Source organism: Marmota monax, unplaced genomic scaffold (genome assembly GCF_021218885.2).
Source record: "Marmota monax isolate L192 unplaced genomic scaffold, Marmota_monax_Labrador192_F-V1.1 WCK01_AAM20220418_F8-fsc00021, whole genome shotgun sequence".
Classification (NCBI taxonomy): domain Eukaryota; kingdom Metazoa; phylum Chordata; class Mammalia; order Rodentia; family Sciuridae; genus Marmota; species Marmota monax.
The window spans coordinates 12,284,365-12,411,421 of NW_026695228.1; the positions used below are offsets into that span (position 1 = coordinate 12,284,365).

General features: G+C 44.5%; 4 protein-coding genes across 15 annotated transcripts; 2 read left to right on the forward strand and 2 right to left on the reverse strand.

Annotated features, from left to right (window-relative positions):
- Window positions 1-16,945: 16,945 nt before the first annotated feature.
- On the forward strand, window positions 16,946-61,340 carry Wdr48 (WD repeat domain 48). Of its 4 annotated transcripts, none has more exons than XM_058576749.1 (20): window positions 16,946-17,018; window positions 30,469-30,609; window positions 32,565-32,643; window positions 33,247-33,329; window positions 33,443-33,572; window positions 33,654-33,767; window positions 35,464-35,552; window positions 35,909-36,010; window positions 40,490-40,714; window positions 42,818-42,892; window positions 43,833-43,935; window positions 45,487-45,584; window positions 50,249-50,356; window positions 50,656-50,752; window positions 51,418-51,513; window positions 53,741-53,846; window positions 54,735-54,822; window positions 57,113-57,189; window positions 58,591-58,783; window positions 59,385-61,340. In XM_058576749.1, the coding sequence occupies exons 1-20, from the start codon at window positions 16,971-16,973 to the stop codon at window positions 59,478-59,480; spliced, it is 2,148 nt and encodes a 715-aa protein (XP_058432732.1). In that variant the 5' UTR covers window positions 16,946-16,970; the 3' UTR covers window positions 59,481-61,340. The 4 variants fall into 4 exon arrangements, with proteins under 4 accessions (XP_058432732.1, XP_046293527.1, XP_046293528.1 ...); XM_046437571.2 differs by lacking the exon at window positions 33,654-33,767 and adding an exon at window positions 55,481-55,516; XM_046437572.2 differs by lacking the exon at window positions 33,654-33,767.
- On the reverse strand, window positions 61,279-71,816 carry Gorasp1 (golgi reassembly stacking protein 1). Of its 6 annotated transcripts, XM_058576751.1 has the most exons (10): window positions 71,690-71,816; window positions 67,921-68,001; window positions 67,310-67,513; window positions 66,038-66,124; window positions 65,768-65,898; window positions 65,329-65,534; window positions 65,189-65,298; window positions 64,252-64,402; window positions 63,629-63,781; window positions 61,279-63,379 (listed from the first exon to the last, which is right to left on the reverse strand). In XM_058576751.1, the coding sequence occupies exons 1-10, from the start codon at window positions 71,750-71,752 to the stop codon at window positions 63,111-63,113; spliced, it is 1,455 nt and encodes a 484-aa protein (XP_058432734.1). In that variant the 5' UTR covers window positions 71,753-71,816; the 3' UTR covers window positions 61,279-63,110. The 6 variants fall into 6 exon arrangements, with proteins under 6 accessions (XP_058432734.1, XP_046293529.1, XP_046293534.1 ...); XM_046437573.2 differs by having other exon boundaries at window positions 65,189-65,534; XM_046437578.2 differs by lacking the exon at window positions 71,690-71,816 and adding an exon at window positions 71,277-71,494 and having other exon boundaries at window positions 65,189-65,534.
- A 12-nt stretch (window positions 71,817-71,828) lies between these two features.
- Window positions 71,829-107,476, forward strand: Ttc21a (tetratricopeptide repeat domain 21A). Of its 3 annotated transcripts, XM_046437568.2 has the most exons (29): window positions 71,829-72,075; window positions 73,213-73,342; window positions 74,158-74,268; window positions 75,019-75,185; window positions 76,314-76,436; window positions 78,534-78,691; window positions 82,229-82,313; window positions 83,865-83,963; window positions 84,902-85,094; window positions 88,160-88,257; window positions 88,427-88,627; window positions 89,322-89,451; window positions 91,248-91,405; window positions 91,634-91,849; window positions 94,896-95,134; window positions 96,245-96,317; window positions 96,415-96,525; window positions 96,885-97,023; window positions 97,165-97,268; window positions 99,579-99,767; window positions 101,091-101,201; window positions 101,797-101,878; window positions 103,072-103,222; window positions 103,429-103,590; window positions 103,699-103,891; window positions 103,979-104,203; window positions 104,792-104,912; window positions 105,077-105,144; window positions 105,225-107,476. In XM_046437568.2, the coding sequence occupies exons 1-29, from the start codon at window positions 72,049-72,051 to the stop codon at window positions 105,300-105,302; spliced, it is 3,942 nt and encodes a 1,313-aa protein (XP_046293524.1). In that variant the 5' UTR covers window positions 71,829-72,048; the 3' UTR covers window positions 105,303-107,476. The 3 variants fall into 3 exon arrangements, with proteins under 3 accessions (XP_046293524.1, XP_046293525.1, XP_046293526.1); XM_046437569.2 differs by lacking the exon at window positions 73,213-73,342; XM_046437570.2 differs by lacking the exons at window positions 103,979-104,203; window positions 104,792-104,912; window positions 105,077-105,144; window positions 105,225-107,476 and having other exon boundaries at window positions 103,790-103,891.
- A 1,344-nt stretch (window positions 107,477-108,820) lies between these two features.
- On the reverse strand, window positions 108,821-121,528 carry Csrnp1 (cysteine and serine rich nuclear protein 1). 2 transcript variants are annotated; one of them, XM_046437095.1, is made up of 5 exons: window positions 121,423-121,528; window positions 113,575-113,801; window positions 111,786-112,045; window positions 111,021-111,335; window positions 108,821-110,926 (listed from the first exon to the last, which is right to left on the reverse strand). In XM_046437095.1, the coding sequence occupies exons 2-5, from the start codon at window positions 113,762-113,764 to the stop codon at window positions 109,946-109,948; spliced, it is 1,746 nt and encodes a 581-aa protein (XP_046293051.1). In that variant the 5' UTR covers window positions 113,765-113,801; window positions 121,423-121,528; the 3' UTR covers window positions 108,821-109,945. The 2 variants fall into 2 exon arrangements, with proteins under 2 accessions (XP_046293051.1, XP_046293050.1); XM_046437094.1 differs by lacking the exon at window positions 121,423-121,528 and adding an exon at window positions 120,285-120,433.
- Between the last annotated feature and the right edge of the window lie 5,529 nt (window positions 121,529-127,057).

Here is a 127,057-nt window from a genome sequence, read left to right on the forward strand (position 1 = left end):
TTTGAGACCCTATACTCTAATAAAATAGAAGATAGTGAAGGCATCGATAAATTCCTTAAGACATATGAACTACCCAGATTGAGTCAGGATGATATAAACAACCTAAACAGACCAATATCAAGTGAGGAAATAGAAGAAGCCGTCAAAAGACTACCAACCAAGAAAAGCCCAGGACTGGATGGATATACAGCAGAGTTTTACAAGAACTTTAAACAATACTCTACAATCTATTTCAGGAGATAGAAAAAGAGGGAGAACTTCCAAATTCATTCTATGAGGCCAATATCACCCTGATTCCCAAACCAGATAAAGACACCTCAGAAAGAAAACTACAGACCAATATCCCTAATGAATTTAGATGCAAAAATCCTCAATAAAATTCTGGCAAATGGGATACAAAAACATGCAATAGTAACAAAAACAGCATGGTACTGGTACCAAAACAGGCAGGTGGACCAATGGTACAGAATAGAGGACACAGAAACCAATCCACAAAACTACAACTTTCTTATATTCGATAAAGGGGCTAAAAGCGTGCAATGGAGGAAGGATAGCATCTTCAAAAAATGGTGCTGGGAAAACTGGAAATCCATATGCAACAAAATGAAACTGAATCCCCTCCTCTCGCCATGCACAAAAGTTAACTCAAAATGGATCAAGGAGCTTGATATCAAATCAGAGACTCTGCGCCTGATAGAAGAAATGTTGGCTCTGATCTACATATTGTGGGGTCGGGCTCCAAATTCCTTAATAGGACACCCATAGCACAAGAGTTAAAAACAAAAATCAACAAATGGGACTTACTCAAACTAAAAAGTTTTTTCTCAGCAAGAGAAACAATAAGAGAGGTAAATAGGGAGCCTACATCCTGGGAACAAATTTTTACTCCTCACACTTCAGATAGAGCCCTAATATCCAGAGTATACAAAGAACTCAAAAAATTAGACAATAAGATAACAAACAACCCAATCAACAAAGGGGCCAAGGACCTGAACAGACACTTCTCAGAGGAGGATATACAATCAATCAACAAGTACATGAAAAAATACTCACCATCTCTAGCAGTCAGAGAAATGCAAATCAAAACCACCCTAAGATACCATCTCACTCCAGTAAGATTGGCAGCCATTATGAAGTCAAACAACAACAAGTGCTGGCGAGGATGTGGGGAAAAGGGTACACTTGTACATTGCTGGTGGGACTGCAAATTGGTGTGGCCAATTTGGAAAGCAGTATGGAGATTCCTGGGAAAGCTGGGAATGGAACCACCATTTGACCCAGCTATTCCCCTTCTCGGACTATTCCGTGAAGACCTTAAAAGAGCGTACTACAGGGATACTGCCACATCGATGTTCATAGCAGCACAATTCACAATAGCTAGACTGTGGAACCAACCCAGATGCCCTTCAATAGATGAATGGATAAAAAAAATGTGGCATTTATACACCATGGAGTATTACGCAGCACTAAAAAATGACAAAATCATGGAATTTGCAGGGAAATGGATGGCACTAGAGCAGATTATGCTAAGTGAAGCTAGCCAATCCCTAAAAAACAAATGCCAAATGTCTTCTTTGATATAATGAGAGCAACAAAGAACAGAGCAGGGAGGAAGAGCAGGAGGAAAAGATTAATATTTAACAGAGACATGAGGTGGGAGGGAAAGGGAGAGAAAAGGGAAATTGCATGGAAATGGAAGGAGACCCTCATGGTTATACAAAATTACATACAAGAGGAAGTGAGGGGAAAGGGAAAAAAAAACAAGGGGGAGAAATGAATTACAGTAGATGGGGTAGAGAGAGAAGATGGGAGGGGAGGGGAGGGGGGATAGTAGAGGATAGGAAAGGCAGCAGAATACAACAGACACTAGTATGGCAATATGTAAAAACATGGATGTCTAACCGATGTGATTCTGCAATCTGTATATGGGGTAAAAATGGGAGTTCATAACCCACTTGAATCAAATGTATGAAATATGATATGTCAAGAGATTTGTAATGTTTTGAACAACCAATAAAAAATGGCAAAAAAAAAAAGAACAAACAAAACTTTAAAAGAGAAAAAAAGCCAGTGAGGACTTGACACAATAACTTTAACACAATTGACCTACCACCAAATGGCTGGCTGGTTCCCCAAGGGAATGATGACCTAAGAGTGGCTCAGCACTGGCCTTTGCTGTTGGGCTATTGTGCACTCAACAGCTGCAGTAATCAGTCCTAGTGTGGGAAAGTCCATGTAGCTAAACTCAAGCCTGTCCACATTCATGGTGAACATTATATACATGAAGCCATTGAGAAAGTAACAGAGTAGATGAGAAAAAGGAGACAGACGCATACCCACAGGATAGCACATTATTTGCCTGATTATTATGAGGCTCCACTAACTTGGACTCCTTCTGGTGAAGATTTACTTTGGACATACATGTCCTTGTTATGGGTTGGATATGAGTTATTTCCCAGAAGTTCATGTTAGATAATGCAGGAATGATCAGAGGTGAAATTTTAGATTATGAGAGCTGTAACCTTATCAGTGGATTAATCCATTTGATGAGTTAATTATTTGAAGACTACTGCACTGGGCTGTAACTGTGCACAGGAAGCGGAGGAAGTTTATGGAGGGCGGGGGGCATGCCCTTGTCCCTGGCCTCTTGCTCTCTGAAAGGAAATGAAAGACAACACAAAAAAGAAAAAGAGATAGAAAAACTCAATGGATCAGCAACGCTTTATTAAGCAGCAGAGGGGCACATTTTCAAGAGGAAAAATGGGGACTGGCTGCAAAGAGGGTCTGAGTTGTATAAGGTTAGCAGGGCCGCATCATGAGAGGAGTTTGTCAGTTTCTTTTTGACAGCCTTACTTTTGGTGGGCAGGGGAATTTTGGCCGGTAGAGAAATTGCAAAAGGTCAGAGTGCTTAGTTTCCTTTTTCCCTGAGGGATTTTAAGTTTCCACCTCCTTTACTCTCTACTTTCTGACTTCCATGAGCTGGGCATCTTTCCTCTGCTTGTGCCCTTCTGCCATAATGTTCTGCCACCTTGGGCCCAGAGCAATGGAGTTGGTCGACCATGGATGGAGACCTCTGAAACTGTGAGCTCAAAATAAACTTTTCCTCCCCTAAGTAGTTCTTGGGTATTATGGTCACAGTAATGCAAAGCTGACTAACATGGTCCTGATACTCTGCAACCCTCTTAGGTTCAATATACACGTTTGTTTGTTGTTTGTTTGTTTTTGGTACTGGGGATTGAACCCAGGGGCTTTATCATGGAGCTGCATCCCTAGTCCTTTTCATTTTTTATTTTGAGTCAGGATCTAACTAAGTGGCTTGGGGCCTAGCTAGGCTGCTGAGACTGGCTCAGGCTCCCATCCTCCTCCTCAGAGTTGCTGGGACTACAGGTATATGCCACAGTGCCCAGCTCAAGGTTTACTTTTAAAGCACTCTCAGGAGAAATTGGTAAAGGAGTGAGGGAAACAGGGTAGAGAAGAGAAAGGAGCTAAGCAAGAATGTGGTTTCAGGTAAAATCTAGCTTCATCCAGATCCCACTGGGAGCTCTAAAGTGTTCTTTGTGATGCAGAACCTGTCCCTCTTGAGTCAAGGGCCTTTGTGTCCCCATTATAATCAGTCATTGGCCATGGACTACCAGGGTAGGGAAAGCAGCATAATTCTCAGGTACCTGTAAGCAAAACAGCATCCGTTGTTCAGGGATAATCCCCTGGAGTAAGTCACAAGTCTGAGGCATTGCCTGGAGCACAGGAATCAGCTCAGAGACATACACAGACAGAAGCTTCAGAAAGGATTTCGTTTCTGGTCATCTTTACTCTTTGTGTAAATCCAGATTCTGTCTGATATCATTTTCCTTCCGCCTGAAGAGCACCCTTTTCTATTCCTTGTAGTGTGCATTGTATGATGAATTCTCTTCAGACTTTGTTAAGTCTGAAATGTCATTATTTTTGCCATCCTTTTTGAAAGGTACTTTTCCTGTGTATAAAATTCTAGGTTCACAGTATTTTTTTTTCTTTCAGTTCTTTAAAGATGTTGTTCCACTAATGCTGTGGAATGAATGTTTATGTTCCCACATCCAAATTTATATGTTGAATTCCTGACACCCAATGTGATGATATTCGGAAGTGGGACTTTGGGGGGAGGGGGTGACTAGACCATGAGGGCAGAGCCCTCCTACATGGGATGAGTGATTTTAAAATTACAGGAGAGGTAATCCCAGTGATTTGGGAAGCTGAGGCAGGAGGATTACAAATTCAAAGCTAGCCTCAGCAATTTAGTGAGGCCCTGAGCAACTCAGTGAGACCCTGTCTCAAAATAAAAAGGTCTGGGATGTGGCTTGGTGATAAAGCCCCTGGGTTCACTCCTTCATACCGAAACTGAGAGAGAGAGAGAGGAGGGAGGGGGAGGGGAGAGGGAGGGGGAAGGGGAGAGGGAGGGGGAAGGGAGGAGAGGAGAGGGAGAGAGAGCATGCTGAGCGCTTGCTGCTTCTCTCTCTGCTAAGTATGGGTACAAGGAGAATATGGCCATTTGCAAACCAGAAAGCAGGTTCTTATCAGACACCATATCTTCCTGGGTTTTGAACTTCCCAACCTCCAGAACTATGAGAACTGAATTGTCATTAAAGATTATAGGGAAGCCTACCCCACAGGGGTTAATAGTTTGAAATCTTAAGTAAGAAAGTTGAGCTTTATATCCCTGCTCTGTCTTTTCCTAGCTATAGGATCTTGGGCAGTGTATTTAACCTCAGTTCAATTTCTTCATCTGTAAAACTGAGATAATAAACACCTACCTCAGATGGTTGCCCTGAGAGTTTAATGAAGATGATATATGTAAAGCCTTCAGCATAGAGTAAACATGCAACAGATTTTAGTTAGTTTTTTTTTCTATTTGAGGGAAATCATGAGATTTCTCTATGGTCGACTTTTGCTATTCAATTAGCATTTGAAAGAAAGAAAAGGATATTCTCAGTAAGTGAAAAGTTTGGCCAGGCATGCTGGCAAACCACCTGTAATCCCAGCAACTCCAGAGGCTGAGGCAGGAGAATGGCAAGTTAGAGGTCAGCCTTGGCAGTTTAGTGAGACCTTTTTTCCAAATAAAATTTTAGAAGGGCTGATGGTATAGCTCAGTGGTAGAGTAACCCTGGGTTAAATCCCCAATACCTCAAAATAAATAAATAGGTGCAAGTTTCAGTGTTGCAGCAGGTGCTACATGCTGTGCTTTGGATCTTAAATGTCCCCAAAGACCCACGTGTTAAAAGCTTGGTTGCTAATATCGCCATTTTGATGACGTTAGTTCTGCCTATCCATGAACAGGGTATATTTTTCCATCTTCTAAGATCTTCTTCTATTTCTCTCTTTAGGGTTCTGTAGTTTTCATTGTATAAGTCTTTCACCTCTTTTGTTAGGTTGATTCCCAAGTATTTTATTTTTTTTGAAGATATTTTGAATGGAGTGGTTGTCCTCATTTCCATTTCAGAGGATTTGTCGCTGATATACAGGAATGCCTTTGATTTATGCCTGTTGATTTTAAATCCTGCCACTTTGCTGAATTCATTTATTAGCTCTAATAGTTTCTTTGTAGAGCCTTTTGGGTCTGCTAGGTATAGAATCATATCATCTGCAAATAGTGATAATTTAAGTTCTCTATAGGTTTAATGCAATGCCAATCAAAATCCCAACGGCATTTCTTATAGAAATAGAGAAAGCAATCATGAAATTCATATGGAAAAATAAAAGACCCAGAATAGCAAAAACAATGCTAAGCAGGAAATGTGAATCAGGCGGTATAGCGATACCAGACTTCAAACTATACTACAGAGCAATAGTAACAAAAACAGCATGGTACTGGTACCAAAACAGGCGGGTGGACCAATGGTACAGAATAGAGGACACAGAAACCAATCCACAAAACTACAACTATCTTATATTTGATAAAGGGGCTAAAAGCATGCAATGGAGGAAGGATAGCATCTTCAACAAATGGTGCTGGGAAAACTGGAAATCCATATGCAACAAAATGAAACTGAATCCCTTTCTCTCGCCATGCACAAAAGTTAATTCAAAATGGATCAAGGAGCTTGATATCAAATCAGAGACGCGCCGTCTGATAGAAGAAAAAGTTGGCTACGATCTACATATTGTGGGGTCGGGCTCCAAATTCCTCAATAGGACACCCATAGCACAAAAGTTAATAACTAGAATCAACAAATGGGACTTACTCAAACTAAAAAGTTTTTTCTCAGCAAAAGAAACAATAAGAGAGGTAAATAGGGAGCCTACACCCTGGGAACAAATCTTTACTCCTCACACTTCAGATAGAGCCCTAATATCCAGAGTATACAAAGAACTCAAAAAATTAGACAATAAGAGAACAAACAACCCAATCAACAAATGGGCCAAGGACCTGAACAGACACTTCTCAGAGGAGGACATACAGTCAATCAACAAGTACATGAAAAAATGCTCAACATCTCTAGCTGTCAGAGAAATGCAAATCAAAACCACCCTAAGATACCATCTCACTCCAGTAAGATTGGCAGCCATTATGAAGTCAAACAACAACAAGTGCTGGCGAGGATGTGGGGAAAAGGGTACACTTGTACATTGCTGGTGGGACTGCAGATTGGTGCAGCCAATTTGGAAAGCAGTATGGAGATTTCTTGGAAAGCTGGGAATGGAGCCACCATTTGACCCAGCTATTCCCCTTCTTGGTCTATTCCCTAAAGACCTAAAAAGAGCATGCTACAGGGACACTGCTACATCGATGTTCATAGCAGCGCAGTTCACAATAGCAAGACTGTGGAACCAACCTAGATGCCCTTCAATAGATGAATGGATAAAAAAAATGTGGCATTTATACACAATGGAGTATTACTCTGCATTAAAAAATGACAAAATCATAGAATTTACAGGGAAATGGATGGCATTAGAGCAGATTATGCTAAGTGAAGCTAGCCAATCCCTAAAAAACAAATGCCAAATGTCTTCTTTGATATAAGGAAAGTAACTAAGAACAGAGTAGGGACGAAGAGCAGGAGAAGAAGATTAACATTTAACAGGGATGAGAGGTGGGAGGGAAAGGGAGAGAGAAGGGAAATTGCACGGTAATGGAAGGAGACCCTCAGGGTTATACAGTGGAGGGGGTAGAGAGAGAGGAGGGGAGGGGAGGGGAGAGGTGGGGAGGGGGAGGGTGGAGGATGGGAAAGGCAGCAGAGCACAACAGACACTAGTATGGCAATTTGTAAATCAATGGATGTGTAACTGATGTGATTCTGCAATCTGTGTATGGGGTGAAGGTGGGAGTTCATAACCCACTTGAATCAAAGTGTGGAATATGATATGTCAAGAAATTTGTAATGTTTTGAACAACCCACAATAAAAAATTAAAAAAAAAAAAAAAAAAAAAGCTTGGTTGCCACTCCTAGGAGATGGTAGAACCTTTAGGAGGTGGGGCTTGATAGAAGTTAGGTCATTGGGGGTGTGCCCTTGAAGGGGACATTGGGACCCCCAGTACTTCCTCCCTCCCTCCTTGTGCTTCCCAGCCATAATGAGATAAACAGCTTCCTCTGCTGCTCACATCTCTTCCTTCCCAGACCTGAAGGAAATGGGAGCAAGCAACCCTCAACAGAAACCTTCAAAGTCCATGAAGTTTTCATGAAACTGTGAGCCAAATAAATCTTTCCTCATTTTAAGCTGGTTTTCTTGGGTATCTTATCACAGTGACAGAAACCTGACTTGCACACTTTTGATCCCAAACTCCACGTCCCTGTGACCCACTGGCATGTCTTCTGTAGCCTCTGTGCATCTTTCTGTTTCTCTGCCTGAAAGTGCCCTGAGGAGCGACCAGTAGTGTTTGGGATTCAAGACCATCAGAAATAATTCTCAACCAGTGAGGCAGGAAATAAAGGTTACATAACCCAGCTTGGCTATCTCTTAAGAAATCAACTCTAAGGTGCATTCTGCAGGTTGCTCAGAAAATCCCCTGGGAGGACTGAGTTTCAGTCACACCCAGGAGGAATCCCCTCTGTGCATCCCAGACGGGATTTTCCCTCTTCCTGTCTTATTCCTGTTGCTCTTCCTCTTGAGCTTCCTGACATTCCCTCCTAAATAAACCACCATGATCTCATCTCAGAATCCGCTTTCTGGAGAAACACAAACGAACACATATATAAGTGTATTAGATTACTCTAGTAATTATATTGTTCACATCCTCTAAGCCATGGTTCTCAAATCTCATTTCATATTATAATCAGCTGGAGAAGAATACATCACATTTCCTGGAAATTGTGAAATTAAAAAAAAAAAAAACCTCCAGATTTAATAGAGAGAAACTATTCAAAAGGATTATTGTAAGGGGTGTGGAGAGGGACAACTGAAATAGTGAGAATAGGGCTATGACAACAGGAAGAACCCTCTGACCGAAAGATCTGCTAAAAGATGAACTTAGGCTCCCTTTGGAATGCAACAAGATAAGTGGAGATTTAAGGCCACAGAGCAGGGTGAGGGTCAGTGACCAGGAGAAAACATCTGGGATAAGGGAGATTCTAAACTGACCCAGAAGGACTTTTATTAAGGCTTCCAGTGTGATAAGATATTGAAGGTGGGGATGAGGAACTTGATCAGATATCCAGGGTGGTCAGATACCAAGGGTGTGGCGAAACTGACTTGGTAGGATTCTTGCTAAAAAGGAAACAAAGCAACAGAGAATGAGCAGGTCAAAGACAGAGTCCAAGGTGAGAGCCATGTAGACTTACAAGAGCCTGAATACAGTTAGGTCAAGGAGAGAGTTTTTCACACCCAGATACCCCTCTAATCTCCAGAAGTAAGACAGCTGATTTTTCTAAACAATACTCGAGAACTGGCATCCCAAATCTAGATTGCCCAATATCATCTACTGCCATGAACGTCACTTCTGGGGGTGGTCCAAGCCACGAGGACAGAAATGAAGAACAGAAGCCCTGGCCCTAGCAACGCCTCTCCACAGGAAGATGGGAAGATGGGGAACATTGACAATCTCTGTCTTGCTTACCCTGGCCTGGGCTCAATTAGGTCTATTTCTCAATCAATGCTTGCAACATGGCAGCAACCAAAAGGGAACCCATCTGGCAGGACAGAATCTCCTTTAACTTTATTAACCACCAGATTTGCCAAAGGATTGTTATTTGGTCTTTGGGGGCCATTTGCTTTCCAAAGTTGACACCAACTTTTCAAAAAATCCCTGTTTTTTGCCCAGGGGTTAGTGCACTTGAGATTCAGAACATGTCTTCTTTCATAAAGTTTTTGGAAGAAAATTGAGCTTTAAAGGGTGGACGGGAAAGAGAAAACAGCACTGGCAATCTGCCGCAGACTGTTTTCATCAGCTTTTTCACCACTGTGACTTAAGGACCTGACCAGAAAAACTGTAGAGGAGGAAAAGTTTATTTGAGGGCTCATAGTTTCAGAGGTCTCCGTCCGCAATAGGCTGGTTCCATTCCTTGGGGGTCAAGATGAGGCAGGACTTCATGGCAGAAGAGTGTAGCAGAGGGAAGCAGCTCACATAACATCAGGAAAACAGAGAGAGAGAGGAGAGAGAGAGAGAGAGAGAGAGAGAGAGGTCTCCACTTGCCAGATATATTATGTACCCCAAAGCCATGCCCCCAATGCCCACCTCTTCCAGCCACACTCTACTGCTTCAGTTAGGGATTAATTACTCAGTTAATCCCTATCAGGGAATTAATTCAAGGATTGTGTTAAGATTCTCACAACCTACTCATTTCTCCTCTGAACCTTCTTGCACCATCTCACCCATGAGCTGTTGGAGGACACCTCACATCCAAACCATAACACAGACCCATATCTCAGGCATATATATTTGGGGGTGGGGGGATTGGTCTCTTAAAATTTAGTCCTGATGGGCACTGTGGCATATGCTTGTAATCCCAGTGGCTCAGGAGGCTGAGGCAGGAGGATCGTGAGTTCAAAGCCTGCCTCAGCAAAAGCTAGACACTAAGCAACTCAGTGAGACCCTGTCTCTAAATAAAACACAAAATAGGGCTGGGAGTGTTGCTCAGTGGTCAAGTGCCCCTGAGTTCAATCCCTGGTACCCCCTCTCCCAAGAAAATTTAGTCCCTTGAAACTACTCTGAAATATCTCATTAAAAACAAAACAACTCAACTTGAATCCCTGAAATATCTCATTAAAAACAAAACAACTCAACCCCAACCAGGGCTCCCCTACTCCCAGCAGCGGCTTCAGATCCTACTAAGGTTGGAAAAGTAAGGACATAGAGCAGTTTTTCCTTGTCTGGTGGCTTTGCACCCTCTGGAGCTGGCGGGTGAATGAACCTAGCATTTATCTTCTAGGTTTTTCTTGGGTTCTTTTGGAAGCGCCATGTCTCTGTAATTCTTCTGAAGAACATGATGCTTTCTGCTCCTTGGCCCAATTGCATCCCTCTCAGCTCTAGGTCATGATGTTGCATCAAAACAGTCTGATAACTGAGGATCCTTCACCCTCCCAGGAGGTTCTCTTGAATGGCACTTAATACAGATCCAGTCTGGATCTTTCCCCTATGTGCTTCATATCCATCTGGTCTACAGAAGAGCTTCACCAAACCCTTATTTGTCCCCCCTAAAAAAAAAAAAAAACTGTAGGAGTACAGTCTGTTCCCAGTACTTTCACGGTTCCACCACCAAAGCAATTATTGTGGTTAGGCATTTCCCACCCTCTAGGTTTGCAATCCACCCAACTGTTCATTTATTCAGCTCTCAGAATGGTCTCACTAAAAACCTTCCTCATTATGTTTGGATAAGAGGACAAAATCCCTTCGAGGGAGAAGAGATGGGGGCTCATGGCACAAATTATTTCCAGAGAAATCATTTTATCTTTCAACCCACGCTTTGATGTTGTTAATGTTCCTGAGTCTGCTAGATGAGCTGGAATCAGTCCTCAGGAATATTCCCTTTTTTGATCTGTCCATGGGATCTTCTTATACTTATTTATTTCTTACACTTATTTGGGATTGTGTATTAATCCTATTTCTACCTCAGATCAAACTAAGACAGGAAAAGCTCCCTTTCATGCAACTCCTTTAACCACATATTTATGTATGCATCTCTGTGGATCTCTTAGTAACTTCTTTAATTTGTCCTAGTTATTTACTTTAACAGTATGTCAATAGAATAGTCTTTCCCTGTTTGTTTGTTTTGCAGTGCTGGGGTTTGAACCCAGGGCCTCAAGCATATTAGACAAACGTTCTAGCACTGAGCTATTTTCCCAGTCCTGTGGATTTTTTTTTTTTTTTTTTTTTGGTGGGGAGTGGGGGTTACTGAGAATTGAATCCAGGAGCACTTTACTATAGAGTTACATCCCCAGACCTTTTTATTTTTTTATTTTGAGACAGGGTCTTACTAAGTTGCTCAGGCTCTTGCCAAATTGTCGAGGCTAACCTGGAACTTGTGATCCTCTCTTCTCAACTTCCCAATGTGCTGGGATTACAGGTGTATGCCACCACACCCAGATTCCTGTGTTTTTAAGTCAACTCTAAGTACACCTGTAAGATGAATTTCTAGAAAAGGAACTGCTCAGTCACTCTACAAAGAGTTTACATTAATTTACCCTCCTACTTAGTATATAAAATGATTTTTCCATATCATCTGAGCATAGAACTTTAGTAAATTTTCAGATCTTTTCCAATCTGTAGATGAAAATTATATTCATTTAAGCACATTTTCTTTGTTATGAATGAAGTTAAGCATAATTTTGTATAATTCAAGCTTTTTATCTTCTTTTCTAGTAAGATGCCTGTTCATGATTTAGCTTAATTTTTCGATTATGTTTTCTGGTATTTTTCATATGAGCTTGCAAGCACTTTTTGTATTATGAAGGAAAATGGCCCTTTGTCGTGTCTGTTGCAAACATATTTTCCCCTAGTGGGAAGGGGCAACCAGGAAGAGGGGGTTCAAGAAGAGCCAGTGCAGTACAACTCAGTGGGTTCAGCGTGTAGCTGCCTTTAGAACCACAACTCACATCTCCTCCTGCCTTCCAGATGTGATTGAGTCCTTACCTTCTCATTCATAGCAACTCACCAATGAAGATCTAATTGAAGTGCAGGAAAAAGGGTGCATTGGACAGTCACCATGGAAACTGCCCCTCCCACCGCATTTATCATTCAAAGGCTTCTGCAGGCATTCATGTACAACAAATTAGCGAAGAAAGATTTCCAGACTCGTTTGAAGGTGTTTAAAGACATAAAGGATGCCTGTGGTTTCTAGTGGGGGATGACTAGGAAAAGAATTGTCTTCAGTTCCAGTTTCTGTGGCAGAATAATCTGTTGAGACATTATAGTGTATTTTGTTTTTGCTGTAATTTTCCTTCCTTCCCCCATCTTCTGCTAATGATTGCCAGTTCACAGTGCTTGCTAGTCACAGAAGTGACTATATTGCTGGGCATAAAGTGGAATCTTCTCAAAGATCATCGCCCCTCTCATTTTTTAGTGAAAGCTCAAGTTTACTGAAAAAATAAAATAAAAATTAAGCTACAAATCTGGGTGGGATAGGGAAGCAGGAAACCAATTCTTTAGAGGTCAGATAGATCAGTGAAAGCTGGAAAGTTTCCGTAAAGGAGTCAAGACCTGTGGCTACCACTGAAAGAATTCATGTTAAAAACTGATCAGTAGTAGCTGGTGCTCTTAGGAATTCAGGGCCTGAGACACTGGGATTTCTAGCACTAATAAATAACCTCACTTCCAATGGAAGAAAAGGCTAGTGGCCTGTCACTTCCAAGAGACCATATTTCAGAGACACTGGTATCTCTGCCCTAAGGATTGTCAGTGCCTTCTGATATATGATCCTGGAATCAATGAGTGACTGTATAGAAGGTTAGGATGACTAGGCAAACATTGACAATTTTCCATCATTTTCATTAGCTAGAAATTCAAGTTATATTTAATTGTAATCATCTAATATGACATTTAATTTTATTCATCAAAGTTTGTGAAGTAAAATTCATACCCACTGCACTTTTTTTGAAACAGGTATTTTACGAAGCCTCAGTCAGTTGAACTAAAAATCCCACCACAAAAAAAAAGGGTACATTTGTGACATATTTTTTTATATTGTTCTTATTTTGTTCACTTAATAAACATGATTGTCCCTCAGTATCTGTGGGGGATTAGTTCCAGGACTCCCTCAGATAACAAAATCTTTGGATGTTCCAGTCCTTTATATAAAATGGCATAGTAGGGGGCTTGGGTAGTGGCTCAGTGGTAGAGCCTAGGATGTGTGAGGCACTGGGTTCTATTCTCAGCACAGCATACATAAATAAATAAAATAAAGGGCCATTGAAAACTAAAAACCATTTATAAACAAATAAATAAGATAAAATGGCATAGTATCTGCTTATAATCTATGCACAACCTTTCATATACTTTAAATCATCTCTGTTACTCATACCTAATAAACTGTGATATGTAAATAGTAGTTATACTGAAGTTGTGCAAGAAATACTGACCAAAAAGAGTCTGTATATATTTAGTACAGGTGCAATTTTTTTTAAATATTTTTGATCTGAGATTGGCTGATTCCACTGATGTGTAACCCATTGATACAGATGGCTATACTTAAAAATGCAAGAATTTCACTTATTTTGTGATAAATAAGTGTCGTAAATCTGACTTGTCACATTAAAGCCTATGCATTCCAAAATCAGGGGTGGCCTGAATGGTTCTGTACTGCCCTCCAGTGGGAAAACTAGACAGAAGCATTTCTAGAATGGAAAATGGACTGGTTTGTTTCTAATGTTGGCATGTAAAAAATAGAGATAAAAGAACTGAAGGCTATTTTCCTCCCAGTGTGTTCAGAAATAAGTGTACTGTTGAATGATGAGTCATTCGGCACCATGACTTCTTATTACTTGGAAAGGAAATTTTATGAAATAGTATTTAAAACAGATTTTTCTGACAAGTCAAAAAAAGACATCCAACTTTTGACATAAACATCTTCAGCATTCTGAGTCTCTACATTTCCTTCTACAATCTTGCTTTTCTTCTACATAATTATTTAATGATGATCTTATAGTCTGTGTCATAATACCACATTTATTACCAGAAGATCATTAAAAATCTATAAGGAAATTATGCAGATTATCAATCTTTCCAAGAATCTGATTGATATCCATGATAAGCTTACATTAAAAGGTTTACTTGGTTCTTATTTACTATCTAAATAAGTATTTAAATGCTGTTTTCTATAAAATTTAATTTTAGAGCTGGGATTGTAGCTCAGCCGTAGAGCACTGGCCTAGCACGTGTGAGACACTGGGTCTGATTTTCACAACCACATATAAAAAAAATAAATTAAAGGTCCATTGACAACTAAAAAAAATTTTTTTAAAAATAAAAATATAGGGCTGGAGATATAGCTCAGTTGATAGGGTGCCCGCACAAGGCCCTGAGTTCAATCCCCAGCACCACCACCACCACACACACACACACACACACACACACACAAATATATATGTATATTTTATAATAAATGCATATTTAAAATAAATATATATTAAAATATAATGTATATTAAAATCCAACTTTAAAATATCCAAATTAACATATTACCAGCAGACAGTTGTGATTACAAATTAAGGCGCTACATGATTTCATGTTTTTAAACAAATTTCAAAATATATTAATTCTTTTTAAAAAATAAAAGCAAACAAAATCATGAAAATATTCATGTTTCCTCTTTGGTGAACCAAAAGATAAGCCTATAGTATGGTACTTAAATATAGCGGACTTTTCCACTTTGTTCAACAAATCAATAGGTACTAAAATATCAAAATTGTCTATGAAAAAAGGCTTTTCCACTTCATGAATCTTCTTCCAGGCTCTAAAAGCAAGAGAGGTAAAACATAATAGGAAGTTTAGCCTGATGCAGTGGCACATGCATGTAATCCCAGTGGCTAAGGAAGCTGGGGCAGGAAGATTGCAAGTTTGAGGCCAGCCTCAGCTAAAATTTAGTTAGGCCCTGAGCATCTTAGTGAGAACCTGACTCAAAGTTAAAAATAAAAAAAGAGCTGGGAATATGGCTCAGTGGTTAAACACCCCTGGGTTCAATTGCCCTTGAACACAACCACTACAAGAAGGAGATGCCTGCTGAAGATCTGGAGAGTGAATGTCTCTCAAATTAACTAACAGATCCTAACAAGCTATCAGGGTGCACTGGGGCCTCCTACCGGAGCACACCTGGAATATAAAGCTGGAAGTTCCTTTAACCCCCCCCCCCCCCAATCGGGCAAGTCACAGCCTTTGGGACAGGAGTTTGTTTCCTGTGTTTCTCCTTTTATAGTAAAACAATAAACCTTTTTCCTTTTTCTCAAAACCATGTCCTCATTATTAAATTGGTATCGATTGGCAATGGGGACAGGGACCCAGCTTTTGGTTACACCAGGAGGAAGAAGGGGGTCATAGCTGGTATCCTGGCATCCCAAGAAGTGAGGGTGTTTTGCCTTTTTATAGGTCCTAGGTTTCCTTTGTTCTCCTGCTCTCTTCCCCTTATCTCTCTCCTTCCTGTATAAATGAGTAGGCCCAGAAGATGCTCAGTGGGATGGCCAAAAGGTGAGAAGCAGATGGGCTGGAGGGGCCAAGTTGGAGTGCTCTGGGCAGGAATGGGGCATGACTAACAACTTCCAGTAGGGAGGGACAATCCCTGAGGCAGGTTACCTTAGCAACAGGTTGGAGCAGGGGCAGGTTATCTCCATAGGGAGGAAGAAGGGTTCTGAAGGTATTAATATTCAGATCCTCCATTCTCTGGATCTGACCTTGCCCATCTGCCTAATTCTGGTTTCAATAGAGTCTATCCTAGTAAATTACAACACTTTGGTCATATTTCAAAATAATACCTAAAATATAGCAAACATTTCCTGCATACCAGATACAGCACACACTATCTCACTTAACTTCCTAAGACCCATGTGAGACAGGTACCATTTTTCTTCTCATTTTACAGGTAAAGAAACTGAAGAGTTCATTAACTTGCCTAAGAAAGATGGACTCTGGTGCAAGATTTAACAATGACATGGTTTATTTGAAAGGAAAAGCCTTCTAGAATTCCTACTTATTTTTTAAATTTTCTATTTAATATGCACGTGGGTTGTTTTTTTTCCCCCCCAAAGATGTCAAAACTTTACATTTTGCTCAGAAATCCCTAAGTTTCTGAGCTACCATGTGTCCCTGTTTTGTAAGAAAAGCATTGTTATTTCTGTCTTACAGAAATCAACTTAGTGAGTTGGGGTGTCAGAGAAATGATGTGATTTACCAAGGGCAAAGGCTGACCTAGGACTTCAACCCTTTGCACGTTTTTTGTTTTTGTGTTGCTGGGATTGAACCCAGGGCCTTATGCATGCAAGGAAAGCACTCTACCAATTGAGCCGTATCCCCAACCTTTTCATGTCAACAACTTCAGGTATGGGAGGTTGACTGGAGAGTATTCTAAAGATCATGGCTCATTACCACCACAGGACACTGACAAGGAGCCAGAAATTTTATTTTACAACAGATATGCAAATGAGAACAGGAATCAGCAGCAAAGATGTCACGCTTTTCATGTTGCCTAGGAGTTCTGGCGTAGGCCTCAAAAGCTGAAGAAGTGTTACCCATTCTTTCGGTGCTGTCCCTCAGCCCACTGGGGCCTCTGGGAGAGGAACTAGGAAAATGGCGCAAAGCAAGGCCAGGTTTAGGCACACCCACATGAAGCCAGTTTAGAACTGCTCCCTCTGCTCTAACGAGTGGCTCTACCTCCATCTGCATATTCCCGCTCTACCGTTTTGTTCTCAGGCGCATCTAGAGCACCAAAGGGCCATAGGCCACACCAACGCCCAGTACCCGGGAAGCCTACCACTAGCACACCTTCGGCCCCACCAACCGCCCTTGGCCAAAGGGAAAGGGGTGGGATATCCGCCCGGTCCGAGCCTCTTCCGGAAGTTACGTAGGAGTGTCAACATGCAAGATGGCGGCTCATCACCGGCAGAACACGGCCGGGCGGAGGAAAGTGCAGGTATGGGAGCCCGGCTCCTCGGCCTTCTGAACGCGGCCAGCCGGTCCGGACCCACCTCCAGCGGGCAAATACCCCACGCCGTGGCCAGCTGGGGTGGTGGCTTGGGATGAGCGGGGCGGGACGCGGCCCGCGACGAGGGGTGGGGCCGTGGCGCTAACGGCTAAAGGAAGGGGAGGGGGGCTGCCGCTTGGCCGCGAGGCCAGTTCCCAGATCCTCGCTGCAAGGGTTCTGAGCCCGGGATTGCTGGTGTCGTCTGCCCTATAGGAGTGTGTGTGCGGGGTCGGGAGGTGCTAGTTCCCCGCCCACTTGCCTCCCGGTCCCCTGCTTTTCTCCGAAGCGTCTGCTTTCGCGGGCAGGTCCCCTGGAGGAGGTCCCCTGGCGCTTCTCGGCAGGTGGGCGGCAGAGGAGTTAGAGTTACCCGGTCAGTGCGGGGGCGTGGCGAGGTAGTGGATGGCCTTGCGGGGTTTCTGCGAAGGATTCCGCACGTGGGAGCTTTCCCCAGGGGTGAGGTGGGAACGCCGTGCGAGTCTGCTAGTGTTCTTGAGGAAATTACAACATTCGTTGTTTTGGAATTGAATTTCTTACTTAGCATCTTCCTGTCAGTATGCATCCTCGAATCGTTTTTTCTTGTTTCTATAATTTATTAGTGAAGAGTGCGCATTGTGTCCTCACGAATTCACTTTTGTTTGAACTATGTTTAGGAGTTTTTGTTACCTTGCATTTTCAGCAATACAGGCAGTAAAAGCCCTGTTACAGATGAATGCCTGTAGGTATATTGTATATAATGGCGATAAGGTGCATTTATGTACTAAACACTTATAGGGCACTTAGATTGGCCCCAAAGAGGGAAAAGAATTGAGAGGGTATAGGAATCAGTAGCACCCAAGCTTTCTGTATAAAACAGAGCAGTATGTGTTGTTCTACAAGTTGAAATCAGTGAGTCTTTAGTAGATAGTGAGGACTAAAGGATCCTTCAATAAAATAATCCGAGCAAAATGTTATAGGCCATAAAGTCTTCTGAATAGGTGATGTGTCTTATTGATCCTATTGCTTAGTACAGTGTCCTAAGCACTCAGATTTTGTTTGGGTGAAATTAACAATCGAATATAGCTTACCCTGTTAGTTGAATTTTATGTGCATTAATGACAGGATTTAAGTAATCCAACATCCAAGCCAAGTGGTGAAATTGTCTCATCCCGACTACAATGTAACTCAAAATTGTAGTTTGATAGTATTCAGAGCCTAGGGGAGTATGCTCTGAGAAAGAAGGATAATCAGGTCTCTCAGTTTCTTGCGTTGAGATTTGCAAAAAGACAACTGTAATAGAGCAGCATGGGGAAGATGAAAAGTAACTGCAGCAGGTGTGGAAAAACAGTGTTTTAATAACCTGAATGTGAGCCAGTGCATGTATAATGAGGGAGGTGACAATTCTACTCTTCACTGATCAGAGTGTTCATCGCTTTGTTCTTAAGTAGCAACAGCAATTAAATTGGTGAAGTGACTTGAAACCATTTCCTATCAAGAGCATTTAAAGAGCTAAGATTAGCCTACTTAAAAGATTCAGGGAGCTTTCAGAATTTGTCCCCAAAGTATAAAAGCAGTGTTAGAAGCCACAGAGATTGATTTCATCTCAAACTTCATTTTGCATGGAAGTGTTTTTTGAACTAGTGCATGTTCATTGCAATAAAAACCCACAAACAGTTCAAAAGTATAAATTGTAGTTGGCCTCCACTCATCAAAGAAAGCTACTGTGGGCTGTGTAATCTATAATCTTAGACCAGTTTCTGAACCTGTGCCCTATTGACTTTTTAGGCTGGCTCTTTCTTTTTTGTATAGGGGTAAGGGGAGCTGTTCTATTCACTGTAAGTTGTTTAGTATCACCTCTGGCTTCTACCCACTAGATGTAGCAGCACCTCACCAGTTATGGCAGTCAGAAATGTCTCATTTTCGAACATCCCTTTGCAGACAAAATTGCTGCTAATTGAGAATCACTGTCTGTTACCTCTTCCTGTTTATGTACCTGGCTTTTGTGGTTTTTTACTATAAATGGACCCATAGTGTTTACTGCTATCTTGCTTTGTCAAGATTTTAAATAAACATTTCCTTTGACCCACAATTTCTTATTTAAAAATTCTTTTATTCTACATTAGTACATATGTTTAATCTGTCTGTAATTAGGCAAGAGTGTGTATTGTAGAACATTGTCATTGTAAAAAACAAAACTAAATATCCATCATTGGAAGCTAAATGTCTGCAGTTGTCAAATTATGACATGAATATAGAGAATTGATTTGCAGTTGTTAAAAAGATCAGCCAGAGCTATATAATTAAAATATGTCCAGAAGTCAAATGAGCAAGTCAACATAGTATGATCCCATTTCCACAAAGGAAATAATGGCATTTTTAGAATCAGGAAGGTTATCAACAGTGATTATTTCTTTGGGGTTAGCCTATGTTATTATGAATAAGACAGGACATGGGATAGTTTTTATTTTATGCATCTTTACGTATTTTTCAACTTAAGAGATCTTTGTTTTGTGAAAAGTATATGGGTACTTGGAAATGTAAATTTATTTTGCCCCTTCGCTATCTGTGTCTTGGACCAAGAGAGAGTAGCCCAGAACTCCATTGTTGAGTTACAGGCCAAAAAGAACCCTTGAGACTTATAGTATTGCTAAAGAATCAGTGGAGAGGAATCCAAACATACTGCTTATTAATTATAGACAAAATTAAAAATGAGTACATGCCCTGCCATCTTCAACTGCTAAAGAAATTGAAGGTATTTGAGAGGAGGGATGGAAATGTGATTGCTAGAAACATGATCAATCAAATATGTGAATTCAGATATCTGATGGAAGATACCAAAAGCAGGTCTCCCTCTAGTGCCTTACTGTTATGGTTTTCCAGCAATCCAGTCTGTTGATTAGCCCTCTTTGTCTCCATTTTTCCTCCTATTATGGCCTCTTCCTTCACTTGCTTCAGAATTCTTGGGGAAAAAATTAGACTGGATCACTAATATTCCTGAGTTAGGAGCAACAACCATACCCTAGCACTCCAAGATGATTCAAGAATATGAGTACTTAGCCTTTTGTAACAGAAGGATTCTTTTGGTTGGAAATGACTCCAAATCTATCTTAACTGAGCTCACATAATAAAGGATATGTATTAAGAGGTAGTGCTAGTTTCATGCAAACCCTGATCCAGTAGGCCAACTGTGACTGTACCCTAAGAAGTGATGTAAAGTCGTCACCATTGGGCTCTATGCAAGTTTTCCTCTCCTATTCTCAAACTCTTTAGCTTTAGCCCTTCCCTCTTGTGGCATGGTGGGTGCAACCATTTCAGATCTCACGTCCTTTCACATTATCCAGTATAACAAGAGTCTCTTAGATAGACCCTATACAAGATCTTTCAGGATTTGCTTGCTTTGAGGGAAATACTGGAGGCAGAAGTGTGTAATGGATAAGTGTGTAATGGATAAGCAGTGAACAAATGTCTGTTTCACCAGTATTTGTTTAGAGCTCAGTGTGGCCTTCACTCCTCATTCTCAGTCCCAGCTCTGGGTTGGTTGTTTAGTCTTGGAGACTTTTTTTTCAAGGAAGTAGAATGATGCCAAATCCTGGCTTTTCGAGGAGAAGCCCTTCCAAATATCTAAAGTGAAATGCTTTTTTGGCACTGGGAATTGTAAAGGGGGGGGGTACTTTACCACTGAGCTACATCCCCAGGCCTTTATGTTTTGAGACAGAGGTTCACTAAGTTATTAAGGCTAGCCTGGAATTTGTGATCCTCCTGCCTCAGCCTTCCTAGTCACTGGGATTACAGGTGTGTGCCACCTCACTGGACTGAAGTTGAATTACTTTTTATTTAGGATGGTTAATAAAAATTTGATAGTGATATGACGCCTTAGAACAGGAATCCACAAACTTTCTGAAAGGATCCAGATGGTAAATGATTTGTTTTCGTTATTTTGGTACTAGGGGTTGAACCCTAGGGTGCTTTACAACTGAACTACATTCCCCCATCCCCCCCACCCCTGTCCCTGCGTTTTATTTGTTGATTTGAGACTGGGTCTTACTTAGTAGTTAGGGCCTCACTAAGTTGCTGAGGCTGGCCTTGAACTTGCAATCCTTCTGCCTCAGGCTCCAAAATCACTGGCAGAAAGTAAATGTTTTAGGCCTTGCAGGCTAATCATATTTTAACGAGTCAACTCTATGTCATAAATGTTCAACTGTGCCATTATAATTTGAAACCAGCATAGATGGTACCAAAATGAATAGGCATAGCTGTGTTCCAATAAGGCTAGTTTACAAAAATAGGACTTGGGCTGGGTTTGTCCAACAGGCAGGTTTTACCTAACCCCTGGTTTAGAAGAAATCATGTTAGAAGGTGTCCTATTATATTTGCAAGATTACTTTTTAAAATACTTTAAAAAAATCAACTGAAATATAGGTACAAGCAGAAGGTCATGGCCCATAAGATTGGACAGGAAAAACACATGGGAATTATTTATATTTGGCCAGTTTTTCTTGGAATGGGCTAAATAAACCTGATAGCCAGAAGTAGCCTTAAATGAGAGCTGTGCAATTCCATTAATAAGACATTGTAAGAACAGGCAAAACTAGTCTGTGATGAAAATAGATCTAGATTGCCTGGGAATGGAGTATGCAGATTGGGAAGAAAATGAAGGAACTTTTTTTCGTGATAATGTTGTATGTGTCTTTGAAAGGGCTTATATAGGTGTGTTCATATGTCATAACTATCTATGGCACATTTCACTCTGTGTAATTTTACCTTAAAAATGATAAGCAATGCTGGGCGTGGTGGCACACACCTGTAATCCCAGCAGCTGGGGAGACTGAAGCAGTAGGATTTCGAGTTCAAGGCCAGTCTCAGCAAAAGCAAGGCACAGGGCAACTCAGTCAGACCCTGTCTCTAAATAATCGGGCTGGGGATGTGGCTTAGTGGTCAAGTGCCCCTTAACCGCCCTCAAAAAATGATTTGCATGTGCTAGAGTCTTAAGTGTTGTTGATGATGTACAGCTTATTTTCAAAGCCATCAAAAATATGATGAATCAAATGGATGAATGTGTTAAAACAAATGTAGACTGTTAATTGAAGAATATGTGTGGTGGATATATATGCTAAATTTAATTGTGTGATTCTTTCTATTTTTGTGTTTTAAATTTTTCACAATAAAATACTGGAAGGAAGTTGGCTTTAAAGATTTGAAAATGGTTAGATAGTGATTAGCAGTGGAAGAGGGGGAAATGAAATTTTTATTTATGGTGGGGAGAAAAGGCCTTGCTTGAGAAGCCAACTTTTCAGTAAGGGTCTGAAGGAAAGGAGAAAAGTGAGAGAATGATATAGCAACACCACCTTCTGGGAGAAGAGCATTCCAGTGAGATTATCAAATGCAAAAGTCCTGAGGTGAATGCTGGCCTGTTTCTGATCAGTAGAGACACGTTGTGGTTGGCCTGGGGCAAGTGAAACAAGAGAAGCAGAAAATGAAATTCCGAGAGGTGGTTGGAGGTCAGATCTTGTAGGGCCCTACACTTTGCAGTGAGCCCTGAGTGAGATGAGAAGCAGTTGTTGGATTTTGAGCAAATGAATAATGTGATATATGGTAATGCCCGCCTCCCATATCTGCAGTTCATTTTCCACTGTCAGCTGTGCTAAAGTGCAGTCTGAAAATACTAAATGGAAAATACCAGGAATAAACAATTGTAAGTTTTAAATTATCTGCTATTTCAGGTAGCATGATGAAATCTCATGCCAGCCCAGCCACCCAAGAGGTGGCTTTGTTCAAGGTATTCATGCCATTAGTAACTACCCATTAGTCATTTGTTAGTCATCTAGGTTATCAGTATCTTGGTCATCAAATCTCCTCTCATGTTATTGTAATACTTATGTTCAAATAACCCTTATTTTGTGTTAGTTAAATAATCCATTATTTCATAATGACCCCAGAGGACCAGAGTAGTGATGCTGCATAGTGCTTCCTTTAAGTGAAAAATTGAAAGTACAACCTTATAGATACATATAGGGAAAAACAACATGGTATGTATAGGATTTAATACCACTTGTGGTTTTAGGTATCCACTGGTGGTCTTGGAATGTATCTGCCATGGATAAAGGGGACTACTGTAATGTGTTTTAATAGGCTTAGCAGGACTTTTTAAAAATCCAGATGCCATGAGATAGTGATTCCAGCCAGTGATGAGAAGGAATTGAACTCTGGATAAGTCTCAAAGGTAGAGCTAGCAAGTCTTGCTGACAGGTTTTGAGATAAAAGAGAAGTGAGGATGACATCAAGGTGTTTTGAACTTGAGCAACTTGTTGGAGTAATCATGAACTGAGATGGAGGAGACTTCAGGAATGGTAGTTTGGAGAGAACTCTCAGGAACTTGATTTGGGGCAAATTCCAATTAAGGTATCATTAGAGATCCAAGTGAAGTAAAGTACACCCTAGAGGAGCCTAGGGGAATCACCCAGAGCATCTCATTTCCGAGCCTGAAATGGTTTTAAGTCTCTCCCTTTTTTAAAATGAACTTTTTTGTTTATTCCATAGTATATGAAGCGTGTTTGTTTTTGTATTGTTTAGTTGCTATGGTAGAAAGAATGGGCTCCTAATCCCTGGAACTTATACATACATTAGTTACATGATCAAAAGGACTTTGCATGTGTAATAAGGTTCCAAACCTTAAAATAGAAGGAGTATCCTGTGAGCCCTTAAAAGCAGAGGACTTCCTCCAGCTGGAGGCAGAAGGCAGTGAGATGTGGCATAAGATAGCTTTGAGTTGTGAGTTGGATTCCACCCTCCACCGCCACGTGGAAAGGATGAGAAGGAATGCGGACAATTGCTAGGAACAAAGATGAACAGATCCTTAAATGACAGCAAGGAAACAAAACAGGGACCTTAGGCCTGCAGTCCTAAGGAACTGATTTCAACCAACCAGGATGAGCTTGGAAGCAGGCTCTTTACTAGAGCCTCTAGTCAAAAGCATAGATTGCTGGCCCTGATCAGTTTGGGCCTCTGAGACCCTTGACAGAGGACCCACTTATGCTCAGCCTTGACTTTTTGACCCTCAGAACTGAAATAATAAATGGGTATGTGTAAAGTCACTGCATTTGTGGTGATTTGTTACAATAATGATAGAAAATCAGTCTGATTACCTCTAAGTAAAATGGTGAGGAAAGAGATATGTTTTTTCTCATGACTGTTTCTACCCTCTGGCAGGTTGCCAATAACTCTAGGGTATTTAAGTTTGAGATGCTTAGACAGATCACATGAAGTTCAATGGATCACCCATCTGATTTCTTTGTTTTAGGTCCTAGATAATTGTTGAAGAAATTAGTCAAAGAGTGCTTACCCAGGCTGGGGTAGTAGCTCAGTGGTAGAGTACTTGCCTAGCATGGGTGAGGCACTGGATTCAATCCTCAGCACCACATAAAAAGCAAATAAATAAAAAATAAAGGTTAAAAAAATTTGCTTACTGAGCCAGATACAAATATTTACATTTTTGTAACTTAACTGGATACTTGTTACCTGGGGGCTAATCAATTATTTTTTTCCCTGTCAGTCCCTTTAACTGGTTCTTCCAAATGTATATTTCCTACTGATGACCTGGCTTCCCATCCCATTGCAAAGCTCACTTAGTACACTTCCCCATTTTTTTAAGTAAATCATGATGGTTGGATATAAGTTCTTATCTCTGCTTTAAGCTGTGCCCTTGGGGCAGGGGTGGGGCAGTGCCTCCCAGCTATCAATATTTGTTTATTTGCTACTTTGTTTAAAGTATTAAAGTGCACTATTAAAATGTACTCTTTTTAAAAAGAAATTAGAGTTTTATAGTTACATGTGATAGTTGGGTTCATCCCAACAAACTCATACATGCATGGAAATTGATTTCAGTTGATGACCCCCCACACACTTTTTCTTCCTGTCCTCCCTCTCATCTCCCATTCTTCTGCTCTACTAGACTTCTTTTGCTTGTCTATTAATTTGTATTCAATTGCTAACCTACACTCTTGACTTTGTCTAAATGAAGCTTTTCTATGACCTTGTTCACCAAGTTATTGTTTCTCAGACCGATTCTACTTTTGTTTTATTTATTTACTTATTTACTTATTTATTTATTTATTTATTTATTTATTGCTTTCATCCCTTCTGCTTGCAAAAGCTTGCCTGTATCTGGGGAGAAAAATTTCACTTGACTTGCTGTCATTTCTAGTTCGATCTTTCCCTCATTAGAACACACTGTAGGGCTGGGGATGTGGCTCAAGCGGTAGCGCGCTTGCCTGGCATGCGTGCGGCCCGGGTTCGATCTTCAACACCACATACGAACAAAGATTTTGTGTCCGCCGAAAACTAAAAAATAAATATTAAAATTCTCTCTCTCTCTCTCTCTTAAAAAAAAAATAGAATTGTTAAAAAAAAAAAAAAAAAAGAACACACTGTATTCTCAGCTTTTAAAATAGTGCCTGACAACTAGGGAGCACTTAATCAATATTAGTTGAAAAAATTAAATTATGTTTTTCCTCTTTCTATATCCAGACTTTTTAAATGAGTTTTTAATGTGAAATGTCTTGGAATATATCAGTGTATATAATTTGTCTTCATTCTTTAATAACCACATGAGGTAATTTATATAACTATTTCCTTATCAGATATATTGTTTCTATTTTTACCATACTACATTAAAAATAGTAGTTATAAAATGATAGAGAAAGTCTTATAAAAGTAAATAAAGGACAAAGATAGATAATATAGAATGCATAAAAGATGGAGGATCAGTTTGAAAGTTTTAGCATACAACTGATGGGATTTCAAGAAAGAACAAAGAAAGCAGACCGGACATGAAGTACTACAAGCTTCCACGTTGAAAGGGCTTTCTAATTACATAGCAAAATTAGTGATAAAAAGACTAAATGAAGAAATATAACAGGAATAAAAGGGAAGAGCCTAAAAGTTTAGGGAGAGGGTATCCAGAAGAGACTGAAAATGAGGTCATATTAAAGTTGAATGAAACAAAATGGCATTGAATTCATTGGCAGTAGTGGATGCTAGAGGAAGTTAGAGCAACATCTTCAAAATCTGAGGGAATGTTTTGTTTTGTTTTGTTTTGTTGGCAATGCTAAGGATTAAATCCAGGACCTCACACAGGGTAGGAGAGCATTCTACCACTGAGCTACAGCCCCAGTTCTTTTTATCTTATTTGTTTGTTTTTGAAGAATAAAATGTTTTATTACATAAAAAATTTTGTTTTATCATCTAAACAGAAACATTCTCAAATTATAATGGAGAACTCTTAAACCACCAAACATATAAATGTCTTCATTTTAAGAGGCAATGATATTAACAAGATCTTTTTTTCTTAATTTTTAAATTTGTTTTAATTAGTTATATATGACAGTAGAATGCATTTATGCACTTTGAAATATCATACATAGATGGGATATAATTTCTCATTTTTCTAAGTGTACATGTTGTTTTATTTTGAGACAGAATCTCAGGTTGCCCAGGCTGACCTCAAACTTGGATCCTCCTGCCATAGCTTCCCAAACAGCTGTTCTTATAGGCCTGAGCCACTGTGCCTGACCTTTCATGTTATTTTCATAAGATCCTAAGGAAGTACTTCAGCAAAACTGGGGAATGAACAAGATAAATCAAAATTCTGGAACTTGTGACTATACCCCAGAAAAGCAGTATAAGAAAGCAGCAAAGGTGGCACATACTGTGCCAGCAACCCGCAGGGTAACCACCCCAGAGTACATTGAGGAGACGGAGGACTGAGGGAGCCTTATGAGAACAAAGGGGTAGGTGAGTTCCATGGTGCAGCAGTTGAAGAAAATCGAATTTAAAGTAGAAGTAAACATTGAAGGAGGAAAATAAAGAACTTTAGGGAAAACAAAAGGATCTTTGAGGAAGGAAGTTATTCATAATGTAGTACTTGGTTATAACTGACAGCCTGATGAAGTTACAACAATGTAGTACTGATTATTCAACCAATAATAATGTATCTATATAAGAAGAATAGACAAGAAATATCAAAGGTGGTTTTATATCCTAATCTATAATAAAATGAGTAAATTGGGAATGTCTAAAATGAATGTGCTGGAGTTGTAGCATAATATTTAGGGAAATGCTGTAACCCTCTAGTAGAAACAACCAAGAGTTAAAATTGGTTCCATTTAGGGATGAAGACTGGGTACTCTCAGGCAGTAGAGAGATTATTTTTCATTGCAATGTTTTGATAGTGTTTGACTTTCTAAATACAGGCAAGAATTACTTTGATAATAGATTATAAATTTTTAAAATAAAGTAATGTGTGTCCATTATAAAACATTTAAGCCACATAAATAGTCATGACTGAGTGGGGGAAAAAAATCACCATAATCCTATCACTCAGGAATAACTGCTAGTATTTATTTCAAAATATATTATGTGTTTAATATTTTGAAACACTTTCACAATAATGATTATTATACACGATGTGTTGAATCATGCATAATTCACTGAAAATATACTATTTTCCTGTGTCAGTCTAGATCTTATCAACATTTTAAACAATTGAATAACACTATTTTATAGGTATGTGTGCCAAAATTTTTTCAACTAGGATACTTCTAATTCGTTTACATTTTTAATAACACTCCCATTGTAGATACATGAAGATGTCATCCCAGACTTTGCTTTGCTAAGAATTACTCTCCACCTGAAATGACAGCCCCAATAATTATGTTATCCTCCAACCCTTGCCTACTGGTTCAGTCAGATAATCTCCTAGAAATCAGAAAATTAAGATTCATATATACTACATAGTCTCAGTTAAAGGAAATGTGCTCCAGACAAGAGGGCTTCGTGTTCCAGAGAAAGAGAGTCAGAGGGACTGAATTTGACATGGTGCGCAGAGAAGGATTAAGAGGCAGAACTTGACATTGAAGTCACCTTGGTTCCTAGTGGCTTTCCAACAGATTTCCAGTATATTTGCCTATTGTATGCCAGGCACAGTGGAGATAGAGTGGTAGGAGGAGCAAGGCAGACAAGGTCCTTGCCACTCAGAGCTTATTCTAATATAGGAAGAGATAATAAAAAGATAAATAACCGGAGTGTGCTAAAAACTGTGAAATAAGTAGGATATTGGTGTCAAGGGAAATGAGATCAGGGAAGGCTTTTCAGAGGTGATCTAAGACAGAAAGGGTGAAGGCAAACCAGAGGAGATAAAAACTGGGTATCCCAGTGGGGTTGGAAAGTTGAGGAATCTTCAGTAAATGAGAAGGTCCTGAGGAGGATGAGTTCAGAGCTGATGTGTTTGAGGAACATAAAAGAGTTTAGGGTCACTAACGTGAAAGAAACTGAGAGGTTAGTCTGAGGTGAGTATAAGGGATGCAGGGTTAGAACCAAAGCATTGAAGGAGTTTGGACTTTAAATCTGTGGAAAATTGTTAAAAGGTTTCAACAGAGAAGTGCTACGATTTTATTTTAAAAATGCCTCCAGTGATGGCTGTATTTTCTGCCTTTCAGTTCTGTTAGATATCCTTGTATTCTTATGTTAAATTTTCTAAAAAATGAGAAAATAATGACTTACATTTGTGTCTTTTTGTTGTTGTTGATGTTAAATTATCAAGAATTTGAGTAGATTTCAGTTGCAGTTGCTTGTTTCCAAAAGACCAAGTTAAGAAAATATCTTAGTAATTATTTGGGTATGCAATCTTAGCCCTTCCAAAGGATAAATTCCATTTTGTTTATCCATTTGTCAATTAATGGTCACTTGGGTTGTTTTCACTTTTTGGCCATTGTGAATACTGCTTTAAACATTCTTATACTTACAAAAGGTTTGACTTGTATTTAGTCAAATAATTAACATCTTTTCATGTTGGAAGAGCCTTCTATATCTACAGACTATGTAAATATTCACCTGCCTTTAAAATTACTTGAATGACTATGTTATTAAATTTCAACTTTTTGTTTAATATTAAAAAATGCATTTTAGTGAAAATGGTAAATTCAAAAAAATGAATTTTTGGTTTAAGATATGGAAAAGGAATACATAATTTTCCCCCAAAAGACTCATGCACTCTTAAAATAAATTGTTAAATTAATTATGTCCTCCTTGATTTGAAACACTATGTTTATATCAAAATAGAAAATTTATGATAGAAAATTATTCCAAATTTTTTATTCATTTATCCTGTTATATATTCCAATTATGGTACACTATTGTAATTCCAGTAGCTTTATAATACCTTTTAAGATCTTTAAAGTAAGAACTGGTGTTGTGGCTCAGTGTTAGAGCACTTCTAGAAAGAATTTAATACTATTCTAACCAACGTTGGGTTAAATTTACAAATTTAGGCATGAATTGCCAATTTTGAATCTTTCTGTTCTGTAGTATTACATGTTTTCTCTATTTGATTTTTCTCTTTTGTACCATTTCCTATCAGTTATGTGTTTTCTTGTAAAATGTATTTCTAGGGGGCTGGGGTTGTGGCTGAGCAGTAGAGCGCTTGCCTCGCACATGCGAGACCCTGGGTTCGATACTCAGCACCACATAAAAAATAAATAAGTGAAATAAAGGTATTGTGTCCAACTATGACTAAAAAATAAATATTTTTAAAAAATGTATTTATAGGTATTTATCTTGTTGCTTTTATAATTAGGTCTCTCCCTCCCCCGCCTTTGTATTTTGAAATAGTTATCTTATTACATTGGAAAAGTTTTGCTTTGGACTACCAGTCAGTGTATTGACTTTTTCTTAGTTATAATTCTTTTGGGTTGATTCTCACATGTTTTCCCAAGAAATAGAGGTCATCAAGAGAAAATGAAGTAGAAAAAAGTATCCTGGAGGAAAAGTTGAGTTTATTATAGGAACTCAGAACTTGAGATGGCATTCTGCTTGTCAAATTATGAAAGGCTTTTTTGAGGAAGCATATCATTTAAAGAGAAACCCGAAGACTGTAATAGGAGATAGCCTGACAAGTAGGAGGGAGAACTTCCAAATGGGGCCAGCATGTGCAGTAGTCTGGAGGCCTTGTGTGCACAAGGACCTAGAACAAAAATGAGAGCAGGAAAGGCGAACAAGGCTCTTGAGGCTATGGTAAGGATTTACATCAAATCACGAGTTCAGCAGTAAGCAGCTGGATGGTTTTTGAACTGAGATGGGTTGCATTCCAATTTACATTTCCAAAAGATTACCCTATCTGCTTTGTGAAAATGAATTAAAGGCAAAGGAGTAGAAGGAGAGTCCAATTAGGAAGCAGTAGTTTAGGGCAAACTTAATCATCTTGGTCTAGGTTAACTTCTCTTTTTAGCCCTTTAATCTTTAGAGTAAAATAAAAATAAAAATTTTATTGGCTTGAAAAAAAGTTTTATTATTAATTGACTACTTGTAGACTACATCTTTTTATTGCATGGCTTATAACATCATAAAAAGCATCTGTTGATGTATTTATCAGGTTTCCTATGTTATTCGGGATGAAGTAGAGAAGTACAATCGGAATGGAGTCAATGCCCTACAGTTGGATCCAGCACTAAATAGACTTTTCACAGCTGGGCGAGACTCCATCATAAGAATATGGAGTGTCAATCAGCACAAGGTAAGGCAAAGATTAAGTTTACATTTAAAAATCTATAAATTTGTAAATTTTGGTTGCTTTTCCCTGTCTTATGTGATGCCTTTTTCAGTTTCTGATTTAATCTCTAAGCACTGAGTTTTTTAGTATACTCTATATTAAGACATTGAAACCAGAATTCTGTAAGCCTCTGAGAAAAATTACCCCCACAAGAATTTCACAAGTGTTTTAGCTAAGGCAAGGACTCCATAAACCAGGTTTTCTTTAAGAGCTCTTTACCACAAAGGACCAGTGATATTGACTGATAGGGAGTGATTACTTTCAGCGGTTTTTCTGCTTTAGAATATGACCCCCAAAAGTCTCCTTGCAACCATACTTTTTAAAAAAATTAAAAAGAAAGGATTAGGTATGCTTTCACATTATTTATAAGCAATTTTGAACAAGTATTTGATTTTCTTCATTTGAAGTGAACAGGGTTCCCACAAAACCTGCAGCGCCCTATTACATTATATAAGGTTGGTATGAAACTATGAGGACAGCATAGTTTAAAACTCTTCAGGAGTTTTAAAGTCTGCTTTCTTAAACAGGGAACAGAATTTAAATATATGGAAAAATAAATCCCACATCAAACAGGATGGAACTCTTTGGTATTTTATTTAAATATCCGTATTGTGAATGACATAGAAAAGAAGATCAAGGAAGGAAAAGGAACATTTCCTGAGTTCTTAACTATGTGCCAGACACTCTTGGCACTTATATCTACCATGATTTTAATTCTCACAGCAATCTCTCATGTCAGCTCTTAGGATTCATCTTTATAGGTGAGAAAACAGTGTCAGAAAAAGCCATGGTTAAATGGCTAGTAAGTGGCAGAGAATGAGAACCCAGCCTTACTTCAAAACCCTGATTCTAGACCTCGTATTTTTAAAAGTCTGTATCTTTCGCAAGCTCTACAGGTCTGATATTCAGTGTTGAAAAAGATCTACTACTTAGTAGAGTTGCTAGATGAGGTCTCTCTAAATGGACTTCAGTCCAGCAGGCTCTGAATTCTTTAGCCAGTGGAAGCAGTGGTGACCCTGTGTCAAAAGTCAGAAAACTATTTATGTTTAGCTTTTAAATGCACTTATATTTAAATTGAGATGTCTCCTTTCTGGGAATTCACAGTATTTCAAACAAAGTAAGGAAAACTAATGTGGAATAATCTGGAAATCCTCTTGACTTGCCCTCAAACATCTTTTTCTAGTCATCCTTTTATGACATTTTTTCATATATGAAGAGAGTGGGGTTTTTGTTGTTGTTGTTTTGTTTTGGTTTTGCCCATGAAATGTCTCAAAGTTGCCTGTTTTGGGTATAGGATGTAACTAAATACTGGTCTTTAGAAGTCCTCTCCTGGTAATTAAGCCAGATGAGGGGAACAAGAGAGTCTCCAGTTACTGAACTGGAATGGTGACATGAACTTGCTCAGTCTTTCTTCTGTGAAGGACTGTAGAAAACATTTAAAACTCAAAAGATAAAAACAGCAGGAGGAGAAAGCAGAAAGCAGAGAAGTGTTTGTCTCCCTTTGCCAGAAGACCAGACTCCTCACCATGCTCCTCACACTCATTCTGTCCCTGCTGACTGCTGTGAGCCTTCACCACCAGAGTTAAGATTTCCCCAGCCTTCAGAAGCAAACCCCTTCCTGCAACACTTTGCATCACGCACAGTGCCTAGCCCAGAGCATGGCCTTCACCATCATAAGGCATAACAATTAAGTATTTATGCTGGAAATGTACCTTTTGTTACTGGTAAATGTCCTAAAACAAAAGTGTTTTCATCTGTTTCTGAAAGCATCGCCTGTTTGTAAAATTTTATTCTGAATTCAGTTGTCAGTTTGAAGACCTTAGAGCAGTGTTACATTAATTGAAAAATCTGAACAGATCTAGAATTTTTAATTATTTCATTCTCTAATATAAACTCTTACAATTTTTCTTTTAATTCAGCAAGATCCATATATAGCATCTATGGAACACCATACAGATTGGGTAAACGACATTGTACTCTGTTGTAATGGGAAAACATGTAAGTATTTCTTTGGATTATTGAGCTTTCAAAAGTTTTTAATTCAATTTGATATATTTTTATATAAACTATTTTATTAAAGTCTAAAATACATACAAAAAAGTATACATACCTTGAGATTACAACTTAATATAATTCAAGAAACAGAAAATTGCCAGGAAGCCTGTTTGTGTCACCCTTTCAGTCATTGTGTCTTGCCCCAAGGTAAACTCTCTCCTGTCTTCTGAACACCATACATTAGTTTTACTTGCATCTGAGCTGTATAGCAGTAGATTCATACAATACACACGTTTTTTTCCCTTTTAGTCTTTTTGATACTTCTTTTGGTTTTTATTTTGGTAGGATCCATTTCTTGGTTTTGCAGTCTGAGAGAAATTTTTCTCTGTCGAATTAGTTGGGTGTTCACCTGGAACATTAGGAAAGTTTGCCCTATTAAAAATTTGGATGTGTATGTAACAATATCTAATAGGTTCTAGAGAGATCTTTGAAGAGTATATGAGTGTGAACATTAGTTTGAAATAATGTTACTTTGTTTTAAGATAAGTTTTAAAGTTATTATAAATCATACTACTAAGGGTTTTGCTAATTCTTTGGCTCTTCTAGTAATATCTGCGTCTTCTGACACGACAGTAAAAGTATGGAACGCACATAAGGGATTTTGCATGTCAACATTAAGAACGCATAAGGTAAAACAGCTAACAGTTCTCAGTATCTTCAGTGTAATATTGAAATCTTAGCACTTTGGCTCATTTTTTAATTGATCTACAGAGTAGATCATAGTATGTCTGTTCTGTTACAGGATTATGTAAAGGCATTAGCATATGCCAAGGATAAGGAACTGGTAGCATCAGCTGGGTTGGACAGACAAATATTCCTTTGGGATGTGAATACTCTAACAGCATTGACTGCCTCAAATAACACTGTCACAAGTAAGGTGTTTGAAAAAAATTTCTTTGAAAGTGATCTGAGTTGACATAAATAAAGAATGGTTTATAAAACATCTTTGATAGGTTTGCATCGAGACAGTGGTTCATATTTTGAGAGTGCTTCTACCTACAGCGTTCTAGCCCCCAAGAGTATGATTGAGCAACAAGGAGATAGTTCCTCACTGCAATCTAAACATGGTAACTTCTCCAGGTGTAACCTGGTTATTTTTTGTACATGTGCATGTCTTAGCTCCCTAGCTAAAGTATAAGTCCCTGCGGGGTAGAAAAATCTGTCTTATCACTACTTTGTATCCCACAGGATTGCCTGGCTTAGACCCACAGGTATTTTTGAAGGAGATGGTGATTTCCTGACAAAATAGTCAGTTTTCTGATTTAAAAGTATTACCATATATTAAGAGCTTTTGAGTTAATGGCCAAAATGGAAAGTACAGGGGGAAAGAAACAGAAAAAAAAAAAAAAAAAAATGTTTCCAGTGCCAGTCGAGAAGACCAAGTAGCCCTAAAGAATCTAGCCTATTTCAGAAGAGCCCAGGGAGGATAGGATTGTTTTAGAAGTAATTCAGAGATATTCACAACAGTTTAATAGTGCCGCAATTTAATCAAATAATAGATCTCAGGCTGTCACCTTAGACTTATGCAAATCTGGATTTGAAATTCAACATCACACTTGACCCAACCTCCTAGAGTCCTCTAGGGCAGATGTCAGAGGGGACTTGTAGGAGCACATTTTTAACATAGCTTGGACTGGAAGAACTATGTTCAAGACATGGACTTGGACTATCTGGAACTCCATATTACAGGTCCAACTTGTCATGAATCAGTGGAGTGCTCACAGTGACTTAGCCAAAATTGTTCTAATGTAACCTAGTATGTGCCAAGAAGGGCAAGTTGGGAGATTGGTACATATAATTCCTTGAATATTGTTTTACCAACCAGGAAATATATAAACTCTATGTTTCTCTTATTACCCTTGATTTTTTTCATCTGTATACCTTCTCAGTGATTGAGCAGCTAGTCCCTGCTGGGGGCTGTCCTGTCATTGGGCTCTGTCCGTATGTGAGGCCTTCCTCAAAGAGACACTAAAGAGGAGGGAACAAAGCAATAGAAAGAAGATTGTTACTAGGTCAGAGACTAGGCTTAGTGGATACAGCTTCTGCTATTGTTGATATGTCTTGCTTAGAACTCTATAGAGATGATATCACAAGTTTTTTTAAGATTATAGAAATAATACTAACACTAGTTAACATTTATTGAATACTTACAAGTAGGCATTTTTCTAAACACTTCACATGTACTAACTCCATTACTGATCACTTCTCAGTATGTTTATTTATTGAAGGATTATGATCATACTGTATAGATAATTTTATATGCAGCTGTTTTCACTTTGGTATTATTGAGTTCTGGATCAAAGGGCATTTAACATATGAGTCTTGCCATTAAGCACTACCTTTGTTTTTTGTCTGAATTGGTATATGAAAATGGTATTTTGTTTTGATTTGCATTTCCTTGAATAATAGTGAGTTTGGGCATTTTTTCCATATACTGGCACGTGTATATCTTTGAAAATGCATTATCTATGTGGATGGTTTTTAAATAATAGTGCAATTCAATTTAGCCAATATTTATTGAGCTAAATATTTATTGAGTGCTAATTGAGCACTTATGTACATTCAAATCTGGGAAAGATATGAACTTTGATAATAATACTATATGGTTTAGAATTATCTCCATTGTTGGTAGATTTCTTTTCCTTAAAGTACTCATAAAGATAAGATTCTCTAAACTGAATAATCAGACTTATAATTTTGCTGACTAATAACTAAACAGCTGATGATTTTTTGTTAACATTTAATTCCATTTGTCCTCAATAGCTTCTTCTTTAAGTGGGAACAAAGATTCCATTTATAGCCTTGCCATGAATCAACTGGGAACAATCATTGTATCGGGGTCCACAGAGAAGGTAAGGGGAGCTTAAAGAGTATGTTTGAACATAAGAAAACAAATCAAAATATTTTGATCTATGTAATTATTAAATATTTGGTTAGTGGTTTTTGCCTTGAGGATACTAAAAGAAAGGTGTTATTTGAATAAATGAGTATATAACTGTATGACTACTATGTACGTGGTAAAGTGGGTGGGGAGGTTGTGTAATTTCTGACATAAGAAAGTCTTTCCTAAGGTTAAGAACCTTAGCAATTATTGGCTAAAGCAGTATTTCCTTCTCAGAATTTAAAGGTCATATTTAAAAAGTCATCAATTATTTAAATTTGATTATGTATATACTCAATTTGTGTAATATTCTCTTAAAATTCACAGGTTTTAAGGGTATGGGATCCAAGAACATGTGCAAAACTAATGAAGCTTAAAGGGCACACAGACAATGTAAAAGCATTGCTGTTGAACAGAGATGGCACACAGGTATGTAGTTTCTCCTTACTAATGACCTTGTTAGAAATTTCCTTTCTATACTATTGCATAGGTTGATTTGAACCAAAATCCACACATAAATTGTGGCCTAATTTTTAAAGTTCTTTATTGCACATATAATAATCTTCATTTAAAACTCTTCTATTTGGAATCACTTTTAATAAAGGCAAAACAAGAATTTCTTTAGAAAAGATCTACTGCTGACAAGTGTATATAATTATGGTTCATACAAGCTAAAATAGCTAAAAAATGTTACCTGCATAAAGCAGAAGGAAGGTTTGGTATTGAATGTTTTATACCATTATATAAAGTAGGAAACCTCACAATAGTCTGACTCGGGCAGATTTCATCAATTGACTATGTAGTCTGTAAATTTAATTTTCTAACAATGTTTAGAGTTAACATTTTAAAGAAAAACACATTAGTAATGGAACATTAGCTCTGTTGGCTATATACTTTGCAAATTAGAAATCTGAATTAAAGATTAGAGATGAAACTAATGAAATAGAGAGTAAAAAAAAATAATACAAAGGATCAATATATTGACAAGTTGGTTCTTGAAAAGATAAAGATTGATAAATACTTAACCAAGCAAACCAAAAGAAAGAAAGAAAGAAGACCCAAATTAATAAAATCAGAGATGACTTCCAGATATACTGAAATCCAGATCATCATTAGGGACTACTTTGAAAATTTACACTCCAATAAATTAGAAAATCCAACAGTGGACAAATTTCTAGACAAAAGTGACCTACCAAAATAGAACCACAGGATATAGAAAACCTAAACAGACAAGTGACAAGCATTGAGACTGAAGCAGTAATAGAAAGCTTTCCAACCAGTAATGGACTCTAAGCTGAATTCTCCCAGACTTTTAAAGAAGTTCTATTGCCATTGCTCCTCAAATTATTCCATGAAATAGAAAGGAGTGGGGAACACTTCCAAATGCATTCTATGAAGCCAGTATCATCTTGAGACCTAAATCAGATAAAGACATATCAAGGAAAGAAAACTACAGACCAATATTCTTTTGGGGGTTATGGGTAACTGGGGATAAACCCGGGCACTCTACATTGAGCCACATCCCCAGCCCTATTTTGCATTTTATTTAGAGACACGGTCTCATTCAGTTGCTTAGTGCCTTGCTTTTGCTGAGACTGGCTTTGAACTCACAGTCCTCTTGTCTCAGCCTCCCAAGCTTCTGGGATTACAAGCATGTGCCACCATGCTCAGCCAGACCAATATTCTTGATGAATATAAATGCAGAAATCCTTAATAAAATGTTAGCAAATGCTATTCAACAACACATTAAGAAGCTTGTACATCATGAAGTTGGTTTTATTTCAGGGATGCAAAGATGGTTCGATATAGCAAATCAATAAATGTAACATCACATAAGTAGAATCAAAGATAAATATCACATGATTATCTCAATAGATGAACAAAAAAGACAGAATTCAGTACCTGTTCATGATAAAAAACAGTGAAGAAACTAGGGATAGAAGTAACTTACCTCTACATTGTAAAGGGTGTATATGACAAACTCAACATCAAAGTGAATGGGGAAAACTAAAAGCATTTCCTCTTCAGGAACTGGACAAAGATGTCCAGTCTCCTCACTCCTATTTAACATAGTACTTGAAATTTTAGCCAGAGCAATTAGGCAAGGTATGAGGATAATGGATACAAATAAAAGAAGAAGTCATATTATCTCTGCCTGTTGATGACAGTCTTATATCTAGAAGATCCGAAAAGCTTCACCAGAGACTCCTAAAATTAATTAATAAGTTCAGCAAAGTAGCAGGACATAAAATTAGCATACAAAAATCGGTAGCTTTTCTGCATACCAGTAGTGAGTCTGCTGAAAAAGAAATTAGGAAAACAAATCATATAGAGAATAAAATACCCAGAATGGCCAAAGCAATTCCAAGGATAAAACAATGCTAGAGACATCATGATACCTAGTTTTAAGTTATAATATGTACCACGGAGCCATGTAACTAAAACAGCATGGTTCTGGATTAAAAGTTGTTTTTTGTAATCCTGGTCGCTCGCTCTGGGAGGCTGAGGTAGGAGGATTGCGAGTTCAAGACCTGCCAGGGCAACCCAATGAGACCCTATCTCAAAATAAAATAAAAAGTGCTGGAGATGCATCTCAGTGGTTGCGCATCCATGGGTTCAATCTCCAGTACTCCCCACCCTGCCCCCAATAAAAAAGAAGAAAAAGTGGTTGCTCTCAGGGAGCCTTCTCTTTTTTGTCTTAGAATACTTCTGACCATCAGAAATTATTTTGTGTTTTCTACCAGGATTGATAGAACTCTTGTGTTTTCTCTTCTGCTTCCAGCTGCACACTCAGGGTTTAGACCATATCACTTTTCTGTTGCAAATTGCTGAGGCACCAGGACTTTAAGCCATCTCGTTTGTCTTTCTTTGCCTCTCTGAGTTGTTAGACTTTACTTTCTGTAGATGTGTAGTCTAGGATCAAAGGTCTGAGGGATCAAAGCTTTACTGATTGCATTGCTGCCTCAGAGCAGCACTTTCTCCTGGAATGGGGAGCCCCTCTTTGGCTCCCATCCCATAGAATGCCACAGTTCTCCCACACACAGGTTGAAGGTCTGCTCGTAAACTTTCCCCTGACAGTTTGTTGGTTAGTTTCTCAGTTCCCTTGTAAAGTAGTTAAAGTAGGAGAGAACTCTGATACTCCTTAGCAATTTGTGGATTCTCCTAGTATATTCATTTAATTAAGCTTGCCCAGAGTGCTAAAGTTACAAGTCAGGCCAGTAAATCTTTAACATTCCCTAAAACCTCATCTATTCAAGCACCTTCTAAATCATGAAGGCCCTAATTATCTTTTCTTTGAAGCTCTTTTCTTGCTTAATTTCATACTCCAGCAACAGGAGTTGCTTGCTCCTTAGGGCCATTCTTTTTCCCAAGGAAATGAAGTTTTTATCCTCTTTGCAAGTCTCCACGGTAACTGGTCCAGAACACTAAGCATGCTGAATGTGAATGTGGGGTGGCTAATTCTGCCTGTTTCTGTTAGACTCACAGTGTGCTTGGTCCTAATTTGTGTGCTACCAACCTCTATGTCGTTGACTCTTCTGAACTTTCAGAAATTGTTAGAATTACTAATGTTAATTCACTTGGCTCATATGGAAAGTGTCCAAGGTCACAGAGAGTGAGTGATAAGCCTGGAACTAGATCTTGCTTCTACTGGACGTTAAGAATCTGGAGCCATGAGAGAAGGAATAAGATGTGGCTCCAGGACTCCAAAAGGCATGCTGGCCTAATGCAGTGTTTGTCAAGCTTAGGGTACATTGGAATTACCTGTATAGTCTGTTAAACCCTACTGTTCCTCATTAGGTCTGGATGGGACTCAAGAATTTACTTTTTTTTTTTTTGCATTCAAAGCTCAAGGCTAGAGAAGGAACTTAAAAGATTGTACAGAACTCTTAAGAGATCTGTTCAATCTTTTTTCTTCTTTTTTAAAAATATTTATTTTTTAGTTATAGGTGGACACAATATCTTTATTTTTTATGTGGTGCTGAGGGTTGAACCCAGTGCCTCACACATGCTAGGTAAGCACTCCACCTCTGAGCCACAATCCCAGCTGCACCCCTTTTTTATTGTTCTGTTTATATATTAGTGAAGTAGATAAAGTGGAATGAAGGAAAGGGAGGAGGTATGGGTTAGGGAAAGACAGTGGGATGAATCTGACCTAACTTCCCTATGTACATACATGAGTATTTCACAGCGAATCTCACTATTATCACCATCCACAAGACCCTAATTAAAAAAATAATAATAATAACTATAAGTAAATAGCAGAAAGATCAATAGGGTAGAGGGAAGGGAACAGACAGGGTGGGAGAAAGGGAGAGAAGAGGAATGTACTGAGGACTGAATTAGAACAAATTATATTGCATGCTTTTATATAATTATGTCAAAATAAAGAATTTACATTTTTAACAAGTTGCCAGGGAGACTAATGCTTCTCAGACCACTGCCATTTATCTTCAGCTGTTTTTAAAATCCATCTCCCTGCTGGATGTGGTGTTGTACACCTATAACCCATGCTATTTAGGAGACTGGGGCAGGGGTTTGGCAAGTTCAAGTCCAGCCTGGGCAACTTAGCAAAACCTTATCTCAAAACAAACAAACAAAAACCATCTTCCTCCCTTAGTAATAGAGCTTCAGAACAGGACTCACCTGTAGGATTTACAGGTAATCAACAGATGGCCAGGTAGAGAGAACAAAGGCAGTTTTGCTGAGAGTATCCCTTCCTTGATCATGCACTGTTGGCCTTTGGTCATTTCAGACTAGTAGATGCCTGTCAGAAGCCTTTATCAGAGAGAAATGCAAGTTACTAAATATGTGCACTTGACTATGTAGAGTCAGTAGAAAACCATACACAAGGTACAGGAAAGCAAGAGCTTCTTAGTTATGTCTCACCTTTCTTTTATTTGTTTGCAGTGCCTCTCTGGTAGTTCTGATGGAACAATTCGTCTTTGGTCTCTTGGCCAACAGAGATGTATAGCAACATACCGAGTCCATGATGAAGGTGTTTGGGCTCTGCAGGTCAATGATGCCTTCACACATGTATATTCTGGAGGAAGGGACAGGAAGATTTATTGTACTGACTTAAGAAACCCTGATATTCGAGTGCTAATTTGTGAAGAAAAAGCACCAGTACTCAAGGTATGTCATATATTATAGTTTTACAATTAAGGTTGTTGAACTTATCAGCCAAGTATACCAAAGTCTGTGTTAAAACATGAATCAACTGTGGGATTGAACAAAAGATCTTTTATCATAGGTAGAACTTGACAGGGCAAAGAAGAGTAGGCACCTGTTTGGATGGAAGAGTGTTGTATAGATACCTGGGCGGGTGGCATGTTAGTGCTGGAACAGTTTTGTAAGTTACCTGTGACTTCTCAGGTTTGTCAGTGATGCACAGCCCTCCCACTAGTGAATTCTAGTGTGGTTATCCCTTACTTCCTGACGGTTCTGACTGTCTGACCTGTCCTTAGGTGGAGTGTGAGCAGTTAAGGTTACTGTGAGCAGACAATAAAATAGGGGAGGTCTGGGAAATGTGTCCACAGTCTTAGGAGTAAGGAGGTAGACAAAGTATTCCTGAAGAAGAAGAGAGAGCAGGCTTCTTCGTACTCCACAGAGCAGTTCTGATAATCAGGATCTGTGATATGAGCAAAAGGGGACCCAAAGTAGATGGTAACTGTAATGGACCAGTAATCCTTTATAGAAGCAAAGAGTTGAGTCTGAACTGGTAATAATACATAGCATGTGGACAGGCAGCAGATTGATGGATAGAGACAAGCCTGGAAGAGAAATACTCTGCCAGAATCTCTTGACCATGAAGAAGAGACTAAAAGAATTTGGGACAGACATAACCATATATTTTAAAGAGCATTACTTTGAACTAAGATGGATTCCTGGCTACCAGCCCTGTTTCCACTGCTCCCGACCTATACTTTCTAGTATTGGAAGAATAGTGGATAAATGTAAAGTGATTGCACTTATGTAATATACATGCATGCATATAAGGTTATTTATATGTGTGCAGCATTTTAAAAATACAGAAGTATATATGGTAATCTATTCCTGATGTTCCATTCTTAAGTGAGGGTACTCTTCACTTTTGCTGTGTTCTTACTATGTTTTTTTTAATTATATTTTCAAAGAAAAAAGAAATATATTTCCTTGTTATTAAGAAAGAGCATAAGGGCTGGGGATAAAGCTCAATCGGTAGAGTGCTTACCTTGTATGCACAAGACCCTGGGTTCAATCCCCAGTACTAGTACCACAAAAAAAAAAAAAAAAAAAAAGGAAGAACGTAAAAACTAGAGTAGCAAAAACAAAATTATAAAACATCTTCATTCTTTCGACTATATCCATTTAGGTCCCTCAAATTAACCACACTTAAAACTTTCATTCCTAATTAGAATAAATTATATTCTATATATATATGATTTTTCAGAATATATTATACTGTCATGTATAACCAAAATAAATAAATTGAAAAAAAAAGAGATGATAGGCATCTATATTAGAAAGGGAGAAGTAAAATTATCTCTCTTCACAGATGATAGCATCTAATATGTTGAAAACCCTAAAGATTCTATCACCAAAACAAAAAGAAAAAATCATTGGGACTAATAAGTGGAGCAAAGTCACAGGATATAAAATCAATGCATAAGCTGGGCATGGTGGCGCATGCCTGTAATCCCAGTGGCTTGGGACCTGATACAGGAGGATCACAAGTTCAAAGTCAGCCTCAGCAATGGCAAGGCACTAAGCAACTCAGTGAGACCCTGTCTCTCAATAAAAAAATACAAAGTAGGGCTGGGGATGTGGCTCAGTAGTCAAATGCCCCTGAGTTCAATCCCTGTTACCCACCACCACCCCCAGGAAAAAAAATCAATGCAAAAAAATCAGTTGAGTATCTATACAGTAACAGTGAACAATCTGAAAAGGAAATTCTGAAAACAAATCCATTTACAATTGTGCCAAAAGAATAAAATACTTAGAAATAAACCTAAAAAAAAAATTCTTTCAGCCACTGTTTTCCTGAGAAGTTCCTCCTACTACACTTTTATAGGACTATGAATTCCTTTAGCAAAGAGACTCCTTATTCTGGTCATCTGAGCTTTTAATATGTCCCGTATGTAGTGAACTTCCAATTGTTAGAACAAATGAGTTGATATTTAATAATGTGTTAGCTGAGCCTGGCAGTTCATGACAGTTGACTTTCCTTGAAGCAATATTTTTGTGCCTTGTTTTCAGATGGAGCTTGATAGATCAGCTGATCCCCCTCCTGCAATCTGGGTTGCAACAACTAAGTCTACAGTAAATAAATGGGTAAGTGAGCCACTGAATTCCTAGCAAAGGTTTGCAAATATTTGGTTTATTAACATGGACCTTCTAGATACCAGTAGCAAGTGCTTAGTATGAACCTGACTTTTAGTATGTCTCTGAGTAGCGGCAAAAACCTGAAAGCCCTTATGAATGTAGGTGTGATCCTGAGGGTCATTCTAAAGTTAGTAGTCTAATCAAAACCATGATACCCTTGTCATGAGCCAGCATAAATGTCTGATGTGCTTAGAACAGGCTCTGTTGCCTGATAAAGCCAGCTTCCAGCCTCATAAAGCTGCATTGGAAAATAGGCCATCCAGGTACCAGCAAGGCAGATCCTCATCAAGATACTTATCCTTATGTATTACCATAAAGCTCTAATAAAAAATTACAAAAAAAAAAAAAAGATACTTATCTTTCTATATCTTAAGAGAAAGCATAAAATTGTGCTTTCACATTTATGTCCTTTTTCTTCCTAGCATGAAGAACAGGTATAAAAATAGAATAACAGGGATAGAAGTCATCTAAAGTACTGTTATTTTGAAATCTTAAAGAAGATTTAAGTTTTCTTACATACCAGACTATTTGGAGATTACAAAGGAAAGGTTGTTTGTGTTTATTCCTGTTTATATTCAGGTCAAATTCCCTTTCAGAATACTTATAAAAATTGTTATTTATCTTGTCTAACTTTCCTTGTACCAATTTGTAATCAACATAATTTTACCTGGAAGAGTATTCCTGCTTTCATGCCTAGTTTTTTCTCCGATAAGATGATATTCCCTCTTTAATATTTATTTTTTAATAATGGTACTGTGACTAAATATTTTTTGGTAGCTGTTCTAGTTGTTGAAGTTTTCTAATTTGCTTGTTCTTTAGATTTATTTTTCTTAGACTGGCAAAGCATGTAAAACAGAAAATGATTAAACAACAAATTTTGTTCCTTTAGACGTTGAAGGGAATTCATAATTTTAGAGCCTCAGGAGATTATGACAACGACTGTACAAATCCTATAACTCCCCTTTGTACACAGCCTGACCAGGTTATTAAAGGTGAGTAGGAAACTGAAAGGTATTATACTTTTTATTGAAGTTAATGATAGTTACTAAAAGTTGACAAGAACAAAGGTAATGATCTTTCTTTTTTTTTTTTTTAAATGAGCCAAGAATTTATACAGACATTTCTCCAAAGAAGAAACAGATGGCCAATAAGCACATGAAAAGATGCTCAACATCATTAGGGAAATGCAAATCCAATCCACAGTGAAATATTATTTCATATCTCCTAGAATAGATATAATAAAAAAAGACATATGTGGGGCATAGTGGCACATGCTTGTAATCTCAGCTACTTGGAAAGCTGAGGCAGGAGGATCTCAAGTTTTTTTTGTTTTTTTTTTTTAATTGGTTGTTCAAAACATTACAACCATACCACCCTGAATGCGCCCGATCTCATCTGGTAATGATCTTTCTATAAATTTAATTTTGATGAACACAAAAGACTATTAATGTATGGGTTTATTTTTGAGTTATTTTTAAAAATGCTACTTAGTGACTAAAAATGGGTGTTTTGAATTTATTAACATGTATTAATAGTACATATTAATGGGGCTTAGTGTGGTAATACATGAATACAGCAACACTAATCAAATCCAGCTTCCCTTTATCCACTATCATTTGCCCCTTCCCAGGCTCTAGTAATCACTATTTTATATTTGGGGTCACCTTTTTTTTTAAACTTCCATATGTAAGAGAGAACATGAAATAGTTGTACCTTTGTCTGAATTACTTCATTTACCCTAACGTCCTCCAGTTCCATTAATTTTGCTACAAATAATAGAATTTCATTCTTTATGACTGAATGATATTCCATTGTATATGTGTGTGTGTGTGTGTGTGTACATCTACAGTATACCAGAGAGATAACCTGAATGCCCATGTTTATGGCAGCACTATTCTTGAGTTAATTTTTAGGTCCAGCAGCAGAATAGCTCGGGTAAAACAGAAGCCTCTTTGTAAAGTGTATAGGGTTTAATGTTTTCTTTTGGCACAAGTCAGAAAAGACATATGTAGCCCTCAAATTCTACATACTTCATCTAGTTGTGGCAAAAAGCAAAATATGTTTAATGTGTTAGAGCTTGGGATTAGAATCCTAGGCAACACATTTCTCTTTTGTTTCTAGATGTTTGAGCTTCTGCCTTTAGAGTAGGGTATCCCTGCAGGAAGTGAAAGAGAGAAGGAGATGGGGACCAATTCAGAGATGACCTCTCATTATTTGAACTTTACTTGTGAATAAAACTGTTGGCTCTCAAAATTCTACACTGGTAGTAAATAGCCCCGTGAAGTGAAGAGCTCTTTAATCTGTATTCTATTATTAAATCAGACAATTTTTTTCTTTGTTTATAAATTCAAATAATGAAACATAAGTAATTGATTGACCTTAAAGTACCTTGGGTATATTATATAATCTTCAGACTTGACTTCTCCTTTTTGATAGCTCATACGGTTAATGTTTCTATTATATGCCAATTAATAATTAGTGCCATAGTGTGAATTTAAATATGAAAGGATTGTCTCGCTAATTGTGTTTTTTTTCCCCTTTAGGGGGTGCAAGTATTATTCAGTGCCACATTCTTAATGATAAGAGACATATATTAACCAAAGATACCAATAATAATGTGGCATATTGGGATGTATTGAAGGTAAGTATCTTTTTTGGATTAAATATAGCTTGTTGTTTCATGTTCCCCCTTTATATTTCCTTTTACATACATGATAATTAAGATAAAATTATTTAGGATTGGATTCTTAATATGTTTGTATTAGATAAGGTGATAGTTTATCTTTTTAAGCACCTAAATTATTTGAAAAGAACCATTTTCTCTGATTAGTGTGTTAGTATTCATGCTGTCTTACCTAAAAATGAACACATGTGAAGTTTTTCATTGTTTACACTGTTGATTTGTTTGGCTGGACAGTTCCTTGGTGTGAGAGAAAGCTGTCCTGTGAACTGCAGAAGGTTTAGCAGTATCCCTAGCCTCTGCCCACTAAATGCCAGTATTTCTACCCCATTCAAGTTGTGACAGCCAAACTTATCTCCAGATATTACCAAATGTTTGGAGAGATGTTTGGAGAGAAGGAGGAAGAAGGATACAAAATAACCTCAGGTTAACACCCACTGGGGTGCACAAAGTAAGTTTGACTCTTTCTTTAGATTTATAACCATTATTGTGGGTGGCAGTTGCAATCCTGGGTCACATTGTCCTCATCCTTTGGGATAGCTGAAGTGCATTAAGCTGTTCACCCACATTCTAAACAGCACTGAAGAATTGGTAGACAGATTGAAATTGATTTCCTTTGAAAATTCTGCCAAGTGTCCCTTCTTAGGGTTCTTGGTATATTTGTTCAACAGATATTTCCTGGATTGAGTGAATACAGTGGGTAAACAATTATGTTTGAGGGCCATAAATGATGGAAAAGGGTAGGAGGGACTAAAGAAATGAAATGTGAACACCTTAAAGAATAAACAGATTATACAATAGCCTATGAACAAGGCAGTTACAGCTGGATAAGTCAGCAGAGCATCATGGTGGGGAAAGCATTTGAACAAGGGCTTAAAGATGTCCTGAAGATGGCTTATGGAGGTAGGGAATTTCAAGAAGTGGAGGAAATGACAGAGGTATTGGTTAGGGAAGGCACATGCTTTATTTAAATCAAGATAAACAGTTTTGTTTATAAGGGAGTGGTGGAGGTATAAGGATAAAATGTGACACTTAAGTCATTTCCCAAAGAGTCTTAAGTTGCAGGTCCTGGAGTTGACCTTTCTCTGGTACTCCCTAAAGAATCTAGATAATTTTAGAGCAAGAAAATACCAAGTTCAGAGTAGTAGTTGTGTATGTAATAGGAAACTGTCAGCCAGAAGATGGTTGTCTTAAGCATATGATTTTAGAATCTAAGGGGAGACAGGTTTTGTGTATATTGTAAAGGAAGAATTGAAAAGACCTAATGTTTTGGTTAAGCTCTTTGTCAATAAGGATGAATGAGAGATTCAGTCAAGTTAACTTCATAATCTAAAGAATAAGATAAGCAGGTTTCTCTATGGGAAAAAGTAACTTGCCTCTGAATAGAATAGAATCTTTGGCCTGACCATTGCTTTTCCTTCCTGTGGGGCAGCTATGTGGGAGTCCATTATGAAACAGTTGCTGGGTGAAATGCCTTCTGAACAAGAGGCCTCAGTTACTTGACTGGAAAGTTTAATTGAGGCAGGCACTAAAGGTCTGATCTGGTTTTCTCTATGGTAGAGAGATGCTTTTCAGAAAGATAGAGCTGTATCTTTATTTCAAAGGGGTCCCATGGTGATTAGGAGGATCCAAGGCTTCCCTAAGAAACTCATCAGCTGAATTTCTTGATTCCTCTCTTTGTTAGTCCACATGGCCTGAGTTCTGTCTTATGGCTGGACTTTGCCTCATGCTGCCCAGCACCTGATTGTTTTCCAAACACCCAAGAGAATCTGATCAGACAAGCTGCTCTTTGAGAGGACCCATCCATTTTCTGCCTATGGGTCTATTACCAACTCTTGGTCTTGTTAGCTGATGCCTGAGTAGGGTCTTGCTATGTGAGTAGGAGAAAGTTCTACTTAGATGGGTACCTGAGCTAGCATGCACCATGGTGGCATTTCTGTGTGCCTTATGGTTTCCTACGTCCAGATACTACACCTTGGAGTTTTGATGTCAAATGATTGGGTATAGTAAGCTTGACATTAAACAGTGAAGGGAAGTTAAGAGTGTTTAGGAACAATAGAGCTGCCTTCTACTCTTGACTCTGCCAGCTACTAGCCAAGCGATCTATAGAATATGCTGAACTTCTCTAAACCTAGGTCTCCATTCCTAAATTGTGGAGGTTACCTATTTCTTGATGATGTCAAGGGGATGTTCAGGAATTTTTTTATTTATTACGGTGCCTTGCATATACTACTTTAGGAGACTGTTGCACTAATACAGGTGAAAGGTGGTATTTGTCGGAAATAAGGGGGATGCAAAGAATGAGGCAGTTTGGAGGAAAGGGGGAAGCAGGATGAGTCGGATTGAACAGTTTGAGTGAGTGGAAGTGATATTGGGAATATAAGATGGAAAATGGATTGGGGAGAGAGAGTGACATGCTGAGAAAGAGGGTGGATTTGAGTGTATATGAGAGCTGGGTGGAAGTGTCTGGTGGGCAGACAGCTGTACGATCTAATGTGTAGGTTAAACAACTGAGCTGGATTAGCAGTTCAGCAGTTAGCAGCTTGTAGATTGCAACTGCTGTCATAGGAAATGCAGGAGTTTCCAAGAGCTATGACTAGACTGAGAAGAGAATAATTCAGTTATCACTCTTGTCAGGAATGTTGGGAAAAGGAAGCACAGAGATGTGTGATGAAAGGGGATAAGAAGACCCAATAGCAGCTTGAGAACATGGAATATTTCAGAAAGGAACTTGTAACCACAAGTTGCATCAGCCAGCTGAGAGTTCATTTAAGATAAGGACACTAACATGCATGTTAATTTAACTAATAAAAGGGTAGTCTTGGGGAAGTCCTGCAAGCCCAAGCCAGATGGAATGGGTTCAGTAATAATTGGTAGATAAAGAAAGGGGAATCTGAGGAGAGATAATCTTCGAAGAAATTTGAGTTTGCAGGGAATGGGGATATAAGAAGAGGCAATAGCTAGAGGATTAGGAATAAGAGGGCCAAGGGAATGTTTTGTTTGTTTAGGGTTTTTGGTATTTGGGAATTTTTAAGATGGAACAATTAATGCATGTTTCACTACTCATGGGGAGAAGCCAGTAGACACATAAGGTCCCAAGAAGCGAGAGGTGAAGAAAATCAGAGCACACCCAGAATGGACACAGTTTTCTTTGAACCAACAAGAATGGTACCAGAAAGTAAAGGCAATTCTGTCAAGATTCTTCTTCTTTTTTTGAGAAGAAGTTAGAGGCATTTGGGCTTAGAGATGTGGGGGAAGTGGAAAGGTCTGAGATAGGGTGATAGTAGAGATTTGATAAACTTATATGGAGAACTGACTTTGGAAACAGAACAAAAATCCCAGGTAGTAATAACGATCCAGTTAAGGTTGGCGACTGTGGATTTATAATGGCAATATGATCAGGGAATTGAGAGGCCAACATGTCATATGCACTATCCATGTAGATGTTGATATTGCCAAGATGAAGGCAAGAACTTGAGATGGCCTGGAGAACAGCAAGCCAGGGCTCGAGTCTCCAGTGAATGAGACTGGCCGTGGTGGTGCTAGATGAAGCAAGGGAAAGTTTCAGTTGACTACAACTAAATGTCATAGGCATCAGAGAAATAGTAGTGTTTTACATGACGATGGTGAAGTAAGGATCTCCGTGTGGCCCTGGGGAGCAGTGGAATGCGGAGAGTAAGTAGAGTCTCCCTCTGAGAAGATGATTGATGAAGTGGGAAAAACAAGTTGTTGCTGAGTGGCAGAGATGAAGGGAACATTCCAACATGGTTCAGAATTGAAGTGAGCTATATCTGGAAATGCCTCTTGGCAACAGAGGAAGTTAAGGGGATGCTTTGGGGAGCATACCTATTTAAGAAATTAGAGAAGGAATAGGGAAGGACTGTAATGGTCAAGAAAGAGAAACTTCAGAATTACTGCCTCTGTTAGCTGTTTTCTGAAGGTAACTTCAAAGTTCTTTTAAAGCACTTTTAGTAACTTATTTTGGATTTCTTTTCTTTACTTTCATTTGATATTGCTTCCAGATAAGTGGTGGTATGTTATATTAGTGTGAGAAAAATTAAATTACCTCCCCCACCACGACAAAAGAATATTTTCAGGATCTTTTTTTGGAGAGGAGGTTGTGCCAGGGATTGAACTCAGGGGCACTCAAGTTCACATCCTCAGTCCTATTTTGTATTTTACTTAGAAACAGGGTCTCACTGAGTCCCTTAGTGCCTTGCTTTTTGCTGTGGCTGGCTTTGAACTCATGATCCTTCTGCCTCAACCTCCTAAGCCATTGAGATGACAGGTGTGCGCCACTGCACCTGGCTTATTTTGTGGGTTTTTTTTTTTTTTAATATATATATTTATTTATTTATTTTTATGTGGTGCTGAGGATCGAACTCAGTGTTCTACCACTGAACCACAGCCCAAGCCCTACTTTATGGGTTTTTAAATTAAAATTTTTAATAGCAGCAGATAGTTATTTAAAGGAAATTGCCTTGAGATTCAAAAACAACTGATGCATTCTTTTCAAATTATATTTTGGAGTCTATTTCATTTAAATAAATGTGAAAAATTGTAAATTTTTGAGTAGTAATGTAAGAATCAAATCAATTCATCACTTAACATTTTTTAATGTATAGGCATGCAAAGTTGAAGATCTGGGAAAAGTGGATTTTGAAGATGAAATTAAGAAAAGATTTAAAATGGTATATGTGCCAAATTGGTTCTCTGTAGACTTAAAAACAGGGGTAAGTTAATTATGGCTCTTTGTGTAATTTGAGACAGTTGGAGATTTCTAAATAACTCATAATTATTCTTAGAGTTTTGTATTTTTAAATGTGAGAAAAGAATTTTTCATATTAATTTACAAATTGCATTTGGTATCTCAGTAAACTAAATTGTAGTGTTGTTGAAGCACAAACACATTTTGATTCTTGAATCTATGGCTTAGCACTTTAGTCAACTAGTACAAATAAATAAAGGTTTAGAGACTTATTTGAAGAATATATTCAAGTGGAATGGGATGATCAGTTTTTTCTTTTGACAGATGCTGACTATTACTTTGGATGAGAGTGACTGTTTTGCTGCTTGGGTTTCTGCAAAAGATGCTGGTTTCAGCAGCCCTGATGGGTCAGATCCAAAATGTGAGTTAAGTGCCTTTCCTTCTCTTTCTCCTTCCACAGGAGAAAGTACATCTGTGTTGTTTTTGCTATCTATTTGTCTTTGTACAGAGTCCCTTATGTTTTATCAGTTATGTCACTAATATGGTATGTAGAAACAGAGGTAGAAATATAGACATAGATGCTTAATGTGTGTAGATACAGTTTTAGCAGCTTCATATGGAATTAGCCCTTTAAAGAATGTGATTCTTATTTTCATTTGTTTTTGAAGAGTGGCTACTTAGAATAACCATGTAAAGTATTTGTCCTATGTCATTATTACTTTAAACTTTTTTTTTTTTTTTGGTATCAGGGATTGAACTCAGGGGCACTCGGCCACTGAGCCACATCCCCAACCCTATTTTGTATTTTATTTAGAGACAGGTCTCACTGAGTTGCTAAGCACCTCGCCATTGCTGAGGCTGCCTTTGAACTCGTGATCCTCCTGTCTCAGCCTCCCGAGCTGCTGGGATTATAGGCGTGCACCACCATGCCTGCTATAAACATTTTAAGATAAAATTTTAACAGGTTTGACAAATACTTAAGTCTCGATTTTAAATAGCATGGGTATTGGTTTAAGAATTTAACATCAGAATATTTTTATTTCTTCTATTTCTAGGTTATAACTAATTCTCTTAACTTTTTTGCAGTGAACTTGGGAGGACTTTTACTCCAGGCACTCCTAGAATATTGGCCTAGAACACATGTGAATCCAATGGATGAAGAAGAAAATGAAGTAAACCATGGTTAGTGTTTTTATATTTAGAAAATTGATTAAGAGTTACTCAGGACCAAAGGTACTTAAACTATTTGCTAAAAGGTAACATAATAAATATTTGTGGTATGCCCAATTAATTGTCTTCCCTTCTGCATCTTAAAGTGGGAGTGTCCATCCAGTCTTAGCTGAGACTGAGATTACAAGAGAGCAGACCACTGTTTGGTGTGGCTTTTTATGAGTGAGACTGCTCAAGATAGGTAAAATGTTAATACCCACTACACATGCAAGTGAAATTTGCCTTAAAACTACCCACCTTAGCAAGCTTATTCCACAAATATTCCTCAGAGTGTATGTGACCTGAATCTACCACCCAGATAGCGAATTAACTATACCAGAAAGCCAGGGTTGTTATTGCATAGTCATACTTCACATTGGTGTGAAATGTTGGTACCTAGCCTGATGATCTACCTGATTTTGACTCAGATAGCATTCTAATTCAGAAGCAGTAAGGTAAGTGTGTATGTGTGAAGAATTGGTGTCATGAAGTACATTCAAAAGGCATGTGTGCCACAGACAATGGCAATAACTTTTTGTGGGCAACAGAAGAGAATGTACTTTGAAGGTATGCAATTTGGTTAAAGGAAGGGGAAAGAAAGAACAAACTTAGAATTTCACATGTCACGTGTAACTGCAGCTGTTTGAGGAGTCTCTGAGTCCCAGCTCCTGAGGGTGACTCTGCTGATGCCTCTCACCAACCACCAGGAATAAGCAGCAATGGCAATGGCAAGCATCACTTTTCATGAACTTCATTCTGGCCTACAGATTGATCCATAGTGATTTGTGCAATTTAAATTTCTCAGGGTGATGACATGCTTCATCTTCTCTCAAAACCAGTCTGCAACCAGCAGCTCAGGAGGCCAAGACAGAAGGATCGTGAGTTCAAAGCCAGCCTCAGCAAAAGCTAGACACTAAGCAACTCAGTGAGACCCTCTCTCTAAATAAAATTCAAAATAGGGCTGGGGATGTGGCTCAGTGCCCGAGTGCCCCTGAGTTCAATCCCTGGTACCAAAAACAAAACAAAACAACAAAAAACAGACTACCAATCTGCAGGTGTCTCTTTCAGAGAGCTCACTAACCCATCATGGAGTCTTTTTTTTTTACTTCACTTGGCCCGCTTCTCTCCCTGTCATAATTGTACCATGAACTGGAAGCCAGACAAACTCATGGAAGATCTTTTCTACAGAGGGTCAAGAAAACTAGGTTCTGGTGTGAGCTCTGCCACTTGTCAACTATGCAGCTCTGAGCAGGTTATTTCTAGTTAGGATTATCTCAGAGGCTCAAATAAACAGTGAGGATTAAGCAATCAAAAAACAGTACTTCTTGGATCCAGGCTGTAGGTGGAGCAGTAAGGAAGAAATCACCAAAACACCCTACACCATTCTTAGGATCAAGCTGTCATGTTAAAGGCAGGGCAAAGCCTGTCCGCCTCCTCTTCCAGAGCTCAGGGCACTACACACTCCACCTGTCTTGGAGTCTCCTGTGACACCTGCATCCTGCTCAGTGGATATGTTGGCATTATTTGGAAATTGCATTGTGAACAGCTTGAGTATTCAGAGGCCGTTAGCAAGTTGCAGGGGGCTTAATAAAGATAAATGGGTATAGTGGACTCTGTCCTTCCGGGGCTGATGTTCTGATAGGATGGAGAGCTACATAATAGAGCATTTTGTGATAAGAGAGAAGTGTGGGTGCTGTGAGAGAAGTTGCAGAATGCTATAGGATTTCAGAAGGTGAGATTGCTTCCAATTTTATTCAGAGTCATGTTCATGAAAGAGAGACTTCTGCCATTAACTAGGGCTACCATTAAACATATTGTTTTTCCTTGTAGAAATTTTTCTGAGGTTGGTTTTCTACCAAATGCCAAAAAAACAAATACAGATCATTTATAAACAGAAGTCCTAGACTTCCTTGTGGCTGAAGTAGCTGGTTATGTTCAAAACAGAATCTCAAACATTAATCTCCGCTTTTATTAAAATCTTGCAGTATAGTCATTTCTCATGAGGTACAACACAAATTGTTTCTTATTTTCAGGAATTCAACTTTTGTTTTTGACCTTTATTTGTAATTCTGACTGTGTTATAGGACTTTTGACTCTAAAAATCTTACTGTGTTTGAAGCCCGTGGAAGTAAAAGGCTTTGAGTCTGTGTTTCTAGCATTGCTAACTCTGGATAATGACACAATCTGCATCTTTTCCTAGTAAATGGGGAGCAGGAGAACCGAGTGCAGAAGGGAAATGGATATTTTCAAGTACCACCACACACACCTGTGATCTTTGGTGAAGCTGGAGGCCGCACATTGTTCAGGTATGGGTAAAGAAGGACCAGAGGCCTTGCCTGAGAGAGCATCCCTTTTGCTAAGACATATTGACTTAGACGGGTGTTAGAAGTTACTTATTACTAACTTCTAGGAATGTCAGGAATTTAGAAATTTTTCAACTTTCATGAGATAGTTAACCATCTGATGCCATCAGACTACATTCTATCTGAGGTGGCCTCTGGTGTTGGGACCAGGTAGATATCCTGCCCCCAGGCAGCACCTCTGGTGGTTTCTGCAGGAAATTCTTACTTTACCAGTATGACTGCCAGGGTTAGGGAACCTATGGCATCACCACATGTCACTGCCCATAGGAGAGCATCAGAGTAGACCAGGCAAGGAATGCTGGGCGGCTCTAGAACTGATGTGCCCAGCACTGGCCTACCCTGGGGTGCCAAGCAGTCCTTTGTGAGGCCCTTCAGGTTACCAGCAGGACTGTGGTGGACCCAAATGCAAGAGTTCACTAGTCCTCTCTGGGTCCCAGAAGTAAGAATTATAATCTTGCCCTTGAGCCTAGCATTCTCTCCCTTTATGGTGGTTTCTTGAAAATGATCACCAAAAATATCCTGCCTATGAAGACCTGTGGCACTGGCACAGGCCCTTTCTTGAGTGCTTTGCTTACACTGTTTTCTTATTGTGCCCCAAGGACTTAGGGACGCAGCTATAGTGTATGCCTGGCCTCAGGCGCAGAGGGCCTGAGGTTCAAGCCAGTACCCAGGTTCACTGAGTCCTGTGCCTGCTGCGCTTCATTTCCTCAGCTGTCAAGTAGGGATCATCCTCAATGAGATCTAGGCAGGTTCCTCCCTCTAATGTTGATTAGTATTGATCATGTCATCTGTGCTTGTTGTGTTACTCACTACCTAATGGGTTATGTTTAGGCTGCTCTGCCGAGATTCCGGGGGTGAGACTGAGTCGATGCTTCTCAATGAGACAGTGCCACAATGGGTAATTGACATCACTGTGGATGTAAGTGTCCTCTACTTGCACTTTGCCCTTTTATTTTTTTTCCAATTCATAAAAATAAGGACTGCTTTAGACAATGTGATCTTAAATTTAATAAAAGCTAGATTTCCAAGTGGAATTCCATCTGCTTCCTTACCGTTCCAAAGTTGCAGAAGTAGTATTGATAATTATTTATTTCTGTTTTTATTGGATTTTAATTATAACAATATATGCTTATTTAACAAAATATTAAATGAATGAAGTGAAATGCCTGTCTCTTCTCCCCTCACTCCTCACCATTCACTTCCTATTTTTTCCCCCCAAAGGTAACAAGTGTTAATAGGTTAATGTAGAGCTTTCAGTACTTTTGTTTCATTGCATACACAAGTATATATTATTTGTGTGCATATATGTGTGTATAGTTCATTTTATTTTGCACAAAATATCTTTTAAAACTGTTCTGCAACTTTTTTCACTTAAAAATGTATCATGAACATATTTTCGTGTCTGTACTTACGGATCGTCCCCTTTTGATGACTGCATAGTATTCCATTGTGTAAATGTACCATAATTTACTTAATCAGTCCCCTATTAATGGACATTTGGGTTGTTTCCAATGTTTTCTATTACAAACAGTGCTGCAGTGAACATCCTTGTACATATATCTTTGTGTACTTTTTAGGATAAATTCCTAGAAGTGGAATTGCTGGATCAAAGGGTATGCACATTTTAAATTTTGATAGATATTGCCAAATTGCCCTCCACAAAGGCTGTACCAGTTTACACTCTCACAAACAGCATATAAACATCTGTTTCTCCACACCGATACCAACACTGGATATTTTTAATCTTTGCTATAAGATAGGCAAATACCTTATTTTTTTAAGGCAGTTTTTTTGTTTTGTTTTGTTTTTTAATTTCATAGTGAGGTTAAGCATCTTTTCATATTGGCCATTTGTATTTCTTCTGTGAATTGGCTGTTGTATTCTTTACTCATTTTTCTGTTGGGTTGTTTGTCTTTCTTATTGATCTTTATATTGACTATTAACCCTTTGACTATTCTTTATGTCTCAGCTAAACTTTCACTTTGTTCATGGTGTCTTTTGTTAGGTGAAAAGTTCTAATTTTTATAAAATCAGTCCCTCATGGCTAAGTATTGTGTCTTGTTTAAGTATTTCCCACTCCAGAATAGCAAAAAAAATTCTCCTGTATTCTTTTAGTACCTTTATGATAATTTCTTTTATGTCTAGATCTTTAATCTGTTAGAATTTATTCTTCTGTTTAGTGTGTGGTAAGATTCTTTTTGCGCAGGTATAGCCAGTGTGCTAGCACAATTTATTGAATAATCTATCCTTTTCCTACTAATTTGAAATGCTATCTTTATTGTGCACTAAATTTCTATATACACCTGGGTCTGTTTCTGAGACTCTCTGATGTACTGTTAACCTATTTTGTACATTCCTAAGCCATATGAAAAGGAGTTTAATCTCTAGAACCTTTAGAAATTTGCTTTGTCCCAGATACACCCCAAGAACTTAAAGCCACTGTGACACCTGATGGCTATGCTGTGGTCTTCTTTATGTCTGAGCTGTCCATACACCACTCCTTCCTTTGAATGTAAAACTCAGCCGGTTTGCATTACTGCCTGTAGGCCTGTGGTGCAAATCTGAGAGGACACATCCAGACACTATGACAGAGAAGCTCGGAGGGGATTAATACCCCAAGAAAAGATGACCAGGTGGTTTTATCCTTCATTTACCATGAGGTTTATTTTACGGTAGATGCCCAGGTTGTTGGCCGCGTTTCCACTCTTTCCCAGCCCTTACCATGATGTCGAGGGAGAGGCAGCAGGAGGGCCTTATTGCCATTTCAGTTGGGTGATGGGCCCCCACCCGCATAAGTCTGGCTTGGCTCAGAGGTGAATGTTGTGGGGTTTTATTAAGACACTTAAGTTTCTTTAGGTATTAGCCCAGTATTTTAATGTAGAGTTAAGGTTTTAGTTTATATGTTTAAAAAATTAAAGTTTGTTTTCCTTTAATACCTGTACTGTTATTTAAGATGAGCCATGCTACAAGTTCATATCGCCACTAATATTCCATATAATTTGCCTTCACATATCTTTTATTACAAAACTAAATGTAATTTTTTCTGATAAATTTTCTGTAAGGCTGACATAGTTTAATAGTTTATTATAAGTTAGACAGTCACTTTTAATTGTAAAATAATTATTTGTAAATCATGTTTTCCTATTGACAGCATTTTAGTTTATCAGCTAATGGAAACTATTATACCTTTTTTAATTTTACTATTTCAGAAAAATATGCCCAAATTCAACAAAATTCCTTTCTACCTCCAACCTCATGCATCTTCAGGAGCAAAAACCTTAAAAAAGTAAGTAAATGTAGGCCTATGTGGTTCCTTGATCATTAGATAATTGATGGAGAGAATTCCTTTTTCTGATGATTGCTTTATAGCACAGGAAGCAAGGACTAGGTCTAAGGCTGGTTTATCATGTTGATGTATTTTGTTTTGCCAAAATCCAGTTTAGTACCCAACCTGTGTATATTAACTGCTGTTGTAAATACCAAAGGAATAATGAGAGTGGGGGAAAGAAATGAGTTTTTGACTAGAGCTTTCCAGAAAGGCTTCTTGAAGAACCTGGGATTTGAGCTGGACTTGTAAGGGTGGGTAGAACTTCAAAAGACAGTGCAGGGCACAGCTCATTCAGACATGTGGGAGCAAGAGCATGCTCAAGATTTTGGAAAGTGGTGTTTGAGAACTCATGTACTCTGGGTACATGAGCATAGGCTGGAGTGGCAGCAGGAGGTTCTAGGAGGTAAATTAGAAAGGTGAGGTTTCCTCAGCAGTGAATTTGAATGCCAAGCCATAGAGCGTATAGTGACCAAACACCAGAAATATCTGAGAAGACATGAAAGGTAACTTAGGGAGAAGCTCAAAGCAAGATGACCCAAGAGAAGAATTTTAGTAGTCCAAGAATGAGACACTGAACTTGGAACACTGTGTATACCCTAGGAAGTAAAATCAATTAGATTACTAAAAACTGTTTTATTACAAAGATTTTTTTAAAACTTCCACAAAGAGAATAGAATAATGAGTATCCAGTGACCCATCAGACAGCTTCAGTAATTATCAATATTTGGCTAAACATCTTGCTCACCTATACTTCTACCTACCTTTCCAGCCATCTCCCTCCACACAAACACACTGGATTATTTTAAAGCATGTCCTGGACATCACTTCAAATAGATTGAATGACTGAAGTTCCAGATGGCTTTTACAATTGAAACCTTAGCTACTTGGTTTAATGCCTGTTGACTTATATCAAAGATAGAAAGTAGGTTTGGGGATGAAGGCACTGATGAGTCTGTTTTGGGACAGCCAACTGGAGATGCCCAGTCTCGAGGCTTGTGGTCTAGACTGAGGCATCATCTCCCTCAGGTGCTAGTTGAAGATGTGGCAGTGGGAAAGAGCCCAAGGAAAATTGAGCCCCAAGAGCACTGGGCTTTTCTGATTCTTTAATTTGCTTGTGCTTAGGGAGAGAATTTAAGGAAATAAAATCCAGAAGGTTGTTCTCATGTTAAGTTTCAAGAACGTGCTTAATCTCATTTACCTACACATAATCTGTGCCTTTGGGACACTACAGAAAGTCTTTGACATTTCTAAAAATAGTATAAGACAATGATAAAAATTATTGATTTATGTTTCTGTGGTATGTTTGAACAAAATCTCATGTTTTTTCTTGGTGTCACAATAGTCCATTACCTTTTACAGAGATAGATTGTCTGCTAGTGACATGCTCCAAGTCCGGAAAGTAATGGAACATGTTTATGAGAAAATCATCAACCTGGATAATGAGTCTCAAACCACTAGTTCTTCTAATAATGAAAAACCAGGAGAACAGGAAAAAGAAGAGGATATTGCTGTGTTGGCAGAGGAAAAAATTGAACTTTTATGCCAGGACCAGGTAAGCAAACTTGAGGACCATAGCCCTATTTCTTTTCTAGTGCTGGTGCTCAGAAAGTTACATAATTGTGGTGTGATTGTAGTCCTCAAATCTCTTGGGGAGTTCTGCTTATACAGAAGCTCTAAGCTCTGGGTCTCCCCTACCTGTGTGTGTGTCTCTTCCAGAGGGGTTCTTCAGCCCAACCTAAAGCTCCTGTTTCCCCTGATGGTTTTCAGTAAAGGGACACAGATTTAAAAACACATGTAGACAAATGTGAATATGCGAATAGCTTTTTTTCTTATGAGCAAAAAACAAAGTTGTCTTGATTTGCAGAGCAACATCTGTTGTGTTAGTTAAGATGTGCAGTGGAGGTGGATGGAGAAATGGTGGTACTGTTTTAAATCAAGATGCACTGAAGGTACTTCTTCAGGGGAAGGGCTGAGTTACAAAAGATACACATCTGTGCCTAGGTTCCCAGCTGCATGCATGAAAGCTGTACCAACAGGCGAGGCCACTAGGCATGGGGTAGGAGTAAACAAGCTGTGCCCTCTGGTAGCAAGTCCTCAGTAAAGGATGAAGGTTTTAGATATTAGAGACTTTTAATATATTTTTTGCTATTCAGGTTTTGGATCCAAATATGGACCTTCGAACAGTGAAACACTTCATATGGAAAAGTGGTGGTGATCTCACCCTCCATTACCGTCAGAAGTCCACGTGAAGGGTGGGCCTATGCTCCTGGGTATTCATTTACTACCTTCCTCTATGGCCCCAAGAGTAGTCCTAGGAAGCCCACTGATCCCCAATGGGAGCAAGACTTCTAATGGCCAATTTGGTATGGACCGAGATTATCTTTCAATTGAAGTGACTAATTGAGATGTAATATAGAAACCAGTCTCTAAGTGTAGATTAAGCTGCCCCCAGGGAAGCAGAGTGCGAGAGCAGAAGAGCCCCAGGCAGACTCTGTCCTGAGAACTGATGACAGGCCAGTGCAGACTTTGCTTCCTCTTTTTCTTTCAAGGGACCTTATCTTTGTCTGTTAGCACTTGTTATAGAACATCCGTAGGGCCACATCTGTTAACTGTGTTTCAATTTCAAACCCACAAGCTCTGTAGCTTTTCTAAGAGTACATTCCATTCATGCAGTACCTATGAAGGCTTTTTCCAAGTTTGTCATAGAAAGAAAATCTAATTGTTTTCACCGTTTGAAAGTTATTTTTAATGGGAATTTGCTGTTGCACAATTCGAGAGCCAGCCCACTTCATAATAAATAACTGATGTTGGGCTCATTTTTAATATTGCATCTCAGATGTGTTCTTGTAGTAGAGCTGTTGAAGTTCCAGGTGCTGGAATTAACGCAACCCAAGGATGCCCTGGCTGGCAGCAGCCCCTGGGAGGCGCGACTGTTCGCACCTTCCTCCAGCGTGCAGCTTTATTCATGGGCAAAGCAACTGAGACCATAGCTTCCTGCTCTGGGTGAACAGCTTGACACCATCAAAACAAGACCGTGATGAAATTTTAATTTCATTCAGATGCTACCTAAAATTTATGATGTCACAGTAAAGGGATATCATAGTGAGTTAGTTTGATATGCATATCTGGAAAGTATACATATTTGTTTTTCCAAAGTTTTATATGCAGGTTTTGTTGTTGTACCTGTATCCAGATCTTCTTTTCACTGTTCTTTCTAACAATCTAAAGCTTTCATAGAATCATTTGGATCTTGTACAGAATATAACTTATTGGGGATAAACACTTCAACTTTTGGCAGAAAATACTTTGGATTCTTCCCAAGGTCATTTGTATTCAGCATAGATCAATGGTCCACCCCCATAAAACTACATAAGACTAGCCTCCTTGTATGAAGCCAGAAGCACAAGTGCCTTCAGAGGGCAGTTTATTCCAGTCCAGTTGCCTCCCCAGCTTGTGTGTGGCCTGTCCCCACAGTAGCAGGGACTGGGGAGGAGGCTGAGGAAGGGTTTTTCTTTTCTACATCTTCACAGGTTCAGTTAGGGGCAGATTATGGACCCAGGTCCATACCTTACAATTTGAGATATTCTGATCCGCACAACTGCAGAGACAGGGTTCCCTCACTGCTGGTCAGCTAACTCTGGAAAGTGTACCTCTTGCACCTTGAAGAAGTGAGCAGAGACACAGCCACATTTACAAGGAGCTGAGGTGGTCTTTATCCTTTCCTCAGAGCAACCAGATTCTTTTTTTTAAAATCCTTTCTATCTGTTGGATACAATAGTGCGCTTTTGGTGCACATTTTTTAGCAATAGTTGTGAACTAATAGCAAAAAAAAAAAAAAAAATTCATTTACCAGCCCTCAGCTGTGTTTGCACAAGGGGCCTTTGAGCTAAAGGACTGTGTTTTGCTGGGTCATTTTGCCCCGTGTGCTGAGCCTTGGGTGGCTGTGTCCCCTCTGTTGTAGATCTGACCCCCAGCATGGTTATATTTTTGTTTTTCCCCTCCAGTCTTACCAGTAATACAGTTTCCAGAAAATCTGACAGTCTGCAATGCCAAAAGGGTAAAAAATCTGTATTTCACAGTTGTATAGAATAAAAGCTTTAGTTAAAATATTTCAAGGTGTAGTACATATTTATTTTTTTCACTTGCGTTTTCCTTCATAGCAAATTACAGAGAAGGAAACTTCTGGTTTCATGTTCACCCTGGAAATCATTAGCACTGATACCATTTTATCCCCCAGTTTAGACGGGAAGAGAAAGGAGAGGGGAGGAGGAGCTATAACCTTCCAGTGAGAGCAACTGTGGGTCAGACTGCCAGGCTACAGAGCTAAGGAAAGCTGGCCCCGGGACAGTCCTGTGGCGGTTCTGTTCTACTTCCTGCATTCCTACAGACTGACACTGGGCTCCCAGACAGTCCAGGACACAATGCCTCACTGTTCTGCAGACTTATCAGCTGCTCTGGTAGGCTTGACAAGGGTTGGCTTTAAATGTAGTCACAGTGCTTGAAACTTTTGCTAATTTGGGGCCCTAGTTCCTCCATATAATTTGGTCTATGCTCCCCAGTCCTTGTCCCGTAGGCCTGACAGAACTGAATTTCCTGTGTTCACCATCCTACACACATTATACAAATGGAACTGCAAGAGAGAAACTCTAGAAACGAGATAAAGGCTAGAAGACAAGGCCATAGGCAGCTTTCACGGTAATTGTCAAGGAAGTAATCAGCGTCGGGAGTGAGGGCCTTGGGTCAAAGCATCAGAGGATTTCAGTTGATGAGGGGCTATCCCTGGATAGAGCCATCCCCTTCTGCAGGAGCTGAGCAGGGTAGACCTAACCTAGTCTTAGCCTACAAAGGCACCAGGGGGTGGAGAAAACTGTTCCCACATACTACAGAAAAGGACAGAAGGGCCTTTCTAGGCCCCTGATTGACTCTTGGGATGGAGCTTTAGGTGTTGAAGAGACCTAGTGAGGTGGACTGACTGAGAGTTTACATAGGACAGTGAGCTTAATTTGCAACTTTTATTCATCATTGGGGCTGGATGCTTTGAATATCAGAGATCATTGCGTAAGTCTGGGAGCCGACAGGAGTTGCCACTAGAATACTAGATGTGTGGCATGCAGGCCCTGGGGAAGAACAAATGTGGTGCAGGTATAGCTGGGTCTCTGCGGAAGAGCCTAGAATATTCAAACCCTCACTAAAAGAGAGGCAAGTGCACTGCCTCTTTCCTCCAGCGGTGGGGCACACCAGCCAGCCTGAGCCAAATGTTGCACTGTAGTGCATGAGGGCACATGAGGGAGTCATCAGTGATTGTGACTGGCAGGGTGGAGTCCTGGGCTTGGGTCCCTTTCAGTACAGATGGGCTAGCCAGGCTGTGCAGGCAGGATCAAGGCAAGCCCTACAAAGCATCAGGCAACACCTGAAACAACCCCTTCCTCCCTCACCTGACCTCATACTGGAACATGTCTAGACCCTGCTGCCTCCTGGGTAACCTGAGTGACCAACAGGCACTGGTCCTGAGGGTGCATGGCGTTCTCTCACTACCGAGTCAGCTTTCATGTCCCTCCAAAGCAGCAAAGAATCCCCTCCTTTACCATCACAGCTCCTGGAAAACATTAAGCTGGAGTGTTGCTCCCAGCCCTCTAACACCCCAAAAGTATTTGCTTGAAAGTTTCCAAGCCAGGACCATCAGACAGTGTAAGTGCTTCAAGGTCATCTCCTAAAGACCCCAAGGAGGCTCAAAGAAGACACAAAACCCTGCCAACAGAGGTCCCTGCACATCACTTGGAACTGCAGCCTAGAAAGTGGAACACACAAGGCTAGGGTCAGGCATGGAGCTGGGCTGCTTGCCCACATCTGGACCTCATGAAATATCATCAGAGACCTTATCACAGCCCTGGTTGTAATTCTGGGGAAGATATCTGGGCCTGGCTGGCTGGCTTCTCAGCCTCTGCCCTGAAGTCTGCGCTCTCTGGGACTGCAGGCTCCTCCTCAGCCTGAGCTTCTAGCAGCTCAGCAGACAGCCCATCTTCTGGCGAGGCTGCAGAGGTGAGGCTGTCGGGAAGAGTCAGCTGAGGCAGGTGGTCTGGCTGGGCCTGGACACCCGGACTATCCAGGAAGGAGACTTCAAACTCTGACCCAGACCATGTGGCCTCACCTGAAACACAAGGATTGGGCTGAGGAGAAGCCAGGACCTACGACCACGGTACTGGGGCCAGTAACTATGATGCCCAATCCCCCACCTCTTCAGGCTTTAATGGGGGATAGGAGATAAAGTTTATGAATTCCCATATGGCTGTACTCAACCCAAGGGGCAGCCTCTAACTAACCCAGCTGAGGAATTTAGGACAGACTACCAGCAACCTGGGGTCCTTCCCAGAGGGCTTCAGAAGGGAAAGTTACTTACCACCCCGCTCATGAGAATTGCTGCTGGAACCAACATCCTCTGGTCCTACATTTGAGTTGGCTATGGTAGTCAGCGCTGTGGAGGAGGACAGGCTGGGCCACACACTGGCATTGCTACCATCCAGGAGGGAAATGCCTGACACATCCAGGAAACCTGAGGAGGGAACACAACACAAAACCCTGACTGCTGGAAAGCCAGTACCCTGGGCTCACCCTGCCCAGTGCCTGGGATATCTATTCCTGGCCTAGCTGGAGACTATAACGTCCTCATTCCCTGGTGGTGCCATCCAATCAACCCCAAGAAGGTTCCACTGGGTTTTTCTGAGGGAAAGGGCTTAGGGGCTGGGTATCATGGGGTTAGCTCAGTGTTAGCTCAGACCATGGGGGCAGCCCAGACCCTGCCCTGTCTCCAATTTTCTGTGTGACCTGAAGTAGGCCATCTCTCTTCTCTGAACTAGACTCCACCCATGCAATGGATTAGATGGCCTGCAACAGTCTTGGCACTTGTGAGGTATGAAGGGACAACAGGCCCTAGGGAATGTTTTTGGCACTGCTGCAAGCCGGGGCCCACTTCGCACCAGGAGTTGCAGGTTCCTTAGCCTCCCCTCCGGGCCTGCCCAGTACCTGGATCCATGACTCGCTGCACTGGAGGTGGAGGCTGAAGAGAAATCTCCATGGAATGTGGAAGTCCCCCAAAGTCTGGAGCACTGTGGCTGGGACTTCCAGACCTGGGGAGCTGTCCATCCATGAGGGAGCCAGGTACTTGTAGCATGGCCTAGGGGCACCAAGGAAGAAGGAACAGGAAGGGGGCCATCAGGACAGTGACCTGAGGTGGATTTCACAATCCAGCCTAGATACCAGCCCACCCTTGCTGTGTGCAAACTTGTGCCTTAAGGAAGGAAATGGTCTTGGTCATCTGCCCTTTCCCCTACAAGTAATGTGAAGTCAGGCCAGAGGGCCATGGCCTGGCCTCCCCTGCCATATCCACATAGACGGAGCACTCTATCCACATCCTTGAGCCCCAGGTATCTACCTGGCTCTAACATATTCCCCCTGCTACTTGGGGGCACCCTCGGTGACCAGAGGGAGTGAGGGTCTTCCTTGAATTCAGGTACAACTGAAGGAACATCCCAGCATACCCCCTGGCACAAACCCCATTGCCCAAGGTGCCCTCAACCCACTCTTTAACCACGACGGCAGGGCTAACACTGCCCTGCAGACTCAGCCTGACACCCAGAAAACCTCCCAGAATGCCACAGTCTCACTGGGGCACAGAGCAAGGCTCTGCCCATCTCTTAATTCCCAGTTTCCACCTATGAATGTAGACAACAACCAGTGCCTCACCTGAAGGGACAGGAGGGCCAAAAGTGGTTTGACTGTCCCAGACAGGGCCCATCTGCTCCACTGTGTCCCAGAAATAGGTGGGCCTCCCTTTAAAGGCACAAGGGCCTCACAAGGGTGACGTTGCTGGGGCACCCCAAGGGTAGCTTCCAGAGTCTTTTTCCAGCTGGCAGGCCCCTCTGCCCATATAAGCTCCCCTCTTCCCTTGGCTGACACATACCTCCATGTAGTCATTCTGCCTGGAACCTAGGTCCAGGCCAGAAGAATCCTGAGGGGTGGGCCCAGGTGATGGGGCACCAGGTTGTGAGGCATCAGGTAGCGGGGCACCAGGTGGCGGGGCAATAGGTGGTGGGGCATCAGGTGACAGGGCACCGGGTGGTGGGGCACCAGGTGGTGGGGCGCCAGGTGGTGGGGTGCCAGGCATCGAGGCGCGAGGAAGTGGGGCACCAGGTGGTGGGGTGCCGGGCAGTGGGGTGCCAGGTGTTGGAACAACAGGTGGCGTCTTATGGCTGGAGGGCTGGGTGGGGATCCGGTGTAGATACCCATAGCCGATGCCACACCCTAGACTACCAAAGGCCAGAAATATTCATTCATGGGGTTGTCCACAGTCACAGCCCTCCCTGCTTTTACCATCCCATCCCTGAGGGGCTGGAAAGGGTACTCCCAGGCTAGAAGTCAGCCTCAGAGGTCCTGGGCCAAGGGCCCAGTACTCTACCTCCTCCGGGGGATTCTGGAAGTCCATGCCCACTAGGCAGGCCCCGCCCACCTAACCCTGCAGCCCTCAGACCCCAGGAAGTACCTGCCCTCTCCACCCCAGGCTGCGTTGGGAGTTACAGTCACCTCCCGGCAGGAGTCAGACTTGGAGTTATAAACCATCAGCTTCAAGGGCTTCCCCTCATGGGACTCGATGAGAGAAAAGAAGTCTTCGGACTATGAGAAACACACAGCAGCTGAGGCCTGTTCCTGGCACTGGACTGGAAGCCTCGAAACGAGACGCTTCTTAGGAACACCACCCATCTCTGCACACCCCATCCATCTCTCTGGGAGGGGCAGGCCATGGGCTTCTCACCTCCTGGAGGATCTGGTCTGAGCCAACCACATAGTCTGTGTAGGGGCGCAGGCCAGCAAGAGCAGCAGGTGAAGAGGGTTCCACATCCTGGAGAAAGAATCACAAACCAGCAGCCTCGCCACTGAGCTGGGAGAAGAGGCAGGAGGTGGAACCTCTTCAGGTAGTGAGTAGGATACTTGTCCTCTTTTGTCAAGTAGGACCTCAAGCCCAGACTCCTTCACCCCAATTCCCTACCTCCCCAGGCCTACAGCCTGCCCAGCAGAGGGCAGCACCATGGCATGATTCAGCACTGGGCTCTAGAATCTGACCTGGGCCTCAACTCCTGGCTCCAACTACTAGCTGTGTGACTGTGGAATTACTAAACCATTCTCAGCATTTCTCCACAATTCAAAACAGGTTTCATAAGGTCGGGGAGAAGAGTAAAGAAATACCTTAAAGAAAGAAAACCACATCTTGGCCAGAGGAAGTGCCAACTGCATTGCTGTGACTGCTGAGGCACATGAGACCCCTGGCTGAGGGCAGGAGGCGAGGACAGTGAGCAAAGCTGGGCACAGGATTGCTTTCTCCCTTAAAAAGCTCTACCACTCCCTCCCAGCCTCCCAGTCATCCTGAGAAATGCAAAGACATCTGTATCAGTCACATTTTACTCATGAGCAAACCTCTGTAGGCTGGCTGCAAAGATAGGCTGAAAACCTTGGTTAGTCTCCCCCAAGGAGCTGGTAAGCTATAGAGGAGAACACAAGTGAGCCAGCTTCTAGCTCAGGGAACTCTCCTTCCACCACACCACAGGACTATGCACTTGAGAACCTGGACGACCACCTATGAGCACAGGTGTCAGGTGCACAGTAGCTGTAATCAGACACTATTCCAGCTCAGTCACTGTGGCCTGTTTATGTATCGATTAGCTATATAACAATATACCAGAAAAATCACTATCTATGCTGTCTTGAGAGACAGGTTGAGAACAGTAGCAGCATTCTGGCAGTACAACCACCACACCAGTAGATGGTATCCCCACCTTTCAAAAGAAGATACTAAAATGCAGAAGGTAAGAAAGTGTCCAAAGTCACATGGCTAGCAGGAAGCAGGGTACACAGTCCAGGTGGTAACACGAGCTGCCCTCTCAGGAACTGGCACACCACCAGATCTCACACCGAGTCCCCTAATAAGCCATTGCTGTTGGCCTCTGCCCCGTGCCCCACCCATTCAATCCTGACAGGCCTGCCCCCACCCGGGTCCCACCTCCTTCCGAGCACCCCACCCTGTACTCACCAGCACGTGCCACACTTGCTCACTGGCCCTGCGAAAGCTGCAGAAGCGAACGCTGGCGCCCAGCAGGCCCTGTCCGCCCCACATGTTGCTGGGCACCACTTCTACCTCGCGCACCTTCATGGTCTTCATGTTGAACACCTCCAACTTCACGGGCTTTTCCACATTGGCTTTCAACAGCGCCTTCAGCGTATCATTCTCCTTGTTCTGCAGGGGCAGCAGGGCTGACACCAAGGCCCCAGCCCTCATCCCCCAGCCCCAGGTCAGTCCCTTCAGACAAGTCAGGGCCTAAGATGGCACAAGGGCCTTGGTGGCCAGCAGAGCCAGGTGCCAGAGTGAGCTGTAGCCACTGTGACCCCCACCACCTAGCACTTCCCAATCCTCCTCCCTCCCTAGGCCAAAAAACACAACCAAGCAAGCACAAAGCCTCCTGGGTCCAGACCACTCCATACTGCCCTTGGCCAGTCCCCTCCACACCCTCAAGCCCACCTTCAAGAGTCCCTCTGCCCTCAGTGACCCTGGGTAAAAAACACAAGCAGAAGCAGGCTGGGCCTCCAGAGGGACAGAGGGATGCAAGTACACAAACAAAGCAGAGGCAGTGGGGGGAGCCTCACCAGCCGCGAGTGCCCAATGGTGATGATGAAGTCAAAGTAAGGCTCCAGGCCCGCCTGCTGGGCCGGCGAGTTCTCCTGCACCTGTCCCACGACAGAGGCCAGTCACTGCACCAAACCCAGGCTCAAGAAGCCCCCACCGCTGTTCCCAGAACCACTGCCAACCCTGGCGTATCACTACTCCCAGTGCCCTCGAGAGCACAGCTTCTTGGCATTGTCCAGGTCTACTCCTTCCCTTTCTCTACCTTCCTGGTCACAAGCTTTCCTCTTAAGAAAATGGGTCTTTTCCTGATCATCATCCACAAATGCTTCCAGAGATGCCTCACAGCCCAAGGCTGCCTTTGGGGGTTACCAGGAGGCACATGGAGATAAGCTGGCCCAGGCCTATGGGAAATGCTGCCCCAGAGGGCTGGGTTGGACTGGCCGGAAAGCCAGAGTGTGTCATTAGAAAAGTTCAGACATGGACAAGGGGCCCCAATGCTCAAGGAAAGCAGGCAGGAGAAATACATCCAGGGCTGTGCCCAGAAAGGGGGAGTGGGAAAGGCAGCCTGTGACCAGATCTTGAAAGGCCTGGCCTTGACTCAATCCAGCAGATAACTGAGGGCCACTGAAGAATGCTGGGAAGGAAAGCACACCACAGGGGCAGGACTGGGCCTGATGAGCCTCCCCAGTAGCCTCACAGACCAGCTATGCAGGAAACCTCCTTCATGAGCCATTCCCAGGCCAGGTTGCTCCGAATTCCTCTCTGGACTCTCCAGCTCAATATATTTCTAAAATACAACCAGGCCTTGCAGGTCCAAGTTCACACAACATGGCCTTTGTCCCCAGGTCCTGGACCCTAATGGTAGGCCCATACTTAGGCCTTCGTGGACACTGATGACCTCTTAGGGTCAGATAACAGCCAGGCCTCTGTGTCCTGAGAGGCACAGGACTCTTGTGGTCTCGGGTTCTTGAGGCCTTCTGTGCTCTCCAACCCCTCCAGTCTTGGATTCCCCAAGTTGAAAGAGAGGTCTCAGACAGCCTGCTGAGAACAAACTGCTGAGCCTCTGGGATAAGGCCAGTTTGCCCCTGGAATCAGGACTGTCTTCTGGCAGCAACAACTGCATCTCTACTTATTACCTCCAGAAGCTGCCATCGCTTCCAACATGGGCCCGGCAACCTTAGCTGCCCCAACCCAGAGGGCAATCTGTTCCTAGGCCCTGCTTCAGGAGAGCTGAGCCTGCCCTCTATCTCTTCAGGGGCTTCTGAAAACCAAAGGACAGGGCTACTTTGGAGGGTGCTTCTCCCTGAGCAGGGTCACTTGCAAAACACCCCACCTCCGCTCAGGAAAGGCCATACCCAAGGCCATTCTACCCCTCCTCAACACTATGTCAGCCACCCTAGATGAGGGCTGACACTCAGGCCCCCAGTCCCCAGGGCTGGTGCTCCCCTAGCCCACCCAGTACATCCACCCATCCTCTCCTGTGGGCCTGCCCTCTGTCTGCTAAACTTCATTTCCCTCACCCCAGGCTTTGTCATTGTTCACTGGGCTCCACAGCTGAAATCATCTCTACCGCCATCCACTGCACCCTCTTCCTGCAAAACCCACCACCCCTCCATCCAGTTCTCCCTGGAGACTCCCAGCATGCCCCACACCATTTAGCCCCACAATGTGTGCTGCTTTTCATAACACCCCATCCTCTTTTTCCCCACCAGTGAACCTCATGGAACAAACAGTGATGTCAGCCTACAAAGTCACCCAGCGCTGGCTGGCCAGTGGCAAGGACAGTACCACTTCACCTGCTTTATCCATTCAACTCTTTTACTAAACCCAAGTTAAAATGAGAAAAGGGGCTCAGTCCCTAGGAAATCCAACCCACAGTCCTCCCCTAACCACTGCCATATAACAGCCATTTCCTTGTGAATCCTTCCTTACCATATGCTTACTGAGGGCAAGGGACATTGCCAACAGGCCTGGCACGTGGTGGGAATGCCAGTATTTATAGAATGGAGCACACTTGTTCTTTCAAGTTTTAAAAATATAAGCAGATCATGTTACCTCCCCACATAAAACCTACCAAAGGCCCCACATCTCAGAATAAAATCCTGAACCTTCAGGACAGTAGCAGGGTCCTACACAGCCTGACTTCCTCCTGATACTGGCCACACTTTCCAAAATGCTGTCTTTGCCTCCTCACACTTCCTCAGACACACAAGCACGACCCACCTTTGCTGGGCCTTCTAACTGGAATACTCTCTCCTCCATGTGTATACTGTCTGCCCTTCTGGCTGAGACATCTGTCCAAAAATCACTTGATCAGAGGCCTTTCCTGACCACTCTAGAAAATGGCACCAACCCATCTCTCTTTTTCCCTTAACCTGCTTTAGCAGGTTACCACCTACCATATTTGTTTCCTATGATCTTCCTTCTCTCCCAACTGACATCCAAATGCAAGCACACAAGAATGGATTACAGACATTGTCTATTCTGTTCACAGGTTTATCTCTGCTGCCTAGAACTCTGCCTGCCAGATTAAGTGCTCACAAATATGTGGAGGATGACTTCTAATCCTTTAGCCTCTTAATCTTGTCCCTCTCCACTAGGTCCTCCTGTCTGCACTCCTACCATCACCCCATGGCTTCCCTGGTTGCCTACATCCTGAATTCCTTTTTATTCATCAAACCTGTTCCAAGACTATCCTGGCTGGATGAATTCCACTGTCTGCCTCTGTGCCTCCCCATAAGAAAGGCCATCCCCAAGCACAAATCCCATCAATGCTGGGTAGTCAAAAAAGGCCTGGCTTTCCTGTTAGAAAACCCCTCCCATGTGACACCTGCTTACAGAGCCTTCCTTCAAAGCAGAGACCACTCAACAGCCAGGCACCAAAGGAGCAAACTTGTCTGTCTACACCCATCTCTACATCCATCGCTTCACACAAGGTTAAGTGTGCAGGGGTGGGAATCTGAACCCGGGCAGGGGATCTTAACTAGGTGCACTCCAGGGCCAAATGCTCTCTTGCTTCTCTCACCTACATTAGAGCCCATTTGGCTGCAGGCTCTTCTCCCCACCTCCACAGTCAGGCTAGGAACTCCTCTCAATCTCCACTGTCCTGCAGCCTGCTCGTCCGGACTTTCTTGCAGGGGCACGTAAAGCCCATTCGTCCAGACTTCCTGGCACCTAAAGCCCATCCTCAGTCCCTGCCTCACCGACCCGCCTTTCCACAGGGTTTCACCACTGGGGCGCTTCCCCAAGCTGCAAACGCTCTCCTGGGCTTCGGTGGCATTCTCCTGGCCTCCGGCACCCCACTTCCCTGGCTAGTTCTACTGGTCCTCGCCCCGCCCCCATACCCCTCCTGACAATGCGACAGGCAAGTCTTAACGGCAAGATCGATGCAGGGGACCACTCGGTCCTTGGAGCTGCTGGCTGTCCCCAACTCCGCACGGAGCACAGCACACAGAGGTCATCACCAATGTGCCCTGAGGGCACCAGAGAGTTCTGCGAGGAGCCGGCGCGTTCTTCACCCGGAAGAACGCCACTCCGGGTAGCGCCACACGGAACGCCCCCATTTCCTGCACAGCTGGCATTTGGGGCGGGCGCCGAGCCCCATGGCGACGGCAGAAGCGTCGAGGCCTGGAGTCCGGCGATGCCACTTCTCTCAAGAGGCTGGCAGCCCACAGCTGCAAAGCTCGGGCGGGGACCCAGCGGTAGCCGCCAACCGAAAGGTGACCAAACGCGCGGACGCGTCGCTACAGGCGCGCTTCCAAGATCACCAGCGCCCCGGGACCGACTCACCCCGTGCAGGTGGAAGCCCTCGGCGCCGCCAGCAGGCTGCTGGGCGCTGGAGCCCAGGCCCATGACCGCTGCCCCGCTCGGCGCCCACGTCCACCACCAACGCTGACCCGCAGGCAGCCGGGGAGCCCCAGCGCGGATTCACTTTCTCGAAGCTCAACTACCAGTGCCTTGTCACGTGGTGCGCCGTGCTCCGTCCACTCCCTACGCCGCCGCTCTTAGCAACCGGCTGGCTGCCCGGTTTCCAAGGACGCTCGTGCCTTGGACTTCCAGCCAGGAGAGGCGTGCCCAGGACCCTGACCCTGGAATCCAGCTCTGCACCGCCCTACCAGAGCCGGACTCGCCGCCGCGAGTGGCCGGAGATGAGCAGCAATGATTCTTCTCTTATGGTGCGTGGCCCGACTGCTGCCCGACAATTCCGGCCGGGTGACCCCGGCCCTCTACTCGCGAGCCACCTCTTTGGCCTCCCTTCTCTGTCCCTAGCCTCCTCAGGAGTCCCTGCCCTATCTTGCCTCACTGTCCCTGGAGAGTGCCTTGACACTAGTGCCCTCTATGCACCCTGAGCCCCAAGTTAGCACTCACCATCAGGGTCCTGTCCCTTTAGCACCCCAAACCAAATCATTCCATCTCCACTGTTTTGTCATCTCTTCTACTTAACCCTCTCCACCCCCTACCCTTGCCTGCACCTCTTCTGCATCTCTCATCTCAGTAGATGCCACCACCATTTGATCGCCAGCGTTAATTAATACATATTCCCTATACCTGTCTCTTAGTACTTTCATCAATAAGAAATGTCAACTCCTAAATGTGCCCAGGGTTCACCCACTTTTTTTATTCATCTCTTAGCCCAGGGCCACCACGGTCTCTCATCTGAACAACTGCAACAGGCTCCCTCCTGCTTTAGTTGTCTTCACAAGCAGTGTGCACTACCACCACACACAGCAGCTAGTGTAGTTTTTACAAAAACATACATCTTAATACATCTCTCTCCTACTTAAAACCATTCCAACTGCTTCCTATTTATTACCCTTAGGATGATGTCTGGGTTCTTTCATATGGCCCCCCAGGCGCTTACAATCCAGCCACACTTGGACCCAACCCCAGCACACATAGACCTTAGGGGAAGTGAGACTTAGCTCTTAACTGTGGAAGATATAGATAGGATTATGCGTAAGATAATGGCTACAAAGCCCTTAACTTGTAACTATAACTATTGGTATAGTTTTTCCTTAATATTGGTCCATTCTTTCTCCTTTATTACTCTCTCAGAAAAAAAGCCTGAATTGAGTTACACATCATATTTTAACAAGAATCTATTGGTAATATCCGAACACTGGAAAACTCCTTCCTAGGCGAACTGCATGGAGCTACGCTCAGGGACTGAAGGAGGCCTGCATGTTCCCTCTCTCTTCCCTATGTAGACTAAGAGAAAGTAGGGGATAGGGAAGGGAACCAGTCTCATCACATATGGGTCAGAACAGAGAAAAGGAGCCGGAGCTAGTGCAACTGTGTCTTCCTCCTCACAGGCTGGTATCATTTACTATAGCCAGGAAAAGTACTTCCACCATGTGCAGCAGGCTGCAGTTGCGGGCCTGGAGAAATTCAGCAATGACCCCGTGTTGCATTTCTTTAAAGCCTATGGAGTCCTCAGAGAAGGTAAGGTCTTAGCAATGTTGGCATTCTGATGCCAGGCACTAGCCCAGCTCCATCACTATGGCCAACACCTGGATGCCTACTTATATCCTAGTTATGTTTCCATGGAAACAGTCTTTCACTGACTGTAAGACTGAGTTTTCCAGGTTAATCCACAAAAGCATATATAATCCATATCTAGTTGACCCTTGAGACCTCAAAGGGCTCACTATCCTGCTGTGCATCCCAGTTTCCCTATCTGCAAAATGCGTGGTTGGAGAGACAAGTGTATGACTATTGATCTAATTCTAGGCTTGGAAACTGAGAGCCAGTTGTGCAGGAAAAGAAGGAGGAAGTGGCAGGTGTGGGTGAGCACAGGCAGGAGCAGTGCTGACTTTGCTGACACTCTGCACTTAGCCAAAAGGCCTAGAAGCAATTCACCGATATTCTGGAGGTGGTCTGGCTGAGGCCTGGTAGAGCTGCCAGTGTCAGGAAACATAAGGGATAAATGTAATTGGTAGTCTTGAGCAGCTAGCGGAGAATGCCCTGCTTGAGGTCCTTCCTTAGAACTGACCCCCAGCCAATAGTCCCAGCCTTGCAGGTATCCTGCACAAGTGCTTGCAGGCCACCTTTCAGCTCCAAGACCTTCCTGCCCCTGGCAGCCTGGACCAGTCACCAGGGAACTCAGGCCACCAGGGACCTTTCAGACCAGTTAGTCTTCAAATTCCAAGTAAAGGCAGGTGGTGCTAAGCCATGGGTCGGTCAGCCCTGATAGGGATTCTGGGCATCTGCCAGAGTCTCCTGCCTCTCAGGCATAATCATGTGGTCTCTCTTTGTAGAGCGCATCCAGGATGCCATCAGTGACCTGGAGAGCATCCGGAATCACCCAGACACATCCCTTTGCTCCATTATGGCCCTCCTTTATGCTCACAAAAGCTGTGAAACCATTGGTGAGTGCAGCCACACTCAGCAGGGCTTGGCCTGGCAGGGAAGGAAGCCCACTCCAGAGACCCCACCCCTCAAGGGTGCCTGTGCAGCTAGCTGCTGCTGGTCAGCAAGGAGAGGATGCTGCAGTCTACCCTTGGAAGCCTCAGAGAAGATGCCAGGCCTGGGCACCATTGAGTGGGAAGAGGCAGAGAACATGACAGTGGGAAGGGTCCTCCCTCTAGGTCCCAAGAGTTGAAGAAGCACCCTTCTTTCCTTTGCTCTGTGAGATCCTGTCGGAAAAATCAAGCCAATAGGGATAGGGATGTAACTCAGCCAGTAGAGCACTTGCCTAGCATGAGCAAGGCCTTGGGTTCAATTCCCAGTGCCACCAAAAAAAAAACAAAAAAACTAGTCTCCACCACTCTGGAGTCAGGAAGAGATTCCTGGAGGGGCTACAAATTGCCATTTTCCCACCCAAAATGGTTTGTAGGCCTGAGGCCAAAGGTTCAGGTTTGGTCTGTCTACTCAACACACTGTGCTGGGTCCAGAGCAGAAAAGATAAATGTCAGAGAGCAAAATCTGAGTCCTGGCCTGGGCATTTTCAGTGGCTGGCATGGCTAGTTCCCAGGCCCTAGGTTGGCCCATAATCAGCTGCATACATGGAGGCAGATCCAGAATGTCCAGGGGCAGCTCCCTGGGCCCCTGGTGACCCCTGCAAAACAGGTATGCCTCCTCATCCTAACTCAGCCTCTTCCTCCACTTTGGATTTATAGATCGAGAAGCAATTCAGGAGCTGGAGAGCAGCCTGAAGGAAATACGCAGGACAGCCCCTGAGACAGCCCTGTACTATGCTAGCCTCTTCCTCTGGCTCATGGGCTACCACGACAAGGCCAAGGAGTATATCGACCACTTTCTGAAGGTCTCCCACAGCTCCAGAGAGGTACCTACCCTGAGCATCATCGAGCAACAGCAAAGAGCAAGCATCGAAACATATCACAGCAGGCTGGCCCTTTATTCCCTTCAAGGGCCCTGGAGCTGGGGAAGGGCCAACCCAGGCACTGACAAGACCCCAATAACCATCCACGTTACTGATATTTAGAAATCAAGTCCAGATTTCTTGAAAATCCCAATGAACTGGCTACAGTTATTCCCTGCCTGCATCTATTCACTAGATACAAGTGGTGGCACCTACACATAGCACGTGGCTTATGCAGCATATCTGTGCTAATGGTGGATTTCAAAGTCTCGGTCTAGGCCTCTCATTCTGAGGGGGTTGATATGAGTTTTCAAGGATGTGAACATTGGTCCTTAGGGGAGAGAATGAAAAAAATCTTACTCTATGTATAAAACAAATATCTTATAGAACACAAAACACAGATATGGTGTATTTGTGATACTAATATTTCTTAGAGGATGAGGGGTCACCCAAAAAAAGGCTGCTGATGGGAGAGAAAATGGAAAAAGAGAAACATGAGGCTAGTCCATCGAGGGATGCTTCAAGGCAGGGTTCTTCCAAGTGCCCCTCCAATTCTGCTTCCCCTGCCTGACCCTCCCCATCTACCAGGAGAGGCTGAGTGAAGGCTGATGGGAACAAATAAGGTCCCCCGAGGTCAGTATGGCTCTTACTCATCCATGCTGTGGGCACTCCCAGGCTTTATATGCATGGCCAGGCCCTGGCTGGTCTAAGGAGTAGAAGGACCAAGAATTGGCCCTGCCCCTGCCCCTGTGATGGGCCTGACCCCAGTGTAAAGTAACCAGATGATGGCAAGACAGGCAAGAGGACTGCAGGAAGGGGTGGCAGAGAGCTGTGACGGTGCAAGGGGGTCAGCCCTCCTACAGGAGCAGTCTCCTAAGCTGAGGTAAAAGTAGTAGTCAATCAGGTGAGTGGACTTGGTTTGGAAGCAGGTCTGGCAGGGCACTGCAGGCAGCAGGGACAATGTGAGACCTGGGAGAAAGGGGGTTGGCCTGCTCTGGGGTTTATCCCAGGACATCAGCATACAGGACATGAGCAGGCTAGGTCGAGGCTCCGGGACCAAGGACTTCATCTTTCCTCTTGTTCTCTCCCCAGGGCTATGTGCTCAAAGGCTGGGTGGAACTCACCTCAGATAAACCTCACATTGTGAAGAAATCCATCAAGTACCTGGAGCAAGGAATTCAGGACACCAAAGATGTGCTGGGGCTGATGGGAAAGGTAGGCAGAGGGAGGGCAGTATGCGTGGCTGGTCCCCTGGAACCAGAGACCTACCAGGTAACCTCAGGCCAGACCCTCAGTCTCTAGATGCCTCATCTGGTGGCTGAGGAGCAGAGACCCAGAGAGGGCTGGTGACCAATCTAGGGTCACACAGCAGCCCTGGGCTCACTCCAGGTCTCGTACTCCTTCCCGCTCCATGTGAGCTTCAGTCATTCTGCATGGGTGTCTTCTCAGGGTCACTTTCCAGGTCACTTTCCGGGTCACTTTCCCTGGGCTCACTCAGCCTTGCTTCCTCTACTTCTTTTTTGGTTTCACTCACTGCCTCTTTTCTCCACCTGCTTCTTTCACTCTTCTTATTTCACCCGTTAGTCACCTAGTAGTTTCATATCGAGGGTATATATTTTATATGTTTGCTTTTTCTGGTCTTAATTCAAATTGTTTCTTTTTTTCTCTCTTTCTTTTTTTAAGAGAGGGAGGAGAGAGAGAGAGAAAGAGAGAATTTTTTAATATTTATTTATTTATTTATTTTAGTTTTTGGCGGACACAACATCTTTGTTTGTATGTGGTGCTGAGGACCGAACCCGGGCCGCACGCATGCCAGGCGAGCGAGCTACCGCTTGAGCCGCATCCCCAGCCCTCTCTTTTTTTCTCTTTTATGACCTTCTTTTGACTCAATCTTTGAGGGAAAAAAAAAACTGCCATCTTATTCTCTTCTGTTTGTACACATTGTCCTTATGAAATGAATAATTACTCAATTAAAAAAAAAAAAAACCAGAAGTCTAAACCTGGGCTCAGTGGCTCACGCCTGTAATTTCAGCTACTCCGGAAGCTGAGGCAGGAGAATCTTAATGTTGAGGCCATCCTCGGCAACTCAGGGAGATGTTGTCTCAAAAATTAAAATAAAAAGGCTTGGGGGTGTGGCTCAGGAGTAGAGTGGCCCTGGCTTCCTTCCCTAGCACCAGAAAACAAAACCCACAAAAAACAAACCCGGAACCCTGACATGAGATGACAAGAGGACACGCTTTGCACTACCACTGCAAGGCCTCCTTCTGTGCTTGGATTAGGGTGTGCCCCAGGTTGTGTCCTGGGCAGCAGGAACAGTGGAGGCTTATCAGGGAGTACCCTAGAGGCCACCCCCTGGGGTGGGGGGACAGGGGTGGGGGGTGGGGCAGCGACAGCCAAGACCTCAGCCAACCCCTGCCCTGCTAATCCTAGGGCGTATGATCATTAGTTTCTTTTTCTTCCTGTTAATATTCTGTCATAAGCAAATGTCATTTTGAGCTTCTATGTCAAACCACTCCCCCTTGTATGAGCATAATGTAATTTACCAACCCTGTTCCCTTTTGTTTGTATATTGAGATGGTTTCCAGTCCTCCACATAGAAGCACTGCAGTGAGCACATGAACACGCTTCCTTATTCAAAATAATCCTCTCTTGGTTTTAGTGAGAAGTTTCTTAAGGGAGAGGTGCTGTGGGTCTCAATTAAGCCAAACTTTCAGAGTCCAATTTCAAGTCTTTCAGAAGCTTTGCCCTGTGGCCCTCAGGACACCTGCCATGAGTCTTCCAGGAGAACCTGATAGCTGGTGCTGGCCTGCAGAGGCCCTGACCCCAATCCAGCAGGACTTAATACCCTCCACAGCCTTGCCACTGAGGGAGGTGCCCACGAACCTTAACTGACTCCAAGTTGCGAACTGGGCCTCAGTGAGCACATCCCAATGATGAAATTCAGGACAGCAAATTCAGGAATGAATGGGCAATTTGTAGAACTGCAAAATGCTCATGACCTTAGCTCTTGGGGTGAACCTCCCACAGCTGTGCCCTCTGCCAGGCCTGTGGAGTTTCTCAAGCTCAGGGCTTAGCTGGCTCCTGGGAGCCCCTCTGCCTTGCCTGGCCTGGAACCTAGCTAGGACCATTGTCACTGCTCTGAGTGACAACTTCTTTCCCAAGATGCTCTTAGCGGCTGTTCCCCTGGGCCAGGCCTGAGGACTCACTGGCCCAACAGAGAGGACCTGTAGGTCCCTCAGGCTCCATCCTATCTCGGTGGAGTCACTGACACCTGCCTCACTGACCGAGGCTCTTCTCTCTGGCCTCCCACAGGCAACATACTTAATGATGCAGCAGAACTACTCGGGGGCCCTGGAAGTGGTGAACCAGATCACTCTGGCCTCTAGGAACTTTCTGCCCGCCCTCATCCTGAAGATGCGCCTGTTCTTGGCTCGGCAGGACTGGGAACAGGCAATAGAAACCGGACACAGGTGAGAGGAAGAGCTCACTTTCACAACTTCCTTTGCAAGCCTAAGATATGCTCCCATCTTATAAGATGGTGAGGCAGGAAGGTAAATACCACCCACAGTAGAGTTGGGAATAGTGTTGGGATCATATTGGAAGGCGAAGGACAGGGAAGACTGGGGTAAGCAAACTAAATACACAGCCGTCAAGCATAAGGCCAGGGGCTATGGCCTGAGGTGAATAATTCAAGGAATCAAGGTGCAAGCTTATCATTTAGAAGAGATGTGGAGGGATCCACCCAAAGGACCCAAGGCAACGTGAGTTACAGGGTGGAAAATAGTGGCTATGAGGCATGGCTGAAGAGTGGGATGTGAGACTATTGGATTATTTAATTTTTTAAAACTATGGGCATGCTGTACTTCAATAAAAAAAAAAATTTAAGGAGGAATGGTCACTGGTATCTTTGAGAGAAGATTTAAAGGTGGGCACAGTCCCTACACCGGAGAGCAGGGTTCCAGGGCTATAGGAACTTGTGGGAGTCAGATTCCCAGTATGGCGACCTTGAAGCACTGCAAATAGAAATGGAGGTGAATTAAGGGGGAGGGTGAGTGATGGGAGGCTTATTGAGGGTGAGCTTTCCTAGATCACGTAAGATTGTCTCTTTAAACTCTAGCACTTTTAACTATTTTTATCACTGTCATTCTTACATGTATGATCCTAATTTTCCTCCCTAAAAGGAGTCAATGAACCATGACGCATCACTGTGAATTGCTATTGGATTATGTGGTGATATAAAGCACAGTTCTAGAAGGAAAAAAAAAAGGCCAACAAGCCTCCTCCTGCCCTTTGGAGGGTGCTGACCCTGATGATGACTAGAATTTGAGCTATAGAATTTGCCAATCAAAAAGTGGCACAGGTGCCACAGTACAATGCCTGTGTGATCCCTCAGCTCTCTCATGATGTAGACCTGGCCAGTATCTTGGCAAGAATTTGCTTTGGTGGCTTGGCCTTGGGCCAACAGCTTATCTGGAAGCACCTGGCTAAAGGCCAGACTAGGGGAGGGAGTAGGTGTGGACTCCCCCACCCTGGCCTTGTGTGCTCAAGAGTGGGAGACAGAGTTTGATACCACTGGTTGAGTCCAATACCCAGGCGCCATCCCCCATAGCTTTCCCAGCTAGTGATATTCAGAGAATTCTCTCATTTTTTAATATATATATATATATATTTAATTGTAGTTGGAAACAATACTTTTATTTTATTTTATTTATTTTTATGTGGTGGTGATGATCAAACCCAGTGCCTCGCACGTGCTAGGCAAGCTAAGCCACAACCCCAGCCCCCTCTCTCATTGTTTTGTTTTTTTTTTTGGTTTTGGTTTTTTTGGTACTAGGATTGAACTTAGGGCACTCAAGCACTGAGTCACATCCCCAGATGTTTTTGTATTTTATTTAGAGTCAAGGTCTCACTGAATCGCTTAGGGCCTCGCTAAATTGCTCAGGGCCTCGCTAAATTGCTCAGACTGGCTTTGAACTGGCGTGATCCTCCTGCCTCAGGCTCCCTAGCTGCTGGGATTACAGGTGTGTGCCACCGCACCTGGCTTTCATTGTTTTTTAAAACTTTACTTCATCTAGGTGTGTTTCCTGTCATCCTTATAGTATTTATTTTTCTTTGATTCTTTTTTTTCTTCATCAACCTTAAAATAGTTTGTCTCTTTTATTAGTCTTTTTTTTTTTTTTTGAGAGAGTGGGGAGAGAGAGCGGGGGGGGGGAGAGCGGGGGGGTGGAGAGAGAGAGAGAGAATTTTTTTAATATTCATTTTTTTTTTTTTAGTTTTTGGTGGACACAACATCTTTGTTTGTATGTGGTGCTGAGGATCGAACCCGGGCCGCACGCATGCCAGGCGAGCACGCTACTTACTGCTTGAGCCACATCCCCAGCCCTATTAGTCTTGTTAAAGAACCATCTAGATCCTGTTATATCTTTGTTTTTTAATTTATTTTTTTTCTGTTCATTATTATTTCCTGCCAACAGTGTCCTTTAGAGTTACTCTGTTGTTACTTCTAACTCCTGAATAGATGCCTAACTCATCCGTTTTTAGTCATACCTTAGAATTCATAAATTAGGTCTATGGATGTCTCTCAAAGTACCATTTTAGAATGTCTATACAGCCGGACGTGGTGGGGCATGCCTGTAATCCCAGCAGCTCCGGAGGCTGAGGCAGGAGGATCACAAATTCAAAGCCAGCCTCAGCAACTTAGTAAGGCCCTAAGCAACTCAGCAAGACCCTGTCTCTAAATAAAATACAAAGATGGTCTGGGGATGTGGCTCAGTGGTTAAGTGCCCCTGGGTTCAATCCCTAACACACACAAAAAAAATAAAGAAATGTCTTCACATTTGGATGTGTAGAATTTTCAGTATCATTTGCTTCTAACAATCATCTGATTCTCCTTCTGTTCATAAGTTATTTAAAAGTGTGTTGTTTTCTTTTTATTTCCAAATGCATACAGTTTGCATGCATTCAGAATCATCAGTTGGTCAGAACTCTCTGAATGTTGGTTATGCCCAATCATATTGGAATTTTGTATAATTTGGGTAACCCTCAATTAAACAGAAGGTCATTCCTTGACTAGGCTGAAAAATATGAAGTTTTCTATAAAGAAACAGCATATCAAAGTCCCCACAGTATGATCAGAAGCTGCACCTTCACAAGGACACATGACCGAATCCAAGGTTCCCTTTCCATCTTAACCACAGGCTGCCCCCACACTTCAGAACGTGGTACCAAGGTCAAGTCTAGTTAGTCAGGAATGAGTAGGTTTCTATAACAAACACACCCTCAAATACACACATACCATAACAGGTGATTTCTCTCTCTCGAGTGAAAGCTTGGGAGAGGGTTCATGGCTGGGATGGAGCGACTTTGTTGGACACCAGGCCCTCCTCTCTGGCTGCCCTACCATTCCTAGGGTGGTGTCCACATGGTCCTCATTCCAGACAGCAGGGAGGGGAAAGAGCAGAAAGGGAAGGCCTGCTGCCATAGCACACCTAGGTACCACACACATCACTTTCACTTATATCCTGTTGGCCAAAAATTAGTCACATGGCCACACGTCTCAGCTGCATAGGAACCCTGGGAAGTGTAGTCTTTATTCTGTAGCCATGTGCCTGGCTAGTTTGGGAGTTCTGTTATGAATAAAGAAGCCGGGGATGTAGCTCAGTGGTAGAGCACTTGCCTAGCATGTAGGAGGCTGTGAGCTCCATCCCCAGTACTTCCAAAATAGACAAAAGAAATTTGCCAGGCACAGCAATTAACGCCTGTAATCCCAGCAACTCTGGAGGCTGAGGCAGGAGGAACTCAAGTTCAAGGCCAGTCTCAGCCACTTTCTGAGACCCAGTCTCAAAACAAAAATAATAAGGACTAGGGATGTAGCTTGGTGGTAAGGTGCCTGTTTAATACCCAGTACTGAAAAAAAAATTAAAAAAAAAACAAGAGAGAATGAATACTAGAAGACGATCAGAAGTTGCCAATACTCTCAATTCATGTGGGTTTTCCTCCTATTTCAGAATCCTTGAAAAAGATGAAAGCAATATTGATGCCTGTCAGTTACTAGCTGTGCATGAGCTTGCAAGAGAAGGAAACATGACCATAGTAAGTTGTTTCAAGACTCAGAAGTTGATCCTTGAGACAGACAAGGAGGAACCCCTTATAACCCACCACATTACCACCCCACAGCCCCGAAGGATGCCCCTTGTGTCTCAGCAGCCTTCTCCCCAACCTATTCCCATAATTCCTGCCAAGAGGGTCTGCTCTGGTTTGGCTCTTTGGGCTGGACAGCTTAAGAGTAAGGCAGCTTTGGGCAGTGAGGTTGACACTGTCCTGCCACCTGCTACCTATGGGAGGTTGGGAAGGTATCTCCACCTTGGGAAAGCTTCAACCACTCATTTATAAAATGACATAATTCTGCAGAGCTGAGAAGTTATTCAAAAGACTGAGATGAGAAGTGAGAAAGTTCAGAACAGTGCCTGGTATACAGGAATAATTTGATTCATGTTAACTGCTAGTACAAGTCATGGTATTGTTTCAGAGTTTAGGAAATGCTACCTTTTTAGGGACTGGTTGGAACTACTCAAACAATGGTTAGGACCCAACCTGCTCCTAAGCCTTATATTTTCCCCCAGAAACCTAAATTTGCCCTTAAATGCAGTCAAAAATGACTAGAATATGAATAAAAATACAATGTTCAAACAGGCTATTAATTTCAAAAAGAGTTTGAGTATTTAGAGACAGGGTCTCACTGAGTTGCTTAGCACTTCACTTTTGCTGAGGCTGGCTTTGAACTTGGGATCCTCCTGCCTCCGCCTCCAGAGCCACTGGTATTACAGGTGTGCACTCTCTCTGGGGGGAAGCAGGAGGAAATGCCACCTTGGCAGGAACAGGACTCTACTTTGCTTCCTTCGGGTTGATCCCAAGGGCACAGTTAGCACCTAGTGTCCCTTCTTTACCCCCACCTCAAACCCTGGGATCTGCCCCTCTCCCCCACCAGCTGCCCAGTTCTAGTCCTGCCATGTTCACCCACCAGAGTGAACTCATGCCATCTCAGGTTTCTCTTTCAGCACATCTTTGCAGTTGAGAACTCCTAGGTGGGGAGTGAGCAGAGAACTCAATGGAAAAGCTTTAGATTAAGTCAGTCCCTTGGCTGGCTGGGTGGCCTCAGACCAATTTCCCAACCTTTCTGACCTTTCATCTGCTGTACTGGAAAGTTTGGAGAGTAGTGGCTGTGACTTACAGGGTTGTTGGGAGGGTTCACTGGACAGGCACCAATGTGGTGACTCATGTCAAAATGGAGAAGGTCTGGGCCTACCCAGGTGGTTTGCTGTGGGCCTGGCATGCTGTGAAGTGGCCACAGCGGGATGGCCCTGCTTCTTTCTCTGTGGGGCTAACAGGGCAGCTTCTCTTCACAAACTCAGGGCAGAGGAGCAAGCAGCTCTTGGGGCAGTAATGTCCCCCAAGTCTCCATCTGTGGGGCTTTGAAATAATTCTGTGCCTGGGCCATGCCAGTCCAGTTACATCTGAATCTCTGGGGTGGTGCCAGGACATGGGTATTGAATCTCCCAGTTGACGTGAATGTGCAGCCAGGTTCAAGAATCACTGCTCTAGTTTTACATGTTGCCTTCAACATTGTCTGTTTTGTCCCCACAGGCTGCTGATCACGTCAGAAATCTGATTAAAGTGTTAGAAATGAGAGAGCCCCAAAATCCAAGCCTCCACCTTAAAAAAATTATTGTGATTAACAGACTGGTAAGAAGGTTGTCTCCTGGTTTGTAAAATGGTGCTCGTCTCTGCTTTTCCTGGAAATCCAGGCTTTCACTGAAACTCTCTGGGCACCCTACCACTCGCCCTCCAGCTCAAACTTGGCCTTTCAGGCTAGTGGACTCTTGACTGCTAACCTGACATGTAGGCTCTGTCTGTCCCCTTGGTCCAGGTGCCCCAGCGATGCTATGAAGATCAGGGAGACGGGGTCCGAAGTGATCTTTGAGTGGCAGCATCCTTCTGGGGACAGAGGGTTGCATTGCAGCTACTGTGCAGAGCTACACCACCTCTGGCCCAGTACCCATACTCCTTCTATGGAAGGGACCTAGGAAGGCTGGCCTGCCTAGGCCTCTCTGATATCAGAGAAGTTCCAAATAGACCCAGTCACCAAAGAATCTGTGTCTTTTATCAGCAGCTACAGAATGAGAAGAAATTGTAACTACAAGGGCAGCTCTGAGGCCTCGGGAACCAGAACTGAGTTGCTGAATGCCTCTGGGTCACCATTTTCCCCTCTACCTGTACATCTGATTCTCTCGGGCTTATTCTCCTCCACACATGATAGGGAACATGGCAAATTGTAGCCTTTGAGACCAATTTCCACCACTGGACACAAAGAGCCTCTTCTCCCCCAGCTTCAATTTTTTTAAAAACCTCTTGGTGACTCCTTGGACCAATTAACTGCAGCCAGACAGGGAATGGATCCCTTGGGAAACCCTGTGGTGGAGGCAGGTCCTGCAGAGGTGGCCCACGGAAGGTCTTTTGGGAGATGGATGGCTCCATTAACTCAGCTGCCTAGACCCAGAGCACCTCTTGAGCTCTCTTGAGCCTACCCAGCCCTGCCAAAGTGTCCCCCATACTTCACATGGCCTTTCTCAGGCAGGCTGGACTGAGTGCTCTCCCCATTCCCATATGCCTCTTCCTTGCAGTGTGGGAACCACCAGGTGATTCTGCAGCTAGTGAGTAGCTTCATTGAACGCATCTTCATGGCCTCTCCCTCCTGTGCCCCTGTGGCCACAGAGCTGGGCTACCTCTTCATCCTGCAGAACCAAGTGAAGGAGGCATTTCTGTGGTACTCGGAGGCCATGAAACTGGATGAGAACAGCATGGCTGCCTTGACAGGTCTCTGCAGGCTGGGCGGGGAGTGGGGTGGGAGAGGGGGTAGGAGAGTGGGCGATCCAAACAGGGTGGCCTCCATGGGCCCAGAAAAGAGGTGCTGGGAAGCATTCACCCAGGAGATGTGTGAGTATTTGTCCTTTCCGTGGACATACAGTGTTGATGTAAGAGGCAGGGGAAGGCTCAGGAGTGTCATCAGAGCCACTCTGATCCATGCCAGACTCCAATACCCATACCCTGGCTCTCCTGGAGGACTGATGGCCTGAACCTCCTTCTTGATGGCTCTGCCTCTTTTCAGGGCCCATAGCCCAGTGTTGAGATGTTCTGCTTACGGAGGTCCCTGAGCTGGAAGGCCACCAGCGAGATAGTTTTAAGGATTTTACTTCCCCGTCTGCCCAGATGCTTTTTTCATTTTACACATTTTTTTAAAATATTTATTTTTTTAATTGTAGCTGGACATAAAACCTTTATTTTACTTATTTTTTTAGTTGTAGATGAGCACAATACATTTATTATTTTTATGTGGTGCTGAAGATTGAACCCAGGGCCTCACATTTGCTAGTGAGTGCTCTACCTCTGAGCCACACAACCCCAGCCCTCATTTTACACATTTTTAAAAAAGTCCCAACTCCATGGTCTCTATGAATTCTGAAGCAGTAGTGTTCGGTGTAGGTGAGGAAGCTTGGTAGTCCCCTGCTCAAGGTGGCTGGTTCTCATTTTGGCCCTGAGGAGCTGTGTGTTTGAGGGCAAGTCATTTCTCTCTCAACTGCAAGCTTCTCATCTGCACAGCACAGTTGTCAGAGTAATTGATCTTGACTTCTGGTTTAATGTGTCAGGCTAGCCCCTCAAATCCATGCCTCTCCTCCATCCCCCCAAAAATGAGACATTTAGAAAGATAATGAGACTATTACAGCCCTAGAAATAGGGGGAGATGCCTCTAGGGGACCAGGAATTTGAAGATCATCATATTTCTATATGATATAAGGCAAATGGCATCAAATATGCGGATTCCAAGCAGGTCTACAAACCTGTATGTGAGCGTAAGCAGAGCTAAGTCAGCTAAAGAAATTAGTAGACCAGCTTTCCCCAGAGAGTTCCAGGAAAAACACCACCACCAAAATAGCTCAAGCTCAGGGCCACCAGAGGCTGAGTGCAAAAGCATCCCATGGGGCACTCAGGGAGGTAAAGGGAGGATCATTGGAACCATTCTCCATCCAGAGCCTGGAATCAAAGAGGCTCTTGTTGGGTGTTGGGGCAGAAGGGAGAAGAGTGGTGCTCCAGAGGCCTTCCAATTATCACCAGGGCCATGAAGGACGAAAAGACTTGGCTGCTGGGCACTAACAGTCCCCCAGCAGCCTGAGTACCTCCCCAGTTCTTCAATCAAGGGAGCGCCCCAGCAGGCAGCCAGAGGGAAGTGCGTGGTCAGAAGGTCCCGCTCACTCACTCACAGGTGTTCTAGAATCTCTGACTTTCCTGGCCTGTCTGGAAAAATCAGTGACCTTAACAATTTGGAAGTCTGCCCAGCAGCTAATCCTCATCAGTCTAGTCCTGTGTATAAATCTGCTAGTCTGAAAGAGGCCTGAAGTGGAACATGCAAAGTGGGGGCCATTTGAGGAGCCAAGTTAGGGCTTGGATACAGAAGGGCCTATCTCCCCAAAATGCCTTCAGTGTTTGGAGAGGTGGTGGTTGTCAATAAATAAAGAACACACTACTCTGAGAAGGGTACAGAGAACCAAAAGAGAGTTACCAAAAATTAACATCGTAGGGGCTGGGGTTGTGGCTCAGCGGTAGAGTGCTTGCCTAGCACGTGCGAGGCACTGGATTCAACCCTCAGCACCACATAAAAATAAACAAATAAAATAAAGATATATTGTGCCCAACTATAACTAAAAAATATTTTTAAAAAATTAACATCGTGGCAAAATGAAAAATTCCTCAAACATGCCAAGTAGTGAGCTGACTAGAATTGAAAACCGAGAGGGTGTTTAGGAAAGCCATCATGAACAAATACACCAGAATGTCCAGGAAATATTTGGAAAAAAAGAATAGCAGGGAAAGAGAAGTTTGTCCTTCTAACATAAAATATATCACAAGCCAAGCATGGTAGTGAAGACCTGTAATCTCAGCTGAGGCAGGAGGATTGCCAAGTTGGAAACCTCCCTGGGCAATTTAGTGAGACTCTGTCTCAAAATAAAATGAAAAAGGCTGTGGGATGTAGCGTCGTGGTGGAGTGCTTACCTAGCATGCGTGAGACTCTGTATTCTAGCCCTATCCCTGAAAAAAAAAAAATACCCCGTATCACAAGACTACAGTAGTGAAGTGAGGCCAGCACTGACTAGAATAGACAAACTGACAAATGGGACACACAGGCCTGATTTCAAACTGGTAAGTTGTCCAGTAATTTCTGGTTGGGCATCTGGCTTTCCATTATGAAAGACATAAAGGTAGTCACCATCATATACTACACTCAACAATAAATTCAATTTTTTGGATTTTTTTTTTTCATTGTTTGATTTTGCAAGGCTAGAGATCAAACCCAGGGCCTCCTGCATTCTAGGCAAGTGCTGTATCACTGAGCTATACCCTGAGCCCCCAAAATGCATATGTTTGAGTTGTGCATATATGTATACATTAATAATAAATATTTAGAAAAATACTTTAAAGAATACATCCCAGGGCTGGGGTTGTGGCTCAGTGGCAGAGCGCTTACTTAGCATGTGTGAGGCACTGGGTTCGATTCTCAGCACCATGTATCAATAAATAAAATAAAGGTCCATTGACAACTAAAAATATATATATATTAAAAAAAAGAATACATCCCAAATTGCTAATTGTGGTTATCATTAGAGAGAGTCTTAAAGGCAGAGCTGGGGATGTTTTTCTATTATTGCCTTATCATTTCAATTCTTTCCCATGAGGATGTGTTGCTCTTAAACTTGTGAGGGTGTTGGAAAAGATCCCCTGCCCCAAAGAGCCCTCCCTTCCACTGTCTCTTCCAAGCCTTTTGACCAGATGTTCTGCTGGCTCTGCTTCTGAGCTGGCTGCTCATCCTTGTTCTGTCCTATTAACAGGAATCATCTGGTGCCAGATCTTAAAAGGCCACCTGGAAGAGGCTGAGCACCAGCTGGAATTCCTGAAGGAGGTGCAGCAGTCCCTCGGGAAGTCTGAGGTCAGAGCTCCCCAGAGGCATGGCATGCTCCAGGGCTGCCTCTCTGGCTCTCCTTCCATCCCCAGTTCACAAGAGAGGGCAGCCAGAATGGCCTGGACCTCTGCTTTGCCCTCCCCAAGAACTCTGCCCAGGCTGGCATTGGCTGAGACTCAGGCTCTCTCTCCCACAGTTGCTGGTTTTCCTCCAAGCCCTTTTGGCATCCAAGAAGCATAAGGGGGAGCAGGAGGCCACGGCGCTTCTGAAGGAGGCAGTGGAGCTGCACTTCTCCAGCATGCAGGGCCTCCCCCTGGGCCCCGAGTACCTCGAACAGCTAGACCCCCTCTTCCTGGTCTGCATCGCCAAGGAATACTTGCACTTCTGCCCCAAGCAGGTTAGGGGAAGGCCCATCTTCACCGTGGGGGCCACAGTACAAGTGTGGGTGGTGCCCACCTGAAGGACAGGGGAGGGACCTTATCTGTCCAGTCATCAGGACAGTCTGAGCCTTGGGCAATCAGAATTTTTCAAATGTGGACATGTGGCTCCCAACTCATCCAGGAGGTTGTTCCAGTGCAGATTCTGATGTTACAGGTGAGGCCCAAAGTCCTGCATCTCTAACAAGCTCCGAGGGATGCTGAGGCAGCTGGTTCAGGCTAACACTCCTGGAGGAGCAGGACACTGGCCATGCACCTGCTGTGTCCTAGACAGCACTTGGCTCCCCTCTCCCCAGAAGGCTTCTAAGAACAATGTTAGTGTGTGCTCATTCAACCTGCTTTCCCTACCACACAGGATTCCTTGTGGGCAAGGACCACGTTTTCACAAGTCTTAATACCCCCTCCCCAGTACATTGTAATGAGTCAGTCAACAAAAATTCATTGGGTGCAATGCCTTGAACCAGACACCATTCTAGGTATTGGGGACACAGCAGTGAGCAGAACCAAGTCCCCATTCTCTGGTGTGTGCTCTAACACTAGGTGGTACAGGGGGATAATAAGCAAGTAAATTCCTCTACTGAGAGCGTTTCTCAGGGCTCCAGGAGTCTCTTAGAATGGGGCAGATGACACAGCCAGCCACTCATGTTCTTGTAGCCCCGGGCACCAGGCCAGATCCTGTCTCCACTTCTTAAACAAGTCACTGTGATCTTGAGTCCTGTCGTGAAAGCAGTCCCAGCTATGATGGAACCCCTCTTTGTGATGGCTCAGGTCAAGTATCTTTCAGGTAGGTCCTGGAAGCTGGGGGGGGTGGGGGCTGTGTCTTCTCACATCTCTTTATCTGCTCGGACACCTGACAGGGCTTCTGTACCCCCCGCCCCGGCTGTGTCCACATGCACACTCATGCTGTATGCACACATGCAGACACACAAGCCTGCCCTCCTGGCCTGCCCACTCAGTCCAGCCTCGTCTGCCAGTAACCTTCCTGGCCTCCCTCACCAGAGAGGTCTCTCCCACCCAGGCCTTTTGCAGATTACTTACTTGATCTATGCGGGTAGTACTGAAGAACTTCTGGGATACAGTAATACTCCAAGTAGACAAAAGTTTCCTTACAGAGCTTGCACTCTAGTAAGAGGAAGTAGATGAACAACTGAGCACCTGGTGTTGTTTGTTAGAATGTGACATGCGACAGAGAAAAGTAAAATAAGGAAGCAAGGAAGAGGATGTTAATGGGAATCAGTGTGAAAAGAGTTACCGTGAGGCTTTCAGAGCTCCTGGGTACACAGATCAGCACCCTGCCAGCTTCCCCCAGCTCGAGGGCCAGCCACTAGAGTGAGAAGGAAAGAGAGGGAGACAATTTATATAGGTGTCCTCTCTAGGCACACAGCCATCTCCAGAAGTTATTATGTGGCCTTTCATCCCATCCTGTCTGCCTGAAAGCCAGGCCAATCTAGTCTGGGGAGTTCTACAGGATCCAAAACACAGTACTACCGTGCATCTGTCCTCCAGTACTACATTATGTGGGGTGCACTCTGCTGAGAGCTCCCCATTGTCATCCTTGTTCCCTCCATGATCATCTGGGAGCCAGGTTTACCCACAGCTTCAAGGTCTCCTGGGTTCAAGTCCAGGGCAGGAGCACTCCCCCAGGAGTGCTAGCAGCCACCAGCTGGCCCCAGCTGGTTTGGGGCCCAAGCAAAGTCTCCAGGTGCTTAGGTTGCCATGGTGACCTCTTTCCATTTCCACAGCACACAAGAGAGTAGGGAGCTTGGAATCCAGAAGCAGGTACACCCTACCTACCCATGCAGGTTAGGGACTGCAGGTGGGAGACTGTTGAGGGACCTGGCTGCAGAGGGAGGAAGCTCCCTACCAACTCATAATACCTCAGCCCCAGGCTGGCACCACCACCCCATAAGCACCAGCCTGGCTGCAAGGAGATCCCTTGGCCCCTTAGTGCCAGGGGATTCAGAGATCTGGTTCAGGAGACTGGTGGGTTTGCCCTTCAATGTGGTCTTTGTCCCTTTGAGCTGAGTGGCTAACATCACTGGAGCCCTAGTTCCTATACCTGAAAGACAAAGATCAGGGCTGGGGATGTAGCTCAGTGGCAGAGCACCTGCTTAGCATGTTTGAAGCCCTGGGTCCTATCTCTAGCAGCAACCTTGCAGGTAATACCAACCTTACAGGGCCACACAGATGTTAGATCAGACTTTCCAAGGTGATTTGCACATGTTGCACATTCGTAAGCTGAGACTATCATAGTTGCTGCTGTTATAGCTTTGGTTCTGCTCTTAGTTATGGGAATTGAGATTTCATTTTCCCCTGAGCTTCTGGATGGAGCAGCAAAGTGACTTAGCTGTCTCCTTGAGGTCAAAGAGGCAAGGAGAATGTTGGACCTAGATTTAATTGTCCTGGCTTTTGTCCAGATCAAGGCAAAACTGTAGTTTTAATTTTAGGAAGAGACCCCCTAAAGCAGAGCAGAACTGGGTAAAATGCCCAGTGTAGGTGCACAATCCATCCTGCCTCCACCTGTTGGACAACAGGTCCCCGGGGACCCCTGTTTTGCAGAGCTTTGTTTCTGGTTTCTAGGGGAGCTGGAGAATGCCCAGAGCGTCCTGCAGCGTTGCCTGGAGCTGGACCCCACGTCTGCAGATACCCACCTCCTCATGTCCCAGATCCACCTGGCTCAGGGCAACTTTGCTATGTGCTCCCACAGCTTAGAGCTGGGTGTCAGCCACAACTTTCAGGTGAGGGTCCCCTGTACTCTGCTGCCCACTCAGCATCCCAAAGCCAAGCTACCTATAGCTCCCACTTTCCTCGAGAGTGAGGCAACCCCAGGAGCCACCTGCATCCCTCAGACCCTCTGCTGCCCTCAGGTGGTTCCCTGGCTCTGGCTCCCGTGGTTTCCTCCAGTGGCTGCTGTGAGCAGCAGCAGTGGTGAGCTGGAGCCCCACACTCTGTTGTGTTCCTCCTAGGTCCGAGACCACCCCCTCTACCACTTCATCAAGGCCAGGGCCCTCAACAAATCTGGAGACCATCCAGAGGCCATCAAGACACTGAAAATGATCATGAAACTGCCAACTGTGAAGGTGGAGGAAGGCAAGAAGTTTCGTGGGTCTCCCTTGCCGCCCAGAGAGCGAGTGTCCATCCTGCTGGAACTGGCAGATGCCCTCCGGCTGAATGGGGAGCTGGTGAGCAACGCTGTGCTCTCTTCCCTTGGGACTGGGGCAAGTTGGAGGCCCCAGGTCAACCTGAGAACCAGCTCTCTGATTCTTTGATGTTTGCTGGTGCCAGCATTTGGTCCCTTATTCAGCTGGGAGCATGCCTCTCCCATTGCCTAAAAGGCTTTAGTGGCTCCCATTGCCCTTGAGGTAAGTCCAGACCCTACTAGGTCCTGCATGACCTGGTCCCTGTCTACCCTAATGTCCCCATGAGAATCTCAGAGAGGCAGAGCACACAGGCTCAACAGGGTCACCAACAATGGTTGTGCAGATTGGGTATTGCACAGATTCAGTGGATGCCAGTCACACCATAATCTTTTATGTGCTGTGTCTTCTTTGTTTGGAGTTTTGCAGTACCCAACCTGCTGAACATATAAAGCAGCCCCAAGGCCTTGGAGGGTCTGGCTGGACAGAGGCAGAAAGCACCTGGGTTATCTTCAGCTGGTCCATGGGAGCGATGGGGAACACAGAGGCAGGAACAGGCCTTGGGGGAAGCTGTACTCTGCAAGTTCATTTGACCTCACAGGCCTCTGGCCTCACCAGCTCACAGGAAGAGGTCTGTCCAGGGCCATGTCTGTGATCCATGTATACTGGAGCCTCTAGCCTTCTCCTGCAATGATTCTGATGTAGAGAGGGATCTAGGCCTTTTTTCCTTACAGATAAAAATATCACTGGGCTAGGGTAGAGTGCTCACCTTCCATGCACAAGGCCCTGGGTTCCATCCCTGGAATCACAGGGAGAAAATGAAAAAGTTAAAAACTGCCTTCTTCCAAATGTGCCAAGAGGAACAAAAGAATTAAAAGTAGAGGAGTTTGGGGGTGGTCACAAGAATAATTATTAATTTAGTCACTCATTCAGCTGACAGTGTGTCCAGTGGCACTGACAGAAAGACAAGCCACCCAGGCCCTTGTCTTTCCAATTCTCAGGGGCGGGTGGGGCGGGTGGGGTTGGGGGTCATGGCCAGGGAGAGACTGGAGATGCCTCCATTACTTGAACCTTGATAAACTGGGGTTGTGCACAGTCCTCGGGGAGAAGCTGGGACATTCCTGGAAGAACCCAGTTCTAGCCTCTGCAAGAGGGAACGATAGATCAGACAGGCAACAGCCAACACAGGCATCATTGTATTCCTATAGAAGGCAGAACAAGCTGGACGTGGAGTCACCTGCCTGTAATATCCCAGAGGCTGAGGCAGGAGGATCAGAAGTTCAAAGCCAGCCTCAGCAACTTAGCGAGACCCTGTCTCAAAATAAAAGAAAAAAATGGCTGGGGATGTTGCTCAGTGGTTATTGCCCCTAGGTTCAATTCCTGATACCAAAAAAAAAAAAAAAAAAAAAAAAATGGAACTGGAAAAGCAGCAAAGATGTAATAAGAGACAGAAGAGACAAGTTCTTTTAGGGAAGATGTGAACCAGAAAATTGGGCTCTTTATGTTAGAGAAATTATAGCAAAATCAAGACAAAGAAATGTCTTCAGAGTAACACCCTAAGGAAGTGGCGGAATCAAAGGTTCACGGTGTGAGTGGAGCTTCCTGTGAGCATCTAGGCAGAGAGCAGTTCACCCCTGTGAAAAAAGAAGTTCCCCTCAGACTCTTAGCCATTCTAGATTCAGGAAAACAATAAGACAACATTAATAAATGCATGGAAAGGTGTCCCTCAGGATGTCTTTCGTGTATAAATGCAATAAAGGACACTAGAAAATGGAATAACTCAAGCAATGTAGTGTTAGCTACATGTTTCTGAAAAATCTACTTGTAGATATAATCAAACCAATCAAAATATGAAATAAAATGAAATTTTATTTTATTTTATGATCGGGGAAAATTTTTGAGGTATAATAGGATAAAAATTCAATCCAATTAAACATAGAACTAAACTAAATAAATCTAATTACACTTAAACAACAGGTAATTTTGACACTAATCCAGTATAATGGCTAAATTCTTGACATAAAAGCTATTAAAATAGCAATAGTTTCACTATGACATCACATGAAAAGGTTCAGGGAGAGAGGGTAGGAAGGGAAGGTAGGGAATAATAGGAGCATACAAATTTCCTTTTTTAGATGTACTGGGAATTGAACCCAGGGATGCTCTGTCACTGAGCCACACACCCCAACCCTTTTTATTTTGTAACTTTGAAACAGGGTCTCACCAAGTTGCCCAGACTGGCCTCAAACTTGCGATCCTCCTGCCTCAGCCTCTCAAGTCTCAAAGTAAAAAAAATAAATAAGACTCAGGATGTGGCTCAGTAGTACAGCACCCCTGGTTTCTATCCTCAGTACTCCCCCCCCAAAAAAAGTGGAAACAAAATAAATTGACAAAAAGCCCAAGAACATATATCTATGACAATGAAATGAAGTAAATATACCTACAAAATAAAAAAGAGATTTCATAGTGGGGTTTAAGCAAGCAAGCAGTGGAAGCCACTCCAAAAACTAAAATGAATTAAAAGGGAAAAGATGGTACAAACATACAGGCTAACAGAAAGCAGAGCTTGAGACGTAAATGTCTGGGAAGGTTGAATTCCAAGCAAAAAGCACCAAAAATGGGCAGAGAGAAAGTAACTCAGTTGACCTTTATGTGCTGATTACCAGAACATTCAAATATCCTTGGCCAAGAGCAAGAAAATACAACAAACCATGCCCATAGTTCTCACATAGGAGGGAATTGGAACTTGATTTTGAGGTAACAGGCAGGTTTTTACAGTTAGGAGTTCCTGTACCCGCAAGCTAAGCAGGCTCCTCTGTCACCATCTCACCAAGAACAGTGGCCATGGACCTTCGGAGGTCTCTCTCCTCCTGCCTCCAAAGCTGCTCCAAGGGTATCTGCTCCTTGACTTTCCAGTAGCAGGTCTGCTCCTGGCTGAACCCAGCTCAGACTCATGTTTCATTCCTCTCCCAGGACAAGAATGGGAATGGTGATTGCTTTAAGTTTCCCAGAAGATTTCAAGTGTTGTCAGGCCACCTGTAGTGGATGACACCAAATGGAGGCTCTGTCTATTTTGGTTCCCATGTTTTAGCATGAGGCCACCAAAGTCATGCAAGATGCCATTAATGAATTCAGTGGTACATCAGAGGAGATCCGCATCACCATTGCCAACGTGGACTTGGCCCTAAGCAAGGGCAATGTGGACATGGCATTGAGTATGCTGAGGAACGTCACTCCCAAGCAGCCCTGCTACATGGAAGCCAAGGAGAAGATGGCCAGCATCTACCTGCATACCTGCAAAGACATCCGCCTCTACATTGGATGCTACCGGTGAGTCCCAGCAGCAGCATAGTGACAGATTCTCCTCTGATGGTATCTTGGGGTGTTTCCTTCAACCTGGATCTCCAGAGTGTGTTCTTGGAGTGCATTGGCCAAAATATGGAATTTCCCTCAGGTCAGTAAGCCCTGACTGTGGATGAGTTCTAGGACACAGAACTGATAGGCCCTTAGCCCTGCTTGCCTCCCCACCCCCTGCACCCTTGCATGGTTCACATTCTGGTGGGAAACTGTGGGCCTGGATGCTAGAGCAGACACAGAAGGAACCATGGGAGCATACTTCCTCCCTGACCCCTGGTTCTGCCTGTCCCTGAGAATATATACAGTGACTTGGATGTGACTAGTGTGGAGTGGTTGAGGATGGAGAGCCCCAAACCTCTGTCTCTTTATGACTTGATGGCAGGACCTCAGAGGTACCTTCCTTCCCAGTACTTTTCTTCAGAAAAAAAAAATTACTCTAGGCAATTTCAGGAGTGTGGGGTGGGTGGTGGGTGAGAGGAATGCTGAGGGGTTGGAGGGAGACATCCAGCAGTTGGGGGTTCTTGTACCCCCAAGCTAAGCAGGCTCCTTTCTCACCATCCCAGCAGTGGGAAATGAATCAACAAGAGGCTGTCTGGTCAGATGAGAGTCTTATTTTATTTATTTATTTATTTTGGCGGTGCTGAGGATCAAACCCAGGGCCTTGTGCCTGTAAGGAAAGCACTCTACCAACTGAGCTACCTCCCCAGCCCCAGATGAGAGTTTTAGAAAGAGCATTGTGGGGCTGGAGATGTAGTTCAGTGGTAGAGTGCTTGCCAAGCATGTGCTAGGCCCTGGGTTCTATCCCCAGCACAGAGAGAGAGACAGACAGACCACAGGCACACAAAGATAGAGACAGAGAGAGATTGGGAGACAGAAAGGAGAGAGAGACAAGACTAAAAACTTCTACAAGGCAAGGAGAGCCTGACTAAGGTAGCTAGCGCAGTGCCTCGTGCACAGGTGGATTCTCAGTAACTATTGGCTGATGAATGAGCATCAGCCGGAATCAGTAGCAAAGAATAGGAGATGGCTTCAGGACTGTGAGGGATGCACAGACCTGAGAGAAGCTTTTGGTTATTCCTGCAGGGAACTCTGTGAACATCTGCCCGGCCCCCACACCAGCCTGCTTCTTGGTGATGCTTTCATGAATATTCAGGAAGTGAGTGAGGGACCCCACAGCCTTGCCAAATAGCCCCCCAGTCTCACTTCTCCAGTTGGAGAGAAGAGATAAGACTCCCGGTTACTTCCCCCACCAGCCTGAAAAGGCCCTAGAGGTCTATGACGAGGCCTATAGGAAGAACCCGCACGACGCCTCCCTGGTCAGCAGGATTGGGCAAGCTTATGTGAAGACCCACCAGTATGCCAAGGTCAGACTGGTCTGGGGTGGCGCAGGGTGGGCCTCCCAACAGCGAGGGGAAGGGAGGATGCATGAGTGGAGGGCTCTGGATTGGAGGAGGATGGTTGAGCCCCCATCCCAGCTCCCTGCTCCCACAGTGTCCCTTTGGGATAAGATACATAAGGGGAGATGTCAGTGACACCCACCACAGCCCATGCCTGCTCCAGCTGAGGCCTGAGCCCTGTGCCAGCTGGGAGGCCCTTTGCCTCTTAGGCTTCTGCATTCTGGAGGGGCACATGAATGGGATGTGGTGGCCACCAAGCGGTATGTAGTGTCAGGCACTCCAGTGCAGAATGAGGCCTGAGGCCTTCATTTCCTGTTTGCTCTAAGGCAATTAATTATTATGAGGCTGCCCAGAAGATTAGTGGGCAGGACTTTCTGTGCTGTGATCTGGCTGAACTGCTCATGAAGCTAAAGAAGTTCAACAAAGCAGAAAAAGTTTTGAAACAGGCACTGGGACGTGACTTTGGTGAGGCAGCATTCTAACCCACCCTAAATATGTGGAGCAGGCATACTGCCCCCTGGTCCTTCCCCACATTGCCTGGGCTTCCAACCACCAATCCAGCTTCCCAGGGACCGCTGAGCACTCATTTGAGTTTTCTTTTCACAGCCAAAGACTTCCCATCCATGATGAATGATGTTAAGTGCTTGCTTCTGCTGGCAAAAGTTTACAAGAACTATAAAAAAGAAGATGTGGTAGATACTTTGAACAAGGTAATTAACCCTGAACACTCAAGCTCTTTCTCTGCCATTTCCCAATAGTTGCTACAGAAGGAGGAAGGATAGGGCTGCAGATCTGGGAGGCCTCAGACCTCTTTCTCAAGAGAGGCTGGGCTTCACCTCTGACCTTCACCTTCCATTTATTTCCCCAGTGATCATGCTCTGGGCTGGGCTAGGGAAGGCCAAAGGTAAGGTGGTAACTGTTTCCAAGAATAATGGCAATTTTTAACTTTTTTTCACATTTTTAATTTGTGTGCTATAGCTGTGCATAATGATGGGATTTTTATTACATATTCATACATGTACACATTATATCATATATTTTATTACATATTCATACACGTACACAACATATCCTATATGTTGGAGTATTGACCCTACATTTTCTTCTAGAAGAAAATTAAATTATAATATAATTTAGCCAATATCACTCCTTAGGATTTCCCCCCCTCCCTTCCCATCTCCCACCCTTTGGTCCCTTTCCTTTACTGGTCTCTCTGACTTCCATGAGCTCTGACCCCACCTTTCTTTTCGTTTTTATTCTCTAGCTTCTGCATAGGAGAGAAAACATACAACTGTTGACCTTCTGAGTTTTACTTATTTCACTTCACCTAATGGTCTCTAGTTCCACCCATTGTCCTGCAAATGATATAATTTTATTTTTCTTTATGACTGAATAAAACTCCATTATGTATATATACCACATTCTCTTTATCCATTTATCCATTGATGGACACCTAGTCTGTTGCAATAGTTCAGCTATTTTGAATTGTGCTGCTATAAACATGGGTCTGCATGTGTCACTGTAGTAAGATGACTTTAATTCTTCAGGATAAATACCGAGGAGTGGGATAGCTGAGTCATATGGTGATTCCATGCCTAGTCTTTTTGGGACCCTCCATACTGATTTCCTTAATGGTTGTACTAATTTAAAATCCCTCCAGCAGTGTAAAAGTGTTCCATTTTCTCCACATCTTCTCCAGCATTTATTATTATTTGTATTTTTGATGACCGCCATTCTGACTGATGTGTGATGAAATCTCAGTGTAGTTTTGATTTTCATTTCCCTAATTGCTAATGATATTGAATGTTTTTTCATGTATTTGATGGTCATTTGTATTTCTTCTTTTGAGAATCATCTGTTTAATTCATTTGCCCATTTATTAATTGGATTGATTATTGGTGTAAAGTTTTTTGAGTTATTTTTATATTCTAAATATTAATCTTCTGTCAGAGGGTAACTAGCAAAGATTTTCTCCCATCTTGTAAGTTCCCTCTTCACATTCCTGATTGTTTTCCTTTGCTGTGCAGAAGCTTTTTAATTTGATGCCATTCCCATTTATTAACTCTTGGCATTATTTCCTGAGTTTTAGGGGTGATATTGAGAAAGTTATTGCCTGGGCCTATATGTTGGAGTATTGACCCTATATTTTCTTTTAGAAGTTGAATAGTTTCTGGTCTAATTTCAAGGTCTTTCCTCCATTTGGAGTTGATTTTTGTGCTAGATAAGAGATAAGGGTCTAGTTTTATTCTTCTACATATGGATAACCAGTTTTCCCTGCACCATTTGTTTAAAAGACTGCTTTTTCTCCAATGTGTTTTTGACACCTCTGTCAAGGATCAGATAGCTGCAGATGTGTGGATTTGTCTGTGTGTCTTCTATTCTGTACCATTGGTCTATGTGTCTGTTTTTGTACCAGTACCATGCAGTTTTTGTTACTATAGCTCTGTAGTCAGGTATTGTGATACCTCCAGCATTGCTTTTTTTGGCTTAGAATTGCTTTGATTATTCTGCATTTTTTATTTTAGGACTGGTTTTTGTAGTTCTGTGAAGAATGTCATTGGTATTTTGATGGAGATTACATTGAATATTAGATTGCTTTTGGTAATATGGCCATTTTAACAATATTAATTAATTCTGCCTATCCATGAACATAGGAAGTCTTTCCATCTTCTAAGGTCTTCTTCAATTTTTTCTTTAAGTGCTGTACCATTTTATTATGGGTCTTCCACTTCCTTGGTAAGGCTTATTCCTAGTTTTTTCTTTTTCTTTCTTTCTTTCTTTCTTTTTGGAATTGTTTTCTTGATTTCTTTGTCAGCAGATTCATTATTATAGGAAAGCTATTTATTTTTGTATGTTTATTTTGTAACCTGCTACTTCGCTGAATTTATTAGCTCTAACAGTCTAAGCATATTTGAGATGCCCTACCTAACATTGCTAGCTCTGAAATAAGGACTTGGGACTTTCTGTGAACTGGCACACTGGGGCTCTGAGTTTCTGATCCTGACTATTGGTTTCCCAAGGCCTTGGACCTCCAGTCTCGGATACTGAAGCGGATTCCACTGGAGCAACCAGAAATGATCCCCTCCCAGAAGCAAATGGCAGCCTTCATCTGTATCCAGTTTGGGGAGCACTACTTGGCAGAGAAGGAATATGCCAAGGCAGTGCGTTCTTATAAGGATGCCCTCTCCTACTCACCCATTGACAATAAAGTGAGTGGCCCCAAAACAAGACCTTGCTTCTTCTGTCAGGGCAGCATGCCATGCTGAGATCATTGACCAGGTGCAGAGGCTGGTTTCTTCTCTGAAGAGCTGCCGTGCAAAGGGAGTGAGAGCCCAGCCAGCCACAGCCTCTGGGATGAGGCAACTGCTCCAGTCAACCTGGGCCCTCCCCAGCTGCAACTCTTGGAGCAAAGCTGTACTGGGGAAGCTATTACTAAAAGTCATGTTAGAGTGACATTTTCCAGCCTCTGTTGGAGACAGGGAGATGATGAGAGTTGTGGATGTCAGTGTTGCTTGGGCATGAAGCCCAGGCTAAACTTCCAATTGGTTTTAGGGTCATGAGAGGGTTTAGTTCTAGATGAAGTCACAGTGGCTGGAGTTCACACTAAGAATAGATACAAACCAGGTATAGTGCATGACTACAATACCTGCAACTCAGAAGGCTGAGGCAGGAGGATCATAAGTGTGAGACCAGCCTGAGCAACTTAGCAAGGTCCTAACCAATTTAGCAAGACCCATCTCAAAATAAAAAAATAAGACTAGGGATGTAGCTCAGTGGTAGAACACCCCTGGTTCCATCCCCAGTATCAAAAAAAAAAAAGAAAAGAAATAAAGAAAAGAAAAAAGCTAAGAATAGATACAGAGCTTAGTAAGAGATCCATTCATTCAGTTAATATTCGCTCAGTTAACAGGTACCTAATATATGCCAGGTGCTGTCCTAGGCTTGGAGAAGGTGGATCAAGATGTGGTCACTTGGGGCTGGGGATGTGGCTCAAGCGGTAGTGCGCTCGCCTGCCATGCTTGCAGGCCTGGGTTCGATCCTCAGCACCACATACAAATAAAGATGTTGTGTCTGCCAAAAATTAAAAAATAAATATTAAAAAAAAAAAAAGATGTGGTCACTACCCACAGATTACTGTCAGGAAATGGGAACAGATGATGAGACAGCTGTAATATGCACCTGCATGTGGATGCAGACACTATGGGGATGCAGAGGAAGGGTACCTAGGGCACAGAGGGCTCCCCAGATGGATGAGTTTGGAGCTGAAGCTGACAGATGAGTAGCCAGGCCCCAACTCTTACAGTGTAGTGAGTAAAACCAATGCCATGGCTGGAGTGCTGGATGGGAGAAGGAGAGGGCCAGAGACATCACCCCAGAGGATTTGGGACATGCTCAGAAGACAGAACTGACAGAAAGAGTGGGGGAAAGAGCTTTCAAAGACAACCTCAGGGTTTCCCACAGTGTTCCTTGTTATTTTATATATATATAAAATATATATAGTATACAGTTTATTGTACCCAACCTTGTTGCAGGTACTGTTGGAGCTGGCACACCTCTACCTGCTCCAGGGACACCTGGACCTGTGTGAGCAGCACTGCACCACCCTCCTGCAGACAGAGAAGACCCAGGAGAGCGCCTCTGTGGTAGGAGGCCCTGGGGACCCTTCCCCACCCTCCCAGGGACCCTGCGAGGAGATGTGGGTGGCTGTTTCCTTGCTCCATAAGCTCAGATGCCTCTCTGGCCCACCTCTGAGGGGCTTTGGGGCAAGAGAAAACTCGTGCTGCACTCTACCTTTCCATGGGAGAGTGGGGCTGGCCGGCAGGGGGCAGCAGCCTCCTAGCCAGTCTAAGGGGAAGGGGCGAGGCTCTCTCAAGGCCAGGAAACCACACCCTCTGTAGGTGAAGGCAAGGGTGGGACAGAGTCTGGGGGCTTCAGGAAGTGTGTGGAATAGCTCTCCCAGTTCTGCCTCTCTCCTCCCTATCACCTGGACCTCCTCCAGAACCCCAGGGGCAGAGGCCAAACCCCTGCAGAGCAGAGGAAGGAACCTTCTGCAATCCTCACCTTCCGGTCCGGGCCTGAGGGCTGCAGGCAGTGGCTGCTTCTCCCAGGGCCTAAGAGGCTGCCTTGGAAGTCTCTCTCTACCTTCCCTCCTTACCACTCCCAACATTCCCCAATATCCCTGCCTCCCCCCATAGAGCTGCTCTCAGGAATTTCAGAGCCTTGAATGTTTTCTGATAGATGATGGCTGACCTGATGTTTAGAAAACAGAAATATGAAGAGGCCATCAATCTATACCAACAAGTCCTGGAGAAAGCGCCAGGTAATCCCTTCCACTGAGAAAGCCTGCATCAGTTCCCACCTAGCAAGTGCTGCCCTCCCAAACAGGGCGGCTGCTCCCCTCCTTCCTGCCCAGGCAGAGGAAGCCCCTTCCTCTCTGATTGTTCCCAGAGAGGCAGGAAACTGATAAAGACCCAGTGGAACGTGCCGGCCCTTCCCGAGTCCAAGGGGCCAGTTCCTGGTCCCAGGCACTTGGCACTGAACCCAGGACAGCCTGTCTATCCCCTTACAGCCATTGGTGTTCAACACAGTCCCTTTCTGAGTTCACAACCACTTAGTGGGGACTAAAAATCCTCCCATTCCCACTCACTACAACATAAAATCCCCTTCTCTCTGGGGAAGGGCCCAAACCTGAGGTGTAAGCCAGACTCTGAGCAGGCCCAGCAAGTCCAAGTGGACAGGAGTCTGAATCCTGGTCCAACACTTACTAGCATGTAACTTTTTGCAAATTACCTCTCTGTGCTCAGTGTCCTCATCTATAAAATAAGGACAATAAGAGTACTGACTATATCCTGTAGGTAATATATGGGTAAATATAGTGTCAGGTACAATAGTTAGCTGCTGTGTATGTGTGTGTGTGTGTGTGTGTGTTACTGGAGATTGAACCCAGGGGCACTATACCACTGAGCTACTCCCCTTGCCTTTTTTATTTTTATTTTAAGACAGGGTCTTGCCAAGTTACCCAGGTTAGCCTCAAACCTGCAATCCTTCTGCCTTAGCCTCTCCATTAGCTGGGATTACAGGTATGCACCACTGTACCTGATTTTTATAACACTATTTATTTATTTATTTATTTATTTATTTATTTATTTATTTTAGTACTGAGGATTGAACCCAGGAACACTTTACCAGAGGTATATCCACAAGGTCTCACTAAATAGCTAAGGGTCTCACTAAATTGCCGCGGCTGGCCTCAAACTTGTTATCCTCCTGCCTCAGCCTCCTGAGTCACTGGGATTACAGGTGTACACCACCACACCCAGCTATATTTTATTACCATTATTAAGCATAATTATTATTATTATTCACTCAACACTGTAAACCAGATGGGCAGTGTCTACTGGCTCCTCTTAGATGCCCTGCACCTCAGCCTGCTCGCCCTCCCAGGCCAAAGCACTCCTGCCTGATACAGCTGTTGGCCACCACAGCCTAGAATTTTCTGCTCTCTTATTTTAGACAATTTTTCGGTATTGAATAAATCAATTGATCTGCTACGAAGAAGTGGCAAACTTGAAGAGGCACCTGCCTTCTTTGAATCATCCAAGAAGATATCCAGTCGGGTACCTTTGGAACCAGGGTTCAACTACTGCAAAGGCATCTACTCTTGGTTAGTTGGTGGGGCGTGTTGAGGTGGGGCTGTATGCTAGAGACCTTCCCTGTATGCTAGCAGACACCAGAGATCTTGCTCAGTTTCAGGGGAGCAGGAATTCAGCCTCCAGGACTGCTATGCAAGCTCTGTGGCTCCGGTGTATTAGTGCACTCTCTGGGTCTCAGTCTCCCAGATTCTCAGTTTCCCTGATTCTGCCACTACAGGCACGTAGGGCAGCCCAACGAAGCCTTGAAGTTCCTAAACAAAGCTCGGAAGGACAGCACTTGGGGCCCGTATGCCACTTACTATATGGTGCAGATCTGTCTGAACCCAGACAACGAGCTTGTGGGTGGACAGGCTTTTGAGAACCTGATGACTGAAAGCAAGTAAGGATGGGGGTGGGGGTGGTGGGGGCTGGGGTGAGAGGCTGGAGAAGGCGGAGGGAGCCAATGGGCTACAAGGTAGGCCGCCCGCCTGAGTCCCATTGCCTGCAGCTCCACCAACAGGAAGGAATTGGAGCAGCACGGGGTGCGCACGGCAGAGAAGCTGCTGCGCGAGTTCTACCCTCACTCTGCCTTTGACCAGACCCAGCTGAGGCTCCTACAGAGCCTTTGCCTGATGGCCACCAGGGAGAAGGCGAACGTGGAGGTGGCACTTGGTACCTTCATCGAGATGGCACAGGCGGAGGTGCGCTAGCTTGGGGGAACCAGCGGGCTGCGGGGCAGAGGACAAGGGCCAAGGTGCGCTGATGGCCACTTCCCACCCCATGTGCAGAAGGACAACACCCCTGCCCTGCTGGCCATGTCGCAAGCCTACATGCTACTGAAGCAGATTCCCAAGGCACGTACCCAGCTGAAGCGCCTGGCCAAGGTCGCTTGGTCGCTGGCCGAGGCCGAGGACCTGGAGAAGAGCTGGCTCCTGCTGGCGGACATCTACTGCCAAGGCGGCAAATACGACCTGGCCTCGGAGCTACTGCGGCGCTGCATACAGTACAACAAGGCGAGGAGGCGCTCTGAGCAGGGAGGCCGGGCGGGGAAGCAGGGGTCCAGGAACTGCAAGGAGCGCTGTGAGCCATGCCCAGGCTTCAGGGACAGAGGAGATGCTGAGAAGGAACTGGATGGGAAAAAACAGGTGGAGAGGGGCATGTGGGCAACAAACCAGGATAGGAATTAGCAACACCAGTGACAAGGCCAGGCAGGAGGTGCAGGGGGTCAGACTATTCCCAGAGGAGGAAAAAACATGAAATGAGAGAGAGAGAGAGAGAGAGAGAGTCAAGGGGGTGCTGAAGTGCAGTCAGAGCTGGAGAGGGAGGTTTGCTGGATCCGAGCACATCACTAACCCATGGACACAGTGGTGCATGCCTGTCCCCAACTAATAATGGGACAAGAGGGCTTCTCCAGCGTTGGAGAGGCAGTGAGGAGGGCATACAGCTAACCCCTTGCAAAGCTGAGGATACCCTTGGGGTCCCTGTGCAGGCTGGAGTTAATGCAGCTCACCTCCCTCCATCGCCCCCTTCTGGTCCCACACCCACACTACACTTGGGCGCTGGTTTCCCTCCACAGAGGCGCTGACCTATTTTCCCTGCAGTCCTGCTGCAAGGCCTATGAGTATATGGGCTTCATCATGGAGAAGGAACAGTCCTACAAGGACGCAGCCACCAACTACGAGCTGGCCTGGAAGTATAGTCATCATGCCAACCCCACCATTGGTAAGGCAGCAGCCAGGATGCACATGAGCTGGTGTGGGAGGGAGGGCATCACAGGACCCCCAACCTGACCCCAGAACTCAAGGCCTGTTCCCTCGATATTGGGGGAAGGGGTCCTGGGGTCATGAGGTTGCCACCCTCTGTGTTCTCCTTGGTGTCCTGTGCAGGTTTCAAACTTGCTTTCAACTACTTGAAGGACAAGAAATTTCTGGAAGCCATTGAAGTCTGCCACAGTGTAAGCCACCGACATTGGCAGGGAGGGGTAGTGGCCAGGACCCCTGCCTGATGCTGCATACCCATTCTCTCTTGGTACAGGTACTCATGGAGCACCCCAACTACCCCAAGATCAGAGAGGAGATTTTGGGAAAAGCCCAAGGGTCGCTGAGGATCTAGCTGTGGTCGGAGGGACTCTGGGCCTATGGAAACCGTAAACCTTGAGCAGTTTCCTGGAGGGGGTGGGAAGTGGGTTATTGGAGAAGAAATTCAGAAAATAACATATTCTTCCCTATTTCTATTATGAATGTGGTTTATTTGGAATCATGTCTCAATGGACCTGAAAGGCAACCCAAAGCTTTACCTTTTTTTTTTTTTTTTTTGTACTAGAGATTGAACCCAGAGGTAATTAACCACTGAGTCACATACTTTGTCCTTATTTTTTATTTTGAGACAGGGTCTCACAGAGCTTCACTAAGTTGCTGAGGCTGGCTTTGAACTTGTGATCCTCCTTCCTCAGCCTCCCAATCCACTGGGATTACAGGCATGCGCCAAGACATCCAACTCAAAGCTTTTCATTTTTAAGGTCCAAAGAGTAATTTTGCTATAGGGAAGAAAGACATCAATTGGCTTAGCTTTTGTTCACTGGGCACTTTATAATAGGCCCTACTTTAATACTAGACTCTTGAGAGGGCAGATATCCACTCCCTCACCGCATTTTTTGTAATGGGGATGGAATTCAGAAGCACTTTACCATTGAGCTACATCACCAACCCTTTTCAATTTTTGAGACAGGGTCTTGCTAAGTTGCTGAGACTGACCTGGAACTTATGATCCTCCTGCCTCAGCCTCCTGAGTTACTGGGATTACAGGCATGCACCAGTGTCCAGCTCCTGTAGCTATTTTTAAATGCCTCCCCACTTCTGTCTGGTTCCCAGCATTCTGGAGCTAAAGAAGCACTGTTCCTCCCTGTCATGCTACCCAGTGAGTCTCCACTGGGAATGGGCCCAGGATACTCTGGGCAATGGACCCAGACAGGAGACTCAGGTACAGAAGTCCTCCTCCAGAGTTGAAACCTGGGTGAGAGGGTCTGCAGGTCTGCAAGGGCTATTGTCCCACCCTGTCACATGCATTCTGTCCCTACCCCCTCCCCAAGTCTTCAGCGAGCATCTGCTGATCCTCACCAATTTGGGACAAATCTGATTATTCTTGCCTGAAATAGGAAAATACATTCCAAGAAAAAAATAATACCCACTTTAGCATTTGTAAAAGATGTTACCATCTAATGCATCCCCCAGGAACCCTTTTAATGCCCAAGAGGGCAAATGCAGTGGCCCCTATTCAGATGAATAATGGAATTGTAACTAGCAAGAGGGTGACAGAGGTCACCTTTGCTGGGCTCCCGATACCACTCTTCCTGTTTTTCAGGATGGCAATAATGGGACAGTCCAGCCTCAGGGGAAGGAACTCTGAACTGGAATTCGGGAGGCCTAAGGTCTCCCATGTGACCTCCCCAAACCCCTCCCCTCTCTGGTTCTCAGTGTCCCCCTTTAGTGCAAGAAATTAGACTAGATGTTTCCCACATCTTAGTACAACTCTCTGCCAATGATGTATGTAGCCAATATTGAAGTTTAATGAATGAATGTATTTATTTCTGTAGTGCTGGGATGGAACCCAGGGCCTCACTCATGATAGGCAAGTGGTCTAGCACTGAGCTACACACCAGCCCTCAGTTTAATAACTATGTGTTTATATAACAGAAGAGTCACTAGCACAATGAACTCAAGAATTCATGAAAATTGTTGCATAGGATGGGTCTAACTATTAAGCATATCGATATATTTTGTTTTAGAAAAGTATAAAGGGTTTATTTAGTGAAATGAAAGTAATGCTCCAGACACGTGGAGTAGACCACCTCCAAGAGAGGAAAACAGCCCATATAATTGATTTAAAGAAACATCCAGGAAGCAGAGGGGTAGAATTTTCAAGAGAAGTTGTCTAATGACTAAGGTTGGGAACAGTGAGCAGGTAAGGGTCCCTTTTAGGAAAGTGTCAGTTGTCCTTGATGGCTGTCAACCTTCTTTTTCTAATGTAGTACTGATCGCGTGCAGGACCTCTTGGTGAGTTGGTGCTCTGGAATGCCCTCTCCGGGTTACTGCCATCTTTCCTTTAGGAAAACCCCCCTGTCCCTTTTCCTGTGCCTGCTTTACAACCCAGTTTTGTTGGGACAAGTTTGAGAGGCAGGTCTGTCTGGAGAATTATTTATGAAAGGAGTGTGCATTAACCGTACTTTTTTGTGGCTGTAAAACACAAGTTATCTTCATTTATCTCAAAAATAAACAAATAAAAAAACCTCAAGATCTAACACTGTGGCCCTAGAAGGGAATGGGCAAGCCTCAATCCAGCATGAGTTGAATCTGTGGAGCAGGAGCGTTTAGGGGCTTCTAGGCAGGAGATGCTGAGGGCTGCCACCAGAACCCTGGATAGTCAGAAATGCTTCAGAGCCCATGGAAAGACCAGGATTTAGGATCATGCATGCTGAAGCAATCTGCAAAAGCATCTGCAGACAACACTGAAGGGTGAGGAAGCAGAACAACTGAATGTACCATGGTGCTGTATCCTGGGAAGCCTAAGGGCTGGGCTGTCTCTGGCTAAACTGGTTACAAGGACATGCTGCCCCACGACAGGCCAGACTCCAAGCCATGATTCTTCTAATGGCCATTATTATGTGGTCATGCCCATGCATGTCCAGAAGAGACAGACACCCAAGGGATGATGGGACTGGCAAAAAAAGAGGGGAACATATAAAGACAAAAACATAAAAACAAAATGAAATTGCAAACACAGGCTTGCATGCTGCAGGCACTCCTCCAAGTGTTTTGCATATATGAACTTAACAAGCTAATGAAAGGAGCAATGTTATTTGCACAGTACTGAGGACACCCAGGTACAGAGCACCTAATTTGCATAAGTCACCTCACTAGGTAATAGAAAAGCTGGGATTCAAACCTGTCATATTGGGTCATGCTCATGAGTGCACCCAGCGCAGACCAAGAGGCAGAGGGTTAGACCACAAAAAGGGTCTTTTGGTGGGTCCCCCTCCCAGCACCTGTACAAATCATTACCATCTGTAAGGGAGAGGGTGAAATGCCTCCAAAGGCTCCCTGGGGCAGGGTGCAGCCTGCTCCTTTGGCCCACAGCCCACTTCAGCTGCTGGGGACAGGTCAGACAGGTCTGGTTGGTGCAGATGGATGAAGCTCTGCAGCTTCTGGTGCCACAGCTGCTGAGCCCATCTCCAGGCCAGGCCTCTACCAGCCACATCTCAATGCCTGTTCCAACCTGGTGGTGGGTGACTTAACCTTCTGGGCCAGGCCCTAGCTCAGTGCTTTCACTTACCCAAAGTAGACAGCCCCATTCCAGAAGAGTATCCTGCTGCTGCTCCCCACTGCTACCCCAAATGACCACTGGGGAGGAGTGGGTTAATTCAAAAGGAAAAGTGCACCATCTGCCCAGCCAGCCTCTCAGCTGGCTTCCTGCCTCCAAGCCCGACTGTCCTGCCTGGAAGGAGGCCCAGTGTGCACCCCACCTACCCAACACGGCCCCAATGTCCACACTGCCCTCCAAGGCCACCCCCTCCCTCTCCACTGCCTCCTGGAGGTATACCCCAGCTCCCCATCCCAATAATGCAGACCACACCGTTAAAAATAGAGCCTCTTTATTGGTACCTGTCAGCTCAGGTACAATGTGTTCCCACAGCACAGGCTGGCAAGGCTGCCTAGGCAAAGGGGCAGGCCCAGAGCCTAGCTTTCTTGGCACAGACACACAGAGAAATGAATAAATTATAGTTCTGACACTGAGGGACAATATAAAAGTTAATGTAAAATTCAAAATTCATAATTCAACACCAGCAAACAAAGGGCATAAAAGCCCTAAGGAACCACCCCTTAGCAACTGGCCTTGGGGTACATGGTGGGCTGGGATGGAGTGCAGTGCCCCAAAGCCCTGCAGGGTGGTGTTCATACCAAGGCAAGTCCTTTGCCCTTTCCGGGCATCTAGTCTCCCCCTCCTACATTACGGGCTGGGAACAGAGGCCACTGCCTTGTGGAGGGGAGAAAGTCGATCGGAGGGCAGGAAGCAAAGGGGCTGGGTAGGGCAGGCATAAGGGGGTTTTGGTCACAGCTGGCCAGCCCAGCACCTGCTTACACAGCCATCCCCGAACCAGGCAACTAACAGGAGATCACAGGGCTTGCATCCACACCTGGTATACACCAAAGCCCAGGCAGGACAGGATGCAGGACAAAAGGGACCCTGCCCCCAGCACTACCTACCAGCCAAAGAGGCACAGCTAAAGCTGCTTCAGTCTCCAAATAAATTATGGAAATAAATTACAGTCTTCACAGTCCAGAGGATCTAGCCACCCCATAGGTCTAGGGCTCAGAGCGGCGTGAGAAGCCTGAAGAGGCTGATTAGCCCCGTTCCACTGTCCTTGGGCTAAGGAATATCATACAGAGACTGAAAAGAGGTCTGCGAAGCTCCAGGAGAGCCATGTCTTCTCTTCCTGGCACACGCTGTAGAGGTGGAAGAGCACTGTGTGGGTGTGGGGGGCCAGGCCGCTGAAAGGGGGAAGCCCCTCCCCCTCTCTTCAGCATACAAAAGTTAATAAATAAATAAATTCAGAGTGTTTCGTGGAAACCAGGAGTGCCCACATACCTGTGGCTGAGCCAGCCAATAGGAAACTTGTTACATACAGACCTTGGGGAGCCCCCAAATCACCAAAAAGCAGCAACAGGGCTCTTGGGGCAGGGGAAAGGTACCCTAGTACCTCAGACCTGCACAGGCTCTACCAGAGAGGCCGGGGCAGTGTCCTCAAACTGGCTGTCGATGAAGGGGGCCAAGGTGTCGGCAACTGGTTCAGACAAGCCCATGAGGGACTCCAAGAAGCAAGTGCTGCCATCCCCCGGTGGAGAGAGGCCAGGCAAGGGGCCGTGGGATGCCTCGAGGTTGTCCAGGCTGCCAGGCGCCTTCTGGGAGGTATAGTGAGGCCCCAGACTGTAATCTGGCAGAGACTGGAGTAGCTCGAAGGAGTCGCAGGAAGACAGGCTGAGGTCCACTGAGTTGCTCTGGTGAATGTCCACACTGGGCGGCACCGAGGTGCCAGGGAGGCTACTTTCTCTCAACCCTTCAAAGCCACCATTTAGGAAGCAGCTAGCATCCAGGTTGGCATTCTCATCCAGGATACCCGGCACAAAGCTAGTGCCAGAGTAGTTGTGGGTCCAGCTGGCCAGGCCACCAGGGTCACCAGTAAAGATGTCAGTTGGGTAAAAGCAGCTGAGGTTGTCCAGGTTCCCCACACCCCCTTCCTCTTCCTCCTCCTCCCCACCAAGGTCAGAGTCACTGAAACTTAGGATCCGCGCCAGGCTGTCATCATCCATGCTTGGCTGGAAGCCAGGACCAGGCAGGCCTGGATGGGTGGGGTGGTCTGGGGCCTCACTAGCGCCTGATGAGGAAGATGTCGTGGAAGAATCGGTCATGTCACTGCTGCAGCTATTGTCTCCCAGCTCACTGCTTGCTGGGGGGTTGGCCAACGGGAAAGGGGACACCATGTCCTGCTCGCCAGGGTTGGCTGGGCTGCCCTGTGCAGGGGCCTCCAGCTCTCCAAGGCTCTCAGCCCCCTGCTCCAGCTGCAGGCGTGTGAGCGTGTGGATGAAATGGGTCTGCACACGCGCCTGATTAAATTCCACACGGCCGTTGGGGTTCTCACAGCCCTCCTTACAGCAGCCACAGGGGAACCCTGTGTGGTCCATCTGCAAAGAAAGTGGAGGCACAAGTGAGAATTCTGTGGAGTGCAAGAACCCCCAGGCTCAACCTCCCCAGCCCAGCCCTATCCAGCAACCATACCTGGCACTTGATACCTGCCAAGCTGCAGCTGCAGGTCTCAGGGTCACAGACCCTATCGCAGCGACAGCCACAGTCCTCACGGGATTGGCGCAGCGCCTTCAGTTCCCGCTTCTCCTCGCGGTCGATCCTTCGCACACCCGAAGCCCGCAGCAGAGCACGCCGCCGCCGAGCTGGGTGGGGTTGTAGGAAGTTCACTTCTTCCAACCGGCCGCCTGCCACAGCCACTGCCAAGTCTTCTTCCACAGAGGCATCATTGATGGCATCCACTGTAAGTGGCAGGCCTGCCTCCCCCTCAGGTACTCCAGAGGCCGAAAGCTGCATCCATGAGAGAGGAAATGTGAGAGGCACGAACACTTAACAAACGTTGAATGAACATTTAACAAATGCCCAAAGCGCTTACTGTGTGCTAGGCACTGTGGGTATGGTGTTGAGAACAAGCAAGAACACTGCCCTTAGGGCATCTTGCAGAGATGTACTACCAATCCCCAGATCAGGGACAAAATTCCCTCTCCTATTACACATACACCACCACCACTCCCCAACAACATAAACTCCACATCCTCCTCCCTGTTAAGGTCAGACACCAGGCCCTCAGTCCACCTGGAACCGCCATCCTTTCCCTGTGTCTGCAGATAATCTGGTCTGATTAGGCCAATCACAGAGCCCACAGACCTATTTGCCTACATATGACATGCAAACTGGCACCCAGCGCTAGGATTCCAGGAGCAGCTGGAGTGCACGGGCCATGAGGACAGGTCTCCCTACCTTCCAACGCAGCATCTCTAGCTTCTCCTCTTTCAAACGCTGGCGGAGTTTCTCACGCCGGGCCCGGGCTTGTTCCTGTGTAAACTCACACAAGGAGAAGTGGCGGCAGGCGCTGTGGCGAGGGGCCATGCCCAGAGTACAGCCACCACGGCTGGGCACACTGGTGAAGCCCTGGCACCGTGGGAAGTAGAAGACAGTGATGCCAGTGAAGGCGACACGGCATGGGCGCTCCCGAGGAGCCCGCTTCAAAATGGACCGAGCTGGAAGACAGGCAGGGAAGGGGGGGGGGATTAGTTCACTGAAGCGCAGTATCACCTCGAGGAAGAGTGCAAAGAACTGTCTCTCCCCACGCATCCCCTCTCCACCCTCCTTAAAAAAAAAAAAGAGGACCTGAATTTAGGAGCCAGCCTGGCTGGGATTGGAGCTGGGAAAACTGAACAAACACCCATGTCAACATTGGCTCGAAGTCATTTACCAGTCCAAGTGACAGTATTCATAGGGTTGAATGTCTTTCCATTACTATCAGTCATCTACCTGTCCCTTTTACAATTTTATATTGATTTGTAGGAACTCTTTATGTATGAAATTGGAGATAATGATCATCTATTCAACCTCTCTGTGCAAATATTTTAGTCATCCCTTTGGTATGGCACTTCATGTAATTTTGTTGTTGTTTTGGCAGTGCAGGGATTGAATAACCCAGACTTGTGCATGCTAGGCAGGTGCTCTACCACTAAAACTACAGCCCCAGTCCACACAAACCAATTTTTTAAGGTTTATGTAGTCAAAAATACATACTGATTTTTTAAAATATTTATTTATTTTTTTTTTAGTTATTGGCAGACACAACATCTTTGTTTGTATGTGGTGCTGAGGATCGAACCCGGGCCGCACGCATGCCAGGCAAGCTCGCTACTGCTTGAGCCACATCCCCAGCCCCACATATTCATTTTTTTCCTTCAAAGTGTCTGTTTTGCAATAGGCTTAGAAAGTCCTTCCCTTTTTAAGTATTGGCAATTCCACATTTCAAGCTAATACATTAATTTTAAAAGACTTTGTACTGTTAGAGACTATGTGCTAAAAATCATAGTGTACAATGCACACACACACACGCAGCATATATCTGTGTTATTAAAATTTCATGAGGCGGTGATTAGGAAAAAAATTGTCTTAAAAGATTCCTTGGAGGTAGAAGGAGCAATAGTGAAAAACAAGCTTGAGAAACAATGCTCTAAGATAATCAGTTAGAAAGCTGGATTCGTTTTTTTTTTTTTTTTTAATTCAGTGCCAGGGACTGAACCCAGAGCTTGTGCACAGTAGGCAAATGTTCTTACCACTGAGCTACATCCCCAGTCCTCTTTCTCAATTTGGAATCAGAATTACACAACTTGGAAAATAACCTGGAAAAAACCCTCTTGCAGTGTGTTCAGGCAAAGGCAAACAGCATTTTGACAAGAGAGGGACTGGCCTGACAGGCCCTGCGGCAGAGATGTGTGGGGTGTGGAACTCCAGCAGCTGGGTTTGTAGGAAGGGCAGGCAGGGTGCACGCTAGAGAAAAGAAACTGGAACAGAAGGGAGGGGCTCAGTGGGAAGGCCCCAGGGCCACTCCAAGGAGCTGCATCCTGGATGTCACTACTCCCAAGGTCAAAGGTGAATCAAGCTAGCCCCTGAAGTGGATGCCATAGGAAGCCAAGTGAGGGAGCTACAGCCCTGGAAACCTGACCTCCCAATTCACCTTTCAGGAAGGAAGAAAAAGTAGAGTGGGGTTCCCAGGGAAGAGAGGACTCACGGGTAAAACTTTGGGAGCCACAGAAGTCCCTTTCAGGTAGGGGCATCTGACCCCAGGGGCTCTCTTCATCTGAGACCGAAGAGCTTGGGGAGCAGGAACGAGAGACGCAGTCAGAGGAGGTGGAGGAGCAGAACGAGGAGGAGTCCTCCTCCAGCTGGTCAAACTTCCTCTTCTTCAGCAGCCCAGTCATGGTTGCAGAGGTGCTCTAGGGGCTGGCGACACAGGGCCTGGAATGGGAATGAGAAAGTTAAGTGTCAGGCAGGTGGTAACAGCAAGCCCTGGCAGAGGGTTCCAGAAGGCAGGCTCTCAGACACGATCACTATTCCTCCTACTGCTGCTCCAAGTGTCCCAGAGCTAGGTCTTGGCCCTCCTGTCCAAGCCAGAAGCTCTAGGTACAGGAGCAGTCTCCAGGAGGCCCCCCTACCCCCAGCACAAGACACAGCACTTCTTCCTCCAAACAAATCCAAATCCTGATGCCTTTGAACTCCCACAACCTTTGCCCAAAGCCTTCTGGGGAAACCGCCTGGCATCTTCCCCACCACCTTCTACAACCCACCTACACACAACATCCACACCAGCAAGGGCAACCAGCAGACAGACCAACAGATGGACTGATGGACTTCGGCTATACCATTCCTGGACAGGAGTCACGGGGGCTGACTCATTGCAGGGGTGACTCATGGGGGCTCCCGTCTGTGCACCTTTGTGTGTGAAACCCAGCCACACGCCACAGGGCCCTCAGAAGGTGGTACTGCTTCCTCTTCTCCAGCACACCCTCACTCCCACCAGCCTGCACACAGGCAGCCCCAGGCCCTCCTTCCAGGGTCAGGCACTCTGGGAAAAGCTGGCTTTGATGGCCCCCATTCCCACGCGGAGGACTTTCCTGAGCCCCTCCCTTCCAGTGATGGAACTTCTCAGACTTTCCCTCAGAAACCCCCATCCCGCAGGAGAGAAGTCCCCTGCCTGCAGGCTTAATGTGACAGGGAACCTTCATTTGATCTTCAACTCCACTTATGTCTTGCCTTCTACTCCAATATTTTAAACTGTCTGAATGAACCTCCCATGGAAACTACTATTCCCCTTTAGCTTCTGAGGTGCAGCACCCCAGGACACACTGTGCTTCCCCACTGAGACCTCAACCCTCGGTGGAATGCAACCAGAGACGCCACAGCCAGCCTGGCCTCAGAAGTGGAGAGGGCTGGGGCTCTCTGCCCTAAATGCCAAGTGTAGCCCCTCTGCCTGAGGAACCCCCAGAGGGTTCAATTCCAGGGCTGCTCACGGCTACCTTGTATCTGTGGCCAGGTCCTATGGCACTCAGGGCTGGGTCCCCAGGAGGCGGCCAGGAGGAAGGGGAAACAAAGCTGAGGCCCTAGGGCTAGGGAACCCCACCCCCACAGCCATCACAGGAAACGAAAGAACAGGAAAAACCAACCAGAAAGCTGTCTTGGTCTCTTCTACTCAGGTGTCCTTTCCAAACACCACTTTCCTTATCCCAAGCCTCTCCCGAGTCCCTGAACCTAGGGAATGTGCTGTGAACCAATTAACTGGATAAAATCCATCCCAGGGACAGCCTCTGTCAAGCAGGCATGAGAGAAGCAAGAAAATTTCTCTCCCTGGCTAGCCCCCCACCCTGGGCCTGGGGGAAGAGGATACACAGGTGTTTCCGGGGGTAGTTTCTTAGGCTTGGCACCCCCCTTCCCAGGGTCAAACCACAAACAAAAACAACCCAGCTCCCAGCTGACCTGCAGGCTCTCCCAGGAGATGGGGGAACTCATAATCCAGAGCCAGGCACACACATGCACACACACAGAGACCACAGATATTCAGACACAGAAGCACACACATGAACAAACAGCACCCACACTTCCTGCCCCTGTGGGGAGACACCATCCTTTCCCCCAAATTCCAGGTGCCATCTATAGGGTGCTGAATGCCTCCTTAATCACGTGCCTGGTCTGAGGACGGCGTCCCCCTCCTCACCACCACCAATTGCCCACTCTCTATGCCTGGCCTTCCCCAGGAAACATACAATTCCACAGGCCCCAAATTGAACCCTGGTCTCTGTCCCCCACCCCCAACACCATCTGTTCCTCTTCCTGTGTTCCCTATCTTAGTAACAGCACTGCCACCCACCCAGTTGCTCAAGCCAGAAACCTGCAGCCATCCTCAACTCCTTCCTCCCTCTCCCTTCATCTACGTCCAGGCCCTGGGTCCTGAAGTTCACATACACATTCACGTACTCCACACAAAGTCAGGCACAGACTCAGTAGGCATCCTGGAGGCCACCCAGCATTGTATTAAAAACCCTGGCTCCAGAACCAGACTGCCTGCCTTTGAACCCTACCTTGGATATTAATTGGCTGGGTGATCCTGGACAAGTTCCTTAACATTTCTGGGCCTCCGACTCTTTTGTCTTAAAACCTCATAGGGTTAGAAGGTTTACAGGAATCGATACAAGTCATGTTCTTGGACAATGATAAGTGTTTCAGTAAATGTGTGGAAAAAAGAATGAGCTCCTGGATACACACAACACAGATGAATCTCAGATATTACACTGAGACGAAGAAACCAGAAACAAAATCCTGATCATGAAGTTCAAGAAAAGGCAAAACTCATCAGTGATTACACAAGTCAGAATAGTGGTTCCAGGGGGAGGGAGGGGCACACACTGGGGAGAGTCATGAGGGGATTTCCTGTGAGGTCTAGAAATGTTCTCTGTTGTGCTCTGGTTGGTGGTGATAGGGGTGCCCCAAAACTAAAAATTCATCTAGCTGTACATGTGGAATGTGTACACTGCATGAATTCTATGTAGGTCACCATCAATTTTAAAAAGTCTGGGCTGAGGGTGTAGCTCAGCTGTACAGCACTTGCCTAGGATGCTCAAGCCTTGGGTTCAATTCCTAGCACTTAAAATAAATAAAGTTTATTACCCTTATCACCTCCCAGTCCCCATTACTACTACACATGTCCCCTGCTTCTGCTCCTGCTCTCTCCACCAACCATTACTCTGCAGCCAGAATGACCCTGTAAAACCAAAGATCCACCTGCCATTCCATTGCATAGCACCACTCTGTCTGTAGCTCCCCCTGGGGAAGCTTGACCTTAGGATCAGTTAAGAGGCTGAAGCAGAGCTGGCCACTGCTTGGCCTCCAGCCTCATCCCGCAGTCTCCCTATGGCTCTTCTCTGTACTCCAGCTGAACCTGCATTTCCCCTACCGACCATACCCTTGCCCATCTCCCGGCCTTTGCACAAACTGGAACAACCCAACCTCATTCTCTTTCAGAAGTTATCTCCAAAGGGACCTCCAGAGTCCCCTACTCTTTCCTCCTGCCTCTCTAAGTCATGCTGTAGACCAAATATTTGTGTCCTACCAAAATTCCTGTGTTGGAAGTCAAATCCCAAGTGATGGTGCTTAAAGGCCTTTGGGAGATAAGGTCATGAATGGAAATAATGCCTTTATAAGAAACACAGAGATGACCTCTTTCTCTACCATGTGAGGACACAGTAAGACACAGTGCATCTGCATATTAGAAAAGGAACCCTCCTCATCAGATTGACACCCTGAACTTGCACCCACCCACTTTCAGAAACAGAAGAAGTAACTTCTTTTGTCTAAGCCACCCAGCCTATGCCATTTTTGTTATAGCAGTCCAAACTGACCAAGATAGCTCCCATGGTATCAGGAATCGACCTAGAAACAGATTATAAGTACACAAATTTTCAATGTGACCTTTGGCTCCTGGCAGTTAATTTAGGAGAGGGCCACATGTTCCTCCTCTGGCCAGTGCCAGAGGACTCAAGCAAGAATGACACTTAAAGGTGGCCCTAAAGACTGAAGAGGGAAGGTCTAACTGCAGGTGGTGCCAACACAGGCATAACAGGAGGCCCCCTGTTCCCCAAGAGTAAACAGATGAAGAGATGTCAAGGAAGCAGCTCAGGCCAGATACCAGGGCTCTGCCATCAGGAATGTCCATAGAAGGATTTAAGGTGAGGGGGTTCTAGCCTCCAAGGCTGCAGATAGGAAAAGAGTCATAGGGAGGTTACAATCACACTGCAGGCAGGAGTGATGAGCCCCTTGCAGGATCTGCAGACCTGGAATGAAATGAGAATCATCTCCTCCCTGATATTCCCTTGGGGAGGTGGGGAAGAGCTCCTGGATCTCAGTTCCTCCGTCCCACCTGGGGATTCAGAGGCTGAGAGAGGCAGAGGCAGGAGATGAGATGGAAAGACTGAGCCAGAAACAAGGAGAAGCCAAGTCAGAAAAAGGAATGAAAGATAGTGAAAGAGTCCAAGAAAAGTGTCAGACAGTGAGTCAGAGGGTGGGGGAGGGGCCCTCTGCAGCTCCCCAGGAATCAAGATCCTGACCGTGGCACTGTTCCCAGGGTGAGCACAACCCCCTCCTGGGGTCCTGGAGGAAGGAAAAGAAATTCCCAGGGAGCTGGCTCAGACAGAAATACCACACCCCCAAGGAGCCCCGGGAGACAGGCCCTGAATCAAAGAGAACCAGGCTTCTTCCGGGATCTGACTGGGCCCTGAGAATCAGGCAGCCCTCCAGCCACCACACACAGGCACTGGCAGCCTAGGAGAATGTCTCCCAAGCCTACAGGCCACAACTACACACTCAGGTTGCACTATGTGAATCCAAGGAAGGCCACCTCACTCTTGGCACCAAGCAACCCAGGGCTGTTTGGGGAAGGACATTTCAAGACCTCTAAAAAGTCCCATCAACTCCTCTGTCCACCTCAGCAGTCCCATCAGTGCCCCAGCTCCGAGCCAGAGCTGGTATTAGGGAGGGGGCACCTTTAGTCGCCTCCAAACCCCTCCAGGAATCTGAAGAATGTGTCCTTTAACCTCAGAACTGAAGGCCTTGGCCAGCTACCCCCACCCCCAAACACCTGGGGTCACATGACCCCAACCCCCAAGAATTACTTCCTAGGACAGGGGAAAAGCACCTAAGAGCACCTCTGGTCCCTAGTGAAACAAACTGCCTGGACAGCCCAGAGACAGCAGACAGGAAGCATGGGCACACCCCTCCCCCACCCATCCCTCTGAAAGTCATCTGGGGGAGGGGACAGTTCCTAGGCCTAGCCTCTAGGGCTTGGCACTGGGTAGGTGCCAAACGTTAGCTGGCTACTTAAGGCACTTGCTTCTGCAGGAGGGAAATTACACCTGACAGTGACAGCTCCCTCCACCTAAGTCAAGGCCTCCTTAACTCCATTCATTCATTCATTCATTCATTCATTCCACAAATATTTACTGAGCTCCCATAATGAGTCAAGTACTGGGGTAGGTGTTTGGTCATACAGGGGGCAAGATTTACAACAAATGTTGTCCTCTAGAAGTGTGAGCTGGAGGATGGGGACAATCAGTGTGGGGTGATGGAATGGAGAGGGTGAAAGGGCCATGCAGGGAAAGAATCACAGGGAAAAGAGGGGGTGAAGGCAAATTTCTCTGGAAAATGGATGTAGGGAGAGTTCTTCAAGAGAGTGGGTATAGTACGGGTGAGGATCTGGAGCAGGAACAGCCAAAAAGGTGAGTGGAGGAGGGGCAGCTTAAGAGACAGCAGAGCCAGGGCTACAGGGCAGGCTTTAGCCTGAGGGCACAGGAAGCCACTGAAGGGTTTAAGTAGGGAGTGACAATACCAGATTTGCATTCTTAAAAGATGGCTCAGCACCGGGACTAGAGGGGGTGTGACCTGTTGGACAGAGAAGCCAGGGCCAGGTGAGGTGACAGTACAAGAACAGAGGAGAAAGGGGGGTGGGCCTGATGACTTTGGGATGCGGAGATATAAGAGGGCAGGGCTATGGAGGATTTGGGGGCGTGGGGTGATGAGTTACGCTTCAGAGGACTGTGCGACTTCTGAGTGGAGGTGTTGGGTGGGCAGTGAGAGAGCTGGGGAGGACGCTCTGGTGTCAGGAATGTGGGCTATGGCTGTGTGACTGTGCCGGGAACAGGAGTGACTAAGTGTATGGCTGTTGCTGTGGTGTGGGCATCTCAACAGTGCGTGACGGGGAAAAGGCCCCCCCGGCGAGGGGAAACTGAGGACGGAGAGGAAGTACATGCAGAGGAGGGAGTAGAAGTGCGTGGGAGAGGACCTACGTGTGCCCGCGGGTGGCCGGTATAGCTGCGCCCCGTGACTCACGGCGGTGGCCTCTGAGTGTGACGGTGACTGACAAACAGGTGAGCGTACGACACAATCCCTCCTCCTCCCTCCCGGGGTCCGTGACTCACCAAGCCTCACTCCTCGCTCATCCCTCCACTCCCTCCCTGACCCCCGCCTGCTGGGATCACCCGGCACACGCCGCAGCTCCCGCACCCTCCCCCGGGGGGAGCCCGATGAGAAAGGCGACAAATGTCACCTGCTCTGGCCACGCGAGAAACTTCTGAAAAGTTCTCAGGCAGCAGGGTCAAAAGGAAACTCACCCGCGGACGCGCGCGCCTGGCCACTCTGCCACCTGCACCCGGTTCTGGGAGCCGGGACATCTCGGGGCAACTGCGGCGGGGCGGGGGAGGGGAGCGAAAAACCTACGACTCCAGCCTCCCGGGCTCCAAGCCGTGGACTCGGGCCGGGTTGGGCAGCCCCCAGCCCCGGAGCCCACTAGGGTTGCCCAAAAGCGAATGGCAAGGGCCGGAGCAGCACTGCCACTAGCGCCGGATGCCCCCTCCCCAAAGTCCCGTCCAGTCGGTCTCGGGTCCCCTTAGCACTCGCCTGAGAGCCGGTCGCTCGCCAAGAACACCGACGCGACCCTCGTCCCAGCCCGGCACGCTCCCCGCGCCGCGACTCTCTGCGCTCCGCGGGGCAGCCGTCGGTCAAGCCGCCCCTCGCTCTGCGCGTCCGGCGGCTGCGGCGGCGGCGGGAGACTGGCTGCGCCCGGCCCCGCCCGCCGCTCCGCCCTCCTCGTCAGTGGAAAACTCCGGGGCTCACTGCGCTGACGCACGCCGGGCCTCCCGCCAGGCCGCCCGGCGGCCCCGCCCCGGAGGCGCCGCTCCTCCCCGCCCGGAGCCGGCGCAGCGGCCCTGGGGCCTCCCGGCGGACTCTGACCCCACGGCGGCGCCTTGCAGCTCTCCGCCCAACCCTCCCCCAGTCCGCGCCGCCCTCCTGCACTGGTCCTCAAGGCGCCGACCGTCCTGGCTGGGAGAGCCAGTCTCGTAAAGACGCCCACCTCACCCCACCGCGCCGTTGCAGAAGGGTAGACTGAGGCCAGGAGTCTCGCGAAACTTCGCAAGACCCTGGGACAAGACAGCAGAAGGGAGGCCTCCTACACGCCCTCTACCCTCACTCCACCGGAGGCAGTCTATTATAATCCAATCTAAGCGTTAACTCTTCTGCCCCCACACTACCACCCACCCCCAGATCCGCCAGAAAAGTAAACTGATTGGAGATGAACCCATCCCGGGATGTAAGAGGAGTAGGGAGGGAGAGTAAAGGAGATCGTCTAGGGCCGGACTTTCACCTCTGCCCCCAGGCCAGAAACCCTACCCCTGCTGGAGCCCAGGACTAGAGGTTCTCAGAACCAACTTCCCCACCCCCACCCATCCCCCCCTTTTAAAAAAGTGGAGAGAAGCTGGTTTCTTCCGGGCCAGACCTTGGCCACTTAAAATGGCCTGTTGCCTTTTCTGCTCCCGCCAAGACCTCCCTTGACTCAGGGCCAACTCTCCCCAGTACCTCTGCGCAGAGGAAAATGTGTGTGTCCAGCAACCAACTACTGGTCCAGGGGCCCACTCCCTGCTCCTTTTCCCAATCACCAGTCCTGATATTATCCAGCACCTGGAGGTTCCCACCTTCACACCCTTGCTGCAGCAGCTGCTTATCACCTGAACTGCCTTTTGGCCCTCTCTCTGCTTACCTGAATCCCAGCGCCTTTAAAGGCTCTCTGCTTGCACTGCCTCCTCCAGGGAGCCTTCGTGGGAGCCTGACCCTCCCCCTTCCAGCTCTGCTCCCGCTGCATTCTGGGTTCTTCTGACTGTCCTAGATGAATACTGTCAGCGACTAGCCCAGCCCTCAGGATTCCATTCCACCCTCCTCCAGGTGGGGGTGGGGGGGACCTTCTGTCCTCCTGGACGGCATTTGGAGTGGAGATGATTGTGAGGGCCCCACTTCTGCCATCGGTGTGTAAAAAAAAAGAGGGCCAGGACCTATCGATGGCCCTTTACTTTCCCGAGAGAACAAGAGGAAAACAGGTTAGGGGCCCACATAGCTCCTGTCCTTCCAGATGCATTTCTTAGGGGGAGGTGTCTGGGCAGCTGGAGTCAAGCTTCCAGTGACTTCTTGAGGACAGGGCTGGAGATGGCAATTGAGGAATTCTCAACACACACACAGTGGTGTATGAAATCTATTGTGTGGCTGAGACTGCTCAGGAAGGAGTTTAATGTCTACAGAGTTGAGTGTCACTTGCTAAAGGTGACTCAGCTGTCAGAGCAGTTACCCCCACCCCCACCCCAGATATTCAGCTGTGTTCTCCCTGGCTACAGGCTGCAGAATTTGCTGGTCCCAAGGAATCCTTTCCACTGCTTGCCTTCCTACTTGCCTCCAATCCTCAGTGCAAGCATCCTGCAGAAAAGTAGTATCTGAAATACCTAGAAGTGGCATTCTGGTCTGGTTTCTGTCCCTGACTCCCTCTTTCCAATCTGTAAAATGGAAGCATTGAACCAGAGAACCCAAGAGCTGCAACATTCCTTGACTCCGTTTCTGGAAGGGACTGCTTGCTGATCAGGGAACGGGCAGGATTGAGCACTAGAGTTAATGAGGGTCTCTCCAGCTGCCTAGGTTTGCACTGGGAAAACCAGGGCAGGGAGTTGGCAAAGAATGGAGTGAGGATTTAAGATTGGGGAGTAGGAAGAAGAAAAGAGATTAAGGGAAAATACAATAAAATAAGTGATGTGTTTTCTCCATAAAAGCATCTCCCTGTCCTGGGATAGGCTCACCAGATGTTCCCCAGATGTTGCTGGTGATGGAAACATCTCCCCTGGGATCCCAACTAAACTCTTCCTGTTCATGGGGAAAGGAAGGGTCTGTTTTGAGGCCAGGAGGGTGGGGTCTGCGGCATTCATTTGTGACTGGGGCACATATATAGGCAAAAGCACACCCACACATCCTCAGGGAATTTCTGAATACTTAGAAGAGTCCTACACATTTCTCAAACATTCAGCATCCATGGACCACCCATTTTAGGTAAATAAAAATTAATATAAGTCAAATAAAAATTATAAGAAGTTAAAAATTAATGATATAGTCCTATTAGTAAGGTTAAACTTGAAAGGACTAACAGTACCAAATATGGCAAGGTGGAGAATTCACCAGATCTGCCAGACATTTTTGTTGGGAAGGTGAATTGACACAATGGCTTAGAAAACAATTTGCAGTCATTTACTAAAGTTAAGCACAGGTAACTCTATGATCCTGTAATAAACTCCTTGATATACTGTATAGCCAAGAGAAGCAAGGTCCTTATATGTTCCAAAAGACATTTCCAGGGATATTATAGCAATTTTATGTATAATAAAAACTGGAAAGAACCCCAGTGTTCACTAATAAGTGAGTAGAAACAAATTGTGACTTAGCATATAATGTTGTGGTACTCAGCAATGAAAAACAACAAAGTATTGCCTCCTACAATAACATGCATGAATCTTTAAAAAGTCGTATTAAATAGAAGAAACCAGGCATGAAGGAATAGTAATTACAATTCCATGTATTTATAGGAACAAATGAAAACATAGTGAGGTTTAAAAACTGGGGAAGGGGTCCAAGAGAGCTTTGTGGGGTGCTGGAGATGTTCTATGTATTGATCTAGGTAGTGGTCAGATGGGTGTACATGTAAAAAGTCAAGTTTAAGATTTGTTCACTTTACTGTTTTAACTTGCAAAAAAAAAGTGGGGGAAGAGTCTGGGAGTGAGTGTGGAGTGTGTGTGTGTGTGACAATATTAGTGCCATTATTATGAATAGGAAACCAGTGCTTTCCATCCATAAGTCTACCTCCAGGTCAGAAGAGTATGCAGATCAGGTCCGACTGTTTGAATTTCTTTCCATCTAAATGAAACTATTGGTTTGGAGAGTTTTCCCACACCAACAACCAGTTCTCTGTTTCTCTGGACACTTTCTCAGACACTAACTTTTCGGAAGTATGCAGAGCTCTCAGCTTCTGACACCAGTCACAAGTTCCTGGCCTACTCTGACAGACATAGACATAAATCTGGGTTTCCCATGATCTCCTCCTAAGATTTGGCAATTTGCTAGAATGGGCTCTCAGAACTTAAGAAAATGCTTTACTAACTAGTTTGTTGAAAAGAATACAATTGATCCCTCAGAGGCAGAGGTGCATAGAGCAAGATTTGGAAGTGTCCTGAGCACAGGGGTTTCTGTCCCTGTGGAGTTGGGTTGTGCCACACTCCTGGTATGGAGATCTGAATGTGTCCACCAGTCCAGAAGCTTATCAAATCTTGCTGTTTGAGAATTTTTATAGACCTTAATCTCCAACCCCTTACTGAGAGGGTAGAGTTAAGACTTCGCTCTAAATCACTTTTGGTCCTTCTGGTGACCAGCCCCATCCTGAAATCATCTAGGAAACCTAGCCTAAATCACCTCATTAGCACAAGCCCAGGTGTGATCAAAAGGGGCTCCTTATAAATTACAAGACATTTCTATCACTGAGGAAATTCCACAGGTTTTCAGGAACTCTGTCAGAAATTGGGCACAGAGACCAAATATTCGTATTTTACCCCAAATGAGTAAGAATTTATTCCACCATGGCTCTCAAGTACAAGGAACTTCATGTTACTTTTCACCTAAGGATTTTATAGTTTTAGCTCTTATGTTAAACATAAGAGGTTGTTGGGTGAGGTTGAAGTTTTAATTTGATTTGGGGGATCAAACAAAAAAACGCTTTTTCAACATATCCACATGCAAATTTTTAACCTTACCTTATGCCATACACAATTTATGGTTAAAGTGTTTTTCCTTGGTTCCTCTTGCTCTACTCAATCAGGAATTCTGGAAGTGAAGGCCCAGCAACCTGTGATTTAACAAGTCCTCCACTTGATTCTTTTTGTGTGTGTGTGTGGTGCTGGGGATTGCACCCAAGGCCTTGTGCATGCAAGGCAGAGGCAAGTTATCTCCCCAGCCCCTCTACTTGATTCTTATGTGCATGATTTTTTATTTGTTTATTTTTATGTGGTGCTGAGGATTGAACCCAGGGCCTCACTCATGTGAGGCGAGTACTCTACCACTGAGCTACAACCCCAGCCCCTGTGCATCAATTTTTAGGCCCACTAAGCTAAGACGCTAGAAAACAGAAACCAGGAAAGGAGGTGTCTTCAAGCACATTTTTTTTTCTTGGTACCAGGAATTGAACCCAGGGGTGCTTAGCCACTGAGCCGCATCCCCAGCCCTTTTTATTTTCTATTTTGTATTTTGAGACAGGGTCTCGCTAAGTTGCTTAGGACCTTGCTAGTTGCTGGGGCTGGCTTTGAACTTGTGATCATCCTGTCTCAGGCTCCCCAGCTGCTGGGACCACAGGCGTGTGCCACCATGCCCACCCAGCTCAAGCACATATCTTGAACAGCTTTTGGGTGGTGGTGTTTGTTTTGCTGGACTGAGGATTGGACCCAGGACCTTGCACATGCTAGGCAAGCATTCTACCACTGTGCTACATCCCTACCCCTTTATTTTATTTTGAGATAGGCTCCAACTAGGTTGCCCAGACTGGCCTCTAACTCGTGATCCTCTTGCCTCAACATCCCAAGTCGTTGGTGGCTTGCTTTTGTTTTGTTTTGTTGTTTTGAGATGGTATCACTATGTATTACAGGTTGGTCTTAAATTCCTGAGCTTAAGTGATCCTCCCACCTCAGCCTACTGAGTAGCTGAGACTTCAGGTCTGCCACTGCATCTGGTTTTAAATTGGAAAACTTTTTAGATATGTGAATTAAAGATCCAAGAAGTTGAATTCTGGGTAAAAGATTTTGGACAACTATTGCCAAATCATCCTCCCTAAAACTGTACTGACTTCACTCTTAACCGTTGTCTCTGGGGAAACTGTTTCTCAACATCTTCAGTGACACTTGGTGTTATCAAATATACTGATCTTTGAAAATCTGATAGGAGAAACAGGAATCTTACTGTTTTAATTGGCATCTTTTCTCTTATGATAAGTGAATCTGAGCCTTTGTTTGTTTCTTTGTTTTTGCAGTGCTGGGTCCCATGCATGCCAGGCAAGCACTCTACCACTGAGCCACACCCCTAGTCCTTTTTATTTTTTATTTTGAGACAGGGTTTCTTTAAGTTGCTTAGGCCGCCCTAAATTGCTGAGGCTGGGCTTAAACTTGCAATCCTCCTGCCTCAGCCTCCTGAATTGCTGGAATTACAGGCATGCACCACTATGCCTGGCTTTAGAAAGCGTAGTTCTGCTTTCTTGTTCCCATATCTTTTTTAAAATTTTTTAAAATTTTTTTTAGTTGCCAATGGATATTTTATTTATTTATTTGTATGCAGTGCTGAGGATTGAAACCAGGACCTTACACATGCCAGGCAAGTGCTCTATCGCTAAGCCACAATCCCAGCCCCATCTTGTTCCCCTATTTACACCTCTTATTTCTCTTTTTTGTTTACATTGGTCTGAACTGCCAGAGGCATAGTAAATGATAGTGATGTTGGTGGCTGCTATCACCCAGTACTTGCCTTCAGTGGGGATGAATTCTCGGTTTCACTCTTATGTGTGATGCTGGTTTTGGTTCATGCATACGTATGTATGAAACTATGGTGAGGAACTACATCAATCTATTCCTATTTTTTTTCTTTGTTTCTGGTACTGGGGATTGAATGCAGGGCTTCTTTACCACTGAGCTATATCTGCAGCCCTTTTTAGTTTGTATTTTGAGACAGGGACTCACTAAATTATGAGGCTAAGATCCTCCTGCCTCAGCCTCCTAAATTGCTGAAATTACAGGCATACCACCATGCCTTGTTTTGTTTGTTTTTAAATAAGGAGTGGATGTCAACCTTGGGTCTTTCCCCCAACTTCGCCCCCTTTCAACAGGAAATAGCTTGGAGATGTCATTGCCCACTTTCCATAGAAATGGAAGCTAGAAACTGACAGTGGGGAGATGTAACAGAGGTTCACTTGATGCTTTGACTATATCCTTGCGGCTTTAAAACTTACATGTTTTTCTTTTTCCCAATCTTCTTCTCTCTGACCTTCTCCTCTCTGATCTTTTCCCTAACCTTCTCCTTCTTGATCTTATCCTCCCTAATCTTCTCTATCTTCTTTTTCCTAACTTTCTCCTCCCTGATCTTTTCCCTGATCCTCTCATTCCTGATCTCTCCTCCCTAATCTCATTTTCTCTGAATCACCTCTTTTAAAACCCCCAGTTCCTGCTAATGGGCAGAATCATAGCCTTTGGGACAGAAGTCCCCTGTGTTTCTCCTTTGCTAGCAGAGCAATAAATCACCTTTTAGCTTTTTCTAAAAAAAAAAAAAAGTATATGTGA

Excerpts from the sequence above, each read along its gene's own strand:
- Ttc21a (XM_046437568.2), top strand. The coding sequence starts at position 72,049 with ATGAGCAGCAATGATTCTTCTCTTATG. Across the intron at positions 85,095-88,159 it reads CAGCATGGCTGCCTTGACAG|GAATCATCTGGTGCCAGATC; the intron begins GTCTCTGCAGGC and ends TCCTATTAACAG. Across the intron at positions 104,204-104,791 it reads GCTGCATACAGTACAACAAG|TCCTGCTGCAAGGCCTATGA; the intron begins GCGAGGAGGCGC and ends TTTTCCCTGCAG.
- Gorasp1 (XM_046437573.2), bottom strand. The coding sequence starts at position 71,752 with ATGGGCCTGGGCTCCAGCGCCCAGCAGCCTGCTGGCGGCGCCGAGGGC. Across the intron at positions 67,514-67,920 it reads CCATTGGGCACTCGCGGCTG|AACAAGGAGAATGATACGCT; the intron begins GTGAGGCTCCCC and ends CTGCCCCTGCAG. Across the intron at positions 66,125-67,309 it reads AGCAAGTGTGGCACGTGCTG|GATGTGGAACCCTCTTCACC; the intron begins GTGAGTACAGGG and ends TTCTTTCTCCAG.
- Csrnp1 (XM_046437095.1), bottom strand. The coding sequence starts at position 113,764 with ATGACTGGGCTGCTGAAGAAGAGGAAGTTTGACCAGCTGGAGGAGGAC. Across the intron at positions 111,336-111,785 it reads TAGAGATGCTGCGTTGGAAG|CTTTCGGCCTCTGGAGTACC; the intron begins GTAGGGAGACCT and ends TCATGGATGCAG. Across the intron at positions 110,927-111,020 it reads TGGCAGGTATCAAGTGCCAG|ATGGACCACACAGGGTTCCC; the intron begins GTATGGTTGCTG and ends CTTTCTTTGCAG.
- Wdr48 (XM_058576749.1), top strand. The coding sequence starts at position 16,971 with ATGGCGGCTCATCACCGGCAGAACACGGCCGGGCGGAGGAAAGTGCAG. Across the intron at positions 33,768-35,463 it reads CTCACTGCAATCTAAACATG|CTTCTTCTTTAAGTGGGAAC; the intron begins GTAACTTCTCCA and ends TGTCCTCAATAG. Across the intron at positions 35,553-35,908 it reads TATCGGGGTCCACAGAGAAG|GTTTTAAGGGTATGGGATCC; the intron begins GTAAGGGGAGCT and ends TAAAATTCACAG.